The 144,179-nt window shown below is 42.0% G+C and overlaps 2 protein-coding genes across 3 annotated transcripts; both read left to right on the top strand.

The window, feature by feature from the left end:
• The first annotated feature begins 10,436 nt into the window (after positions 1-10,436).
• On the top strand, positions 10,437-47,677 carry SFXN1 (sideroflexin 1). Its single transcript, XM_072146155.1, has 11 exons — positions 10,437-10,595; positions 18,689-18,861; positions 20,978-21,148; positions 23,170-23,268; positions 25,351-25,426; positions 27,869-27,954; positions 29,267-29,394; positions 37,504-37,553; positions 37,646-37,695; positions 38,774-38,821; positions 39,698-47,677. The coding sequence occupies exons 2-11, from the start codon at positions 18,698-18,700 to the stop codon at positions 39,792-39,794; spliced, it is 969 nt and encodes a 322-aa protein (XP_072002256.1). The 5' UTR covers positions 10,437-10,595; positions 18,689-18,697; the 3' UTR covers positions 39,795-47,677.
• Positions 47,678-64,072: 16,395 nt separating this feature from the next.
• Positions 64,073-136,761, top strand: JAKMIP2 (janus kinase and microtubule interacting protein 2). 2 transcript variants are annotated; one of them, XM_072146154.1, is made up of 23 exons: positions 64,074-64,259; positions 105,720-105,769; positions 107,020-107,270; positions 108,287-108,784; positions 111,613-111,822; positions 112,160-112,258; positions 113,999-114,145; positions 114,521-114,661; positions 116,640-116,696; positions 118,337-118,456; positions 118,837-118,965; positions 120,501-120,584; positions 121,668-121,730; positions 122,628-122,726; positions 124,050-124,148; positions 124,272-124,325; positions 124,414-124,479; positions 127,615-127,683; positions 128,083-128,160; positions 130,218-130,421; positions 131,312-131,377; positions 133,771-133,844; positions 136,315-136,451. In XM_072146154.1, the coding sequence occupies exons 3-22, from the start codon at positions 107,142-107,144 to the stop codon at positions 133,819-133,821; spliced, it is 2,463 nt and encodes an 820-aa protein (XP_072002255.1). In that variant the 5' UTR covers positions 64,074-64,259; positions 105,720-105,769; positions 107,020-107,141; the 3' UTR covers positions 133,822-133,844; positions 136,315-136,451. The 2 variants fall into 2 exon arrangements, with proteins under 2 accessions (XP_072002254.1, XP_072002255.1); XM_072146153.1 differs by lacking the exon at positions 133,771-133,844 and having other exon boundaries at positions 64,073-64,259; positions 136,315-136,761.
• Positions 136,762-144,179: the final 7,418 nt, after the last annotated feature.

Here is a 144,179-nt window from a genome sequence, read left to right as displayed (position 1 = left end):
CACTGATTTCTAACATATGTACCTCTTGTAGATTAACTATACCATATCATTCTTCTAAGAGATTCATTTATTACATCCTGTAAAACAACTTTATGTATATACTATTGTATTTGTATACCGCAATACTAATTATGCTCTACTCTCTACATCAGTTACAGATCATGCTTGACAAAGGTCGATTTAGACCGAAACGTTGCTGAAAGGATTTTTTGATCTGTTGTCACTTGACATGATTCTTTATGTTCTTTATGGTGGAGCTGTACATAATATGATAATGAAATAAAAGAATAATTGTGAAAATCAACAAAGGATGAGTGCTACGTTCTCCTCTACTATATATTGGGGCTGAGTATCCGACGCAAGCACCATCCGCATTTTACAGGAGTGCGGTACCCTTGTTTCTTGGATTTTACACTTTTTTACATCACATAAAAAATGGAATAAAAGTGATCAAAATGTCGTACAGACCTCAAAATGGTAGCAATGAAAACGTCGGCTCATTTCGCAAAAACATGACACCTCACACAACTCCGTACCCCAAAGTATGAAAAAGTTATTAGCGTCAGAAGATGGCAAAAATAGTTTTTTCTTTTTTCTACACATTCGTTTAATTTTTGAAAATGTATTAAAACGCAGTAAAACCCTTATAAATTTTGTATCACCGCGATCGTACCGAGCCAAAGAATAAAGCTGAGGTGTTATTTGGAGCGCACAGTCAAAGTCGTAAAATCTGAGGCCATTTTTCCACATTTGGAATTTTTTTCCAGCTTCGCAGTACACGGCATGTTAAAATAAATAACATTATGGGAAAGTAAAATTTGTTATGCACAAAATAAGCCCTCACACAGGACTGTACACGTAAAAATGAAAAAGTCATGGATTTTTGAATATGGAGAGCGAGAAATTAGCGAAAAAACCCTGCATCCCTAAGGGGTTAAGCATAACATGTGCAACATAAAAGTGGATATATATACAGAAGGAATCAACCAGGCTTATGTTTAGGGCCTCCTACCATATTAACCATTCATAAGTGTGATAAACAATTAAGTATATACAAAATATACAAGTGTAAAGAAAAAGGTCATATATAAAGTGCATTTATTAACTGCATCAATAACACTGCGCATTTACTGTAAGCAAAATTCATGCAATCATGTGTGATATAATTACACCTTATAATCAGTGCATCGTATATATGTACAAAAAGAGTAAACATACCCCAATAGATTTCATTAACAGCCCCATTTTTAAAATCTGCCCTGTGTGACTATAAGTGGTTATAAATGGGGGGGGGGGGGGGGGGGCAGCACTTCGTGATCCTACACTACATCACTATCACGGATGCACCCGCGATCCTTATCGTGGATCGCGGGCACACGCATGCCCCACTATGTGCCACGGTCCCTGCTGCACTCCTGCTAGGCCGCGCACTCCCACTGTTAGGGCGCGCCGGCTCTTTAAGACTTAAAGGGCCAGTGTCCTCCTGATTGACTCCTGCTAAACCGGTTCGCCCTTATAATCCGGCACCTCCCTTCACTCCCCGCCGGATCTTCTCTTAGGATCTCCTATAGTTTCCATGCCAGGCTTCCCTAAGCCGTTCCTGTGGAAGAGAAAGCCCATTAGTGTTTCCAGACACTTCCCTGTGTTCCTGTGTGTCTCCAGCGTTCCCATACGCTCCTGGTGTGTCCTGTCTTCCAGTGTTTTCAGGCGCCTCCGTGTCTCCTGTCTCCAGCATGCCCATACGCTCCAGGTGTACCTGTCTCCAGCATTATCAGGGTACCTCCATGTGCTCCTGCCATCCTTTGTCAAGTCTTCACTCTGTCTTGTGCTTCCATGCTTCCTTCTGTGCCCCCCAGGGTTCCAGTCCAGCGGTGTTTCCAGTCCGTGCACGCGTAACCAGTGTTCCTCTATGTTGCTGCTGTCATTTCAGGCTTGGACTGTTTCTTGCATGTCCTGCACCTTGGCTGCCATCGCGGGCCTCATACCATCTCCTGCAGTGGTCCAGAGGGTCCACTGGTCCTCAGACTCCTCCCTCTGGACTCTTCCCATAGAGACTTTTAGTTCTGTCGTCTGTGTGACCTATTACAACCACTACTACAAACTACAGAGAAGATAAGATCTTTATAGCTGGGGACTGTATGTTTTATAGCTCAGATGTAGCAGAGCGGAAGTGTAATTGTGTTTTATTTGCATCTCATGGATCTCATCATCTCATTTCTAAACTGTCTCATTTCTCTTTTTTATGTGTCAGATACTAGTGAATGTTCAGAAGCTAAATAAAAGTGTACTGTACCCTGATCTAGGCGAATTGTCAACACTACAGGGATCATAAAGTGTCTGCTTAGAGAATACCCCCCCCCCCACACACACACACACTCTGGATTCTTACACTGACCATAAGTGAGTTATAGGAGCTAAAAGAGCAGTAAAGCTGAGTAAAATTGTAAAGAAAGGGGGCTAAAAATAATATTTAATGTGTAAACATCACTAGGGGATTACATTTTGAGAACATTCTTTCTTGGGAAAACCCCTTTAAGGAATGCACTAGGCCTGAAGCTGCTCCAAGGTTTCAGCCGTTGTCGCACACCACTTTTCCAGATTTGAGGTTCAGAGACAGAAACTCTTCTTACAGAAAGAAAAATCCATGGATCCAGCTAAAACTGTCTTTATTGGTCATCATGTGGCATCCAAAAACAATATACAGGTCAACGTCGATGGGTTTCTAGCACTGTTATGTGCACTTACTCATGACTGAGGGATGTGGAAGGCTGGTGTCCAGGCTAGGCACTCCCTCCTCCTAACATTCCTCACAGAAACCATAAAATTATAACAATACATATTTTAAAAGAGATTCTCTGTGGGGCAACAAACAATGTCTGCATTCTATCTTACAAATTCTAGTAATACATTCATATGACTGCACTGTATAGTTAATACATGTTATGAAGACTTTGGTGTAGCAGTCAGTGTGGGTCAATATTGAACAGTAATTCTCTAAGTGAAGGTTGAGAAAGTCATATGTGTGGGGATCATGTGCCAGCGCCTAGAGCGGAACTGCGCTGAGAGCAGGAGATAATCTGGGAGCAATACAGTACAGCTAACAAGTACTTACCATTCCTGGGTCCTCTCCTGTGGATGCTCTGCTCTGGGTTCTGACCTTGACACATACAACCAATGTCAGGAGTCAGGTCCCAGGAGCAGTGAGAACTTCTCAGCTACACTCACCACTACCTGGCCTCCTGCACCAATGAACACTTCCATCAGTTATGTTACATCAGTTATGGAAGTGCTCATTGGACTATGACTGCCAGCGGAGTGCAGACTGCAAGTCATGGTTGACTGGTTGCATTTGGCCTGTCAGCGCAGCTGGTTCCCTTTTAGTTGAGATGAATGTTGCTGCCCTTTATGTATATGCACAGAAGTGAAGATGTTTCTTTCAGGGAAGTTTTTTAGCACAGGGATGTATACATGAAGTGCTCACCTTGTTGGGATTTTGAGCAAATGACCCATGTTCTGTCCTCTGCACTTAGGGTGAAAATATGGGTTGGCCTTTGTGTAGACACTAGCATGCAACCTCGTGGCTGCGGGCTGACTGTTGTGCCTTGGCACCCTGGCTGTCTGGGGCTTCCTGACCACCTTTTCCTCTGAACTATCATTGCCTTCGATCCATGTTGGGTCTGGGACCTCATAATCAACCCTGGCATCTGCAACACCCCTGCCGATGCACGGAAGAGGGGTTGTTGCGAATACGTCCCACCTTGTAGCTTGCAGCCTGTGTAGGGTCTGATCAACCCCACAGCAGGTCACTACATAACACAAGGGAACACTGCAGTGGTAGAGTCTGCCTGGTAAGGCAGGAGTTAAGTGTTGAATGTTGAATGTGTGTTATCTGTGTCAACCAATCACAAGTGTTTAGATATTGTATCTGTAAGCTGGGATGCAATTAGAGGAGTAACCACCACCTGACCAGTGGGAGTAATAAAACCCCTGGTCAGGAAAGTTCTAGAGAGCAGAAGAAGACTGGAGTTAATCCAGTCAAGTTTCATTCCAGTCTAGTTAGACAGGACGACAGACCAGAGCAGGAGAGCTCAGCTCCCTGCCTGAGTGGAATGAGTTAGTTAGTGAGAGGAAAGAGGTATCATCCTACCTTCAAGGGTGATATCTGAAGCAACCCAGGACAAGCTGAAGCATCCTACTAGGGCACAGCTACCTCCCAGCCTGCCCTTTGCATCCAGGCTGGTGATCAATCCCTGTGGCTCCCTCCAACTGCATCTCCAGCATTCTACCATTTGTCAAGGCTCGTTGCTACTGTTCTTGCCGGTTCCAATAAAGAACTGTAAGTTATTTTTGTTTAATGTCTGCCTCCGTCTGATCCCCCTTATACTACGGCTGTCACCATCACAGGCACCCTATCCACCACACAGAGACTCATACTCCAGACACCAAAGGGTTGCCCCAGGGAGAAACGCTATAGCAGCCTCTCTCTCATCATTTCTTGCCAACACCACCCTGCTGGAGACCAGCCAGGCTGTAGGACAGCCCTCCAGTTCCCCATACCAAGCACCTTGACAATAGCGTGCCTGGGCCGCAACAGCCAGCCACTCAGGTCCCGGCTGTCTCTAGGCCCCAAGAATAGGCTAGGCCCCGGTGGGGGATGTTGCACATCTTTTACCTCTGAGGTCTCACCACAGCCCTCCATCTCAGTCTGCAGATTACAGAACGGCACAACAGTAGACAGTAGGCATCATAGTCAGAGATGTCTTGTGATGGTCTGCTGGGATTCACTAAGGTCCGTACGCCCGATATACACCAGGTGTCACTGCTGCACCTCACCTGCTACAGCCCTTCCTATTCATCAGTGCACAGACATGTAAACACAGATCCACAGAGATTTTGCAGACAGCACTCAAGTAAGTAGAAGGACTGCTGAATCACTTGATAAACATACAAGGATTATTATTAAGGCTTTAAAGGCACAAGGGCAACTTATGTAAGAATGGCCAACCCCTTTAACGGGTCTGCAACACCCCCCACCGGGGCCTAGCAGCAGCCGGGACCATAATAAGGGAGTGGCTGGCTATTGCGGCCTAGGGCACGCTGTTGTCACGGTGCTTGGTATGGGGGCTGACCAACAGCCTGGCAAGTCTCCAGCATGTGGTGTGTGCAAGAAATATGGAGGGAGAGGCTCATGTATTGGTTTCTTCCTGGGGCAACCCCTGAGGTACCTGTTGGATGAATCCCTGGGTGATGGATGGGGGAGCCCCTGGTGGTAGAAGCCATATCCAGGGATCAGAAAGAGGCAACATTGTGAAAATCAACTTACAGTTCTTTATTGAACAACAGGCAACGGCCAGGAACAGGTAACAGCAGACTCTTTATGCTGGAGTGGGTATGGAGAGTCGGTCCGCAGGAAAGGTGCACGCAGCCTGAGGGCGCGTTCACACGTTGCGTTTTGACCTGCGTTTTCATTGCGTTTGAAATGCATATACAACAGCTGAGGAGGGGTGAGTTGCCTAATTACATCACTGTTAACATTTCCATTTACAAAATGCATCGTAAACGCGATGTTAACGCATGTGTTAAATGTGTTAACACATGCGTTTTGTTAACATTGCGTTTACCAATGTAAACGGTAATGTAATTAGGCAAATCACCTCTCATCAGCTGTTGTATATGCGTTTCACACGCAATGAAAACGCGACCAAAACGCAACGTGTGAACGCTGTTACTTAGAACTTTCTTCTGGTCAGAGTCTGGAAATGGTCTGGATAGAGAAATTTGTGTGTAGTAATAACAGCACCTGCTGCCAACACCTTCTGCTACCACTGCTCCGGAGACCTTCTAGGTCAGAATGATTTGTCTGGGGTAACTATTGGGGATAACTATTGTTATACTTGTCTGCTACGTGGTCTGCATTATAATGGTCTTGCCTGGGTTCTATACTTTTATTCATTTTCTGGTGTGGTGGCTCCACCCTGGACCGGCGGTGGATTAAGACGCCATGGACGCTGGGCTGTATGAATATTATAGCCCCTACAAGTCTGGAAATCACTTCCTACATATGGTGCCAGAATCAAACCAGAATCTTTTTAGTGAGCTGGATCATTAGGCTGCAATTACTAAAAAGATCCGGCTTGTTTGGCTCCTGAACAGAGCCCTATTAAATGTATAAAAGGGGCCTCAGTCCAGCCAGTCACTCCACTTTTACCCTATTTTATTGGGTTGAAGAGGGGCGTGGTGAGCCAGTTATCGGCAGGGTTAAGTGAGCTATTTTCTCACTGCAGGGAGCCGACTCCTGTCCTTCATGTAAAAGTGCCGGCTCTTTGTGCTTTAGTGGACCTTCAAAGGTCCTTAAATTGCTCTTGCATGTGTATTGAGAGCAGGAACAGATGGATGAGGATTTTATGGGTGAAAGTTCTTTTAAGTATAAAATATGGTGGCTGGTTTGGTTGGCCTTGAGCCCCCTAGAGACTTGGGCCCCGGGCTACCTGCCAAAACACCTATAATACACTACTGCCCCTGACACTAGGCAACGTATAGCACTCTGTAGGGCATACTGCTTGATGCTATTATCTTCTGTGTATGCACCATAGGGCACATTTACACTCACCGGCCACTTTATTAGGTACACCTGTCCAACTGCTCGTTAACACTTAATTTCTAATCAACCAATCACATGGCGGCAACTCAGTGCATTTAGGCATGTAGACATGGTCAAGACAATCTCCTGCAGTTCAAACCGAGCATCAGTATGGGGAAGAAAGGTGATTTGAGTGCCTCTGAGGGTGGCATGGTTGTTGGTGCCAGAAGGGCTGGTCTGAGTATTTCAGAAACTGCTGATCTACTGGGATTTTCACGCACAACCATCTCTAGGGTTTACAGAGAATGGTCCGAAAAAGAAAAAACATCCAGTGAGCGGCAGTTCTGTGGGCGGAAATGCCTTGTTGATGCTAGAGGTCAGAGGAGAATGGGCAGACTGGTTCGAGCTGATAGAAAGGCAACAGTGACTCAAATCGCCACCCGTTACAACCAAGGTAGGCAGAAGAGCATCTCTGAACTCACAGTACGTCGAACTTTGAGGCAGATGGGCTACAGCAGCAGAAGACCACACCGGGTGCCACTCCTTTCAGCTAAGAACAGGAAACTGCGGCTACAATTTGCACAAGCTCATCGAAATTAGACAGTAGAAGATTGGAAAAACGTTGCCTGGTCTGATGAGTCTCGATTTCTGCTGCGACATTCGGATGGTAGGGTCAGAATTTGGCGTCAACAACATGAAAGCATGGATCCATCCTGCCTTGTATCAATGGTTCAGGCTGGTGGTGGTGGTGTCATGGTGTGGGGAATATTTTCTTGGCACTCTTTGGGCCCTTGGTACCAATTGAGCATCTTTCAACGCCACAGCCTACCTGAGTATTGTTGCTGACCATGTCCATCCCTTTATGACCACAATGTACCCAACATCTGATGGCTACTTTCAGCAGGATAATGCGCCATGTCATAAAGCTGGAATAATCTCAGACTGGTTTCTTGAACATGACAATGAGTTCTCTGTACTCAAATGGCCTCCACAGTCACCAGATCTCAATCCAATAGAGCAGTGATTTTCAACCTTTTTTGAGCCGCGGCACACTTTTTATACTTAGAAAATCCTGGGGCACACCACCAACCAAAATAGCACAAAATGACACTAAAACAGTCATAAAAGGCCTCCCTTTACTAATAAAAAACCCCTGGCGGCCTCCCTTTACTAATAAAAAGCCCCTGGCGGCCTCCCTTTACTAATAAAAAGCCCCTGGCGGCCTCCCTTTACTAATAAAAAGGCCCTAGCTGCCTCCCTTTACTAATAAAAAGCCCCTAGATGCCTCCCTTTACTAATAAAAAGCCCCTAGATGCCTCCCTTTACTAATAAAAAGGCCCTAGCTGCCTCCCTTTACTAATAAAAAGGCCCTAGCTGCCTCCCTTTACTAATAAAAAGGCCCTAGCTGCCTCCCTTTACTAATAAAAAGGCCCTAGCTGCCTCCCTTTACTAATAAAAAGGCCCTAGCTGCCTCCCTTTACTAATAAAAAGGCCCTAGCTGCCTCCCTTTACTAATAAAAAGCCCCTGGCGGCCTCCCTTTACTAATAAAAAGCCCCTAGATGCCTCCCTTTACTAATAAAAAGGCCCTAGCTTCCTCCCTTTCCTAATAAAAAGCCCCTGGCGGCCTCCCTTTACTAATAAAAAGCCCCTGGCGGCCTCCCTTTACTAATAAAAAGCCCCTAGATGCCTCCCTTTACTAATAAAAAGGCCCTAGCTGCCTCCCTTTACTAATAAAAAGCACCTGGCGGCCTCCCTTTACTAATAAAAAGCCCCTAGATGCCTCCCTTTACTAATAAAAAGGCCCTAGCTGCCTCCCTTTACTAATAAAAAGCCCCTGGCGGCCTCCCTTTACTAATAAAAAGCCCCTGGCGGCCTCCCTTTACTAATAAAAAGCCCCTGGCGGCCTCCCTTTACTAATAAAAAGCCCCTGGCGGCCTCCCTTTACTAATAAAAAGCCCCTAGATGCCTCCCTTTACTAATAAAAAGGCCCTAGCTGCCTCCCTTTACTAATAAAAAGCCCCTGGCTGCCTCCCTTTACTAATAAAAAGCCCCTGGCGGCCTCCCTTTACTAATAAAAAGCCCCTAGATGCCTCCCTTTACTAATAAAAAGGCCCTAGCTGCCTCCCTTTACTAATAAAAAGCCCCTGGCTGCCTCCCTTTACTAATAAAAAGCCCCTGGCGGCCTCCCTTTACTAATAAAAAGCCCCTAGCTGCCTCCCTTTACTAATAAAAAGGCCCTAGCTGCCTCCCTTTACTAATAAAAAGGCCCTAGCTGCCTCCCTTTACTAATAAAAAGCCCCTGGCGGCCTCCCTTTACTAATAAAAAGCCCCTGGCTGCCTCCCTTTACTAATAAAAAGCCCCTGGCGGCCTCCCTTTACTAATAAAAAGCCCCTGGCGGCCTCCCTTTACTAATAAAAAGCCCCTGGCTGCCTCCCTTTACTAATAAAAAGCCCCTAGCTGCCTCCCTTTACTAATAAAAAGCCCCTGGCGGCCTCCCTTTACTAATCAAGAGCCCCTAGCAGCCTCCCTTTACTAATAAAAAGGCCCTAGCGGTCTCCCATTACAAATTAAGAGCCCGTAGCGGCCTCCCTTTACAAATTAAGAGCCCGTAGCGGCCTCCCTTTACTAATTAATAGGCCCTAGAGGCCCCCCTTTACTATTTAAAAGGCCCTAGAGCCCCCCTTTACTAATTAAAAGGCCCTAGAGCCCCCCCTTTACTAATTAAAAGGCCCTAGAGCCCCCCCTTTACTAATTAAAAGGCCCTAGAGCCCCCCTTTACTAATTAAAAGGCCCTAGAGGCCCCCCTTTACTAATTAAAAGGCCCTAGAGGCCCCCCTTTACTAATTAAAAGGCCCTAGAGGCCCCCCTTTACTAATTAAAAGGCCCTAGAGGCCCCTCTTAACAAATAAAAAGCCCCAGCCTACCTTTACTAATAAAAAAAAAAAACCCTAGCTACCTTCCCTATACAAATAATAACCCTATATACTTACCCTTGATGTCTTCTTCCGCGTACCTTCACTCCTAATGGCGATCCGCTCACCTTCTGTAGCTCCTGCACCGCGCGCCTCTGGTCACGTGACTTACGCGACCTGACGTCAGGTCGCGTCAGTCACGTGACATGGGCCGCGCGGTACAGGAGCTACAGAAGACGGGCGGATCGCCGACGCGGGACTTGGAGGTAAGTATGGGGCAGAAATACGGGGGCGCGGCGGCAGCTCGACACCGGGGCAGCCTAGTTCGGGCAACTTTCCCCCGCGGCACACTCAACCTTGTGTCGCGGCACACTAGTGTGCCGCGGCACACAGGTTGAAAATCACTGCAATAGAGCATCTTTGGGATGTGGTGGAACAGGAGATTCGCATCATGGATGTGCAGCCGACAAATCTGCGGCAACTGTGTGATGCCATCATGTCAATATGGACCAAAATCTCTGAGGAATGCTTCCAGCACCTTGTTGAATCTATGCCACGAAGAATTGAGGCAGTTCTGAAGGCAAAAGGGGGTCCAACCCGTTACTAGCATGGTGTACCTAATAAAGTGGCCGGTGAGTGTAGAATTCTATGGGTTGTGGGTGATGTATAGTAATGTGTGCCTGTATATACTGAGCTCTGTATATTCTGATATTCAGTTCGGTTAGAGACCGTACAAAGTCTAAAGAGTCTGTCAGTGTGAGAGGAACCGCACAGATGCGTCACACATTCTAAAACCGCACAGTATGTATGATGTGTACACTGAAGACGCGTTTATAAAGCAACTGAGCCTGCTGAGTTGCGCCTTGTCGACCATAACACAAGCGCAACCGAGCTCTATTATACTCTGTCACATTACCACCACAGCAGAACACTAGAACTGCATAACTGTCTAAAATTGTCCTGAAAGGGTTCCCGTAGCCGGATGACATCACCGCACCATGTGACCAGGAGCTGAGCCACCGCGGCAGAGGGGCTGGCAGTGCTGGGGAGAGAGAAGAGGAGAGCATCTGCTGCAGCAGGACTCATTGCACAACTACTAGCGTGAGTGCATTCATCCCTGTGTCACCATTCATCTCCATTCACCGCAGGCGGCCATTTCTCTCCACAGATTCACTGTATATACAATATATATATATATATATATATATATATATATATATATATATATATATACACACATACACACCCCCTTCTTCTGATGACATGAGAGGTGTAATGTTCTGCAGAACATACAATTTATTATACAAATGACCTCAGGGGGTGGATGCAGCAGCGTCTGTGTATATACAGTAATAGTGTGATGTATATTATATACTGTGCTGTGTATACAGTAATACTGTGCTCTATGTTATATATGCTGTGTTGTGTAATATATGTACTGTGCTGCTCCATTCTAATATAATAATATATCTCCTTCTGCAGTGCAATCTGTATTTCCCTACCTCCCTATGTGACATGTATAGCTCTATAGTGTATTATCTGGAGTATCTATACAGTACAGAATATGTGATCAATGCTGTTCATATACATGACAGGGCAGGCAGAGTCATGTAGGGATCAGTGTACAGGCTTGTGGCAACCTATAATGCAGGTCATAGTGTATATAGTTCAGATGTTATAGTTATGTATCTATAGGGGATGAGATATGAGAAGTGAAAGCTCGGGGCTCACATGGTGTTGCATCATCTCTGCTGAGTTCCTGTCATTGGATCTGTATGCAAGTGGGGGAATCCTTAGACGAGTTTCACACATGAAACTAGCAGTGGATTATACTAACCAGAGATGGTCTTCTATTTCTCCATATCGTTTCTCCCCTCTAAGACGATTTTCATATCTGTATAACAGACTGAGTTTTAATAGTGTTATTTTATCCCACACAGTCAATGTATCATTGGTATAGATCATATATTAGAACCCGTGCTGCAATATTTTATTTTCATATTTTTAAATGTGAACCTTTACTATCCACTTCTGCTAATGCTTAAAAAGTTGCATCATACTAAATCCCCCCACCCCCTGGCCTACATGGCATGCTGATATGTTCTGCTGTACTCGGCATGTCTCTGCTATCCTCAGTACAAAGTCCTGTATCCTATAGATGTATAGTATTAGTGCAGCTTATTCTATAGACACACAGATACATATTTGCCATCATACAGCATAGACTACAAGCTCTAATGATAAAAATGCATCATTTCTATAGCAGCATCATATTCCACTACTTTTTACAGATGATGAGGTTCATATTCCAACAAAATAAGATATTATGGCGCTATAACATTGTCAGATGAAAGAATACTGCTCATAACTAAATCATGAAAATTACAGACAACCCCGGGCGGGTTACATGCAAGATAGGTTTTGCAGGTTTGTTCTTAACTGGAATTTGTATGTCAGTCAGAACTGGTATATTTTATAATTGTGACTTCAGATACAATTTTATTTTTGTAGCAGTGACAATTGGATTTTCAACATTTTGTGCTGCCATGGATCTAAGGCTGCATTCAGACGAACGTGTGCCGCCGTAACATACCGTCTAAGGTTGATAACCCTCGTCCGTCTCCATAGAGAAACATGGCGCACGGCGGCGAATTCCGTGGAAAGAGAGGACATGTCCTTTCTTCTCCCCAGCTACGGTACGGTGCGGCACATGTGCCGCGCCGCACGCCCATTGCCGGCCTATGGGGGACGGATATACAACATATATACGTCCCCCAACGGCTGTGTGAATGCAGCCTAAGAATTATATATAAAATTGCATTCCAGAAACCTTACAGCTGATCATTGCAGCCTGGTAAAGTATCCAGAGAGCTTCACCAGAGGTCACAGTGGGGAGAGATGTACTTCTGTAATTTTGGTGTCCTTAAAGGACATATACCACCAGGATGAAGGATTGTAAACCAAGCACATAGACATACTGATGTTGGCCCCCTCTGGCAGCATCTGCTCTTGTTTTAGCTTCTTATGGCCTGGTTTTTACTAAAATAAAAGGCTATTAAAATTATGCAAGTGAGCCTGAGGGGTTACATAGGTGTTAATAGAGCCAGGAACCTCTCAAGCTTGTATAATTGGCCTCTCAGGCCATTTGCATAATTATGAAAGCCTTTTTATACAAAAAACGAGGGCATAAGAAGCTTAAATAAGAGTGGTTCCTTCCAGAGGGGGCACACACCAGTATGGCAGTGTGCTTGGCTTACAATACTTGATACTGTTGGTAGATGTCCTTTAAGTTGGGGACCGCCTGTACACTCTTTGGCCTCGTGCACATAACTGTACGCGTTTTGTGGTCCCTTTTTGCGGGCGTTTACTGTCCGCAAAAAATGGCTGTGTGTCACCCATAAGCAAAAAAATACAATGGACTTGTACCCATGTGACCTGGTCTCATGAGAAACCCACTGGAAATTTGTGATATGATATTTGTTATTACACATTCCGATTATTGTATGTAGGATATGAAGCATGTGATCTGTTCATTTGTGAAGACTTGCACTTGTCAGCAGAGTGTTGGCTGTGCGGTTCACTGACTAAACAAACCTTTGACCTTACTGTCTCCACAGTACAGTAAAATGTGTAACATATTATCTCTGTCTGTAACACAGCATAGAATAGACTGAACGTCCTTCACTTGTATTGTTTCCTTGATTACTTTCTTGGCAATCAATACAGGATGTTGTTTATTAGATCATAATAATAATGAACTATTTATTGTCTGTCACCTCTTCTAATATGAGCCCCTTGGTAAATATTTGTATTCCCTATGAAATATTAATTCTGCAGCATCTATTAACAATACTGTATGTTGCACAGTTCATCTGTTACTACTCCTAGTAATTTACAGTATATGGCTACATTCACATGAACGTATGGGGGGGTGTATATATATGTCCGATATACGTCCCCCATACATCGCAATGTGCGCACAACGCCCAATGGGAGCACATGTCCGGTACCCCCGGACATGTCCTATCTTTCTCCGGAATAGGGCTCCGTGCTCCATATATTACTATGGAGAGGGGCAGGGTGAGCAGCGCTCACCTCCTCCTCCTCTACCCGCGTGCTGCCGTGTGCCCGCCGTCTGAATGTAGTCTATGTAAGTAAGTGTTTCCAGATGTCTTTACCTGCCCTTATCTCCAGTTCTGTTGCTCACAGAACCACAATGTAATCAGAAAGATGACAATTTTATGTTTTCTAAAATTACCAAAGGCGTGTTTCTAGCTGTAGAACCCAAGATGTGGTCGTCTGAAGTGACAAGCTCCTCCGAGGCTGTCTTCAACTCTTCTCTGCTCAATTGCGTAAAGAGAAGGTTAATTGGTGAGATTTCACATAAAAGACAAAATTCTATAAAGGACTTTTCATAACCTCCTGATGGTGCTGCTAGTTTAGTTGGGCAAAAGCCAGGAACAAGTTCACTTTAAAGGGGTTGGCCACTTTTCAATAAATTTGTTCATTAGACATATCTCTGCATGTACATTTGCTTCCTTTGAAAGCTTCAGATTTTCTGCATATATACATAGTCGTAACTCTCCAGTTACAGCTCCTCCCATTCATCATTGCTTAGACATGTAAACAAGGAATCACAGAGGGTCTGCATATATCACAACAATAAGCAGCAGGACTTCTGAATCACTTGACAAAAATTCAGGGATTATCCCCAAGCCTTGAAGAGTAAGTTATGTTAAAGAGTTAGTGACCCCTTTAGGATTTAATTGCACAAGATGATCTTTAAAAGAAACACTGTAGGTTACAGAGCCTATTACCTGGCCTGAAGAACATGATATTGATATTTTTTACAGTATAAAATGGTGTGTCATTTATTCTATTAAAGGGGTTGTCCAACTATTAGAAGAATTTAGCAGCCAGGCTTTGGAGGGCTTTTTTAAAAAAAAAAGCCTCCTCTGCTGCTCCCATTGTTAGTTTACAGGGGCACAGCAACTTCCGATGGGCTGGCATGCCCACCTGTCCCCTGCCCAGCGCCCGATACAGCGCTGGGAAATATGAACGAATGCAGCCCTGGGAGAAACTGACGGACCACGGGACAGGACACTGGGAGGTTAGTAAAGCGTTATTTTTTTTTTTTAACAAAAAGCCCTCCCCAGCAAGGTTGCTAAAATAGTCAGACAATCCCTTTAAGCTTCATGACACTGCAGATTTTCAAGGTGAATTTAGGGAATCTGTGCCTGTGACTGAGCTGTTTGCTTATCCGCATCCTAAATGTTGCAGTATGACTCATGCGTCCGCCGTCTCTTCACAGCTGCTTATCTGTAGCAGTCACCCTGCTGGCCGGCTCTTCATGCTGATGCTTTATGCAGGTGATATTTCTGTTCTCTAGTTATTACCTATCCGCAATATGTTTATTATGTATTATCTGCTTACTGTACCTTGGGTGAAACATCATATTGAGACAGGTTACTACAAAGTGCAGATGAGCTTGCACTTGGCTCGTTATAAAGCACTGATAACGCTGAAGTCAAAAGCTGTAACAAGGGGATGCTGCAGAGCCTCTTTAGCCAGCTGATCAGATGTGAAATCAATCTCATATTGATAACCTATTCTAAGGATAGGCCAACTAGTGATAAACATTTTGTAAATGTATAGAGCAGATGATGATAAACTTTTGAATTTGCTTTATTAAAAAAATATGTTATCGTTCTTGTCTTTCCTACTTATTTTAAGCAATTTGTGTAAATCAGCTTTTTGTCTGTATACACCACTGACAGCTGAGAAATAAAGAAACCTGATCAATTGTCTAACGACTTAACCTGTACAGATTACAGTAGATTCCCCCAAATTGTCCTCAGATTAGATTCCCTCAAAGATTAATGCTCTCTCTATGGAAATAGTTAATTACTATCCTCCTTATCTGTCTGAAATTTGCAGACCTCAGCAGGTTTTCACTACAGGAGAAAGAGCAGGTACAGAGAAGCTGCTCACTTGATGAAGTATATTTCAAAGATTACACATAAATAATAATAATAATAATAATAATAATTTTTTATTTATATAGCGCACACAGATTACGCAGCGCTGCACAGGCATGTCAAATTGGTCCCTGTCCCCAATGGGGCTCACAATCTAAACAGCCTAACAGTATGTTTTGGAGTGTGGGAGGAAACCGGAGTACCCGGAGGAAACCCACGCAAACACGGAGAGAACATACTGTGATGCAGCTTTGGAAGCCATGCAGCCTGTAATACAAACAGAAGGCTTCACCACTTCTTAATGGCAGCGCTGAGAGAGTTGAGTGGAAGGCTCAAGCAATACTGTATATAAAACATGAATCCCAGACAACCCCTATAAAGAAGCTTTCTGGACATGTCAGACCCCCTTTTATCAATGCCAATTTACCATTTACAGCAGTCGGTGATGGCTACGCAATTGTTGACATACCCTTAGTTCTGTCTTTTTCCCGTTTTCATGACAATGAGAGGTAGACTTTGTGTGCCCACTCCTTTATTTCTACATGCCTGATATAATTTACAGCATTTTAGCACGGTGGAATTACAGGCCAGTGTAATACAATACCATCTCCCAGCCTTCTCCGCTTCTATCTCATTCCAATTGTTCACAGCCGGGATCTCCGCACAGGGAAGGTTCATCTTTGCAGTTGTCTCTGCAATATCCCTACAAAGTGAACAATACAAAATGATGTGAAAGAGAAACCAATTCAGAGAAGATTTTCTATAGCAATGTAGTGTAAAGAGGTAAATGCTGTGTTTTTCGGTGTCCTTGGACTGACCTTGATGAGCCTCTCCTTTATGAGTTCTTGAAGAAAGCTCTGCGTTTCAGTGTCTTTCACCTGACATTACAAGGGCTGTGAAATTGGAGTTGGGGTCTTTTTTTTCTGGGGAGTTGGTATTGATAGCCATGTACTGAATCCATCTCTTTCTTTAAAACAAAATCATGGGTTTTATCACCCTTTCCCCAAGTTCAGCTACAGATGCAGAGGGTGCATGAACTTCTGCAAGCTGTAGGCTAAGTCTTTCTACATTCTACATTCTGCTTTTAGCTGACAGAATGGAGGAGACACATTTCAAATGGCTATATCTCCAGAACCCTGGCACCTAGTAACACAATTCTGGTGTCATATTAAATTGGTGTCAGAATCTCTCCTTTAATATGATATGGAGTGTGTATCACACAGCTTCACTGTAGATATCCACTTTAACAGGAACCTATCACCAGGGACTTGATTTTGACTAAAAACAGGTTGCAGAAGCCCATCACACCTGCAGTGCAAATATGCATTCTGCTTTTTCTAAGCACTTGCATTACAATATAATTGTAATCACCACCTTTGTGATCCTGTACAGCTGTTTCTATATGCCAGGGTTCAGGGGATATAGCAGTTTGAAGATGGTCACTGTCATGACGTTTATAAACGTCTTTTCTGCACGTGGCATTTGCAAATAGGATTTACATAGCCGTATGGCAGTCGTGAAGGGGTTAAGGGGTCTGCATCAGCAACCAGCACCCCAGAAGCAGCAACAACCACAGTACAGGATAAAATACCACCACAGAAATTATACATGCCACAGTACACAATAAATACCAGCCCAGCAACCAAATATTACATTCAGAGCAGAAAATAATAGTGGAGACCACAGAACAGATAATATTAGTACAGCAGATGACATGGGAGGCTTAAAATACTGGAGACCCCCGAAACATAAAACTAACAATACTGGAGACCACAGAGCAGACAAAAAAATAAATAAATCTTCCCCTTTCCGTGTTTTTTCTTTACCTCCCTGTACCACACTGCAGTTTCTTCTCTCCTCCATGTGCTGCTCTGCTCTGTGTCCCACGCGGGTCGTATGCGGCAGCATCAGGATCTGCAGGATAGCTGTGCTGTACAATACAGATGACAAGTACTCAGCACTCCTGGGTGCTCTACTGCAGGAGCTCTGGGTCCTGCCCTTGGCTCATACAACCAGTGTTAGGAATCAGAACACAGAGTGGAGCATCAGGAGGGGACCTGGGAGCAGTGAGAATCTCAGCTGTACTCATCGCTACTTGGCCTCCTGCACCAATAAACACTTCCATCAGTTAGGTAACATCCGTTCTGGAAGTGCTCATTGGACTCTGACTGTCAGCAGGTTGTTGACCCCAACTTATGGCTTGATAGGCTGCATGTGGCCTGTCGGTGCAACTTGTACACCCCTGATCCCCATTTTGGTTGAGATAAATGTTTGCTGCACTCTATGTACATGCTCAGTAGTGAAGCTCCTCTGCTATAGATCACAGGAATAACACCCTGGGAAGGAATTCCCAAATTTATCTCAAACACTGCAAGAGGGACCAGGAAAACAGGACTGTGGAGTTGGAGTTGTGACCATTTTGGTGGAAATGGAGTTGGAGGTTTGGCTTACCAACTCCACAGTCCTGAATAAAATGTTATGTATTATTCATATTCTATGACTCAATATTGTTTAAAGGGTTGGTCTAAAAATCAGTGTCTTAGCCTGGGTTCACATTACATATTAGCTCTACATTGTAAGAATTTGTGACGTACCCTTACAACTGAGGGAAAAGACATATCCCACTGTATACATATACAGTAAGATGCCTCCTCCTGTTTCTTTTCCTCCCATCTGAAAGTGGGAGGAGCAGTGAACATTAGCAGTAGGCAGTGATTGGCCGCTGCTGATGTTAAAGGGTGTTTCCACCAGTACCTTATTGATGTTATATGGACAGTAACATATAAGGGACCTCTGGGGTCCTCCCTGAACCCACGCTCAGAGGAGGCCAGGGAGGGATGCAATCCCATGTATCCGTTTCCCATTGGAGTTACATGTATACATTATACATCTGGTTCTTTCCTACTGTATTTGCTGTGTGTATATAAAAAAGATGTGAATGTAGCCTTAGGTTCTGGTGTCGTTTAGGCACACGAAGGAGTATTTAGTATCAATGGCCCCAAAACATGTCCTATGTGGCCATATATATATATGGTATCTAAGCTAATCACTTTAATATTTTATTAAGGAATTCATAATTTACATGCCACGCCTAAGCGAAGGGTTTTGATCAATGTTGAGGTAATTCCTTCAGCATTATTTGGTCAAAATAGACAGTTTTGATATACAGTAGGAAACATTTTGTCTCACTTTAGTTTTTGTTTTTTTTCCCCACAGTATCAAAAAATGTCAAACGAATTATCCTTAAATATTAACATCAAGGAACCTCGCTGGGACCAGAGCACATTTGTTGGAAGAGCAAAACATTTCTTTACAGTGACCGACCCAAGAAATATTCTTCTGTCAAATGACCAGCTGGAGCATTCAAGGCAGATTATTCATGACTACAGGTATGGAGACAAATGTATAGCACCTCCGCGGGATACACGTACCACTGCGGCATATTGGATGCATAAGAGCTCAGACAAGTTGTGTGGTCTTTCTTCATGTTAGGTCATGTCCTATCTGTTCTACTATCTCTGCGTCTACTGTTGTAGTGCACATAGTAGAATGCATAGTAATATACGATCCCCTTACTATGTACAGCAGTGTGCTGAATAGTGTGTTAGATGCCAGGGCTGTGGAGTCGGAATTCTGACTCTGACTCCTCAATTTTCTCAACTCCGACACCAGCAAAATGGTCACCAACTCTGACTCCACATTCATGTTTTTCAGGTCACTCTAGCAGTGCGTTTTTTCCTTTAGTGGAGGAGTTTCAGTACTGAGCGTATATATGAAGTTCAGCCATATTCATCCCATTTAACCGTTTAAGGACTGCGCATAGTACATATACGTGTTAAAGAGGTTGGAACTATATAGAGAAGGCTCACAGGCTGTTCCCTCTTCACAGGTCAGGTATCCGCAGACACCTGCAGCTAACAAACAAAAAGTCATGGTAACAATAAAAACGTCATCATGTCCCACATGCCGAAGTATAAAAAAGTTGCTAGCGGCAGATTTGTACAAAATGCTTTCATTTTTTTTAATAAAAATCTATTAAAACATAAGAAATCCTATACAAATTTTTGCAATTCTCTGTGATTGTACCAACTAAACATGAGAGGTGTCATTTGGAGTATACAGTGAAAGCCATAAAAACTTTGTAAACAAGAAAATGGCGCAAATGTGTTTTTTCTACAATTTCATCTCATATGAAATATTTTTTCCAGATTCCCCACTAGGAAGGACAATTTGCAGACGGAAAATATAAAAACTATGTTTTTTTTTTAAAGATGGGGAGTGAAAAATGAAAATGCAGAAAACCAAAATGACCTGGTCCTTAAAGGGGTTGTCCCACAAACCAAGCTGTTCGTTGGGGGTCTCATTGATAGACCCCTCGTCGCTCCTGGAGATTAATGGAGCTCACGTAAATGGAGCAGAACGCTGTCATGCGCGGCTGTGACTAGGTGTCCGACTGACGTACCTTGGGACCCCTCGTTCTCGTGATCTGTGGGGTTCTCATCACTGAGACCCCCACCGATCAGCAAGTTAGGCCCTATGCTGTGGATAGTGCCTAACTTGGTTCGTAGGACAACCCCTTTAAGTGGTTGAAAGCCTAGATCAGGCATGTGCTACCCACAGCTAATAGGCCACATGCAGCCTGTTATGTCTCGAGATGTGGTATAACTGATGGAAGCGTTCATTGGCACAAGAGACCGGGTAGTGAGTACAGCTGAGAAGTCCTGACTGTCCCCAGGTCCTCTACAGCTGCTCTACGCTCCGTCTGCAAATCTTGCGCATGTACAAGAATAACATTCCCTGCCCCAGCCGTCTTTCTGGCCTGCGTGAGATTTACAGGGAAAGCCACTGATGTCATTGGCTCTCTAAATGCTCAGGCAGCCTGGGGCGTGAATACTTAACATGACATCATTTGAGTGTTTATAAACTTCGATTTGGCCAAAATGCTTCCATTCAATAAAATAAGATTGATGCAAACCAGGACAGGACATGGAGGTGAGTAATAGTCATCTACCATCAGGTAATCTGATGGTAGATGTCCTTTAGAAAAAAACGTCTGTCCATGAAGCTGTGTTCGGTTAATCTTTCACCAGCTCTAGGTTACAGTGATAACCTTGCTATCAGTGTAAATATAGAAAGAAAACATGTTTGTCACATCTTCATTTGTTTACTTTGTTACCTGGGATGATCACACTGCCAACTACAGGTCACATAAGTATCTTATGAAGAATCTGGAGTAGGTGTGATTTATTGAAAATGGGATTTATTTTTGTGCTTTATCCCTGTGCAAGCACAGTAAAAATATAGTAGATATGGAACCATTTTATAGTATAGATACAAAATACACCATAAATGTATAATATAATCTTGACACAGTCTTCAGTGTCCGAGATATATTCCATGTGGTCACTAGGCAGGTTGTGTTAGGAGCCGTAACACCCAACATATTTCACAGGGGAAAAAATACTAAGAAACATTACAAAAATCCTTCTTTTTTTGTCATTGTAGAAATGGAGTTGTGCAGCCTGGACTTACAGAAGATGAGTTATGGAGAGCTAAGTACGTGTATGACTCTGCCTTTCACCCGGATACTGGTGAAAAGATGATTCTTATTGGAAGGATGTCGGCTCAGGTACCAATGAATATGACTATCACAGGATGCATGATGACATTTTACAGGTAAGGCTGAATAACAAAAATAGACCTTGTGGATTTAGTGTGCTGAAAGTTGGAAAATTGACATCTTTTACTTTACATAAAATATTTTAAGGGAAGCTGTCAGAAGTAATTGACCTAATAAACCACTTTTGTTGTGAAGCATCTAAATATCTTGCAGATCATGTTCCTTTTATGGAGCTGTGTGGTGGCATTATCCAGAAAATTATATAAAGTGAAGGAGGCGGAGTATTAGTACTGAAGTACCCTCTCCCCGCCCTGCATCCAGGAACATTAGTAACCATCACATCAGAGGAGATGTTCTGATGTGAGGAGAGCTTGACTTCAGTGCAGAACTGTCTGCATCCAGGACTTTATGCAACCAATTCACATATCCCTTCAAAGATTATTTTCTGGATGATGCCACATTGAAAAAAACATGATGAAAACATGCCCCTCTGTATTTATCAGGAGGCACTGCTGTATGATAAATCTCCCCCTGTGGTTCCATTTCCACATGGAACACATTCTTGGGATGATTGGACCAAGCAATTGGACCTACCTTGAACAAACATTTTATAATATTTACTGTGGATAGATTTGCAGGACATATTTGCACTGTTGTAAGTGAGTAGTCATTTTAGTGACAAATTGTGCACCCTTGTCTGCTTCCTTCAGTGCAATAGATATTGAGTGGCAGAAGGCATTATCAAACAAATTAAAAATAGTTGGTTCTGAGATCATTAGGGAACAGGATGCCAACCTAAATGTTTCAGGCTGCGTTGTCATCCTACGGATGCTAATACAGTTAGTTAAAAGCTATGGCAGGAGCTTACTAAAGTAAGCAGCTCCTAGTGCAGTGTTTCGGTAACGCTATCTAACACTGTGGTGGGGTACAGTGTAATCATCGGACTGCTTGCAAAACTGTCCAATGTATTTATGAGGGGGCGGTCCGAGGCACTGCCTCTTCCCCGGACCGACCCGCTCGCTCCATAGGCCGGCGGTGACTGCCGCACTTCATGCAGTCACCGTCCCTTACCATGCCACAACCACGCCCCCTCATGAATACATTGGAACGCTTTGCGAGCGGTCCGATGATTACATTGTATCCCAACTCAGTGTTAGATAGTGTTACCGGAGGTTTCCGAAATTTTAGGAGACAGGTCCTCTTTAAACATGTCATGAGTCACATGCCAGTGACATCACTCAAGGGCCTTTGCTAGAGCACTAAGGCATTGCACATGAATCAGGACAGCATTGCCCCTCCCAATAAGCCTCCTCTCGTAGCTAGCCGTTTTGTACGGATTCCTATGGTTACCAGGAAGCCAGATGGAAGGAGGGAGACCTTTGCTTAGCAACTAAACACCTGCAGATAGCTAATTATAGGCAAATTCACACGACCATTGGGGGATGTATATACCACCACCGTATATATGTCCCCCATACGATGGCAATGGGCGCATGGAGCGGTACAGTGCAGCACACCTGCGGCAGCGTACCGTTCCGTACCCGGGAAAGATAGGTGATGTCCTATCTTTCCATGTACTACGGTGCCGTACGGCATATATCTCTATGGAGAGGGGCGGGGGCAAGCAGCGCTCACCCCCTCCTCCTCTACCGCTATGGTGCGGCGGGCACACATCCGTGTGAATTTCGCCCTAAATAAGAGAATTGCTTATTTTTGCTTAGTGCAGAATTACGCTAAAGTTTTTATACTTTACAGTTGTTCTTTGAATTAAAGAGATTTCTCCCCTTTAATCAAAACCATGGTGATCTACTATTTCATATAATTTCTTTGATCTTTGTCTACATAAGCGAAATTGGTCTTGTGATAAAAGGTGAATAACATTATGCCATCTTAGAAGATATCCCTTCATCAGCTGGAGGAGATGAAACAAGCAGGACAGGCGATATGTGTGTGCATCTGTCCGAGAAATGAATGGAAATTTCGTACATGAATGCGTCCAGCTTCCAGATGTTCATGTTTAGCCTTTAGTGCTGCTGCCTTTAAGCCATGTCAAATACTATCCGATTTCTATTTTTAGGACAACGCCAGCCGTGATCTTTTGGCAGTGGATTAACCAGTCTTTTAATGCCATCGTGAACTACACAAATCGGAGTGGAGATGCTCCCATCACTGGAAGGTAGGGGAATGTATAAACCAGGGCTCCGCGCCAACAGCCCCGGAACGCACTGCTTCAATACTATGCCAGGAGAGGTTTGGAGGCCAGCCATGTGCAGGAGTGAAATGAATGACCTTGTGTCAGGAACACACCAGCAGGGAAAGATTATTCTCAAAGTGGGAAATTATAGTATCTGATATGTGTAGCGTTAATGTAGCCTTCATTTTGCCTGTAGTAGGTTATGGATTTTGCATAAACCATAAAGTTCCTAAAAGTGTAGAAGATGTTAATACATCATATAGTTCTGGGCTTCCTTTTAATGAATTAAAAACAATAATTGTCCGGGTAAAAAATGACTACATACACAGCTCTGTACACTGAAAGCTATAAAGTAAAGTGTGTCGGAATATGGAGACTTGAAAAAGATGCAGATGCATAGGAAAAATCATATAGATTTTGGATCTCTATGATTGTTCTGACCCGTACTTCCTCGGTTGAACTTGATGGACTTGTCGTCTTTCAGTCGTACTACGTAACTATGTAAAAGACCCAAAGAATAAAGAGGAGGTGTCATCTGGAGAGAACTATTTAAGCCCTAGATACAAAGCTTGTAAGAAAATGTCTGTCCCACCGTCCTCACATGGCTCTGTAAACAGAAAAAAAACAAAAAACTAATAGGAGTTAAGGCAGCACTTCGTAAGGAATAGGCTAAGCAAGGAAATAATGGGGGTCTCTGTTTACTATGAATGTATACAAAATGCATTTGTTTTCTGCATATATATTCACCTTTGTTTTTAAGGCTTTGTGTTTTTTGTTCACCAGAATTATAGCCTGACACACCATAAGGAATGGAATAACACAGTGTGCTCCTGCCTGCGGAGAGGTGTACAGTCATAGTACTACTAAAACCATTTTCTAACACAGTCATAGATTTTTTAATATACAGTCCCCCCACCATTAATAGCGTGTGGTCAGTAATAAACCCCCAATGTCCATCCTTCTTTCATCACTGCTATAATACAATAACATGGACATTTATATTCATGCATATAAAAATAGTGCAATTTAGCATTGGATTGATAGAAATGGGAATATAATAATAATAATAATAATTCTATATTTATATAGCGCCTACAGATTACACAGCGCTCTACAAAGCATGTCAAATTGCAGAAATGACTACACAATAAAATTTATAGTAAAAAACATATTGAAAAAACGTGAAATGAAAGTTTTGATGTGATTGTAGGAATCTAGTAAATATCTGAACATATAACTTGGTTCCAGCTCCAGGATGTCATACTTTACCCCATGCTGTATGAGCAGGACAAAATTGCATTTTACTCCAGAGAAACTTGTATTTTCCATTTGGAGTTTTCTGGGACTTGTAAGAAAGAGAAATCCATTTATGTTTTTTTTTTTCTACCTTTCCGGAGATGTTTTACAGGTCATCTGGAAAACTCTTTTAAGTTATAGTAAACCTCTGTCCATAACTACATATCACAATCGATTCAGTCACAAGTATATTTCTGCTGACTGCAAATCTGAAAAGTTAGATTGAACAAACAGTTTAAAATGTGTTGATATAGATGTAGGTCCTCAATATCAGACCTAATGTACAGAGCCATATCGGTTGCTGTGATGTGGCCACACAAATTGAGGCTAGATCACGGCCTGCATAGAGGTCTATTACTAATGGTCACAGTCTGGTGAGTACTAAATGTCTCACCACACCATGACGGGCGCATGATGCAGAAGCTTCTCTTCATGCCTGGATTTGCAGCTCAGCGCTCACACACCTTCCCCCTTCTCCATTCAGCAGTGTGCTCTGCCCTGGTGCCCTGTGCGGTTTTACTGATAATTGCCTTTACACATAGAGGCCTTGTAGTTGTGTTTTTAAGTTTTTGCAAGAATGTACACATTTCCAGAAGGTTTTTTGTTTTTTCTCATTTTTACTATATCCATTTACAGAAGGCAAACGCTATATTTAACATAGTGCCTTTACAATCTAAATGTCACCTTCATTGTCATTATGACATTTGTTGACGTGGTTTCATGCTTTGCCCGTTCACATGCCAACACTTTTACCTCTTGTTGTTTTAGCCAACTGGGAACAGCTTATGTTTCTGCCACCACAGGTGCTGTTGCCACAGCTCTAGGACTAAACGCACTAACCAAGGTACTTATGTGTTTTTACTTATATCACCACCACATAGAGCGGCCACCCGGGACTTAGTTTTGGTAAAACCATGTGTCTGGTTTTTACATCATCCTGGCTGCCACTCTATGTGTCATTACTGTCAAATGATTCGACTTACTAATAGTCCATTTCATCACTGCTCACTTCTAATACTTCATGTTCAGCAGGTGATGCTTGATAACTGGAATATATGTAACAGAAACTGTTGAATATTCCATAATTCCTTAATAATTCATAGGAATAATCTGACTGTTAATGCTTCATTCATAACAGTGAAACTAGGATTTGGAGTCTTTACATGTATTAAATTGTGTGGTCAATCTCCCAGTATTTATTAGTGATGCAGTGTGCCATGCATGGAATTACATATCTTTTCTTACAGTGTTTTATTTTTTTTACAAAATGTAAAAAGGAAAAAAATATATCCTATATGGTAATTTCTGTAGTAGAAGGGAGTAAGCTCTATCCTTCCAAAGGGTTTATATTATTTCCACAAATTACTTCATATACAGAGGGTTAAATAAGTATCAAAAACGTCACCAATTTTCTAAGCAAACATATTTCTAAAGTTGCTATTAACATTGAAATCTCACCAGATGTGGATACGAACCCATCCAATCCAAAGTGGCCAGAAAAATCAAAGTTGTCCATAAATTAATTAATGTGTAAGGCTACATTCACACAAATGTATAGGGGACATATATACGCCCCCCTTACACTTCTATGGGATCGGTACAGTGCCGCTCCGTAGCCCGTAGAAAGATAGGACATGTCCTATCTTGATAAGTTATATGGCGCTGTATATTCCTATGGAGAGCGGCAGGATTACGGCGGGCATACATCGTGTGAATGTAGCCTAATAAGGAGAAATGACGAAGGGAAAAAATATTGAACATATAAAGAAATAGATGCAAAAAGCCATGAAAAGTAATGACACCAGCTGAAATTCATCAGTTATTAGAAAGCAATCCTGTCACTTATTGATAAATAATATCAGCTGGTTGAACCGATGAGCTATAAAATAGTGTTTCATGGTCTACAAGTACACTCGCCATGCAAGACTCCATTGCTAAACAAAAAGCATGTTCAAGACAGTTATCAACCTGTAGACAAGTCTGTGAAATACTGGAGGAATAAAGTCTATGTTCATATTGAACTCTTTGGCTGCAGTAATAAACTTCATGTTTGAAGGCCAAAGGGCATTGGTTATGACCCGCAAAACACAATACCATTCTTGAGGTTTGGAGTTGGGAACATCTGATGTGGGGATGCTTGCAGCATATAGCACAGGCACACATTATAGAGATTGAAGAGACATTCTTGATAAAAATTTGCTGCCATTTATTAGGAAGATGAATCGGGGGGGGGGGGGGGTCTCCCCTCTCCTGTCCATAAAGATCAACAGGGAAAGATAGGACATGTCATTTGGACATTTGCACTGTATCGCTTGCGCCTGTACATACGTTTGTGTGCATGCCGCCTAACTGCGTATTTTATCATCACGTTATCACCGCTACGGTGCGGTTTAAGCGCAGTACCACCGCTGCTGGCCGATAGATGTCACTGTTGTTCTGTGAGATGTGATGGGGTTTGTATTTGCAAACACTCATTGATTAATCATAACACATCCATAGGACTTGTATCAGTTTGTATCAACACTTGAAAGGATGCTACTGCCTAGATTGTATAGACTGCCTAGAAATTGGGTCGCACATGTATCTAGTTATTCATATAACTGCTCCGTATATCTCAGGTATAGTTCACACTCCCTCAACACTTGCTCTATAGACTACTACACTATACCACTGGAATTCCTAACAAAAATCTACACAAACAACAGCCCCTAGGGGGGGGGGGGGGGGTTGTAACACTAACTGAGGCATTTTGATATAAAATTGACATTCCTGATCGGTTGAATAATTTTTAGCCCATACAAGGAAACATCAACGCCACACAAGATATAAACAAATAGTTTTAATACAATACTTGGCGACTAATGGGTTTCAGTGAGGTCACAAAAGACCTTTATTGTAAATAAATTTCACAGCAATAGCACCTTAAGAAATATATTAGTGACACGTTTGATACTTATGTAACCTGCCAACTGTGTGCCCAGCACTGCCTAGAACAATGTCCTAGTAAATGGAATGACTTGTTGCAGTAATGACACGTGGTTTTATCATCAATGACCCAGAAGGTGAAGAAGGGGGGGTCGCTTAGAAATTTATCAGTAGATTATATCTTTTTTTTTTTTTAGTTTTACACAGGGTACTTGATGATTAAGTAGAATATTCTTTAGTAAAATATCCAGGTCGTTTATCAACAGAATTACGCAGAAACAGTCTGCGAGATTGGGACAAGCTGTATATGATCTGTATAGAAGACAATAACCTATTAATAATCTCCTCCGTTTTTTCTCAGCATGTTTCGCCACTAATAGGAAGATTTGTTCCTTTTGCTGCTGTTGCTGCTGCTAACTGTATCAACATCCCGTTAATGAGACAACGGTAAGAAATAACGTGTTGTTCAGGAACCTTTCTAAGGTGATACTGTGTTAGCAAGGAGGCACCCCAGAAGGGATTTGTACAATAAAGGAGTTTTCAAGATTAAGGATATCGATGACCTATTCAAGTAGCAGGTCGATTGGCGTCCGAATGTTGGAACGCTCACTCTGCAGTGCCAGATTAACAACAGGGAATGGAACTGATATTATAATTTGGGAGAAGTCATGTTGTGCTGGACTTGCAGCTCTGCGTAGGAAGCTGGAGTGAGCTGATTGGTGGTAGTCCTTAGTGTCTTTGGATAGGTCACCGGTATCCTTTAGATGGAAAACATGCAGTGCTATAGACGGTGTTCAGTAGAATTGTGTGTTGTTAGTAGCAGCAGGACTATATATTCCAGGATTGTAGGTAGACTTGGGGTGTTGGGGGAATCTCCTCACACCGCTATCTACTTTGATCTTGGAATTCAGCTCCCAAGCCATTCCTCTCTGCTGTAATATTTAACCAGAAAACTGCCACTGCTTTTACACAAGAGTGCAACAAATCCAGCTACAATCCTAGAATATAAATGCAGTACTTTAACTACCTATGAAACATACAGGAATGGTCACACAGATCTCCATGACTGCTACCTAACACTGTCTTCAGTTTTGTTTGGACAAACCTGATAAGAAACTCCAACTATTTTATCATATGTAGTACTAATACTAAAGCTGGCCATACACATTTCATCAATGGTATCTGAACCCGTCCTTAGGGTGTCCAAGCTTTCCGCAGAGAAACAGAATGTTGGATTTTGGCATTCCCATTCCTTTTGTAACTCCATGTATAGTTTTACTGAATTTCCCATGTGCATTGATGTCATGGTGTATGGATGTATGAAATGTGGATATTTGTAGTTACATTTTTAAAGTTTGACTGTAATATGCCAAAATGTCACTGTCTGGATCTGTGCAAGTTTTACAATTATAATAAATGATTTTAGCAACTTTTCTCATTGGGGGGGGAATAATGTAAAAATGTTGGTCCCAAAATGCCATTTGATTAGAGTAATGGTTCTTGCTTGCAGCCATTGATGTATTCACTTCTATGGATATGTATGCCTCCGGCAGTCCAATGGAAATGGCCTACTTGCACACCATTATACTTGTGATCATTGGGGATTCTGAGTGATCGGATATTTATCCCCTACCCACTGCATAGTAGATGGAAAATCCCTTTAAAGATGTACAGAGCTGCATGCATTGAAAGATAACAACAATGGCACTCTAAGTGAAATGGTTGTAGCACCTAACATATCTCTGTATTACAATGACAGGGAATTGAAATATGGCATTCCTGTCACAGATGAGAATGGAAACCGGATTGGAGAATCTGCCAACGCTGCTAAACAAGCCATCACTCAGGTGGTCGTCTCTAGGATTCTTATGGCTGCTCCGGGCATGGGTGTGTATCTCATGAACATGCTGCTTATGACTCTACTCTGGTCCAAATGCAGGGAAGTGTAGCAAGAGAGTCTGTATTATGGCAGAATGTATGCAGGAGCTGAGCAGAGTACCAAGAGACTGAGGCCTCATGCACACGAACAGAGACTGTAGCCCGGCCGAGCGTCTTGCCGGATGAAGGAGAGGAGGGGTGAACAGAGCACTTAGAAAGACTAGCGGCTGGCACCATAAAATGAGAAATTATAGGACATGTCTTTTATTTTTCCATGTGCTCACCGCACTGTGGTCAGGTGCCATTAACCGGTTAAGGACTGAGCCCTTTCCTGGTTTTTCATTTCCATTTTTCACTCCCCACCTTCAAAAAATCTATAACTTTTTTTTATTTTTACACGTAAAGAGCTGTGTGACGGCTTGTTTTCTGTGGAACAAATTGCACTTCATAGTGATGGTATTGAATATTCCATGCCATGTACTGGGAAGCAGGAAAAAAAATTCCAAATGCAGTGAAAATGGAGAAAAACGCATATGCGCCGTTTTCTTGTGGGCTTGGATATTACGGCTTTCACTGAGCGTCCCAAATGACAAGTCTACTTTATTCTCTGGGTCGGTACGGTCACGGGGACACCAAATTTGTATAGGTTTTATGTTTTCATACATTTACAAAAATTAAAACCTTCTGTACAAAAAAATTTTTTTTCTTTTGCCATTTTCTGGCGCTAATAACTTTTTTATACTTTGTTGTACGAAGTTGTGGGTGGTGTCATTATTTGCGACATTTGATAATATTTTCAATTACCATATATACTCGAGTATAAGCCTAGTTTTTCAGCACAAAAAAATGTGCTGAAAACCCAAACTTGGCTTATACTCGAGTAAAAATAATATAGGTTTTATGAAGTTTTTGTGGTAAAATTAGGGGCCTCGGCTTATACTTGGGTTGGCTTATACTTTTTATAGATTTTTTTACATTTTTCAAAATGGCAAAAAAGTGCCATTTTCGACTTTGGGTGCTATTTTCCGTTACGGGGTTAAACGCATTGAAAAACCGTTTATATATTTTGATAGATCAGGCATTCTCTGACGCGTCGATACCTGATGTGTTTATGATTTTTACTGTTTATTTATATTTATGTCAGTTCTAGGGAAAGGGGGGTGATTTTTAGGTTTTTTTATTATAATATTTTTTTTTTCAACTTTTTTATCGATCGATCCTACTATATACTGCCATACTACAGGATGGCAGTATATGGGGATTTCCCTCCTCATTCATTACAATGTGCTATCAGCACATTGTAATGAAGGGGTTAAAACGAAATAGCCTGGGGTCTTCGAAAGACCCAAGGCTACCATGGAGACGGATCGCCGCTCCCCCATGACGTCACAGGGAGCGACGATCCTAGGCAAGATGGCAGCGCCCATGCGCCGCCATCTTTTTGAGGCTGCCGGCAGCGATCGCTATGATAAGACCCGCGATCGTTGCTGGCACCGATTGCGGGTGTCAGCCCGTGAGCCCTCTCCATGCAGCAGGACCCGACCGCCGCCGTGAATACACGGTGGGCGGTCGTGAACCAGTTAACATGGGACTGTGATCACTATGCGCAGCAGGATCACAGTACCCATTACGTTCATGTGCTTGACGCCTGAGTCTTAGATTTCTGCCAAGGCCGTTCCAATGGGGTGAATTAATAAAAAGGAGTTGCAATCATGAATACCGTATATACTTGTGTATAAGCCGAAAAATTTGCTGAAAAACCTCACCTTGGCTTATACACGAGTCAATAAAAAAAATAAACTTATATACTCAACCTCCGGTGGCCCCGATGCTCAGCCCGGCTCCCCGATGTCGGCACGGCTTCTCTTCTGTCTTCCCCACGTCTCATCTTCTTTCTTCGGTCTTCTGTAACAGCCTGCATAGACTCGGCCATGTTATCTGCCAGCTGGCACATACTATGAAGTCAACAGCGGCCGCATCGTAGTATGCGCCTGCCGGCAGAGCGCACGTCCACGTCTCTACCAGCTGTTACAGAAGACCGAAGAAAGAAGAGGAGCCACGCTGAGCATCGGGGCTGCCGGAGGGTGAGTATATAAGTTTATTTTTTTAAAGTGCTGGGTGGGCTGGCTGTATACTACAGGGGGCAGGCTGACTGGCTTTATACTACAGGGGGCAGGCTGACTGGCTGTATACTACAGGGGGCAGGCTGACTGGCTTTATACTACAGGGGGCAGGCTGGCTGTATACTACAGGGGGCAGGCTGACTGGCTGTATACTACAGGGGGCAGGCTGGCTGGTTGTATACTACAGGGGGCAGGCTGGCTGGCTGTATACTACAGGGGGCAGGCTGGCTGGCTGTATACTACAGGGGGCAGGCTGGCTGGCTGTATACTACAGGGGGCAGGCTGGCTGGCTGTATACTACAGGGGGCAGGCTGGCTGGCTGTATACTACAGGGGGCAGGCTGGCTGGCTGTATACTACAGGGGGCAGGCTGTCTGGCTGTATACTACAGGGGGCAGGCTGGCTGGCTGTATACTACAGGGGGCAGGCTGGCTGGCTGTATACTACAGGGGGCAGGCTGGCTGGCTGTATACTACAGGGGGCAGGCTGGCTGGCTGTATACTACAGGGGGCAGGCTGGCTGGCTGTATACTACAGGGGGCAGGCTGGCTGGCTGTATACTACAGGGGGCAGGCTGGCTTGCTGGCTGTATACTACAGGGGGCAGGCTGGCTTGCTGGCTGTATACTACAGGGGGCAGGCTGGCTTGCTGGCTGTATACTACAGGGGGCAGGCTGGCTTGCTGGCTGTATACTACAGGGGGCAGGCTGGCTTGCTGGCTGTATACTACAGGGGGCAGGCTGGCTTGCTGGCTGTATACTACAGGGGGCAGGCTGGCTGTATTTTACAGGGGGCAGGCTGGCTGTATTTTACAGGGGGCAGGCTGGCTGTATTTTACAGGGGGCAGGCTGGCTGTATACTACAGGGGACAGGCTGTATATTACAGGGGGCAGGCTGGCTGTATATTACAGGGAGCAGGCTGGCTGTATATTACAGGGGGCAGGCTGGCTATATACTGGGGGGGCTGTGACCAATGCATTTCCCACCCTCGGCTTCTACTAGAGTCAATAGGTTTTTCCCAGTTTTTGGTGGTAAAATTAGGGGCCTCAGCTTATACTCAGGTTGGCTTATACTCGAGTATATACGGTAATAATCCTTATCCATATTATCCTGATATACTACAGGGGACAGGCTGGCTGGCTGTATACTACAGGGGGCAGGCTGGCTGTATAATACAGGGGGCAGACTGGCTTGCTGGCTGTATACTACAGGGGGCAGGCTGACTGGCTGTATACTACAGGGGGCAGGCTGGCTGTATACTACAGGGGGCAGCCTGGCTTGCTGGCTGTATACTACAGGGGGCAGGCTGGCTTGCTGGCTGTATACTACAGGGGGCAGGCTGACTGGCTGTATACTACAGGGGGCAGGCTGTCTGGCTGTATACTACAGGGGGCAGGCTGTCTGGCTGTATACTACAGGGGGCAGGCTGGCTGGCTGTATACTACAGGGGGCAGGCTGGCTGGCTGTATACTACAGGGGGCAGGCTGGCTTGCTGGCTGTATACTACAGGGGGCAGGCTGACTGGCTGTATACTACAGGGGGCAGGCTGGCTGTATACTACAGGGGGCAGGCTGGCTTGCTGGTTGTATACTACAGGGGGCAGGCTGGCTTGCTGGCTGTATACTACAGTGGCAGGCTGTCTGGCTGTATACTACAGGGGGCAGGCTGTCTGGCTGTATACTACAGGGGGCAGGCTGTCTGGCTGTATACTACAGGGGGCAGGCTGTCTGGCTGTATACTACAGGGGGCAGGCTGTCTGGCTGTATACTACAGGGGGCAGGCTGTCTGGCTGTATACTACAGGGGGCAGGCTGACTGGCTGTATACTACAGGGGGCAGGCTGACTGGCTGTATACTACAGGGGGCAGGCTGACTGGCTGTATACTACAGGGGGCAGGCTGACTGGCTGTATACTACAGGGGGCAGGCTGACTGGCTGTATACTACAGGGGGCAGGCTGACTGGCTGTATACTACAGGGGGCAGGCTGACTGGCTGTATACTACAGGGGGCAGGCTGACTGGCTTTATACTACAGGGGGCAGGCTGGCTGGCTGTATACTACAGGGGGCAGGCTGACTGGCTGTATACTACAGGGGGCAGGCTGGCTGGTTGTATACTACAGGGGGCAGGCTGGCTGGCTGTATACTACAGGGGGCAGGCTGGCTGGCTGTATACTACAGGGGGCAGGCTGGCTGGCTGGCTGTATACTACAGGGGGCAGGCTGGCTTGCTGGCTGTATACTACAGGGGGCAGGCTGGCTTGCTGGCTGTATACTACAGGGGGCAGGCTGGCTTGCTGGCTGTATACTACAGGGGGCAGGCTGGCTTGCTGGCTGTATACTACAGGGGGCAGGCTGGCTTGCTGGCTGTATACTACAGGGGGCAGGCTGGCTTGCTGTATACTACAGGGGGCAGGCTGGCTGGCTGTATACTACAGGGGGCAGGCTGGCTGGCTGTATACTACAGGGGGCAGGCTGGCTGGCTGTATACTACAGGGGGCAGGCTGGCTGGCTGTATACTACAGGGGGCAGGCTGACTGGCTGTATACTACAGGGGGCAGGCTGACTGGCTGTATACTACAGGGGGCAGGCTGACTGGCTGTATACTACAGGGGGCAGGCTGACTGGCTGTATACTACAGGGGGCAGGCTGACTGGCTGTATACTACAGGGGGCAGGCTGGCTGGCTGTATACTACAGGGGGCAGGCTGACTGGCTGTATACTACAGGGGGCAGGCTGGCTGGCTGTATACTACAGGGGGCAGGCTGGCTGGTTGTATACTACAGGGGGCAGGCTGGCTGGTTGTATACTACAGGGGGCAGGCTGGCTGGTTGTATACTACAGGGGGCAGGCTGGCTTGCTGGCTGTATACTACAGGGGGCAGGCTGGCTTGCTGGCTGTATACTACAGGGGGCAGGCTGGCTTGCTGGCTGTATACTACAGGGGGCAGGCTGGCTTGCTGGCTGTATACTACAGGGGGCAGGCTGGCTTGCTGGCTGTATACTACAGGGGGCAGGCTGGCTGGCTGTATACTACAGGGGGCAGGCTGGCTGTATACTACAGGGGGCAGGCTGGCTGGCTGTATACTACAGGGGGCAGGCTGGCTGTATACTACAGGGGGCAGGCTGGCTGGCTGTATACTACAGGGGGCTGGCTGGCTGTATACTACAGGGGGCAAGCTGGCTGGCTGGCTGTATACTACAGGGGGAAGGCTGGCTGTATACTACAGGGGGCAGGCAGGCTGGCTGTATACTACAGGGGGCAGGCTGGCTGTATACTACAGGGGGCAGGCTGGCTGTATACTACAGGGGGCAGGCTGGCTGTTTACTACAGGGGGCAGGCTGGCTGTATACTACAGGGGGCAGGCTTGCTGGCTGTATACTACAGGGGGCAGGCTTGCTGGCTGTATACTACAGGGGGCAGGCTTGCTGGCTGTATACTACAGGGGGCAGGCTGGCTGACTGTATACTACAGGGGGCAGGCTGGCTGGCTGTATACTACAGGGGGCAGGCTGGCTGGCTGGCTGTATGCTACAGGGGGCAGGCTGGCTGTATACTACAGGGGGCAGGCTGGCTGGCTGGCTGTATACTACAGGGGGCAGGCTTACTGGCTTTATACTACAGGGGGCAGGCTGGCTGTATACTACAGGGGGCAGGCTGACTGGCTGTATACTACAGGGGGAAGGCTGGCTGGTTGTATACTACAGGGGGCAGGCTGGCTGGTTGTATACTACAGGGGGCAGGCTGGCTGGTTGTATACTACAGGGGGCAGGCTGGCTGGCTGTATACTACAGGGGGCAGGCTTGCTTGCTGGCTGTATACTACAGGGGGCAGGCTGGCTTGCTGGCTGTATACTACAGGGGGCAGGCTGGCTTGCTGGCTGTATACTACAGGGGGCAGGCTGGCTGGCTGTATACTACAGGGGGCAGGCTGGCTGGCTGTATACTACAGGGGGCAGGCTGGCTGGCTGTATACTACAGGGGGCAGGCTGGCTGGCTGTATACTACAGGGGGCAGGCTGGCTGTATACTACAGGGGGCAGGCTGGCTGGCTGGCTGTATACTACAGGGGGCAGGCTGGCTGTATACTACAGGGGGCAGGCAGGCTGGCTGTATACTACAGGGGGCAGGCTGGCTGTATACTACAGGGGGCAGGCTTGCTGGCTGTATACTACAGGGGGCAGGCTTGCTGGCTGTATACTACAGGGGGCAGGCTGGCTGGCTGTATACTACAGGGGGCAGGCTGGCTGGCTGTATACTACAGGGGGCAGGCTGGCTGGCTGGCTGTATGCTACAGGGGGCAGGCTGGCTGTATACTACAGGGGGCAGGCTGGCTGGCTGGCTGTATACTACAGGGGGCAGGCTGGCTGTATACTACAGGGGGCAGGCTGGCTGTATACTACAGGGGGCTGGCTGGCTGTATACTACAGGGGACAGGCTGTATATTACAGGGGGCAGGCTGGCTGGCTGTATATTACAGGGAGCAGGCTGGCTGTATATTACAGGGGGCAGGCTGGCTATATACTGGGGGGGCTGTGACCAATGCATTTCCCACCCTCGGCTTATACTAGAGTCAATAGGTTTTTCCCAGTTTTTGGTGGTAAAATTAGGGGCCTCAGCTTATACTCAGGTTGGCTTATACTCGAGTATATACGGTAATAATCCTTATCCATATTATCCTGATATACTACAGGGGGCAGGCTGGCTGGCTGTATACTACATGGGGCAGGCTGGCTGTATACTACAGGGGGCAGGCTGGCTTGCTGGCTGTATACTACAGGGGGCAGGCTGGCTTGCTGGCTGTATACTACAGGGGGCAGGCTGGCTGGCTGTATACTACAGGGGGCAGGCTGACTGGCTGTATACTACAGGGGGCAGGCTGACTGGCTGTATACTACAGGGGGCAGGCTGACTGGCTGTATACTACAGGGGGCAGGCTGACTGGCTGTATACTACAGGGGGCAGGCTGACTGGCTGTATACTACAGGGGGCAGGCTGACTGGCTGTATACTACAGGGGGCAGGCTGACTAGCTGTATACTACAGGGTGGAGGCTGACTGGCTGTATACTACAGGGGGCAGGCTGACTGGCTGTATACTACAGGGGGCAGGCTGGCTTGCTGGCTGCATACTACAGGGGGCTGGCTGGCTGTATACTACAGGGGGCAGGCTGGCTGGCTGGCTGTATACTACAGGGGGCAGGCTGGCTGGCTGTATACTACAGGGGGCAGGCTGGCTGGCTGGCTGTATACTACAGGGGGCAGGCTGGCTGGCTGTATACTACAGGGGGCAGGCTGGCTGGCTGGCTGTATACTACAGGGGGCAGGCTGGCTGGCTGGCTGTATACTACAGGGGGCAGGCTGGCTGGCTGGCTGTATACTACAGGGGGCAGGCTGGCTGGCTGGCTGGCTGTATACTACAGGGGGCAGGCTGGCTGGCTGTATACTACAGGGGGCAGGCTGGCTGGCTGGCTGTATACTACAGGGGGCAGGCTGGCTGTATACTACAGGGGGCTGGCTGGCTGTATACTACAGGGGACAGGCTGTATATTACAGGGGGCAGGCTGGCTGACTGGCTGTATATTACAGGGGGCAGGCTGGCTATATACTGGGGGGGGGCTGTGACCAATGCATTTCCCACCCTCGGCTTATACTAGAGTCAATAGGTTTTTCCCAGTTTTTGGTGGTAAAATTAGGGGCCTCATCTTATACTCAGGTTGGCTTATACTCGAGTATATACGGTAATAATCCTTATCCATATTATCCTGATAATCTGTGTCAGTGTATGATATAAGTTAATAAATCTTCAAGTTTTGCTGGAGCGATGCAACAACTTTTCATTTATGCAAAATATCTACAACTTTGCTGGCACCCACCATACTTCTGTGTAGTCTGCTGCTTACCATTCCAAACATTTGAGGTGTCTTACTAGAATTAGGAGAGATATACAAATTATCTAATACATCTTATCCTTAAAGTGACCTCAGTTATTCTCTTCATTTCTAGCAATTCCTCCATTTATAATGAACAGTTTGGAGAAGAAAGCATTCCTCAAGGTAATGTTGCCATTTTAATATATGTACATTGGTTGTTTTAAGCTTGGAGATTGTCTTCCCTCACACACGTTTTCACTTATTTTTGTATTTAGCGCTTTCCATGGATGAGTGCCCCCATACAAGTAGGATTAGTGGGATTCTGGTAAGTACATAGGGTGTGATGAAGTTGTTTGTTGTATATGGAGGAATTAATGGGGACTGGATGATAAAGTGATCACATCAACAAAATAATACACAATTCAATGGCTCTTGAGATGTAAAACAACATTGCCTTTTATCTTTGCTATCTTCCTCAGTGTAGTCTGTCCCTGCAGCAGCTGTTCTCCCCTGTTCCCTATCAGTTTTTCCACTCTGCAGAACTTTCTTTTTCTTTCTCTTTCTCTCTGTACCTCGAGCTGTGTCATACACTCCTTTGCAGCACCCCTTCCCCAGCCTCTGCTCCATCTACTATTTTTGAATCTCACATAACTATTTCGCTGCTGGTTTCTACTACTAATTACATGCTGCAATTTCCTCCATGTGAGGGAAGTTGCCATGCTCATCACTGTAAGAATCCTGTATGTACACATTATGCAGTGTTTAGTGGATATCCCTGTAGGAATTTAACTAGATTTGCTTGAGGTACTTTAGTTACTTCATGAGAGAAAATTAAAGGCATTTTCCCAGGGTGGATATGGCCTAACTTGCTCATCGGTGGGGGTCTCAATGATGAGAGTCCCACAGGTCAGGGGGGCCAATGTACCTCTGTCGGACCCCTTGTCGCTACCCGAGATGAGTTAAGCAGAGAGCCGCACATGTCAGTTCTGCTCCATTCATCTCTAGGGAGCTGACAAAGATTGCAGAGTGTGGAAATCTATTTTCGTGATCTCATCACAAATGTTTCCTGGGAAAACCCCTTTAAGCATCATGAAAAGTGAGCGCAGCTTATTGGCTCAGCTTCAGGGAAGATACAACAAGAGGTTAGTGTCTGCCTATTTTTCTGATGCTTTGAAAGATTTTTGAAAAGCAGCCCCAGAAAAGAATAGCATAACTCTGGAAAGAAAGGGCGAGCAGCACATTATGGGCTTGGTTCTGTTTGTTTTTCAATGAGAAATCACATATGATATATGATCTTTTAAATGAATATACAAATGTAGCCTTCTCAGAAATCTGGGCAAGGTGTATACAATAGGTTCTGACTACTGCAGATGTAAGCTTTTGTGTTTTATTTCTATTTTTAGCTTGGTATTTGCGACCCCACTTTGCTGTGCATTATTTCCCCAGAAGAGGTAAGTTATTATAAACACTAACTTAAAGAATTACATTCAATTCTAATGTAAAAGGTGTTAAGGTTTAGTTTACATTGCAATCGGAGCCTCTACCTGCAGGACTGGCAGATTTCACTGCTAGAATAGTGCAGCATCCAACTTGGTCCCCATTTCACCATGGCATAAGCCTGTACAGAGGTTTCCAGTCAAGAGATTTCTAGAATCACAAAACAATGGGGGGGATTTATTGATGCACTTGCGCCACAATTCTGGTGGTTTTGCACCAAAAATTGCTGTCTAAAATAGGAACCAACAGTTGTATACTGCACCAGAATACATCATCACAGATGGCTTCTTATTACAGGCAGTCCCTGCTTCTTTAGGTTTATTCTTAGTTGAATTCGTATGTAAGTTAGAACAGGCACATTTTAGAAGTCTAGCTCAGAAACCTTTTGGTCCAAGTAACAATTGGATTTTCTAACTTTAGGGTTGTCATAAGAACAAGGATTATCAATGTATCTTCATTACAGACACCTTTGATAACTGTTACAGCTGATCATTGTAGCCTGGGGCTAAAGTACAGTAAATTTCCAACATCCAGAGGTCCGTCTGTAACTAGGATTTGGACTGCCTGTATTTCCATCACAAAACAGGAGGCTTAGATGTCATTTTGTAGCCCATGGCTTGTGGTGCTGTGGTTATTAGGACGGGCATGTAATGCAGCAGTCTTAATAAATCACCCCCCACTATGTTTAAACCCTAACCACTTGTTTTTTTTCTTTTACTAGTGAACATTTTGTTAAAGGCTTTTACTGTTGGGCTGACCTTGTTGATAATGTCTATGGTCTCAAAGGTTACACTTTTGTTGTTAATTAATAATTTCTCTCTCTTACCCAGCTCAATGTCTGTGTCCCGGCTGGAGCCTGAACTGCAAGCACAAATTAAAGAGAACAGCCCGGGCCTAGAGAGAGTGTATTTTAATAAAGGATTATAATCCTAGCCGCTCAACAATCCTACAACCCTCAAGACCATGCCTGCTCAGAAAGTAAATGTTGTGGAACTCATAGGTGAAGAAATCAAGTCCCTTTCAAAGAGGAATACAAAGTATTTTTTATAGGTTAAAAAAAAAAGTTTGTTTTTATTTTTAAATAAGTATTATTTGACCGTACAATAGACAACATTTCATTATTTTGTACAGCTTAAGGGGGTTGTAGATTTCAAGCAAACTTAGTATTTATGGAGATGACTATGGGTTATTAGGGAGAGTTAGGACACATACAAATGGAAAGCAGTTAGTACATGATATTTCTTGTATAAGTGGTATATACGGTAAGCTTCATGAAAGCTCTCCTCAATATACATATATATGTTTTTCATCACCACACATGTCCATGAGCTATCTCTGGTTTTGCAGCTCTGCTGTATTCACTTCAAGGCTCCTTGCACACCAACATATGCTCAGCCGGGGCCTTAGCCTGGGCGAGCATAGAGCCGCGCAAAGGAGCAGCCAGCACCGTAGCACGGCAAAATATAGGACATGTCCTGTGTTTTTCTGTGCACGGTCAAGGTGCGGTGAGACAACGTATGCCATAGCCATCAATAGGGACCAATATCCGGCCGCAAACTGCATGAGACCTAAAAAGGTGAAGCTGCATAAGCGGACAGAGCTCATATACATGTTGCCACTTGCCATCCCCTTCCAGGATGAGTTTGCTTTAGTTTAGAATAACAATTACCCATGAATTGTTGCACATATCCATACTTGTTTACATCTGTATAGAACTTTCAGACTGACCTGTCAAGAATACAGCCAACAATCTGTATATTTGCCTTTTCTATATGGTTTATTGCACATGAATCTCTTACTAAATAGCCAATGGGGATCATCATCCTGACTGCCAAAGGTCACTTAGCGGTGACCCAGAAACATAAACCACCAAGTGCACAGGTTGCCAGAGCCTTTAATATAGCACAACGTTCCTATATATTGTTAATATAAGTAATAGTAATAAAAGCACATTGCCTTTTTAAGTGGAGAATACACAGCTTGCCCTTTCTATGCAAATTACCAATATGGTAGCATGCTGGCCGCATCCTAGGACGCACTTCTGTGCTCATATGCACAGCTACAAAAGCCAGCAGCACAAAAATAGAGGAGATCTTATCCAGAGACTTCAGTTCAAAATGGCAAAACTTCAAGAAACGTGGTTTTACAATTTTAGTATTAATGCAATACATGTCTAAGCTGCTGACTAAACTGGGACCAAATATAAAATATGGAAATCCAGTAGAGCAAGAAAAACACTCCTTGATAGTATGGTGACTACATACATTGGTCAAGCTCTGTTGACCCTCCATCTACCCTTTTACCTGAAATGTCCATTCCTGCCTGTTAGAGAATGTTCATTACGTTAAAAAAAAATGTATAAAATCTTTTACATAATATGCATCTTACGTGTGAGGACATTACCCACAATGTACTGTGTGTTTTATTCATCTATATCCTACAACTTGTACTCCACTTATCGCGATCATTGCGTTCTCATCCACCCTGTGTAAATGCTTTCAGAGTAACTAAAGCTTTGAAGCATTGCAGGAATGAATAGAGCAGGTGGTAATAGTAAACTTTGTAATTTACTTTATTAAAGTATAAAGGTAACCTGTCACCACACTAACATCCCCCACAAACAGTACCTCCTTGTGTAATATGTATGTCCCCTAGAGGTCTTTAGCATATGTTTGTGGACTTGGGAGTTTGTGGACTTGGGAGGGTTAGTGAGGTGACTGTGTCCCTTTTTAGCAGTGTATATAAGTCAGCTTTCAGGTACACTGCTCACTGCAGGAGAAAAAGCAGAAAAAGGCACAAATAAGCTATTTAACTTAATGAAGTATATTACAAAGTTTACTATTATCATCTGTGCTATTAATTTATACATTATTTTGTCAAAAGTTTAGTTACGTTTAAAGGGAGCCTGTCACCAGAGACCTCATTTTCACTAAAGGCAGGTTAAAGGAGCCCATTACAGCAGGATTGCTAAGATGTCTTTCTGCATTTTCTGTGCATTTTTATTAGAAATATAACTGTGTGTTTAACTTACCTGGCTTCCTGACACTTACCTGGCTTCCTGACACAATCCTGTGCTGAGTCCTAGGTTTATTTTGGTTTGGATGCATTTAAAAATGTGACTTGTCTGTGCTGCTCACTCATTCCTCAGCTTTCAGTCCCCACATATTTGTGCTCCTGTACAGCTACTCCCTCCCCAACTGATGTCAGCTCACCAGCTGTGAGTTCTGTCTTTGTGTGAGTGAAAGAGCAGGAGGGAGGAGGGATACAGGAGCACAACGGTGGAGGCTGAAAGCTGAGGAGTGAGTGAGCAGCACAGACAAGGCATGTGTTTTGGTTGAAAAAAAAAAACAAACAAACAGACCTAGAACAGGATTCTGTCAGGTCACAAGGTAAGGTATAATACACAATTATATTGTAATGCAAATGCACAGAAAAGGAAGAAATACGTCTTTGCAATCCATCTGTAATGGGTTTTTGCAATCTGTCTTTAGCGAAAATGAGGTCTCTAGGGACAGGTTCCCTTTAAGGTCCATAGCTGCCTGCTGTGCTTTGCTGTCTCTATCAGTCCCTTAGTGAAAGAATAGTCCAGTGCATAACTTGGTGGGTAGGTGACAAATCCATAACAAGTCAAAGCATTGCAGCTCTAGATCCCATCCATGTGTGCTTTCTGCACAATAATGATGAACCTTGACTAGACCGATGAATGTCTAGAAAAAGGATCAGATATCACTGCTGAATGATTATTGCACGTATCTCCGGTGCTAAGATTGAGCCCCTGATGTCGGCCTGCCTGTTCTATTACATATATAAGCTCCATGTTCATAAACAAGTCATGTGTCTGCAGAGGTTAAGTAGAAATTACTTTGGAGAATTATTTTATGGCATTCTAGTTTTTGACGTTATTGTTGTTGTTACAGCTTCAAAGGAGAATTCGGCTACACAAGAACACGAGAATAGTTTTTTAATGTAAAATTACTTCCCAAGAAAATACCCCAATTTTTTTAGAAGTCCCCAGGGTGCTCCCTTGTTGTAAATGAAACAATTCGATATGTAGAATTTTACATAGACTTAGGAGTTTATAATCGTATCGCAATGTAAACAAGGAGATACCAATGTCAACTGTGTCCAAGTATTCTACAGGCTGCAAAGGGGATCGTAAGGCTTAATATGGTCCTTAATTTCTGCTGTGACGTTATTGGGTCCACAAGTCCTCCTGGTGCAGATCCTGAGGCAAAATATATAAATGTAAATATAATAAATGGAACAAGACACCTAGAACACAGGTTATAGTGCTTGTAAAATATAGTATAAATCCCTATGAGCGGCTTTATCCTGATAGGGAGAAGTAAAGCACTGGACATGACATATAGCACACTGCATACCATTCTGCAGAAAACTTTAATTTGATATTAGAGTGTTGAAATGTCAAGTTAAAGTTTGTTCCAGCTGTAAAAATTCATACAGTGACGTTCTACTGTAAACTATTGGGAAATTCTTGTGAGACAGATTGTTTTTGAAATGCTGTAGAAAGTGGGATTAATTATTTAGATAACATTTAGAAAATTTTAATATACTTGTCTTCAATGACTATTAAACTACACAAAGTATAGTAGTGATTGGTGAGTAGCTTCGAACAGAGAAGTGAAACTGCATGGATAGTTATTGAGAGTTATAGTTAAGCTGAATTCACACCAGTCTGATGCTCTGCTTCCATAAAAGTGGTGTGTTAGGCGTGTTATGGGTGCTGCTTGCTAGGTGCATTATTAGTGTCCTTACCCTGTTTCCCCTAAAATAAGACATCCCCCGAAAATAAGGCCTAGTACAATTTTGTTCGACTTAGAAATATAAGGCCTCCCCTGAAAATAAAACCTAGTATATAAGGCCTCCCCTGAAAATAAGACCTAGCGGCAGTCATTGCAGCAGCTCACCCCATGACATATATTAGTATTAGGAAAGCTTTTAGATGCTGCAGAAGGTTGTGACATGGGGAAGAATTCATGGAAGTAAATCACTGGCTGTTACCCTGCATGTGTGATCCCAGCAGCTACCAGGATAAGAAGGGTCATTTATGGAAAGTGCTTTTACCAAACATGAGAGATAGGGGCCAATGATTCTAATAGAAATGGAGTCACAAGACATACAGCATGAAATTCAGAGTTTGGAGAGTCATAAGGAGGTTAGAGAAGTTTATTTTTTGTTTAACAATAAATGTGAATTATTTTTCATGGAAATATAAGACATCCCCTGAAAATAAGATGATTACATTTAAACCAGAACCAGCTAAATATTTCTTGATGCTCAGATTATCAGTAGAAAGTAAAGTTTCTGTAGCTCCTATACCGTAGGTTCTCAAGACTTCGGGGACTATACAGGGTATATATGAAATGCTTAGAATACATATGGATGACAATTTTTTTTTTTTTTTTTTTTTTTGTACGTCGCTTTTACACAGCCTCGCCTTCCTGTGAGTGAGATATTTGGTGTTTTATGGCTTGGGATCTTACTTGATTCAAGTGATGTCATCCAAGATATGTAGATGTCTTGTTTGATTTCCCAGTAACATTTTTGGTGCTTTTTAAGGATGAACAAGACTTTAGGGAATAGGGTTGGGGGTTGGGTAATAGGACTTTAAGGATCTCCTTCATAAGCTAAAGGTTGTGAACTACTGGAATTACCGGGGGATGAAAGCTGACTTAGGGACTTCTACAACCTTGTTTTTGTGATCTTGTATTTTGTGAGTTGTGCTTTAAACAGAATAGATTAACAATTAGATAAAAGTTAGTGAGTTTGGCTGATTGTGACATAATATGAATGAATGTACCGTTCCATGAAGCCTTGTGTGGGGAACGTGTATCCATTTCATGTGCCATTTGTGTATAGAAAACATTGAACGGATCTGAAGCTTTTCTCATCTCTGAGTATGCTTTATGATGCTCACATCCATCTTAATTGTTTACTCGAAAATATTAACTTTTTGTGTATGATAGATGTTACATTTCCAAAGCTTTATCATAAAATCTGTTCTAAAAATTGCAGTTTCAATGGATGACTGTCAATAAATAACATTTCCTCATTGACTTGGGATTCCAATGTCTTTAACTTGTAACTCAGGGTTTGGCAGATAATGCAATAATTATATCCAAGATTACACTTTACACCAGTCCACCAACTACCTGGCCTACCGGAGTATGGAAACCAAACATTTATTGCAATATGTGCTATTTTTCATAGTTTTCACAAAGCTTTATTTTTCTTCTGACACAACTGTGTTGGTATATGTGCATGTCACTGATTGGAGGGCTGTGTGTATGGCCTTAGCATGGGTCCCTGATCTTAGTGAGGTCCACAAGAAACTTGGGGCAAACTTTCTTGTATGTGACCGGCAACCTTTTAGTCCAGTTCTCTGAGCAGAGGACCTTGGGGGAATATTTCATGCACTTACACATAGTGCACCAGTGCAATTCTACTCCAGGTCCTATCTGTGTAGAATTGTGCTTGAATCCAAGTGGCCAAGGACAACTCCATTCACGCTCTCCACTCCCGGTAAGATAGAAATAGTGCAACAGGTACTGTGACTAAGGTTTATGCTACAAATCTACCCACATGTTTTTAACAAGCTCCACATGAAACCAGATGGTAAAAGAAAGGGTTTGAAGATATTCCAGTCCTTTTCTGTCCTAAGGATTTCCAGGTTAAAACACTCTGTTTAGATGTGTAGGTTTTTTTTTTTTTTTAAATCTCTAAGCATAAATTTAAAGGGGTATTCTAGGAACAAACATAATTCATATTCAAATGGGTCTTTAAAATCTAATGTAACCGGTTGTCATTTTGCTCTCCTTAACAGGAAAATGCTGTGATCAACAATTAAAATGTCAAAATGCTATTTTCCCATTAAAGGAAATCAACCACGTACAAAACATTTAAAAAACCTACAATTTCTCACCTCCGCTCCTCTTCATCCCAGCGCTGTCCATCGCTAATCTCGACACTTCGGTAAAAGCTAGAAAACAAACTTATAATAAGTAGCACGAAGCGCAGGGACAAGACGTCCGGCACTCTGGGCTGCTAATTATGCACAAGTGTATGGAAGAAGGTGACGTCAAGCGAGAGGTGTGTATTCATGCCCCTCGCTTGATGTCCCCTCACAGCATGGGAGAGGGAGGTAGTAAGGGTGTACATAATTAGCAGCCTCTCTCCTTGCTGCAAATTATATCTTTCTTTTCTAGGTGATCCCGGTGTGTCAAGGTTAGTGGCAGCGGTATCAAGATGAAGAGGGGCCGGTGTGTGTATTTGTGGGTTTTTTTAAAATGTTTTGTACATGATTGATTTCCTTTAATCAGTCCATTGATTTTGTCCGTGTAGAGGAGACACAGGACAGAAAATGGCTGCTAGTCACATGATCACATGACCTTCCCAGACAGGCGCAGGACATGTGATGTGGACATCACTATATTTGGCTGTAGTCGGTTGCTTGCTGTGCATCCAGTATGGCAGTGTTGAGATTCCTGTCATCTCAGTAGGGCAATGTGCAGTGATGGCAGTTACACACATAATTACTATGGTAACAGAGCAAGACAGACTGTAAGATCATCACTGGGAGCAGAGCATAAGAGGGAGGAGCTGTTAATGAGAACTGAGGGATCATGGGAGTTGTAGCTGGTGGCCATCTTGGAGACAACGTCACCTACTTTAGAAAGCCCATAAAATTTTGTGACTTCCCAGAGCAAACTATTTTCAGTTTTGTTCTATTCATTTATTTATTGCATTATGGGTTTTTGTGTCAGGTATTCCTGGAATAGCTCTTTAAGATTAGAAATTGAAAAGCTTTGCTCTTGTCCTATTCACGTACATTCAAGTTATGGCTTGTATAAAAACACCATTTTTTCAAATCTCTCAGACCCTTTTGAAGACTTTATTTTGGGGGTCTATATTGCTGGTCTATAGATGAGAGTTACAGATGTATACATGAATTCTGCTCATATAGACAGATGCATATGCAAGCAACCAAACCCCACTCCAGCTTCTGTACATGAGCTCTCAGGCTCCTTTATTTTAAGTTTCTTTAGGGTCTTTTTTTTCTACACAGGGAGTCCCCGGGTTACATACAAGATAATAAGATGAATTTGTATGTAAGTCGGAACTGTATATTTTATCATTGTAATCCCGGGCAGAACATTTTTGGTCTCTGTGACAATTGGATTTTAAAAATGTTGGGTTGTCATAAGAATCAGGATTAACACTAAAGCTTCATTACAGACACCAGTGATAACTGTTACAGATGTTTATTGTAGCCTAGGACTAAAGTACAATAAATTACCAATATCCAGCGGTCCGGTTGTAACTAGGGGTCGTATGTAAGTCGAGTGTTCTTAAGTAGGGGACCGCCTGTATATATAAAACCATGAGACTCCCACAAACTCTTGCCATCATCTTTATTGCACGCACAATTTCTTTATTTTCTTTGAACCAAAGAACATAAAAACTTGAGAGCCCAAAGCTTCAGTCTTTTAATGTTTTTATCATTTGTAATCATTTTTGTTGTATGAATAAAAGAACAAACTGGAAACATAATTCATGTAATTGTAAAATATTTAAGAGCGAGAAAACTCCAAGTAATGTGCAATAAGATCTAGAACTGGGAATACGAAAATGTGACTTTGTCTGCCATGTTATCTAAACAATGTTATACAGTGAACAACTGCATTTTATGTTACGTATAGTGGTAAGAAACTGTTAGGAAACTCTTAAATGTTCTGAAATCTCAGTTTAACTAGTTGAAATATAATAAAACCAAGGCTGGACAAATGTGATATTTGTTTGCTTGATTCGTTACTTTAGTACAAAATTCTCGGAATCTGGATCACTACAACATTCACTTCACTTGACTGCTGAGGAAGATCTGGTTTTGAGAATAAGTACCAGGAGTTATGTACATAGAAATCCAGCACTCAATCCAACAATGTGAGTTGTAGATCATCAGGGCAGAATTGGGCACTAGAGAGGGGTTGTCCTCCGGAGAATGTAATGCTTTCATCCTATGCCAAACCACTGCAAGAGACTGACAGTGTGTTACAAACTAAAGGAGAGGGCCATAGAGTCACAGGGAATTTAACATTGGATTGCCACAATTTTTGTCCTGACAGTTTTTGCAACTTTTTGACCCCAAAAAGTTGCAAGGAGTATTTGATGCCAATCAAGCATGAGACCACTGACTCATAAATGTATCATTCTGTTGGCTAGTGTAAGGCCAGATTTATGAATTAAAAAGTTGCAAAGCCACCCCATGACGTATGTGGAAAAAGTCCAGTCACAAAACTTACTTTTGATGGGACATTGACATACAAGTAGTTGCAATGGTGAGGAATGGGTTGCATTCTATATAAGAGAGGGAACACAGTCCTTGGTGGTCTTTCTTTTTGTTTTTTAGTGGTAATTTTTTTTCTTCTTTTATTTTAGTACAAACACATTACAAACATATCTTTTGCAAAATCCAATATATCCAACACAGTTTCAATTACAATAATTAAAATATCAATCACATATCATAACCTTTAATCAATTATTTAATTTTTTCCCATTGTTGCCTACCCCTTTGCCTCGTTCCCTGGTGTATATCAAAAGTTTAAGAATTCTCTCTTAATTTTTGATTCTCACTTTTGGTCGAGTATACAGAGCCTGTACCCATGTAATAAACCCCAGACCAAAGCCAAATTTCTCCCTAACTCCCCATAAGTAGTGACACTCCACTACTGTCCTATCTCATTGACCCCACCCCTGCATACATCTCTGAATATCAAAGGCGATCCCCCTTAAATTCATATATGTTGATTTTTCTGTCATAAAAACCAATTTTACCTACCCCTATAATGGATGTTATTATTCTTTTTAATCTCTGGCATATTGTCAGCCGTTAAAGGGTTAATCCTTAAAAGCCCTGTTTGTGACATTTCTGTGACAGGTACAATGGTCAGACACCCTTTAGTGGTCACAAATGTGCTGATGTCATAATTCCTGCATATGTCATACAGACTTCTTTATTGTAGACTGCATAAAATCTGGCGCTCCGCTGGGTGCAGTACCATATTATGCCAGAGGTTGAGCTTGACTAACTACAAAATACCTACCTTGATGCAATTTGGAGGTTCAAGCAGGGAAGATGAAGGATGACTCTTTGTGAGTCAAGGGTGTGCCTTGGGATTCTGAAGCTGAATATTGCAGCAAACACTCACCATTAACACCAATCTCAGTTAACTGGTAAAAATTTGGCGGTACCCACGTAGTCGCCACCATGTTGACTGATATTGTCGCTCCTAGTGACGTCTTCGGGGAGCGCCAATCTGTCTCCATGACAGCCTCCGGTCCTTTTATGTTTTCTTTCCATTTGTTACAATGTGCCAGAGGCAGTAAAGCCCCTAGTGTGAAAATCTGGAAGTATCTATATCATTGTATGTTTACCATATAGAATTATTGCAAAAGAAATTATAATTTTCAGATTAGTTGACCTTAGTCTGCTATTGGTGTCCCTGCGTTAAAATTGTTTCCTGTGGAAGTAGGAATAAGATGTACTGTATTTATAGGAATGACTGCTACACATGTCATTACTCACTGTCCAAATTGTATGTCAGTATTAGTGTGGATGAAGACTAGAGTACCCAGAAGAAAACCTGCACAAACAATCTCATAACACTGAGCTTTTATAGGATAGGGGAAATTCACATAAACCTTTGTTATCAAATCCTCTGGGATCTTCACACATCAAATTTTGACATTTACCTTCACTATCTACAAGAACCCACAAACTGAATCTTCTGGTGATAGCTGCACATGCAAATCATTGAAATAATATCTACAATAACAATCTCTGAGTTACACATATATCATGCAAAGTGAATTTGTCTTCAACAATTTGCCAGTAACTTGTAATTGAAACCATTCAGTGAAATATCAAATCTGACCATTAGATGTAGATGTATAAACTAAATGTCCCATAAAGTATTCTATAATATCAAATATATCAGTCAGTCACAGGGGTAACTGCAGTGGTAGCAGCCATAGCAGTTGCTATGGGGCCCGTAATGTCAGGGGGCCAATCATCTGACCTGACACTAAAAAGTGAAGGATTTGCACCATTATATACATATTATGCTGCACATTGTACATAACAATAATGTAAATAACATCTACAGTAAAGACCAACAGTTTGGACACACCTCATTCAAGGAGAATTCTGTATTTTCATGACTATAAAAATTGTAGATTCACACTAAAGTCATCAAACTATGAATTAACGCATGTGGAATTATATACTTAACAAAACAGTATGAAACAACTGAAAATATGTCTTATATTCTAGGTTCTTCAAAGTAGCCACCTTTTGCCATGATTACTGCTTTGCACTCTCTTGGCATTCTCTTCATAAGCTTCAAGAGGTAGTCACCTGAAATGGTCTTCCAACAGTCTTAAAGGAGTTCCCATAGATGCTTAGCACTTGTTGACCCTTTTGCCTTCACTCTGCGGTCCAGCTCACCCCATATTTTCTCGATTGGGTTCAGGTCTGGTGACTGTGGAGGCCAGGTCATCTATCGTAGCACTGCATCACTCTCCTTCTTGGTAAAATAGTTATTTTACCTTGAAGGCTGCCCCACACAGTCTCCTCTTACCAGTTGTAGAGATGTGTCTGCTGCTAGATCTGTGTGCGGCAGTGGCTTGGTCTCTAATCTGAGCTGCTTTTAACCAGCGATTTCTGTGACTTGGATGACCTTGTTCTTCCTTTCCTGGGGCGTTCCTCATATGAGTCAGTTTCTTTGTAGCGCTTCATGGTTTTTGCAACTACACTTGCGCATACTTTCAAAGTTTTCCCAATTTTTGGGACTGACTGACCATCATTTCTTAAAGTAATGATGGCCACTTGTTTTTCTTTACTGCTGCTTTTTTTCTAGCCTTAATACAAATTCGAACAGTCTATTCAGCTGTGTACCCACCTGACTTCTGCACAACACAACTTATTGTCCCAACCCCATTTATAAGGCAAGAAATCCCACTTATTAAACCTGACAGGGCACTTGTGATGTGAAGATCATTTCAGGTGACTACCTCATGAAGCTCATCAAGAGAATGCCAAGAGTGTGCAAAGCTGTAATCAAAGCAAAGGGTTGCTACTTTGAAGAACCTAGAATATAAGACATTTTCAGTTGTTTCACACTTTATTTTTGCTAAGTATATAATTCCACATGTGTTAATTCATAGTTTTGATGCTGTTACAGGGGATATTATTCATAACTGGACCCTCTGCTCTATTATTATATATATTACATATAGTGTAAATGGATACAGTATATACTGATAGCAGCCACTGATATTCTGTGGTGAGATGTCAGTGTGTACTGAAGCCATTGGGTCATTAACATATCAAAAGGCTTTGAACAGTAAGAAGCCACCATGAACCAGGTGTGAGATTCCCTACACACACATAGGTGGTGGGAAGGGATTACACACAAGGATATTTAAGCATGGTAAAAACAGAAATCACTCTCTTTTTTGTCTCTTGCTCCTGACCCCCCCCCCGGACGTACAGCACTTAACAAAGGTACAGGTCATATATTGTGTGTGCTTTCTGTGTATGTATATAACTTTATAAGAGTAATTATAACATAGTACTTATTATAATATAGTAGACTTTATACGTGTACCTATAGATATTCCAGGTGTTATGTGTTTTACCATATATATACATAGCTAAGTGTTTACAGTGAGTGTGTATATATTAGTGTAACTACATGTATAACCTATAGCCGTATCCCATTCACACGTGGATCTGTGCCCTGCATGTGTATTGGAGTAGATATATAGATGCTATTGTGCATGAGTCTCTATATGTATATGTACATGTATATGGTCAGGTACTGGATGTAACTCCTGCTTCAGGGTACATCCAGGAGTTTCTGTAGTGTTAACTATATATTGTATATACATACACATTACTGTGTCCGGGAGAGGTCAGGAGAAGAAGGTTTGTCTCTATGTATTTTGTATTGTATTTTATGTAGTTACTTTGTCACATGTGTGTTGTTAGTAAAGTCTTTTTGTATATAAGTATCTGCGAGGGTTGTATGTTATTCCTGTGATATATGAAGGACTGGAGTAGGTGCTTATGGTAAATAGCACAGACTAAGGGGCTGGACAGAACCACTGGAGCCTAGAGGAACTGAATAGAAACCCAATTTCCAACCCCCCCTTTATCAATGGCGAGCCAGGCCCAAATGTCATGATCCATCTATATTAGGATATAGTGGTGAAATTGTTGTTATACTGTGGACTTAGGTTATTAGACTGGGTAGGTTCGGACAGGTAGCACAGTTTCATCTGAGGCCTAGTATGAGTGTGATTATTGGCAGAGAATCTATATGAGTTCAGTTCTTAGGATTCTGGTTGTTTTCTGTTATCAGACCCTTGTGAGGTGACCCTGGTGTGAGGGTCTTTGCTGTGTATAGTCCTTAGTACAGGAGTAACACAGATCGCAGGGATACAATGACTGGCAAAGTGGAACATGTGACTTTTGAAAAGTTGAGTAAATGTAGTTCGTTTAACCCAGTGTTATCTAAGAAAGAGGAATCTATTGATCTGCTATGGGAATCCCTGTTAGAGCAGGCGAATTCCTATGATAAGTTGCATATTGCTAAGCGCAGTGTACTGAACCAGACATCTAAGAGGCTCCATATGATGGCCAAGCTTGTGTGTGTATTTGAAGAGGCCATTAGTAAGATGGAGAAGATAGATGGAGACAAAGGATCAAAGGTTCCTGAAGATTTGCATTGCAATTGTTGTAAGGAAGGGGTTAAACGGCTGAACAGCTTAGAGACACAATTGGAACAGCAAATTGATGCTATAAAAGATAGGGATAGCTGGATACACAGGCTGCAGTCTCAGGTAGCTGAGAAGGAGAAGTATTATGCAGATGTGGATAAGGTGTTTATACAGTTATACATGGAAATAACCGAATATAAGCAAAAAGCAGCAAACACTGAGGTGATTATTGAGAACTTGAAATGTGAAATAGCAAAAAGGGATGAGATCATCTGTAGCAGGCAGACGTCCATCAAAGAGTCTTTGCCCACGAAACAAGTTTGTGTTTCGAGTGCAAACAGGGGGAGAGATGAGACTGAACCTGCGGCTGCTACAGATCACTCTACACCCCTGCTTGTTACTAGGCCTGGACTAGTGGGCAGAGGAGTAGATGGAGGGACAAGCATTGCTGGTGGGATAGATAGAGGATTAGGATGCGACTCTGAGACGTCAGTGATCAGACATAACCTGCATGTGTGTGACAGTAATGTACAGGAAGCACAATCTTCCCATAAAATGGAGAGGATGCAATATCTGTTGAATATATGTAAATATATCCCAAGCTATGATGAAAATTTAGATCCGTTCACTTCCTGTGACACGTTTGAAGGTTATTGTAAGAAATTTTCTGTTCCAATGGAACATCGCATGGAGCTGTTCAAGCTATGGCTACCAGCACATCTTTACCAAAGATATGAGTCCATAGGGAAAGCAGCCCCCAGTAACGGCCAATTTCATGATGAGGGAGACAGACTTTCCATCCTCATGAAATTGGTAACAGGGCATTTGGATGTCACCCCAGACATACTGGTTAATTTCAGACCAACCATCTATGATGAGCCCTTGTCTCTGTGTGGGAGGTTTGAAGTTATATATAGAAAGGTGACTAAGAATCATAGTCCAGGAACCCCACAAGGCATGATCCGCATGTTTGTGGAGAAGTTTCCATATCTTGACACCACAATTAGATTGAATGCAGCTAAAGAAGCTTCACTCATGGAGGCTGCCCTGGTGATAGAACAGGTCAGACAGGATCTACTCAAAGATAGAAGGTCTATAAAGATCAGGAAACAGATAGCAATTCACCCCAGACTGCAAGGAACCCATGTACAAAAGAAAGCATCTCCCAGCCAAATACCGAGGAAGTGGGGGAGTGTTAGGTGTTTTCACTGTTTACAGTATGGACATATAAAGAGGTTCTGTCCACAAAGGGTTAACCTGTATGAACGGGGGATGGTCTCACAAAATGAGGGGCACAAATGTGTGGCTTCACATGGAGCAGGAGCACACAACTGTACAACAGACAGCCCTACTGGGAATCTGCTGCAATAGGCTTAAAGTTGGGGATCCATAATACACTTGGCCAAAATTAGTAAAATCTTGGATTCCCCATATAATGGCCAGGATGTGTATTGTAAACCTAATTAGCTCTCATTGCTTGGTGATGAGATTCTATCACCTAGAGGGGGAGGGAGGAGGTTTACTGTCCCTGAACCTGTGTAAATAGTCTGTTTGTAACAAGTGTTAATGAGGTCCAGTCCTTTTGTTTTCAACAGCTCAGAGGAGCAGAAGTACAAGGGAAGTGTATTGTTCAGTCATTTATGGCTCAATCCTGGAGTCAGGCCTCTGCCTGTAAAGACAAAGGTGTTAATCGTAAATAACAAATTTGGTCTTTTCTTTATGTTTGCATATTTGTTTTGGCAATATGATGGTTCTTAAGCTAATGTTGTACACAGAACTCTCTGCTCTCAGTGATTGGATATTCACCTGGTAACATGTTGGACAATTACAAAATAATATCCACTAAGATTGGTTGTATATTCTCTCTAATTTCTGGCACCTCAGTAATTAAAATTCGGGTAAAGGGGTGATTACCTGCCCCTGTCTAAGTGCAATAGGTCTCAGGAAAGAAAGTGGTCAACTATCTCTAGGACCTATGGAGCGTACAGTGTAATTCGCCAGCAAAGTCCGCGGCGCAGCCAATAGTCCGTGGGGCATAGCTCTCGCTATTGGGGATTCTGCAGGGAGTGGGTAAAACCACGGTGAACTGCAGAGGCGCATTATGGTACAATGACTGTTCAGTCGGACGCGGGTCTTTTAAGCTGCCGGTCAAAGGGGAAGCACCATAGGAGTGACAATCCCAGCCTTGGTTTATACCGTGTGATCTGAAGGTGCCAGGTATACAGTATATAAAGCTTGCTTTTTGCTAACCAATGTCTTAGTGGTATATCTGAGGTAAAGGCTCTGTCCACAGGGGGAGAACATCATGTCTCCTGATTGATGAGGTGAGAATAAACCATGGTGGATGTACATAGAATAAATGTATTGCAGGTTGCGTTCTGTATCATGCGGCAGTCACTGAGGATTCCTCCTCTATGCAGTGTCCTCTTCCATTGATCATTCCAGGTGGGAACACACAGAGAAGCAGCGAGTGTCTGTCTGCTGAAGGAAGAGCAACTAGCCAATCCCTCTTCTACAAAGATGGTGTGAAAGCTGGAACCATCCATCCAAAGAGCGGGCCAAAGATGCAAATGAACTTGTGATGTGCACTCAAGACCATATGGACTGTGACCTCTAGATGAAATATAATCTTAATGTCTTTCTGTTTTTATTTTACACCCATACATGAAAGGGTGATTTTTGGTTGTATTTGTCTTTATTTTGTACTTAGTTTGTTTTATTTTATGTCAAACATCATCACATAGAAGAGCAGACTCCAGCATAGTGTGTCAGGCGTCTGACATCAGGGGGAGATGTTACAGGGGATATTATTCATAACTGGACCCTCTGCTCTATTATTATATATATTACATATAGTGTAAATGGATACAGTATATACTGATAGCAGCCACTGATATTCTGTGGTGAGATGTCAGTGTGTACTGAAGCCATTGGGTCATTAACATATCAAAAGGCTTTGAACAGTAAGAAGCCACCATGAACCAGGTGTGAGATTCCCTACACACACATAGGTGGTGGGAAGGGATTACACACAAGGATATTTAAGCATGGTAAAAACAGAAATCACTCTCTTTTTTGTCTCTTGCTCCTGACCCCCCCCCCGGACGTACAGCACTTAACAAAGGTACAGGTCATATATTGTGTGTGCTTTCTGTGTATGTATATAACTTTATAAGAGTAATTATAACATAGTACTTATTATAATATAGTAGACTTTATACGTGTACCTATAGATATTCCAGGTGTTATGTGTTTTACCATATATATACATAGCTAAGTGTTTACAGTGAGTGTGTATATATTAGTGTAACTACATGTATAACCTATAGCCGTATCCCATTCACACGTGGATCTGTGCCCTGCATGTGTATTGGAGTAGATATATAGATGCTATTGTGCATGAGTCTCTATATGTATATGTACATGTATATGGTCAGGTACTGGATGTAACTCCTGCTTCAGGGTACATCCAGGAGTTTCTGTAGTGTTAACTATATATTGTATATACATACACATTACTGTGTCCGGGAGAGGTCAGGAGAAGAAGGTTTGTCTCTATGTATTTTGTATTGTATTTTATGTAGTTACTTTGTCACATGTGTGTTGTTAGTAAAGTCTTTTTGTATATAAGTATCTGCGAGGGTTGTATGTTATTCCTGTGATATATGAAGGACTGGAGTAGGTGCTTATGGTAAATAGCACAGACTAAGGGGCTGGACAGAACCACTGGAGCCTAGAGGAACTGAATAGAAACCCAATTTCCAACCCCCCCTTTATCAGATGCCTTCAGTGTGAATCTACAATTTTTATAGTCATGCAAATACAGAAAACTCTTTGAGTTAGAAGTTGTGTCCAAACTTGGTTGGGTATGTATATGTTGGGTGTATATACCATAAGTGTGTATATATGCTGTAGATTTGAATGGGGCACTGTACACTCACCGGCCACTTTATTAGGTACACCATGCTAGTAACGGGTTGGACCCCCTTTTGCCTTCAGTACTGCCTCAATTCTTCGTGGCATAGATTCAACAAGGTGCTGGAAGTATTCCTCAGAGATTTTGGTCCATATTGACATGATGGCATCACACAGTTGCCGCAGATTTGTCGGCTGCACATCCATGATGCGAATCTCCCGTTCCACCACATCCCAAAGATGCTCTATTGGATTGAGATCTGGTGACTGTGGAGGCCATTTGAGTACAGTGACCTCATTGTCATGTTCAAGAAACCAGTCTGAGATGATTCCAGCTTTATGACATGGCGCATTATCCTGCTGAAAGTAGCCATCAGATGTTGGGTACATTGTGGTCATAAAGGGATGGACATGATCAGCAACAATACTCAGGTAAGCTGTGGCGTTGCAACGATGCTCAATTGGTACCACGGGGCCCAAAGAGTGCCAAGAAAATATTCCCCACACCATGATACCACCACCACCAGCCTGAACCGTTGATACAAGGCAGGATGGATCCATGCTTTCATGTTGTTGATGCCAAATTCTGACCCTACCATCCGAATGTCGCAGCAGAAATCGAGACTCATCAGACCAGGCAACGTTTTTCCAATCTTCTACTGTCCACTTTCGATGCAAATTGTAGCCTCGGTTTCCTGTTCCTAGCTGAAAGGGGTGGCACCAGGTGTGGTCTTCGGCTGCTGTAGCCCATCTGCCTTAAAGTTCGACATACTGTGCGTTCAGAGATGCTCTTCTGCCTACCTTGGTTGTAACGGGTGGCGATTTGAGTCACTGTTGCCTTTCTATCAGCTCGAACCAGTCTGCCCATTCTCCTCTGACCTCTGGCATCAACAAGGCATTTCCGCCCACAGAACTGCCGCTCACTGGATGTTTTTTCTTTTTCGGACCATTCTCTGTAAACCCTAGAGATGGTTGTGCGTGAAAATCCCAGTAGATCAGCAGTTTCTCTATACTCAGACCAGCCCTTCTGGCACCAACAACCATGCCACGTTCAAAGGCACTCAAATCACCTTTCTTCCTCATACTGATGCTCGGTTTGAACTGCAGGAGATTGTCTTGACCATGTCTACATGCCTAAATGCACTGAGTTGCCATGTGATTGGCTGATTAGAAATTAAGTGTTAACGAGCAGTTAGACAGGTGTACCTAATAAAGTGGCCGGTGAGGTTATGCGTGTGTATATGTTTGATATGTGTGCACATGAGTGTATAAATGTGTGATTATAACTTTCATATGTTAGTATATAAATAATTATATTTATTGGAAAGGGGGTCCCCATTCAGAAGCCTGCTGTGGGGCCCTACCTCTTCTAGTTACGCCCCCAGTCAGTCAGTAATGTTAATATTACTGAATGGTAAAGGGTATTAAAGATCTTGAAAGCAACTTTTTAGCTGACTGCTAAGTATTTCTCTATGACATAAGACATCACTGTAATGGAGAAGCAGAATAGTTGTTTTCACAAACTACTCAGCATCTAGACTGTCATGATCTAGCTGTTAGGGAAATTGGTAGCTATAGTGCTATAGTCATGGGAGGGCCTTCATACAAGGTGAACTCACCGCATATACTGTACATGTCCCAGACAGACCACCAGTAAAAATGGTCATTTGATCTTCTGAGAAGCACAAAGAGTTCCCCCAGTTTCATTGTCCATTATCCTGACACAGGTAGCACTCTCATTACACACCCCAGTCCCATGTGGCAGATTAAGACCACCAAGTGCCATGGGCATTATAGAGATTGCAGGCCCTCTGCACAAGGAAACCTGTCTTCAAGTTTCCACCATTAAACATTATGACAAGTTCCCACAAAAGTCTTCTCACAGTTTACCATTCAGTTTTTATTATAAAAATCCATTACTTATATCTTTTTTTAAATCAATTATAAATTATTAAAAAAAAGGATCTGTTACCTTACCAGCAGACTCACCGAGTCACGAGATGTATGTTTTCTCTTCAGCTTATTGACTCGGCCAAAGTCTCACTCTGCTCCATCATTCATAAGAAGAGAAAACATGCATCTTGTAACTCAGCCAATGTCTCCCTCATTCCCCCCTTCCCCTTGCTTTCTCTTGGACAACACCTCCCTCAGCTCCCTCCTTGTGCTTTCTCATGACGTGCCACTTATATCTCGTCCAACGTCTCCACAGCCCCACTCCTCGGTGAATCTGGTGGCAAAGAAACCCTAAAAAGGACCCACACCCTAACCAAAAAATACTGACAACAAACAACAGCGCCAACTGGTTATATTTGGACTGACACTAAACAGGGTTGTCTCATATATCAGAAGGTTATTGAGTGACTTCAGTACAGATCAGAAACATGGAGAACTCTGAGGTGATGATCTGCTCCAAGGGGGACAAACTTGGTGACTTCGTGTGGCTTGCAAAATTTCCTCCACATGTCTTCACTGTTTGGTATCTTTACAGTACAACTAAAAATACCACACTTACCTAGAATATATTGTCAGCGGGAGAACAATACCACTAAATACATAATACATACTCCTGACTCCACAACTGACCACACTGTGACCCTTTAAAACATTAAAAAATGTACTATACTGAAATTTTAATATCAATAGCAATCTATTACATCATATCCCATGAATAATTTTACAAACTAAATACTATATACAGTGTGCTCTGAAATATATTTATTTCCATTAATAATAAATACAGCACTCTCAAGTTATTGTATAATATATAAATCCTAACTAAGGCTACATTCACACACATGTATGGGGGACGTATATACAGCCAACGTATATACAGCTCACTCTACCGTACGGGAGCGGTACGGTGCAGCACAAGAGTGGCGCCATACCATATGTTCCTATGGAGAGGGGCATGGGGTGAGCAGCGCTCACCTCCTCCTCCTCTCCCTGTGCGCTGCCGTGTGCCCCCCGTGTTATGGTAAGGCGGGCAACGGCAGTGTGCATGTAGCCTTATATAGAGCAACTAACTAGTAATGTCATTGAAACTATGACCAGGGTCCTTAAATACCTTTGCGGCATTGAGCACCAAGGATTTCGTGGTTGGGAAGCCAATGAAACAGATATAAGCCAATTGGCTAAATACTGCATAATGGTGTTTGGTATCATTGGATTTGTTAATTCATGCTGGGAAATGTGTTGGGCATATCCTCTCTTTAGGAGACCCCTGGAAGGAGAGATGACATAACTAGAAAATATAATCCGAACATCCCACCTTGATCGAAGTGTAGCCACGCCCCTTTCACATGAAAAAGGGGACAGATTAGGTGGTTATTCAAAAAGAGAATGCCAGCATCCAATCATTGTCAGTTTTCAAGGAGATGCAAAAAGTGACTCTGTGCAGAAGCATTCTATAGGCACATACGGCGCTTTGAGAAATTATTAGGCCCCATTTTTTTTGCCACATTTCAGTCTTTAAACATAAAGATATAAAATTGTTTGGTGAAGAACCAACAACAAGTGGGACACAATTGTGAAGTGGAACAAAATTTATTGGATATTTTAAAATTTTGTAAAAAAAAAAAAAAAAATAAACTGAAAAGTGCGGCTTGCTATATTATTCAGCCCCCTTAAGTTAATACTTTGTACCACCACCTTTTGCTGAGGTTGAATGGAGAGCATTTGTGAACAGCAGCTTTCAGCTCTTTTTTGCAGACTCCAACAGGTTTTCTTCCAGAATGGTCCTGTATTTGGCTCCATCCATCTTCCCATCCATTTTAGCCATCTTCCCTGTCCCTGCTGAAGAAAAAAAGGACCAAACCATGATGCCGCCGCCGCCACCACCATGTGTGACATTGAGGATGGTGTGTTCAGGGTGATGAGCTGTGTTGCTTTTACGCTAAACATATTGTTGGCATCGCGGCCAAAAAGTTGGATTTTGGTTTAATCTGACCAGAGAACCTTCTTCCACATGTTTGGAACGTCTTCCTTAAACAACACTTTATCAATTAATAAATAATAAATAGTATACCAAACCTCTAATTAAAATATTCAGCACTTATGACTATTTCTAGCATTCCATAAGTAACATATCCAGCACCCACTAATTAATATAGCCAGCACTCCTAATTCATGTACCATCCCCAGTGATTATTATATCTATACAATTATAATTAATTTACCCAGTACCCTCCAATATAACCAGAACCCTCTAATTTATTTAGCATCCCCTGTCCAAATTAGTTTGTCCTTAGGGAATAAAACTTTGTTTACCATCCCCCACCCGCGATGTACAGCACAGCCTCCTCATCTTCCTCCAATTAAACCACTGGCACAGGAAACATTGAATTGTGCCGACTGGCACCAGTATGCTGACGTCCTATGTGGCCCCCTATGTAATGGCAGTGCAGGTAATATATGACTCCTTTGCTTTGCCATAGATACCAATATGGTGTGTAAAGTGCAACCCCAGCACAACTCCTTACTTGAAATATTTCTAGTGGGCAATTAGGAAACACATGGCACCTATCGGCCTCAGCTGGTTGCCCGAATTACCCACATTCTAATCCTCCATTGATTGTCTCGACGTGGTTCATTTATGGGAACTTAGCAGAAGGAATTATAGTGTGGAAAACACAAGCCAATGTTGCTTTTGTGGGTAGTGAGGTCCTGACTTTAAAAACCCTGGCTACCATGGACTGAAGCTCCATCATCTTTAGCGACTAATCCAGTTTCTCTTGAGATCCAATGGCAGTTGGGATAGAATATGGAGGCAGCAGTGCCTTGGTCCTGTAAGGAGAGCAGGACTACGGAAAGGGAGGTATAAGGTGGGGGGTACAGAAAGGTAGGCATAGGGTGAGTAGGGCTACAGAACAGAAGGTTTAAGGTGGGGGCTACAGAAAGTGAGTCATGGGGTGAGTGGGGTACAGAGAGGAATGCATAAGGTGAGCTGAGCCACAGAAAGGAAGGAATAAGATGTGGGGCTACTGAAAGAAAGAAATAAGGTGAGCAGGACTACATTATGGAAGGAATTAGGAGGGGGCTCCTGAAAAGAAGAAATGGCTTGAGTGATGCTACAGAAAGGGATACATAATGTGAGTGGGGATACAGAAAGGGAGGCATAAGCCGGAAGGGCTACAGAAAAAGGCATAAAGTGGGGGATACTTAAAGGAAGACATAAGCTGGGGAGCTATAGACAGAGAAGCATAAGGTGGGCAGGGCTATTAAAAGGGAGGCATAAGGTGGGGGACAACAGAAAGGGAGACATAGGGTGAGTAGGGCTACAGAAAGGAAGGTATAAGTTGTGGGGTTACAGAAAGGGAGTCATAGGGTGAGCTGGGCTACGGAAAATGAAGGCATTAGGTGGGAAGGCTACAGAAAAGAGGCATAAGGCCAGTGGGGCTGCAGAAAGAGAGGCATAAGGTGATGGGACTACAGAAAGGGGGACATAAAGTATGGGATGCATGCGGTAGGGAGCTACAGATGGAGAGGCATAAGTTGAGCAGGCTGCAGTAAGGTGGGCATAAGGTTAGGGGCTACAGAAGGGGAGGCATATGGGGAGTTGGGTGGCAGAAAGGGAGGCATAAAGTGGGGCTATAAGAAGGAAGGCATTAGGTGAGTGGTGGCTTGTGGCAAACTTTAAACAAGACTTTATTAATGAATATATAGTATTCAAAACCTCTAATCAAAATATTCAGCACTCTTGTCAATTTCTAGCACCCCATAATTGTGGGTCTACTGAAAGAGAAGTGCCAAAGATTTCTTACCCATCCATGGCATCCCTCTATCTAGTCAATGATGATCTGGCCATTTCATGTTCTCAGACATTTTTCTGGATATATTTTATTTTCACATTTTTTTCCCCTGAAAATAAGACCTAGTGCAATTTTTTCAAGCCTAGAAATATAAGACCACCTGAAAATAAGACCTAGGGGGACATTAATCATAGTGGGTCTCAGGTTTGCCTATTTTTGCGCCTGATTTGTTCTCCTTTTTGGCTTGTGATCTATGATGGATCTAGCTTTGCCTTAGTTAATGCATTTTGGAATTGTCGAATGTCCGATTCATTTGCGCCTAAATTTGCGCCAAATTTGTCTCAAATTATTAGATCTCATTTGTGACCAATAATGAAAGGAGAATGAGAAAAGGTGACAGGACGTTCAGGGCTTCATTTTTGCACAAAAAAACTATCATTGTGATGCAAATGCAGGGACTAAAAGTTACAGAGATGTCGGGAAAAAAATTCTTGCTCAAACGAGTCTTTGCCTCTTTTATTGTAATGTACAGGAAATGGAGTCTGATAATATTTTCAGATCTGTACAATAAGACAATAGTCACTCACAGAAATGATCCTATAGAAAATGATGAAGTCGTTACTTGATAAATTTTACATTTTAAAACTGCGCTGAAGTATTTTTTATATTGCATAGAGGTAATTTTTCATTTGGGAAGCAAAAAACTATGTTTTTGAAATGAAAAGTGAAGTTTTTTTTAAGTGCACCTGCTCAGAGTAGGCGCAATTTTGTGATAGATACCGTACAAACATCTATATAACAGCCACTCACCATGTCAGATAAGGCGCAGGGACTTAAAACTACTAAGTGGCAGACTTAGCCGTACGCCAGAAAATGTTGCAAAAAAGCACCAAATTAGCGAACTGTGTCAGATTATTGCGCACAAAAAATGTTAGAAACAGTGTAAAAACCTATGATCCATGTCCCCCCTATTGCCTCTTTAGGAGGAAAAATTAATATAAGACACTGACCTAAATTTATCAAAACTTGTGTAGACTGGACTATGAGCAGTTTGCCCGTGGAGTGTGCAGAGTGCGCCAGATTCATTAAAACTGGTGCACTGTCTTCATGAATCAGGGGCCCCCTGCACTGCACGGGAAGTGTGCACCATTTTTTTTTGGTGCACTCTGTTCATGCTGCAGAATTGTGTCACAGACGGAATTTTGGCGCAAGTCAGAAATTAATGTAGCGCAAACTCCGACTAAGCACTAATACATCCTTTTAGGTGCACATTTTTCTGTCTTGTCGGACAAAAACTGGTGCAAACACTTTATAAATACATGCACAAGCAGTTTGCACATTCTTTTCAGTGCAAAGTCGGATAGAAAACTGGCGCAGACACTTTAATAAATGTGGGCTGTTATCTTGCTGTATATTCGTGAAAACACGATATGTGTCGCTATTCACAGAGCCGTCACCGATTACTTGTCACCGGCTTGTTCTGTAGCCGCAGTCACCTGAAGGTCACTGACATTTTTTTAATTTTGCAGATTCATTAATTTTTTTACTCATCAAAAAACAATTTGTGACCAATGACAATTGTGCAGGGATATGACTTGTGCAGTTATTGGAGAGTGCGGAGCCACGAGCACAACGTGCAGCTAGAGCTGTGAATGAGACTGGCAGCACCTACACAGCAGCCATCTCCCATTGTAACAGCAGCCTAGTTTCCATAGGAACTGAGGGAGGGAGATTGCAGTTCCAGGCTCCATGAGCTCATTCTCCGTCGGCCTCCCTAGAAGAAGGAGGGAGGGGCGGCTGCCTACCCATCCAGCCATCCTCAGCATCATCACAGCTGCTGATGTGTGGCTTATACAGTCAGCTGCAGGAGCAAAATGGATTCAGGATTGAGACAGCTCAGCTTTCCTCTCTGTCAGACCTCAACATGGTGAGTCCCGACATATCATCATTGCATGTCTTCTTCTTCTGGGTATAAGGCTGCTTGTGGTCGTCATCATAGGGACAGTGCACTGACAGCTTGCTGACAAGAATGAGCCCTGCAGCCATGTATTATTTACTATCTATAGTCATTTGAAGGGTAATGATGGCAGCGCTGGTAGTAATCGGGCTGGGCCTCACCTTCATTTTCATCTGCAAGACACAGCGTTCCCCGGAGACCTGAAACGAATCTATAATTCCGTCATATGCAACAATTTATATCTAGATTCTATTATATTTTGCTATATCATAGGCCCTTAGTATAAATCTAAATTTGAATCTTCTGTCTAAATAGCTATATAAATGATATAAAATCACAATGTTTTATGAGTACGTTTTTAAAAGCCTGAACAAGAAATATTTTAGGTTATGGTGAGGCATCTCGTGCTACAATGTCAGCCATTTATTGTGACAGACAAGAACACAGTGGGCCACGGCCATAGAGGTATTTCTGTAGGCAGTAGATGCCATCAATGTATATTTGCAATGTGGTATTTCGGTAGAATAAATGAAGTTATACTGCACTGGTAAAAATATTCTGTGTACTGCATGGTTTGTGGTTGTAGGTTTATAGATCACGTGCTCGTCTCTTACTGTAGCCTATTGATTCCCACTGATAATATTGGCTTGGCACGGTGCAGTGAATCTCGAGGAGTGCACACAAAGCCTCTACACCATCAGAATATGCTGTTATATGCTGAGTAGAGTTTTCCAGGCCTTAGATCTTGACCTACTGCGTCACGGCTAACGTCATTTGTTGTCTGTAATGATATATATCATTGCCCTGATGTCTGTTTTATTTTATCATATTGAGTTTGAATTCATTCCTGCAAAAAGAAATACAACTTTTCTGCATGTCCATTTATTGTAGGCCTATATACAATGTGTGTTTTGTTCACAAGCTTGTTACTGTAAGGGTATTTCCCCATGCTTTTTCATTGCGCACAGTTTGGAACCATCTATTCACATTGTGTATTGTGATTGGCATAGATAGAAGTCACCTTAGATGAAGTAAAGTGCAGATATTTAACGTTTATGGCCTTGGTTGGCCAATTGTATGACAAATCTCCACTCTTTAGGGAAGATTGTTAATAGATGGATGAGGATAAAATATAAAGTGGCCATAAACATTAAAACCAGTTAAGCTGTTTTCTCTGATACCAATCACGCAATAACATTCATATGTACAGTATATCTGATGGATCTCCCTTTTTATCTTAGTCCAATCATTTCCTATGTGATTATTATCTGTAAAATGCATTGGGAGATTCTACCTGCACCAGTAGGGATTGTTACCCAGATCTACTAATGTTCCCATGTATTTCTATGCGCAAATACACATGGCAGTGGTTTCCACGACCTGTGTATGAGCCGTAAAACTCAGATCCGGTCCTATTACTGCTGTTCTCTACTGTCATTGGCCCTTGAGCTGCTTCACACCAATAATGCCTCATAATGCACAGTTTTGTAGCCGCTCTGTGCACAGCATGAACCAGAAGACGTTCAATATAGGGAAAATAATGGCCCACATTTACTAAGGCCCATGCGGCCTTTTCTATCAGACTTTACACATTCTTTTCAAACTGCTGGCAAACTGCTTGCACATGTATTTAAGATGTGCCTGCGCCACATATGTGTGTCGCACACTACCGTTTTGTGGCACAACTGGTCCAACGGGAGTGTTAAAAAAAAAGTGGTGCACTCTGTCAGAGCAGTGCATGGGGGCACCAGATTCATGAAGAACGGGCGCCAGAAATCCTAAATCTGGCGCACCCTGCACACTACACAGACACATAGGGCTTATTTATCATAGCCCCGCCACCGTATGTTCGCAGCCTCTTGATGTATCGGGGCAGCTGGCTGCGCAGCGTTTATCCCACGGGCTTAAAAGTTGCCGGCGGCAGATTTTCTCTCCTTTTTTTTTTTTAAAGGGTGCCAATGTAGGCTTCCAGGAATGTACAAATGTTCTATGGTCTGCCACCATGTCCTCATATGGCAGTATATCTTCTTGTGCATAAACTATGCTGGGCACAATTAGGGAATCGTGGCTGAATTTCAAGTCCCAGACCTTGGGAAGTTCTTGGATTTATAGTCATATCTATTGGCAACCTATCAAGACAAAAGACTGTCACCAAAAAGATGTTAACAGAAAGTCCTTAAAAATATTTAACAAATTGTAAATATGAGTAGATATGTGTGGGAATTTCGCCTTCATTTTTTTCTGATGGGGAAAAAGAGGCAGGAACATGGAAAATTTGATGTTGTATTTTAACAGTGTCTGGAACTTTAGGCACATATCTAATATCTACTGTATCCAGTTACATTTAGTAATCTAAATGTATCTATTACAATGGATTAATAAGAGACATATACAGACTAAACTAGTAAACTAGTGATTGTGCCTCCAATATAAGGATATTTGGAGGGTATTGGTGCAGTGATGGGTGACCTTTGAGGGTCTGTGATTGGGATGGAAGACTCTGTAACTGGTTATGTAGGCATAGGTAGCACTCAACTCCTTGAATGGAAGTTCATCGCTGATACGACTCAGGTGTCCCCATAGTTTTACTTGTTTGTAAAGTCATGAAAGTAAAGAACTTGGAAGATGATTGGAAGATAATCCAATGAGTACTATAAGTCAGAGAAGAGGAGTATAATAAGTTATAGCAGAAGGTTATCATAGACCAGAGCAGCAGGAAGCTACAAAGAGCAATATTTTCCAAGAAATTGATAGAAGATCCAAGGCTTTCCAGAGCCATGACACTGTACCTGCCAAAAATGTGTTGCCTGAAGTGGAAAACGTGGAAATCTGTTTGGAAGTTATAGATAATTGTTGCTTTCCTTTGCCAAGTTTTTGCAGGAAAGGCCTGTTATACAGGCTTAGATATAAGGAGGTGTGAATGGCTGCTGTGATCTAAACCTGAAGTTCTGGTCTGCTTCAAATAATATATAGAGTTAACAGTTATGTCATAATCTGTCCCATCCTTTGTGAATTTTCAGCAGTGAAATGTAATCAACTCAAGCAGTTCGGAAAAGACAATTCTGGAGACAGCAGTCATAAATATGATCAATAAAAATAATTGTTTAGGAGTATCCTCAGCACCTGAAAATTCTTGCAAGAGTGTTGAATCCTGAAGATGATTCTCAGCCTAATCTATCTGTAGTTTAAAGGGGTATTCCCAGAATATGAACATCTGATACAAAAACCCATAAAGCTATAAATGAATAAAAATAACAAAACTCTATGTCATTAGTCACAAAATGGAACTTAAATAGTTTGATTTTATGATTCACAAAATGTTATGGCCTGTCTAAAGTATCACCAAGATGGCTGCCACTAGAAAGTCCCATGATCCTTTAGTTCTCAGTAACTCCTACTCCCTGTTATACTCTGCACCCAGTGATGATATAACAGACTGTCCTGCTCTGTTACCAAAGTAATGATGTGCAACATCCCCCACCGGGGCCTAGCCTTTTCTTGTGGGGCCTGGATGGGGCCCAGAATACCGGAGTGGCTGGCTAGTGCGGCCTTGGGCTCGCCATGGTCATGGCCCATGGTATGAGGACCGGAGGGCTGTCCCACAGCCTGGCAGGTCTCCAGCAGGTGGTGTGTGCAAGAACTATGGAGGGAAAGGCTGATGCAATGGGTGTCTCCCTGAGGCAACCCCTGAGGTGTCTGTAGGATGAATGGCTGGGTGATGGATGGGGGAGCCCCTGGTGGTAAGCAGCCTTATCCACGGATCCAGGGAGGGAGGCAACGTTGAGCAAATCAACTTACAGTTCTTTACTGAACAACAGGCAACGGCCAGAATGAAGAACAGCAGATTCTTAATTCAAAATATATAAACATAAAAATCACCTCTTTACAGCGCTATCTGTTGCCCACTCTAATGATGAAGCCAGCCTAGCCTCTGTTATATACGCACTGGTTAATCAGACCCTTTTCGTGCCAGCCCTCACCTAAGAAGTAAACCTCCTACTTTTGTGCCCTTTTGACTATTTCCTTATCTGTTATCACTACTAATAAAACAGCTTGTATCTGATGCAGGGTTTTGAAAGATAATATGGCATGTCATACATTTATAGCAATGTGAACTGGCATGGAACCCTTATGACAGGCCTGCCATGCATGTGCTCTCTTTCTTGGCAGATGTAATTGGCATAATTTAGTAATAAATATTTAGTAGAATTGAGACTGCCTGTAATAGACAGAAGATAACCGATTCAGATGATGGACGACTTGGCAAAAAAATTTGTTAATAACTAAACTGCATTGATGAAATCTCACATTGATTCCCCCATAGACGTCTATGGCACCCAGTCATGGTGTGCTGAGCACATGCTGTCCCACCGCATTTTTTACCTCCATTTTTAGGGCATAGTCTCTTGGTTTTTTGATGTTCACTTAGCTTGCATGTTCGCCAGGGCAGCATACATTTGTGTGCACGGGGCCTTATAAAGTATTTGCTCTTCTATTGGGCATGTAAAGCCTCTCCAAAACCTACTAAGTGACACAAATTCAGCAGCCAATACAGAGAGAATGCACTAGTAACCAGACAGCGCTAGTCTTTCTGTTATGGTTGAACTGAGTCATTGCTGCTCAGCTCCCTTTCATGTGACTGGTGGCTGATCTGCAGTAACCTGGTCTGACCGCTACAGAAAGGATCTGATTGCTTTCCATTTGTATGTTCTCTATCAGCTGCTGAGAACAGGTGATCTGTGGGAGTCTGATATTGAGGACACATTCTATGGATATGGTAACAATATTTTTAGAACAGTCAGGAATTTCTACTGAAATAATCTCCATGATGTGATGACACTGAGAAATTAAAATATGGACTAACCACAAATGGCAAATGTAAGGTCAAACTTAGTCCAATGGGAGACAAATAGCAGAATATAGTCTTCTGGCAGACAGAAGATCTAGGCCACCAGGCTATTCTCCTGCTGATAAACAGTCTTTCCATAGGTTTGTAGTTCAGTGATGGTGTCAAAGGTGTTGTCGTATAATAAAACAGGGACACTTACTTCCAAAATCAGCTGTTAATATTATACTAATCCTGAAGGGTTCCTGGTGGTGTTTTCAGAGCCCTTCGGTGCAGCAGCTTCAAAAGGCCGTGTAACTGTGCAGGAGCACTTCCCCTCTTCCCCTTTGTGCTGAAACTTCCTCTGCGGCAATCAGATTACATCAGGCAGAGGGAGGGGGAAGTGCTGAACAATAAGAGGGGGATGGGAGACCATGTAACAGACATTGAAGCTGTAGCATGGAGGGACTCTTGTAACACCCTCAGGAGCCGTTACAGGTTCATTAGTATAATTTCAAAAGTTAGTTTAAGAAGAAAGGAGGCCATGGATAACAAATATAAGAAGATAACAGTCACAGTGCCTGGATCTATGAGTAAGGGTTCCTGGTTTATCATTATGGATTTTGATGGAAGAGACTCCCAAAGTTGACAGTCCTGGTTTGATGTTTCTCATCTCATCAGTAGAGTGTAGGGAGCAGGATTGGCTAGGTGAAAGGCTGTAGATGTAAGTCATGGAAGAAACTAAACTCTTTACAGAGACTTAGCCTTTGCAGTCCACCTTTAGAGACCTGTCATCAGAAATTGACCCAATAAACCACCACCGGTATGTTGTCAAGCAGTTGAACAGCTTCTAGATGTTTCTTTCATGGCCCAACTTGGTGGCATCACCCAGAAAATCAACTTTGAAGTGAGATGTAAGTTAGATGTTTACAATCAGGGAGGCGGAGAGTTAAACACTGAAATCAAGCTGCCTTTTTTTGAGGATGCCACCATACTGGGCCATGAAAGAAACATCATCTATAAGCTGCTCAGCTGCTTGGCTGGTAGTTGTTTAATAGGCCAATTTATGATGACAGGTTCCCTTTAAAGGCCCTTCATGCTCTACTGGGTATTCTGGGATACTATTTTCTAGGATGGGATAAGAAAAACTAATCCAATGTGCTAGCTTGACCCCACAGAGGACTGCTTTCACACCACTTCTATAGTGCACTAAATACATCATAGACCCATAGATGTCCATGGATGGGCAACACAATATTCCAAAAAGTGTCCTAATTGCATACAACTTGCCAGAGTTATTACAGTACACAGTACCCCAGTTTTAGCTTTATTTTTGTAAACTACGGCTCAAACTGCTCATATCCACAGAGAAATCCACCAAAATGTATGGCACACACTAAAAGGGTGTGTATAGACTGGTAGACTATTCTGGTTTATATCTCCATGGTAAACAGAGCCTAAGGACTTATTCAGATGACATTTTTGACATCAGTATGCTATCCTTCTTTTTAGGGTAGCATACTTACCATTGACATGTATCTGTCTGTTCACATGTTCGGTTTTGTTCACAGATGTGGAGACTGTCAGAAAAAAATTGCAGCTTGCACTAAATTTGTTTAGCATGTAGACCATGGATCTCCATAGATAGTCAATGGATTCACAAAAAATGTGGATGGCACACAGGTGACATCAGTATGAGATTTTTCTCAGATGTTTTAGGCAACCAACTGGCCAGGGCAAAAAGTACATCAGAAACCCATCCGCTAAATATACTGATGACATACAGATGTAAAAGAATTGCATGCATATGCAATACAGACTGCATGCCGATATCACACACATATCTTTGTGAACTTGCAATGGACTCGCTCATCTGAATGAGCCCTAAGTATGATCTACTTTGTGAATGTACAATACACAGGCAACAATACAGTACTGGCGGTCCCCTACTTAAGAACACCTAACTTACAGACGACCCCTGGTTACAAACGGACCTCTAGATATTGTTAAATTACTGTACTTTATCCTTACGCTACAATAAACAGCTGTAACAGTTATCAAAGGTGTCTGCAATGAAGCTTTATCCTGGTTCTTTTGACAAATCACAGAGACCGAAAAAATTCTGTCTGGGGTTGCAATTATAAAATATACAGTTCCGACTTACATACAAATTCAACTTAAAGGACATCTAGCACAAGGATGAAGGATTGTAAACCAAGCACACTGACATACTGGTGTGTGCCCCCTCTGGCAGGATCTGCTCTTCTTGTAGCTTTGTATGGCTTTGTTTTTAAGAAAAAGAGGTTTTAAAAATTATGCAGATGAGCCTTCGAGGCTCCATGCTCCATTGGCATCTATAGAGTCTGGAGCCCCTGAGGCTCATTTGCATAATTTGTGAAACCTTTTTATTGTACAAACAAGGTCCTAAGAAGCTAAAAGAAAAGCAGAACTTGTCAGAGGGGGCACACACCAATATGTCAGTGTGCTTGGTTTACAATTCTTTATCTTGGTGGTAGATTTCCTTTAAGAACAAACCTACAGAACCTATCTTGTATGTAACCCGGGGACTGCCTGTACACAGACAACACATACATTCACCTGCCACTTTATTAGGTACACCTGTCCAACTGCTCGTTAACACTTAATTTCTAATCAGCCAATCACATGGCGGCAACTTAGGCATTTAGGCATGTAGACATGGTCAAGACAATCTCCTGCAGTTCAAACTGGACATCAGTATGGGGAAGAAAGGTGATTTGAGTGCCTTTGAACGTGGCATGGTTGTTGGTGCCAGAAGGGCTGGTCTGAATATTTCAGAAACTGCTGATCTACTGGGATGCCAGAGGTCAGAGGAGAATGGGCAGACTGGTTTGAGCTGATAGAAAGGCAACAGTGACTCAAATCGCCACCTGTTACAACCAAGTTAGGCAGAAGAGCATCTCTGAACGCACAGTACGTCGAACTTTGAGGCAGATGGGCTACAGCAGCAGAAGACCACACCGGGTGCCACTCCTTTCAGCTGAGAACAGGAAACTGAGGCTACAATTTGCACAAGCTCATCGAAATTGGACAGTAGAAGATTGGAAAAAAGTTGCCCGGTCTGATGAGTCTCGATTTCTGCTGCAACATTCGGATGGTAGGGTCAGAATTTGGCATCAACAACGTGAAAGCATGGATCCATCCTGCCTTGTATCAACGGTTCAGGCTGGTGGTGGTGGTGTCATGGTGTGGGGAATATTTTCTTGGCACTCTTTGGGCCCCTTGGTACCAATTGAGCATTGTTGCAATGCCACAGCCTACCTGAGTATTGTTGCTGACCATGTCCATCCCTTTATGACCACAATGTACCCAACATCTGATGGCTACTTTCAGCAGGATAATGCGCCATGTCATAAAGCTGGAATCATCTCAGACTGGTTTCTTGAACATGACAATGAGTTCACTGTACTCAAATGGCCTCCACAGTCACCAGATCTCAATCCAATAGAGCATCTTTGGGATGTGGTGGAACGGGAGATTCGCATCATGGATGTGCAGCCGACAAATCTGCGGCAACTGTGTGATGCCATCATGTCAATATGGACCAAAATCTCTGAGGAGCTTCCAGCACCTTGTTGAAACTATGCCACGAAGAATTGAGGCAGTTCTGAAGGCAAAAGGGGGTCCAACCCGTTACTAGCTTGGTGTACCTAATAAAGTGGCCGGTGAGTGTATAACATGTACAAAGCATACCCCTTGTGAGCCATTGGAATTAATGTCTTATTATTTGTTGACTTTAATAAAATTGTATTTTCTGCTTAACACTGCACACAACACAAATAATCTGCAAGCTTCTTATGAGTTTTCCTAGATGAATACTTATTAAATGATTATGACCTTCATGGTGCATTGATCTCTCGCCAAGGTCCTGCTTTACAGACAAAACTTAACCGTCTTAATAGTTCTAAGATGTAAAATAAATTCCCCCACTTCTCCTGGAAAGCAATAAAGCGGATATGCCTTTCATCTATTCCATATATCTCTTCTTACTGATAAGCCTAGACACCCCGCAGATACCCTAAGCTCTTTTCATTGTCTAGCCGGAGCTAATAAACCATTACATGATAAATGCTGCTGTTTCGCAGCCTGTGGTATACGTAGCCCCTGGCTGGTAGAAGACTACTCAAGCCTTAAACCAAGTCTTAAACCAAGTCAACTGTATAATGAGAAATGATAAAAAGCTAAAACTGTTCCCATCAAATTACACAGATTTCTCAACTATTGCCAATATGATTGAATACTCAGCACCTCCAACCACCACCTTTTACAATGTAAAATACTTTTGATGTTGACTTCTACTTATGGATAGGTTTGCAGCTTTAACCAGGTGGGTTTTTTGGATAGTGTTTGACAGTTTGGAAGGTGGAGGGAAGTCGTACCTGTTTGGGTAGATGTTTCCAGAGTATGGTGGATGAATGGGAGAAGTCCTGGGGATGGTTTTCAGAATATGACATAACAGGAAAGTAAATAAGAAGGTCTTGTAAGTATCAGAGATTACATTTAGGATTATTATGTCAGAGATGTATAGATGGGACACAATGTAAACAGCTTTGTAAGTCATAGTTAGTATTTTGAATTGAATTTGTTGTCCCCAGAGCATCCAGTGCAGGGACTGGCCCGAGAGCATAAGTAGGTAGAAAAACAAGGAAAGAGGTAGATTAAGGTGGTTAGTCACTTTACCTTATGTTTTTTGTAATGTGTGGGGAAGGATATTAGGTAATTTACCAATATATGAAGCCTCTTGTTTTTTACCTCATCAGTCAGACATTCCCATCCATAAAATGGCTCCAGATGGAGGGTTATGTTATTCTAACTGTCCATGAACAATCGCCCTGCCAGGGCCTTGATCTTATACTTATGGTATAAGGTCCTGGCGGGGCGAGTACTCATGGACACATAAGACCAGAGACCCTCCATCTGCAGCCATTTAATGGACAGGAGTGTCTGGCTGATGAGGTAAAAGGCAGAAGGCTTCACTTTACATATCAAGAAAGTGGAGCAGAACTTTTAATTGATCTATATAGGTAAATTACATAATGTCCTTACACAAATTGCAAAAACATAATATAAAATGGCTAAATCCTTTAAGGTTGGATTGTAGGGGCATTAGAGAGTAAACTGGTGGACTACACAGAGGAATGTTGCAGAAAATGATGAGAACTCAACTTTGGGTTGAAGAAGGAGCAGATAAGATGGATATTTTTGAGGTAGAGGTGGCAGATTGTAGTATGGGCCTGGATGTGGGGCTTAAAGAAAAAGACTTTTTCAAAAGTTACTCAAAGTCAGAGGAAAATTAATGTTTTACACAGCTGTACAAAATGAGGTAGGCCGTAAAGCATCTGAATAGGTTCAAGGTCATGTAAGATCCAATATCCCTCCATTGTTGGTGAAGTGTGCAGATCTCCTACTCTCTCCAATCACTGCAATATGAGCACTCTCACTGTCCTCACTGTTACAAGAAAGGAGCTGCTTATCTCTGTAAGCCATATTTCCCAAAATCTAATTTAAAAAGATGGACATGGCAGTAAAAACCGTAAAACTAAATTGTACCAGTTTCAAAAGTCATAAGGCAGTTTCAAAGATGCAGATGCATAGATATATGAAAACATAAGATAAGAAGAGCAGAAATCCATCTGCCACATCAGCAATATTATTAGCTGTAGCTACAGTAAAATAAATATGGAGACCTTTCGGACAATTCACATCATGCATTATTGTAGGGTACTGTACTGATATGCAGTTCTGGATAGACACGTCCAGATATGTGTGTCATCAGATGACCCACTTTTAAAAACAATGTTGCTTTGTCTGGTCTAGCAGCAAAATGGGTAGTTTTATTTGCAGAACCTTCAATCTGCAAAAAAATTAAGTATGACACAACTATTTTTCTGTCTTTGGACATTCACAGGTAGTAGCTGAGAGGTGAAACCCTGTTTATTGTGGAGCAGTTTAACACCTTACAGATCATGTTTCTTTCATGGCCCAGCATGGTGGAATCATCTAGAAATCTATTTTGAAGTTAGATGAAAAGTGATTGTAGAAAGTCACGGAGGCCGAAAGGACTTGTCACGGGTGCTCCTGTGACCCATGTGTCCTGAGAAAAAGCTTTGTTCCATATGCCCTGTGCTGTTATTGTGATTTCCCGTTGTGACCCCAGTTCCATTCCTGACTACGCTCTTCTGCTTCCTGCCTTGACCTATTGCTACGCCACAGACTCTGATCCCCTGCTGCCCATCCTGACCTCCTGCCTGTCCCCAACTACGATTCTGCTCAACGTCTTTGTACCTTGCCTTGGCTGCCACCATAGACAAAGTCGCACCTGTGGAATGACCTGGTGGTAAAACGCCGCAGCAAGTCTAACCCACTTTGTGGCGAGCTCTGGTGAAAACTTGGTACCACTTAGATTACGGTTCCAGGTATGGGCTTATGTCATTGGCCATGGTGGTCCAGTGGGTCCACTAGCCCTGAATCCTGTGTTGCAGTAAAGCTCTCTCTGCCTCAGAATGTCCCCTTAATGATATCAGTTACCACATAAGAGACATTCTGAGGAGGGAAGAACTTGACTTCAGTGCTAAACTCTCTGCCTTTGTGCTTTTTTACAACCAATTCACATCTTACTTCAAAGTAGATCTTCTGGATGATGTCAAAACACCAGGCCATTATAGAAACATAAACTTGAAAGTGAAAATATGCTTGACAACATGCTGGTAGGTCAATTTCTATTGACAATTTCCCTGTCATCAGAAATTGGCCTAATAAACCACTAGAAGTATGTTGTGGAGCAGCTGTGCAGCTTCCAGATGATTCTTCTTTCATGGCCTGGTGTGGTGGCTTAATCCAGAAAATCAACTTTGAAGTGAGACATTGGTTTTATTAAATCAAGGAGGCGGAGAGTTTAAAACTGAAGTCAAACATCCCCTGCCTTAAAACGCTCCCTTCACTATAATTGATGGTCCTGCGTCCAGTCTTAAACTCTCCACCTCCCTGACTTTATACATCTAACTTACATCTCACTTCAAAGTTGAATTTTGTGGATGATGTCATCAGGCATGAGAGAAACATGATCCAGAAACTGTTCAACTGCATGACAGAATTATTATGTCTGATGGTAGATTCCTCCTTCCCCCCCTCTACCCTAATCTGTAATTTAATAATCCTGGAACCTAATCTAACTAACTAAAAAACTTTATAATAAGTAATATGTAAATGAACTATTGCATCATAAAGTGATATGCTATATGGTGAAGATGTATCATACGCTGGCACTACTTGCAGCGGCGTATTCTGAAGCCCTGCCCGCTGCCATGGGGCAGGGCCGATTCTAGCATATTTGCTGCCTGAGGCGAAAACTAAAATGCTGCCCCCCCCCCTTCAGTAGCCACTCCCATTCCATTATCCACACCAGTTTCAGTAAATACTGAAAACTTTACTAACAATTAACATCCCCACAGGCAGGATCACAGTCATGCGTTGCAGTTAAAACTGCATTGCAATCAGCTTTGAGGTGGTTTTAGGTGCAGTTTTGTTCCCATATAGTACCCCTAGTTTAATTAATATGCCGCCCCCCATATTTTGATCCCCCCTCAGTTTTACTATATACAGCCTGCTATATAGCCCCCCTAGATTAATTAACTTGCCCCATATATAAATTCCCCCACCCCAGTTTTATTATATTCAGAACCCCCCTCACAGTATATACACATATAGCCTAAAATACAGCCACCTGCCAGTTTATTTATATTATTTAGAACCATATAGAAATCCCCCATCTAGTCTAAATCCCAGTTTAAGGTGTATATGAATATATATATGAAATAATAAAACTTATACTTACATGCAGTCCATTTGCTCCCACGCTGTCTTCTCCCAGCTCCCGTCTTTTCCCAGCAATCACAGCTAACATCTTCTCTTGGCACACCTGGATACCATCTTCTCCCGACACTCCCGTCTACGATCTTCTCCGGCTACCGCCTTCATGAAGGCACTCCCGGCTCCAGTCTTCTCCCGCTCCCGTCTTTTCCCGGCCCCGCGCAGAGGCACAGGCGGCGTGATGTCATCACCCGCCGCCTGTGTCACTGCATTGTACGGAGCAACGCAGACAGCTAGAAAGGCGCTGCGTCGCTGGGCATATCTATCGCACCTGTCTTAAAGAGACAGGTGCGATGGATTTACTTGGTGGGCGATTAGGGCGCAAAAGGGCACCCAAATCGCCCACCATATGGTTGGAAATAATGCCGCTTGCCAAAGGGCTCTGCATTCTGCCGCCTGAGGCGAGATTTTCATCTCGCCTCATGGCAGATGCGGCCCTGCCATGGGGGATATATCAGGAGGCTTAATCCTGGCATAGTTTTGTGTATAAATCAGCAAACATTCAGGTCTGAAGAGGCTATGTGTAGTGCACAGGAGTGGGGTAGGATTCCCACACACCAGCTCAATCTGTTTGCAGTCTGCACAAAATTTTGAATATTTCAGCTCTTCTATGGCAGAAAACTGGCATTGAAGTATTGATAAATCTCCCTCTATGTATCAATACGTGTCCATCCAGTGCTTGTGTGGTAAGATCTGGCTTTTCAAGAGTTCTGTAGGTAATTATATTGTGATCCTGTAATAATACTTCTTTTAGAGAAACTAAAGTCCTTCATTTGCTTCAGGCCAAATTAAGGATAGACCAGGACCGCATCTGCCATGAGATGGGCGGCGGATGTCCAAGCCCTGAGTGAGGCTGCGAAATTTTGGGCCATAATGTGGGCGATTCGGATGGCATTTTAATTTTCGCCTCAGGCAGCAAAAACCCTAGAATCGGCCCAGGGATAGACACATCTGTATAACTGTATATAGAACAAGAACCACTACTCACTGTATTAGAAATAATGACCTGAATGGATTCTTATACAGTTTATACCATATTCCCTACCACCTGCTGGCTTTGTTAAATCATGTTAGTAGAATAAGGTCAGTGTTATGTGATCTTCAGGAACCTCTAGGCACGACTTATGTTAAAAGCTGAATACAAGCATGCTGCTTCAGGAAGGTTTCTAATTGTTGCTTTGGTAACTGAAGCTGTAAAGTGGAAAGCCGATATCTCCAGAGAGTTTCCAGAGCAGGATATAGTTATGTGTTTTTGTACAACTGTAACACATCTTCCATGCAATAGGAGACTGCATTGTCATGGTATTTCCCCATCTTATTTGCTGACAGTAAAATATTTTACTGTACATATATGACTGTAATATATGGGATAGGATATATCTACGTAGGCAATGACATATTCCTAGTCCTAACAACTTGTTCATAGACATTTGTTTTATTTTCCAATCTTCTCATTTTCACAGTTATCTCCTAAAAGGTTAACTCAGTATTATCACCCCATCTACTACCGCACTTGACCAATAACATGTTTGTGCTGATTTATTTATTCGCTACCAAATCTGGCATTTTGACTTAATGTGCAAAGTGTATGAACTGTGTCTTGAGATGTTGCTACACAATATTACTCGATTAAGGATATTTTTTGTGACTTTTTGAGGTTGGGTTCACATTTCATTTTTGCCATACATTGTAAGGACACACCAGACAGTATATGACAATGGGTATGCTTAGTGCAGTGGTGGCAAACCTATGGCACGGGTGCCAGAGGTGGCACACAAAACCCTCTCTATGGGCACTCGCGCCATCAACCCTGCACAGTTCGCCAGACAGGACTCAAGGCCTCTTGAAGTCCCAGGTAGCCCAGGCCCCAAAAGGTAGCTACAATGATAATCCAAACTTCTTCTCCTTCTTTCTACTGTATTGGTATCCTCAGGTGCTTATACAATTTAAACCTGTGACAAAGCAGGGAGTAATAAGTTACTGCTAAAATTGTTGTGTTGGCACTTTGAAAAAAATATGTGGGTTTTTGTTGTAGTTTGGGCACTCTGTGTCTAAAAGATTTGCCATCACTGGCTTAATGTATACCTTGAGAGCTTTCCCGATGTATATGCTGAGCGTGTACCAAAAATAAAATGTGAACCCAGCCTTATCAAGACAACTATGCCCACATTCCAACTCAGAATGCCCTACTTTGTGACCTTTATATGCAAAATTATGCATCAGCGCAGGCAAGATGAACCCCGATTGTGGGGCTTTTGTGGCTTGTTCATATACATGTTTGAAAACTGAAGCCATGCTGCCATGTTCTTTTCAGAAAGAAGAGGTCTTCTTTCAGCAACCCTTCCAAACAAAGTCAGGTTTTCTGAAGTTTATCTGGGCATTGAGTTGTTTGACCTTGGCTTAATTTGGTAGGATGTCCCATCAACTGTCTTAAATGTTTTCCACAAAAAAAAATCTTTCTCACTGTACAATAATGGACTTCAAATAGTTTGGAAATATAGTTATAATGCTTCCCTGATTGATGGAAAGCAGCTATTAAGATTATTGCTGATGTCCTCCCAATAAAGTATTATGAAAACACACATCAAAATGCTTTAAAACAGCAAACTGTAACAACTTCTCCTTTTATAGAAGTTGTCACACCTACTGATGATCAATTATTTGGTTCAGGGGCAAAATAATTCACGCCTTCAGGAAAAGATACCATTTTCTGTTTATTGCACATGTTCTTCTAACGGCTCTAACTTTTTCATTATTTAGCTTAAAAGCAGATATAATTGATATAAATATGTTTTTTACATTTTAGAAATTTTTTCAGAATCTAACCAAGTGTTACCCTAAAACAGCCATTTAATGCTATTTAGTACTTTATGTTCCAAATTTTGATATTACTTTTGTCTGTTTTAGGGTAATTGATTGTCATACATTACATTAGTTACTGGAGGGTTAAACCCTTTGGGGTTTATTTTATATTTTTAAAAATTTTAAATTTTTTACTTATTCACTGCAATTTTTCATTTTGTGTTTTCTGAGCAGATAGGGGCCAATAGGATGCCAGTGTATGTCTATGGACACATTTAGCATGTATGCAGGGAGTATTCATGGTGCTTACCTTTCCTTTACTTGCTCAACGTGTACAAAAAACATGACGTGAACACAACCTAAGATAGGCCATCACTGTTTTAATCTTTGAATACCCCTAAGGTAAAAAAAAAATATTGTAATATTGTATGTAATTAGAAATAATGTGGATTCTATTAGTGGCCAAAATAAATAAATATGGTTCATATAAGGAAACAAGAGATATGTAACTGTGTATTAGAGGAATTTGGAATATTAGCATTTTGTTGTGTGCATTATATTGTATAATAAGTAGCCTTTTACAGAATTGATTCTTGAAAACCATTATTTTCACTCATAAAGCTCATTTTCATTAAAATTCATTACACAAGGCAGCCTATGTAATAGCATTGCTGAAAATTAATTATTGGGAATGGGATGCGTCCTGTATTCCAGTGCATGCTCCCAGGCATATTCTCTGGATTTATCTGTCTGCTGTTGTAATTAATGCTAATAAGAATTTTCAGGTCAGCGATATGGCAATGCACTGAAGAGGCGATTTCATTGCTTCTTGGTTATTTTACTACCAGGACTAAAGTTAAGTAGTTTTTTTACTGTATGAGCAATAATGGAAGGGACTTTATAACCTTTACAAACTATATGAATGAGCTTTATGTAAATTGTATGTTGTATTTTTACTCTCTAGGAAGGTGGTACTTACTTATAGTACATTGCAAGTCTTTGTCAAAACTTGGGGTAAAAGGGAGTCCTTCATATTCTACCGAGCAGGGAGGTAGGAGAATGAGAGCTGGAGTATGTTTTATGGAAGAGTGGATGCACTCTGTATATCAGTATAGTACAATATATAGTGAGTCAAACATATCACAGGACTATATATATATATATATATATATATATATATATATATATATATAGATAGATATATATATAAATGTGGTGACTCCATACATGCATCTCCCCTCTAAATATTACCATATTGTTCACCAGATAACATCGGTAATTCTTTATAATACTATAATAATGGATAGAGTATCTAATATATGAGTATTGGGTCTGCAACAGTTTTGGGTATAAAACTGAGTATCTACAGTCCTATCTCATGACCATAAAGTAGAGCTCACCATCATAAAAGGAAACCAGTACTATAAACGATATCTTACAATTAGGGTCCTGATATATCTATACAGTGCAAGTAGGCTTAAGGTACACTCTTCACATTTAACTTTAGTGGTTTCATATTAAGGAGTAGTTTCAATATATTCTGCAGTACTATGTGGAATTTTAGTCCACCACTATGGCTAGGATGTCATTTGAAGTTATTTTTTCCAGATCTATTTGATGTTCCCAATCTGCCTCTGTTATGCATGGAGATTGATATTAGTGTCTTATAAAAACTTGCATACATGTGCCAGAAGGTAAGAATAACTGGCCCAGTGTATATACATTGTATCTAGCGTTAATAGGAATATGAGCCTGTGGCATCTGACGAAACTCTTTTTGCTTTCCCTTCTTAGGTTGCTAGAAAGTGCAACAATAAATTCAGTGTATCAATTCCTAACAATAGCGTAGCAGGAGCCGCACACTACTAGCCCTATATCCCTAGGCAGTGAAATGCAGATTGTTCTATTAAATTCCATCTGAGTTTAATGAATCTAGGCACATTCTGAACCTATCGCATCTTCTCAGGACTTCCCTAGTGGAGTCTAAGCTTTGGAAATCCTCAGTCATTTGACAATCAGTTGGATGAAGCAGATTTGATTACCGGTAAGTATTGTACAATAAAGAAAGCCATGGGAATTACATATTATAAACTTCTGTGAAAATTTTGTACATTTGTTTTCGTGATATTGTAAAAGTGGTTTGACAAAAAGCAGCAATGTTGCTGTTCTGCTACATTGCTGTTCTTTGTCCTTGTGGAGAATAGCTACATTGTTATTGAGGGCAATGTCAGTGTAAGTAATAGTAAAATAAGGAATAGTATAACTTGGTTTCTTCTTGCTATGGCTCAACCCAGGATGGAATTGTCTTAGCAGCAGGTCATTTGGTGGACCCCATTTATTATACAGTTACAGGAACCATCCAAAACAAAGAGAAAAGATGACTGGTTTATTAGGTTTATCAATTTATTCCACAAACATGTCTTATGGAACATTTTTAGTTCACTAGATTATGGTAACCAATACAATATATTATCTGGTATCCCAAAACTCAATGTGCCCTTAGTTGTTGTTGATGTATGTTTCCATACATCTGCAATGTGTTCTTCACACATATACTGTATATTGTTCTTCACATGCTATTTTGTTCGCACCGTTCCGCGCGTATCTCCCAACAAGTAAGCAGATGTGCCGAACATCTGTAATCTATTCTTCACTGTGTTTTTCACTTAAATGATCCTGTGTTCACTGTTTTTATTCTATTCTTCACTGTTCTTCACTGTGTTTTTTTAATTAAATGCTCGATCTCGAGCAGGGGAATTACTCTTATTCATGTCACCTAGCAACCCATCTGTTTAAAACGCATTTCACTCGCATTGCACTTGCAATGATTGCGAGTGCAATGCGTTTTTGATGCGTCTCCTGAGACTTTAATGGGGCGGGAAAAACGTGCGTGAAACGCAAAAGTATAGCATGCTGCGATTTTGACGCGCGTTAAAAGAAAAGCAAATGAGGAGAGGCCCATTGGAAACAATGGGACAGAGTGCAATGCAAGTTCTGCGCGTCAAAAGCACGTGCAGAACTCATGCATGAAAAACACTAGTGTGGAAGGGGCCTTAGGGTTAATTATCCTTACAATGTAAAGTATCTCATTTGCCAGTGGGACCTATGTCTTCCTCGGATGTCTGCACATCCCTTCACTGATATGCAAGTGAATATAAGGGAGGAGGCATGCAGACAGTAATAAATTCAAACCAACAGAGTCCTGCTAGCCGGGGGAAGATGTGACTCTGGGCTCCACTCAGCAAACCAGAAACTAATACAGGTTAAGTATAATATGTATGACACATTTAGGGTCTTATACTTACCCAGTTAAAGTTTTGTATAAGTGGCCATCCCCTTTAAATGGGGCTGTGGTGTATTATTTTGTTTTTCTTTTTAAATTTGGAGTTTCAATTTAGTTTTACTTGTAAGCAAATTCTCATATACCAAATGTCTTTGTTTTTTGCCCTCCTTTAAATAGAACCTGTCATAAACATTTAGGCCAACAAACTTCTACGAGGACTGTCATGAGCAGAAAAAGAACTTTAAAACACAGATCCACAAATTTTTTAAGCCCCTGAACTAGTTTTCTGTCAGACTTTGCATGTTCTTTTTTTAGTGAAAACTGCATTTGCACATGGATTTATAAAGTATCCGTACTATTCCCAACGCAACATAAAATTCTGCACTGAAAGGGACATTCCAGTGCACAAAGGGATTGTGTGCCAAATGTATCATGCGTTGTCCATCAGAAGTGTGTTGCACGTTCTATGTTAAAGGTGCACCAAAAAAGTTGGTGCACTCTGTCAGAGCAGGGTGCTTCAGATACATGAAGAACGTGCCACGCAATACTTGAATCTGGCGCACCATGCAGAATACACAAGCAAACTGCACATAGTGATTTACAACAAGTCAAGCCGCATAGAAGAGTCAGGCTGAGATGTTACCGTCTGGCTCGATGGGTGTCCGTCAGGCCACCAGCTGCTCGGGGTAGCTTATAACGCTTATAACAACATGACCTATTAGACATTATTAAAGCCAGAAGGGTCAGGCCAGCATGACTATTCTCCTCCCACATGACTCCTACAATATAGAAGAACATCATTGTAATCCGGTCACTGTCCAGCATAAAATATTGTTCAGTGCTTTTAGGTCTGAGCGTGCGTTTACACGTGGCAATAACGGGTGTGTTTTCAAACGCATCACAACAGCTGAGAAGAGATTTGCCTGATAACATTGCTGTCAACATTGTGTTTACAAAATGCATGCATTTACACAACGCATGTGTTAACACCGCATGCCTAAGTAAACATTGACAGCAAAGTTGACAGCAATGCAATAAGGCAAATCCCCTCTTCTCTGCTGGTGTGATGCATTTGAAAACATATGTGTTAACACCACATGTAAACGCACCCTTGATCACAATGCTTGCACAATTACCACTAGGTATGTGATCAGGTGAAGTGATTTCTGCATGTTGTTCTGCTGATGTATGATTGCTGGGATCATTTCTTTTGGCTTTCCTGGATGTCAATAATGTCAATGATTTCCGATGTTCAATCATGTAATTGTTCTGTCATCATCTTTGAGTCCTGCACTAAATAATGTTTACTGATTTTTGCCAAGAGGGTTCGGTCCAGAAATTTCCAAGTAGAACAGTCTTATGTTTCTATCAATATAGGCTTCCACTACCACGATTCTTTGCCTTTTACATAGAGAATCACTAGACTGGCAGGGAACACTATGATGGGAATTATTCATTTCCAGGTAAAAAGACAGCTGAGATCTGACTGGTTGTTATAGCCAAGAATAATTTCATTTATTGTAAGACAGTTGTGATAAATGAGACCTGTTAAGGATTGTCCTGTACAATGTGTTCCAACCAATGAAACACATATTTTTTTGTATGATATTACACTATATTCCATAGATTATGAATTTAGTCTTACAGATTTTTATTAATTGTGATGCAGACCTCTCCACCTTTAAGTGCACTGTTTGTCTACCATACAGCTAATGTGAATATCCATTAGAAGCTTATGTCAGCAGTTATAGCTCGGATGAAAGTGGTGTAATTCCCAGCATTCCTGCCCTGACTCTTCTGGGATGCCATCTAAATGATCACTTGTCATATGTGGCTTTTATTTGTAGAATCACTTATCCGTCCTGACTCTACTGCTTTACACTTGCAGTGGTGCCACTTTTATTCACTTAATATTGACGAGGGGTCTGTGTCCTTTCATAATCCTGCTGATTTATGGCCTTCCTATTTCTGAAATGTGTAATGAAATCCGGCTTCTATGTTACTCGTTCTACTATATTTTGGGTTTCTGTAAATTTTTGTAATACAGGGAAAATATCTGAGACAACTTTTGGTATGAGGAAAATATAGTAGATTCATGAAATGTTGATGTAAATTTGTTGAGAGATTGGTGCTCCTGGGTATGGATATCCCTCTTTCTGTGTACTAATTAACCACAGCACTTACATTATTTAGCTGCTCCAAAAACAACCCAAAAAATATTATTATTTGAGCGCACAATTGGGAAGTAAAACCTTGTCCTCCATGTGATTAATATGGTCGGTAATAGTCCTGATTCATGTGTCTAGTAGTGTCTCCTAGTGTCAAATACAACAAGTTTGACAAAAAACTAAAAGTTAGAAAATTAGAAACCCGTGAATTTAAATATGCAACATGGTTCATTTCTGCTGCGGCCATAATGTATTTTTCCTTACTAAAATTCTACAAATGTAATAAATATACAAAACTTACAGCTTGTTTTTCACAGAATAGACACTTTTTCAGAAGGGTGGGATTTCTACCCGATGCCATTCTGTCTAAATGGCACTGAGGTCAAGGTCAATAGAGTATTCATTGTACTCCACTGATATCAGAAAACAATTATGATGAATTATAGTGACCAGTCTAAGCTGTCTGCAACTCAAAAAATTTCATGTGGTGTACCCCTGCAGAGGAGGGAGCAAATGCTACACCTTCAGGACGAATTTACTATTATCTATGCTTATTAATTCTTGCCTTCTATATGATAATGTCATCACATCGTCGTGGACATTCCAGAGTAGTGATACAGAAAATTGAATATTATCAACTGGGGAAAAAGGGTCTTATTTCTTTTTATTATGAGTACCAATGATGCTTGGCAACAACCATTGGTACCAAAAACATAGCCAACCTGTAAGAAGTGTGAAGCATGATCTTCCTATAACCTCCGCCAGATGTGCACAAGCTGAAAGTGACAACTAGGCGGCGATCTCTAACCTAGATAAGTGGACAGCACAAATAAGACAAACAAACACAAGGCAGACAATAAGGTAAAAGTCTAGTAAAAAAGGTCGAAATAAAGATAGTTTAAAATCGTGAAAATCACCCTGAGCCAGTATAGATAATAACAGCCTCCAGCAGAGCATAGCCCAAAGATACTGAAGAAAGAATCAATTCATCGAGTTCTGACACAACCCTGAGCAGTTATGTTTTGGGGCATCAAAAAACGTGGACGTGGTGTTTCTGATCATTCAAGACTACCCTCACCTCCAGCACCACATAAAAAAGTATTAAATATATTGACAACAGTGCTATTAAACATAATGGGGGAGATTTATCATAGGCCTCTTAGAGCAGAACTGTTCTAGTTGCCCATGGCAACCAATCAGAGCTCAGCTTTCACTTTCCCACAGATGTTTATAAAAGTAAAGCTGAACTCTGATTACCTCAGAAACTTGATTAAAAATGTCACTGGTGCTCCTCTCCCCCCTGCTTCTTACCGCTCCCAGCTTCGTCTCCTTCCCCCCTCGGGCCGTGCATCGGCTTCAGATGATTTAAAGGGCAGCGTTCCGTTCATTGGACCTGGCAATTTCCTGGAAAACTATTTAAGTCTGCCTCTTCCTGCAAGCCCTGCCGGATCTTCGTGCCGCATGCCTTAGAGAAAGCTGTGTTTGATGCCTTGCGCTATTTCTGTGATTTCCCGTTGTGAACCGGTTCCGTTTCTGACTTCGCTCCTTTGCCGCCTGCCCTGAGCTGTTGCTATGTCTCTGACTTTGATCCTGTGCTGCCCGTCCTGACCTCCTGCCTGTCCCCGACTACAAGATTGCCTGCCATTTCTGTACCTCGACCTTGGCTGCTGCCGAGGACAAGTCACGCCTGTGGAACGACCTGGTGGTATCACGCCGCAGCAAGTCCAAACCTCTTTGCATCGGGCTCTGGTGAAAACTGGGTACCACTTAGACGCCGGTCCCAGGTAGTGGCTTGCGTCCTCGTCCGCAGTGGTTCAGAGGATCCACTACCTCTGAGCCTGACAATAAAACAAGCACTAATTAATCAATTTTAAAAAAAAAAACACTTCTTCTGGTCATGGAAGATATTACACCAACATCTCCAGCTTTCGTGTAGTGTATGTCCTACAAAGGTTAGGTTACCCTTCTCCACAGACACTGCAATGTTAGCAAAGATTAGCAAAGACACTCTTCATAAAACCCTGCAATACTGCTAGGGATGGACAGTCTTGGGTTGATCTCTGCTCTGCTACGGGGTCCATTGTTCTCTCTGTTATTCCTCAGTCAAATAGCTTATTTTATTGGGTAATATGTAACAATAACCTAAAGCTATATAAGTACTATATAGAAGCCTCAGATAACAATCGGCTAAACACGGTCTAACTCATATAAAACAAGCTGAGGAGAATGAAACCTTGTAAAGCGCCAAGCCTTATAAAGGAGTAGAACAATACCCTTCACATGAAAGCTTTCATTTGTAGATGAACCCTAGAGAGCCAGGCAGCATTATCTGCTCATTCGCTCTCACATTCAGCCTCATGTCTAGCAAAGCATGCATTATACAGCCTGCGGCAATGATAAAAATAAACCTGTCCTGGGTCATTATGCTCCATTGTATAGATTAATCCAGAGAACTTGCTTCCATTATCATCAGGACACAATAATCATCTTACATGAGAATGTCTCCAACTAAGCTTATCTGTGCCGGAAAGCAAATCTCCACCTCTTATCATCATTACATTTTTAGGTCCAAAATTCTGTGGTGATTAATATCAAATTCATATTTTGATACAAAGCTACAAACTCCTTTAACAGACATTGGTTGGATTTTATTCGGCAATGCACTTTAAAGTTCTGGAATCTAAAAGTCACAAAATAGTTTCCCTTGCCTTTTTTGGCATAATTATGTAAAACAAATTTGCATATTTCAACTGTTCACTTCACTTCTGAAATGTTGGTGGAAATATGGATGTTAATAATAAATAATAATAATTCTTTATTTATATAGCGCACACAGATTACGCAGCGCTGCACAAGCATGTCAAATTGGTCCCTGTCCCTATGGGGCTCACCATCTAAACAACCTACCAGTATGTTTTTGGAGTGTAGGGGGAAACCGGAGTACCCAGAGGAAACCCATGCAAACACGGAGAGAACATACAAACTCTTTGCAGATGTTGACCTGGGTGGGAATTAAACCCAGGACCCCAGCGCTGCAAGGCAGAAGCGCTACTCATTCAGCCACCGTGCAGCCCTATTATCCAAACACAGACATACACTGGATCATATAATGTTATTAAAGGAAATCTACCACCAAGATGAAAGGTTGTTCACCAAGCACACTTACATGCTGGTGTGTGCCCCCTATGCCAGGATCTGCTCTTATTTATGATTCCTATGCCCTTTTACAAAAAATGGCTTTAAATATTATGCAAATTATCCTGAGGGGCTCTGGGCTTAATAAACAGCTATGGATCCCGGAGGCCATCAGACTTCTTTGCATGGGATTTTTTAAAGTTTTTTTTGTAAAAAATAATAAGGGCATAAGAAGCTAAAAGAAGAGCAGATGCTGCCAGAGGGGACGCACCAGTATGTCAGTGTGCTTCGTTTACAATCCTGATGGTAGATTTCCTTTTTTTTAATCACTGTTTATTTATTGAAAAATTTGTACATTTTTTAACATAAAGCGCGAGTCTGTGTTATCTTTATATAGATAGAAAAGAGGCCAACTAGCAGCAGATGACATTGCGTTATTTTTTGGTTACATATTACAGTAATATACATTACAACTATAAATCAGAGGACAGCATGTGGCTTCATATTTACTCATAGTAATAATAGTAATAATGCATACCTGAAGCCAAAAAGCTACTTATCCAAACAAAAACAAACATTGACACACAGGACAATCACACAGGGAAGAAACAAAATGACTGTTCCCTATAGCAGGGGGTTCTTCTTGGGGAACCTAATCATCCATCTGGAGTAATGTTGGATCCCTATATGCATCCCATGGAGCCCAAACCTTACTGAAGAGGTCTACTTGGTTAATTTTGTAATTTTGCTCATACTTATGGAGCCTAAGTGACAATAAATAAATGTATCGATAGATGAATTAGCAAATAATTTGGGACCTGTTTACAGTATATTATATTTATATAAAAAGCAAATTAAAAGATAAAAACAAAATAATTGCCCTAATATTTCCTTTACATGTATCAGGCAAAAACTGTGCAGTGTTCAAGTAGAAAAATCTAGATGGGTGTAGAATCTAGAACTTCTCCTGTGTTGCATTTTACTGCACTGGCATACATAGAGGTATATACACTCACCAGCCACTTTATTAGGTACACCATGCTAGTAACGGGTTGGACCCCCTTTTGCCTTTAGAACTGCCTCAATTCTTTGTGACATAGATTCAACAAGGTGCTGGAAGATTTTGGTCCATATTGACATGATGGCATCACACAGTTGCCGCAGATTTGTCAGCTGCACATCCATGATGCGAATCTCCCGTTCCACCACATCCCAAAGATGCTCTATTGGATTGAGATTGGATTTCTATCAGCTCGAACCAGTCTGCCCATTCTCCTCTGACCTCTGGCATCAACAAGGCATTTCCGCCCACAGAACTGCCGCTCACTGGATGTTTTTTCTTTTTTGGACCATTCTCTGTAAACCCTAGAGATGGTTGTACATGAAAATCCCAGTAGATCAGCAGTTTCTGAAATACTCAGACCAGCCCTTCTGGCACCAACAATCATGCCACAAGGCACTCAAATCACCTTTCTTCCCCATACTGATGCTCGGTTTGAACTGCAGGAGATTGTCTTGACCATGTCTACATGCCTAAATGCACTGAGTTGCCGCCATGTGATTGGCTGATTAGAAATTAAGTGTTAACAGGCAGTTGGACAGGTGTACCTAATAAAGTGGCCGGTGATTGTATATTATACACACATCCAGAATATACAACACATGGGCACAGCATGCACACACACAACCAGAATATACAACATACACACAAATATATACACAGATATACACGCATATATACATACACAGCATATATACACATATATAAGCAGATATATACAGCATATATACACACAGATATACATTATATATATACACAGATATACAGCACATATACACAGCACATATATAAACAGATATATACAGCATATATACATACACAGCATATATACACATATATAAAGATATATACAGCATATATACACATCACATATACACAGCACATATATAAACATAAATATACAGCATATATACATAGATAGACAGCATATATACACACAGATAAACACCATACATACACAGCAGATATACACAGCAGATACACAGCACATATACATGAATTTACATAAGTAGTGATAATACTTACCCACGTTCAGCTGGATGTTACCTCGGTCGCGGAAGCGGTGAGGAGGTCAGCACGGAGGCAGTGTAGGAGAGGACGGACAGGCCTGTGAGGAGCGTGGTCCGGGGCGGAAGTGAGGAGCGCACCCGTGAGTGAGGCGCCAGGGCCGGATGACTAACGCGCGGGCCGTGAGCTGAGGTGGGCGGGACGGCCATGCTCATTTAGCAGCAGTCAGTAGACTCTGCTACTGAGTAGAGGGACGGGATGGGAGTGGATGGACAGCAGAATTATACTTTGTTAATGATGTGCCACACGGGCCCGCCCCACTACCTCCCCGCCCTACTCATATGTGGCCTGCAGTCAGGGGAGGTAGTTGGATGGCCCCGGGGACGACACATTATTAAAGTATAATTGGTCTGTCCAGCCCACTGAGTCAGTGTAACTTAATGTCGGTACTCGGGGCCCACCGGAGGTTTCTTTGGTACTCCGGTGGGCCAGTCCGACACTGTATATATATATATCTACAATGTTTCCCCAAAAATAACACAGTGGGGCACATTTATCACAGTTATTCGTCTGCCACTTTGTCAAGTTTCCTGAAATTGGCCTACTTAATCATTGTAATGTATATTACGTTTTTTCTCTTGATACATGTGATGAGGTGCCTGTTTAGTTTCACTTTTCCAACTTTTTGTGGTGTGTGACTTTTTAGTCCCAAATAGTAATTGCGAGGTAAGTCTGGTTCTAGCATGCTCTGTTTTATGACTTATTAGGCGCAAGAATAGGACAAACTGCGATTAGTCGCACAAAAAAAGAATGCAATAAATGTCCCCGAGTGTCTTTTATTAATTTTTGCTCCTAAAGAGGCCCAAGGTCTTATTTTCAGCGGATGTTTCGTGAGGGGGGAGCTGCTGCAATGACTGCTTCTAGGTCCTATTTTCAGGGGAGGCCTTATATTTCTAAGCTAGAAAAAAATTGTACTAGGTCTTATTTTTGTGGAAACGGGAAAAAATGGTATATAATTTGTCATACAAAAGAACAGAAAATTCTTCACTTGATTGATTTTTCATTTTGTTTAAATAAATGAATGAATTAATAATGACGCCGTAGAATCTGCTGTGTTTTATGTATCTGAGGTTCATGTAATACAAATTTAAGGCCTGTTTCTTTTAGGCCATATTTTAGTTTATGCAACTCTTACTTTATTTATAGACCACACCATTGTATATGGATCTCATTCTGTTTGGGAGGAAGAAAAATTATAGTTTTTTTTTTTTTTGGCTTTGGTTACCCTTATAGCTGACTATTCAGAACTAAACTATGGGCCTGTAATAACTTACATAAAGATAAACATACCACAAAGCATGACTCCCTGAATACCAGTATTGGCATCCCCACTATTCCAGCCACAGTTCAATAATCTTTGAAGGGTCTTTGGATTCCCTTCCTGGGATGGTTGCCCCAGAAATGCTACATCTGCCTTACAGCCCTTAAGGAGATTCTTACATATATGAATGCACGTGTGTGTTTAAATGTAACTTTTTGTAAATTGTTTGTTATATTACTATTTATGGAATGATACATATATTTATCTTTTTAGCATCAATAACCTGTTCACACTTCCTTTATCTAAAATATGTTGTAAGGTTTCTAATTATTGTGAACATTGTACTACAGGTTTCCACATCATATTCAACCATCCAGGGAATGGTTAAGACATTAAGCTACTGTTACAAAATATTTTTTTTAATAGTTTGACATTGACTCCCTGCATATGGTATCACAGTGAAGTTTCTTGTGAAAGGAGGAAGGGGTGGGGTGTCCGTTCTGTCCATTTGCAGTATAAGGACCTTGGAAAGAGCTTTATAGGTCCTGGAAGTAAACCTGTGTACACAGCACACATGTATAAGGATTTTGAGGGCTGAAGAGCCCTCTCTTCTCTTCTCTTTTTCGGGTTATATCAAATTATTGGGTTGTTTGGATGCCCATTATAAACATTGGACCACCAACATTATTTTCCTCTACTGCATCCATTCCCTAAGCCACCAGATTCTAATATCTAATTCTTGATAGTGTTCTGTTTCACTGCTGTTATCCATGTCCTCCTATAACCCACCATCCTTATTGACAATGACAGATTCCTATAAAAACAGCTTTCCGAATTGTGTCGTCTACATTTGTGCGTGGTATTATCTTCAGACATTTCTCACATGCTTTTTTGACATCCTCAACAAGGATGAGTAATTCTTGGAAGCAGTAATAATCCCACTTGAGATTTTTCTCTTGAAGTTGACCAGCCATTCTTAAGTACCTACTTTCCTTTCATTGAATAGTTATTTTAAAAATTTATCTAATGCACTGGGTGTTTTGTGGCTTATTGGGGCAGGCGAGGGGAAAATACAGGAATTTTTCCTGGAGCCGTCTATCTCAATGTTTCCAAGCCAAGAACTCTTATGAATAACATCCATGTTTAAGATGTTCTTTATACATTTTTGTCATAATTCTTGTAATTTTTGATGGCGCCATCAACGCTAAAAGAAATTCTGAATATTACAGTGTTAAGTAAGCCTTATAATAACTTTTCAACATTCATCTCTTTATTACTACCAGCAAAACTATACAATAAACACTCTCTATATCAAGATAACACAGCATCATACATTGACAATAGGGGAAGCTCATGGATCATCTCCTCTTCTTCCATTTTAGTGATTGATGAATGCCAGAAATACTCTCCAAGAGAAGTCAATGTTTCAATTTCTTATGGTCCATATGGTAGCTGTAAAGCATATGTCTGAAGTAATAGCAACTTAAACACCTAAAATCATAAAATAAAAATATATTGGGGTAAAATAAAATATATACTTGTGTATAAGCCAACCCGAATATAAGCTGAGGCCCCTAATTTTACCCCAAAAATTTGGAAAAACCTATTGACTCAGGTAAAAGCCTAGGGTTGGAAATGCATTGGTCATGGCCTCAACCCCATATATAGACAGCCAGCCTATGCCCCCTAGTATATAGCCATCCCATGCCTTCTAGTATATAGCTAGCCAGCCCATATCCCCAGTATATAGACAGTCAGCCCTTGCCTCCTAGTATATAGCCAGCCAGCAAATACCCTCCTGTATATAGTCAGCCAGCCAGTGCCCCAGTATATAGCCTGCCAGACAATGCCCCTTAGTATATAGCCTGCCAGCCCATATCCCTAGTTTATAGCCAGCCCCCTGCCCCCCTTATATAGCCTGCCATTATTCCCTAGTATGTAGCCAGCAGCCCCTGTCCCCAATATATAGCCTGCCATCTCATGTCTCCACTATATAGCCAGCAGCCCATGCACCCAGAATATAGCTAGCCAGCCCTTGCTCCCAGTATATAGCCTGCCAGCCCCTGCCCCGGTATATGGCTAGCAGCCCCTGCCACAATTATGCCAAGCCTATAAAAAAATGAACCTTGTAGTCACTTCTCCAATGCCGATCACAGCTCCTCTTCTTTCTTTTGGTGCTAAGGCTCGGTCTTCTGCTCCCTGCATGCTGCCGGAGCACACATTGCCTTTTGTATTTGTGGTCCATGTGCTATATGTGGCTAGATAGATTATGAAGCTGCTCTTAAAAACCTGTTCTAGAACCCCTAAGTAGGGCCGTATTTATTGTTTATGCTGCCCTAGGCACTCTCATTGCTTTTGACCCCTTTTGAAGTCGTCAAGCTAACACCTCAGCCCATCACCCCCAGCATGTTACTAGAAAAGATCAGCACACGACCCAGGAGGAGTCTTTCCAATGATCCACTGTAAGTATTAGATTCAAAAACTGCTTCAGGCTGTGTTCACATGATGCCCTTGCATTGTGTTTTGAAATGCATTGGGCAGAATACTTCGTCACATGCAAATACATTGGGGTACAGTATTCTGATGGACTTCTTTTCAATAAGTGCATGCGCCACAATTGTGTCGCACGCGACTGTTTTATGGCACGGCTGCTAAAGGGGTGTCGGTGCTCAGTCACACCGTGCGCCACATTTATCATGCAAAGGCCCACAGAAGTGTTGTTGCACGCTCTATTTTAAAGGTGCTGCAAAAAAAAGTTGGTGCACTCTGTCAGGCCAGTGCAGGGGGCGCCAGATTCATAAAGAATGTGTGCCAGAAATCCTGAATTTGATGCCCTCTGCACATTACACAGGCAAACTGCAAATATTGACCCATTTTCTTAGTAGTAGCATGTATGTGACATTGTTAGTCATCACTATTAAAGGGGTTTTGCCATCTAGCAAGTATGGCGCTCGGCTATCTCCGTCAGCTCCATAGAGATGACATGTCTTATCTTTTCCTCGCGTACGGAGTGGTACGGCACCGAATTGCTCTGTGCAGCCATTGTTAGTTTTTGGGGGATGTATGTACGGCCAAAAGCTTAGGGTCTGAATGTGGCCTAACACTTACACAGGCTGCAGGCAGAGGCTGCAAAGGGGGCGCTGTGGTGGTGACACACCCCATATACATCCATGGACCCCACATTACATCCATGTCATGCTGCACTTCACATTACAACCATGTTACACTGCACCCCAACATTACTTCCATGTCACACTGCACCCCACATTACAGCCATGTCATACTACATCCCATATCCCCCCCTGCACCCCACAACCCCTCGTCCCTTGCGTCGGCTGCCTCTGCATCACTTCCCATACCTTGCCCCAGCAGTACATCAGACTGTACCCGGGGTCTTACTGCCCCATTCATTTCAATGGGCCATATGGCCATATGGCAGCATACCGTTAGCAAGACGGTAAATATAGAGCATGTCCTATTTTCTCATGTATTTCTGTTCCGTATTCCCCATAGAAGTCAATGGGAACATATAAATTACGGGTTGCATACGTACTGTATATGGTTGTGCACCGTATGCTGCCGTATATATATGCAGTATCCAGGGAGACCAGAACCAGTGGGAGGTGCATTCTGTCAGATGCCATTGTTTGCCAGCCCGCTGTATTTTTACGGATACGGTATGGATACAGTGCCATACGTGCACATATGGATAAAATTCATCATGTATTTACGGATTCATAAAGCACGGAAATACAGGATGGAGAAATCACACATTCGTATGAATGCAGCCTTATGGCTGAAAAAATCGAATTGTGGCAAAGCATATTTGTACTGACCCATTTAACAGGAATATCATGGTCAGAAATCAGTATTATTTTATGCAGAGATTCCCTTGCATTGCCAAATTTGTACAATTATCTTCGAAGGATGTATTTATCACCTACATATATAGGTATAACTTATCGTATGTGTCTTCAATGTCATGGCATGAAAACCCAATTGACAGACAATCTGCAATGTGATATGTGGCAGTCTGGTATTGATTGAGGACAGTAGATGTTTGTAAATGGCGCATTACTGAAGAAATCTATTATGATGGGGCTCGTCAATCCTCATTTCCTTGGTACCTCGGATGATAGCTGTGTTAGTCTTGCGCCCAGCTATGACTACCTCATTGAAATTCTGCACTGCAGTTGTGCGAAGAAGAAGCCACACAAAGGAGAGCTGGCAAGATGCTGCAGTGTGAGCAGCCTGGACCCGCTCTCATTAAACATAGACTTTCCCCATCACCTGATCCATCCATTCATTCTTATTTTTTCATTCTGCTGGAAGGTTTCCATTTAATGTCTATGCCAAGTACTAATGCCTGGGGAGGCTCGAATACCTGGATACTGACTGCAAAGAGCAAGTAGTCCTGATATTACGGGAATTGGTAATAGGAATCAATAGGAATATTTATTCAACATGTAATAATGTTTCTACTCTATACACGTCACTTTGTGACATCAGGACCTGACCATTATGTATGACTGACAGCATACGCTGTAGGTGCTGCAATTCCTGCACGAGCGGTCAGTCGAGAATAACTCATGTGGAAAGAACCTTCTCCTGGACATGACATTAATTATATTTATTCTATGCATATATACATTGGAAATGTATGTACTGTAACCCATACAGCTTAATTAACATGTAGATATTTCAGCAAATAAAGTATGTTCTGTTACTGTGTTCCAGTGTATGTAGAACATTACATCTTCTGCAGATATTGGTCTGTGATAGCTTTTCTAGTGTATTAAATGTTAACAAGGCCGTTGGCCATGATTGATGTCCCACTTGGGGAGCACGGCCAGCCAACCGGAGGGCGCAGACGGCCGGGAGCGGGCCGGCTGGGGCATTACATGCCTGCACACTCTCTGCAGCCAGCCAATTTTCAGATGTGCAAAATAACTGCTGTGCAGAACCCCTTCGGATGCATCAAGAGGCCGGGGCCTCTTGATGTATCGGGCTGCAAATGAGCAGCGGCAGGTCTATCGTGGGGCACGAGCGCCGGCGTATAATAAATATCCCCCCATGACTAGTCTCTACAGCATCATGGGGAACGGATCACTGATCTAGAGTAGACAAGAGTGGGCAGGTTACTTCTACATTGACAAGAGATCTAGATTGACAAAGCAGCATGCCTATGTTCCTTTTTGAAGCACGTGTTATCAGCATGTAACGTCCGCTCACGCACCAATGAATGAAGAAACCAGGGCCTGCACTCCAAATTCTAGCAGGGATGGGGTCTGCTACAAAATTTGCGGTTTGGGCAGTCAGCTCTTCTCTCACAATTGCTTAGTTTGGACTGGATGGCCAGGTCGAGGTTGTTGTCCCAAACTTCTCTCAGGTCTTTTGACCGGACCTGTGCCTTGCCACAATTCTGTCCCTGAGTTCCACAAGTGATTCTCATGTGCTCACTTGCACCGTGAGCTGTGAGGTGTTTAATAGACAGGGCCTTTCCTAATCAAGTCCAATAAATTTCATTAAACACCAAAGGAGCAGAAGCATCTCAAGGAGAATTAGAAGGAAATGTACAGATGTGAGTTAAATATGAGTGTCACAGAAAATGGTCTGAATACTTACAGTATGACCATGTGATATTTAAGTTTTTTTTGTTTAATAAATTAGCAAAAATTTCTACATTTCTTTTTTTTACGTTTTTTTTCTGTCAAGATGGGGCGCAGAGTCTACATTACTAAGCAAAAAATTAAAAAACTTTTTTGATCTTACCAATTGGCTGTAATGAAACAAAGAGTGAAAAATGTAAAGGGGTTTGAATACTTTCTATAACCACTGTACATTGTACTGTACTTCAGTGGTAGTCCAAATGTTGGAGTTCCAGTGATCCCTAGAACAGTGTTCCATTGAACCACCAGTAGCATTGGTCCCATTGCTTTGCTGCTGGTATCTTTTAATATCTTTATGGGATTTTAGAGAGTTGATCAGACAAGGTTCAAATGTGTTCAAGGTTCAAAACCCACATTTTCACATGTACATCTAGTGGCAGGTTTACATAGAGCACTATTAACTAACTGACACCCTTCTTTTAGCTAAAAAATGTTCCCTTACATCCTCATTTATCGATTTTATATTATATTACCTGGCATCAGAGGGGATGTGTTCTTCTTGACCAGGCCCTCCCATCTACTCATCCCCATGCCTTATGTTTCCTTGTTATTCACCAGTTCATGTCATGGGACCAGAGTGGTGTCATTTTAGGTCATATACTCTTTAAATTTGCAAAATGTACCCTATGTATGTATCTGATCACATAAAAATAACAGCATTCTCCATGCATTTCTAGCTCTCCCCATGCCTCCATTGAGGAATGCTGTGATTTCATGTGATCAGATTAGAGAAGAACGAGCACTAAAATGCTCGGGTGCTCGTTATTCGAGACAAACTTTTCAAGGGGACCAAGGGTCTGCACAGGGAAGCTTGCCAAACACCTGGAAACCTCAGAAAATGATGTAAACACCACAGAAATGGACAGGAAACAGCAGGGGCAGCATGCATGGATGCCTCTGAGGCTGCGTAATCGCACCATTATGCCAAAATTATGGGCAACAGCATGGCCATGACAGAGTGACCGAATGAGGCTAGATAGCATCTAAAACATCCAATAATTGACCCTGACACTATAGGGAACGGCATGCCGAGGCAGCGGCAGGCTAGACAGCGTCATGGCGACATAACCTAAATGGACTCAGGCTTCAAACCAATGGGTGGCAGAGAGGAACCAAAGGAGGTGAGCAAGAAGCACTGAAATGATTTCCCATGTCAACAAAAGGTTGACGGTATATTTAGTTGATAACACAACATGGTGGCGACATAGTGACCAAGTTCCATAACGTATCTGGTGAAACATCCGAAAAATGATCCTGACACAGCTCGTTTGATAAGGGGACGACATGTGGAGGCAGCCATGGAGACGACTTCCATGATTAAGAGTGACAGTATGGGGCATCCATATTGCTTCTATGATTGAAACTTCAGGTCTCCAGCATGGCGGCGACAGATGGGCCGAGTTCCATTATGTATCTGGTGAAACACCTGAAAATTCTGCCTGACACAGCTCGTTTGATAAGGGGATGATGTGCTGTATATCCTCTCGTGTTCCAGCGTCTGGGGTATAGAGAGGTGAAAGTTGCACATGGAGACATTGGTGGAAGCTGTGGAGGATCGTGGAGGCAAAATGAACAGGAAACAGCAGGGGCAGTATGCATGGATGCCCTGAGGTTGCCTAATCTTGGGATGGAGCTGGCGGTCCGCTGCCAGGCGAGCTTTCGCCTGTCCAAGCCCTTGTCTCTCGGCTCCTCCCCACCCAAAATGGGCCTGGGGCCAGAAGCGTTTACTTTGAAAAAATAATAATTTTCAAAGCAGACGGGGTCGTTTGAATATTTCACCTAGGAATAATGGAATAGCATAGATGTTCCATTTTTAATAGTTTTTTTGTAAATGGTTCCATGATTAAGAGCGCCAGTATGGGGCATCCATATTGCACTGCTATGATTGCAACTTCAGGTCTCCAGCATGGCGGCGACAGATGGGCCGAGTTCCATTATGTATCTGGTGAAACACCCGAAAATTCTGCCTGACACAGCTCGTTTGATAAGGGGACGATGTATGGAGGCAGTAAAGTAGTAGTAGATTAAAGGTGCTGCAGTTAAAACTATGTTAGTTGGATCTTGGGATTGAGCTGGCGGTCCGCTGCCAGGCGAGCTATCGCCTGTCCAAGCCCCTGTATCTCGGCTCCTCCCCAAACAGCACTTCTAAGAACCTTTTGCATAAGATCAAGTGTAGTAGTGTTCTTATAAGTTTGGGTTATGGCGGGTGAGGGGAATGTAAACAGATGCGCAAGAAGCGCTGAAATAATATCGGTAAATGATAAAAGTTTGCCAGTATATTTTGTGGATAACACAGCAGGGTGGCGACAAAGTTAACAAGTTTGATGTGGAAGCCATGAAAACAACCCAAATTTCTGCCTGACCCAGCTCGTTTGCTAAGGGGACGATGTATGGAGGCAGCTAAAAAGACGACGTGTGGAGGCTGCTATGGAGACAATTTAATTTGGATAGTGCCTGTATGTGGCAGTCCAAAAAAGTTTTCAAACCAGAGGAGCAGGTAGGTGGTCCTCCAGAAAAATTAAATAGATTGAGTGCCTGTATGTGGCAGTCCAAAAAAGTTTTCAAACCAGAGGAGCAGGTAGGTGGCCCTCCAGAAAAATTAAATAGATTGAGTGCCTGTATGTGGCACTCCCAAAAATTGTTTAAAACAGAGGACCGGGTAGGTGGCCCTCCAGAAAAATTAAATACATAGAGTACTATAGCTAGAGCCAGATGGCCCTGGCAAAAAATAGCCAGTTTCCTATGCTTTAGTGTACAAAGAGGAGGAGAAGGAGGAAAATGAGGAGGAGGAGTACATAAATAATTCAGGTTGAGCTTCCTTCACCTGGTGGAGAATGGAAATCCTGAGAAATTCAGGCTTTATTCATCTTGATAAGCGTCAGCCTGTCAGCGCTGTCAGTCGACAGGCGTGTACGCTTATCGGTGATGATGCCACCAGCTGCACTGAAAACCCTCACCAAGGCTTCCAAGGCGTACAGCGCCAGCTCGTGCTACATGTCCAGCTTTGAAAACCAGTAGTTGTAGGGAGCTGTGTGATCTTTTAGGACGATGGTATGGTCAGCTACGTACTCCCTCACCATCTTTCTGTAAAGATCAGCCCTACTCTGCCGAGACTGGGGACAGGTGACAATGTCTTGCTGGGGTGACATAAAACTGGCAAAGGCCTTGTAAAGCGTACCCCTGCCAGTGCTGGACAAGCTGCCTGCTCGCCTACTCACCCTCGCTACTTCTCCCGCAGAAGTACGCCCTCTGCCGCTAGCGTTGTCAGAAGGGAAATACTGTTTCAGCTTGTGCACCAGGGCCTGCTGGTATTCATGCATTCTCTCACTCCTTTCCTCTCCAGGGATGAGAGTGGAAAGATTTTGCTTGTACCTTGGGTCCAGGAGAGTGAATACCCAGTAATCGGTGCTGGAATAAATTATTTGAACGCGAGGGTCACGGGATAGGCAGCCTAGCATGAAATCTGCCATATGCGCCAGAGTACCAACGCGCAAGAATTCACTCCCCTCACTGGCCTGACTCTCCATTTCCTCCTCCTCCAACTCCTCCAACTCCTTTTCTTCTGCCCATACAAGCTGAACAGTGAAGGACTGAACAATGCTCCCCTCTTCTGTCTCGCCAACATTCTCCTCCTCTTCCTCCTCATCCTCCTCCACCTCCTCCGATATGCGCTGAGAAACAGACCTCAGGGTGCTTTGGCTATCAACAAGGGAATCTTCTTCCCCCGTCTCTTGTGACGAGCGCAAAGCTTCCGACTTCATGCTGACCAGAGGGTTTTTCAACAGGCCAAGCAGCGGGATGGTGAGGCTGATGATGGCGGCATCGCCACTGACCATCTGTGTTGACTCCTCAAAGTTACTCAGCACCTGACAGATATCAGACATCCACGTCCACTCCTCATTGTAGACTTGAGGAAGCTGACTGACCTGACTACCAGTTCTGGTGAAAGTTGACATCACGTCTACAATCGCTCTGCGCTGCTGGTAAACTCTGGATAACATGGTTAATGTTGAATTCCACCTCGTGGGCACGTCGCACAACAGTCGGTGAGCGTGCAGTTGGAGGCGGCGCTGCGCTGCCCTGAGAGTGGCAGCATCTGTGCTGGACTTCCTGAAATGTGCACAGATGCGGCGCACCTTCGTGAGCAAATCAGACAGATTGGGGTTTGTCTTGAGGAAATGCTAAACGATGAGATTTAACACATGGGCCAAGCATGGCACATGTGTCAGTCTGCCGAGTTGCAGAGCCGCCACCAGGTTATGGCCGTTGTCACACACAACCATGCCTGGCTTCAGGTTCAGCGGTGCCAGCCACAGATCAGTCTGCGCCGTGATGCCCTGTAATAGCTCTTGGGCGGTGTGCCTTTTATCGCCTAGGCTCAGCAGTTTGAGCACCGCCTGCTGTCGCTTAGCGATGGCACTGCTGCTGTGCCTAGAGCTACCGACTGATGGCGCCATGCCCACGGATGGTAATTCGGAGGAGGAGGTATAGTAGGCCTGAGAGACCTGGACCGAGGTAGGCCCCGCAATCCTCGGCGTCGGCAGTATATGACCAGCCCCGGGGTCAGACTCGGTCCCAGCCTCCACCAAGTTAACCCAATGTGCCGTCAGCGATATAAAGTGGCCCTGCCCGGCAGCACTCGTCCACGTGTCCGTGGTCAGGTGGACCTTGTCAGAAACGGCGTTGGTCAGGGCACGGATGATGTTGTCTGACACATGCTGGTGCAGGGCTGGGACGGCACATCGGGAAAAGTAGTGGCGGCTGGGGACTGAATACCGAGGGGTGGCCGCCGCCATGAGGTTGCGAAAGGCCTCAGTCTCTACCAGCCTATAGGGCAGCATCTCCAGGCTAAGTAATCTGGAGATGTGGACATTGAGGGCTTGGGCGTGTGCGTGGGTTGCACTATACTTCCTTTTGCGCTCCTGCGTCTGGGGTATGGAGAGCTGAAGCTGCGCATGGAGACATTGGTGGATGCTGTGGAGGATCGTGGAGGCGAAGATGTGGTTTTTGCACGGGAGGTGTTTGGGCCGGGGTCCTGGGCAGGGGGCTGACTAGCAGAGGCAGCAGATGACACAGGGGAAGGAGCAGTGGTGTGCCCGGCCGGGGGTGAACGGGCTTGGTGCCATTGAGTGGGGTGTTTAGCATTCATATGCCTGCGCATACTGGTGGTAATTAAGCTAGTAGTGGTGGAACCCCTGCTGATCTTGGTGTGGCACAGGTTGCACACCACAGTCCGTCGGTCATCCGGTGTTTCTTTAAAGAACCTCCAGACTTCTGAAAATCTAGCCCTCGCCACGGGAGCTTGACTACGTGAAACATTTGGCGCTGATGCACCAGCTCTCGCCCTGCCTCTCCGTCTGGGCCCACCACTGCCTCTTCCAACCTCTTCTTATCGAGGACTCGCCTCCGTCTCAGAAGGACTGTGTTCACCCGGCCTATCAAGCCAGCTTGGGTCTGTTACCTCATCATCCTCGGATCCCTCAGTCTGCTCCCCCCTCGGACTTCCTGCCCTGACAACTTCACCACTGTCTGACAACCGTGTCTCCTCATCGTCCGACACCTCTTTACACACTTCTTTCACTACGTCAACAATGTCATCATCACCCACAGACTCCGACCGGTGGAAAACCTGGGCATCGGGAAAGAGCTCAGCAACAACCGGACAAGTGGTTTGTGACTCTAGGAAGGGTCCAGAAAACAGTTCCTCAGAGTACACCGGTTAAAATTAAATTTTCCTGGGAGGGGGCAGACTGGGGGGAAGGAGGCTGAGGTGGAGGAGCTGGAGGAGTGCTGATTTCGGTGACATGGGTGGACTGCGTGGAAGACTGACTGGTGGACAAATGACTAGAAGCATTTTCCGCAATCCACGACATCACCTGTTCGCATTGTTCTGGCCTCAACAGTGCTCTACCACGAGTCCCAGTAACTTGAGACATGAACCTATGGAGTGTAGCTCTGCGGCGTTCCCCTGCTCCCTCATCAGGACCACGGCCTCTGACCCCTGCAGTAGTTGGACGCCCACGTCCACGCCCTCGTCCTCTACCCCTAGCCCTCGGGTTCAACATTTTTTTGGATTTTTTTTGGTTTTATTTGTGTTTTTTGTGTTTTTTTTTTTTATACAAAACTATGCTATCCTATTGCTATGGTTAGTTTCTAACCTACACTGACAGCACACAACTGGATTTTGTGCTGTGCCTGATGACTTTGAGTTATAAAAAAATAAAAGTAAAAAAAGACTGTGCCCAATTCAATCAAACCCCTAATAAATTGTCCCACTTAGGTGTTTGAGATGTGTGTGTCACTAAGAGCTAAATATAACGTTCCCAAGTCTCTCTGCAAATTCCTCACAATATGGTACTAGCTGCACTACTAGTGCCAGCAAGCCCAGCCACAAGCAAACAAAAAAAAATATATATATAACGCTATTCTAGCCCTAACAAGGGCTGTTGGGTTCTTGTAGACTCACTCCTGCCTAACAGTAAGCTAATATAACACCCTAACGCTATCCCTGCAGCAGCAGCAGCTCTCTCCCTAACGGCATCCAAACAAGAATGATGCGAGCAGCGCGGGCAGGGGCTAGTCTATTCCAGGGTCACCTGATCAGGCCAGCCAACCACTGCTATCAACGTGTAAGGGTACCACGTCATGCTGGGTGGAGTGCAGAGTCTCCTGGCTTGTGATTGGCTCTGTTTCTGGCCGCCAAAAATCAAAACGGCAGGAGATGCCATTTTCTCGAGCTGGCGAAGTATTCGTCCGAGTTACGAGTACGCTAATGCTCGAACGTGCATCAAGCGACGAGTGTGTTCGCTCATCTCTAGATCAGATAGATATATGGTAAACATTTTGCAAATCTAAAGGGTATAGGACCTTAGATGACATCACCCTGGTCACATGATGTGAATGTAACTCAGGGCGCTGTGTAAAAAATTTACACAATATTTCCTTTAAGTAAATAGAGCTTTATATGTCTGTAGTTAAAAGGTATCTAAGGTATCTAAATAAAATGATTTGTTTGGTGATTGCTTCATATTTGAATCCATCTATGTAAGAAGCAATTTATAGCCTTACGGTATCTCCAAACCAAGGGATTGTGTCAAAGGAGTGTGAGCAGTGTCTAAGAATATGACATATCATAGATTTCTGCCATTTCATTTACTAGTCTTGATAACACAGATGCTCCCGTTCCTTTAGCATGCCATAGTGCTGTGTCAGCATCTGCTCCTCCCTCCCTTTCTTGTCGTCTGCTTCTGGCCATATGCAGCTCCTTTTTGGCAAGGGTCTAGGCTTTTTCTTTTGGCCTGCATTGCTAAACGCATATATCAGCCATGTTTCTTATAACAGACAGTAATATATGCAGCTAAATAATCACCCTGCTCCGTTATCAGTGACAAGCTGTGTTCTGTATTTCCTTCCTACATGTGTTTATCCCCTTCACAAACCTACTGTATCTAATGAAACTGAAACAGAGGTCCTTCACTTCCACCTTCCATAATGGCAGCCATTATCAACCATTGATTTCTGTGATTTGTGAACTTTCTGAGAAACAACAGTTCTTTATTTAAAGGAAAACTACCATGAGGAAATGAGAAGTAGATGTGTTGGTAGATTCCTCTTTCCTAAACCTAATTTGTGTGATAGAATGTACATAGTGTCCTATCTGCAAGAAGCATGTTATAGAGCAGGAGGAGTGGGATAGAATGTACATAGTGTCCTATCTGCAGGAAGCATGTTATAGGGAAGGAGGCGCTAAGCAGGTACATAGTATCTGCAGGTATTAGGAGGAGCTTAGCAGATTGCTAAATACCGTAATTTGGAAGGATTACATTTAGTATAACTTCACTATAAACTTCATCAGGTGATGTTAGTACACTGCACGGTCTTACACAATCATTGACAGTATTATATATATTAGTTTACATAGTTATTAGTCACTGATAGAGACTGATTACTTGACTCCTAAGTGTAGAAAGAGAAGTGTATACAAATCTATTAAATTAAATGGGGTTTTCCAAATATTTTACCATAAAAGAATTTATTGAAATGTTTGCCAATGGCATTCATCCATGTAATTGTCAACCTATAAAATTGCATGTTATACCTACCTTTCTTATATACTCTCACACTGTAGTAGTAAGTAGATATTCTGTTTTCATGCGTCTTAGTAGTAGTTCCCTAGCACGGTTAGGCTAGGTCTCTTGTAATGGTGACTTTTGTCATCTCATATCTCATTTACTATACATTTTTTATTTCAGATATGGACCGGAGAGCTGAAAACAATGGATGTAGATGGTTGAAGTCAAAGGTGAGATTTTATTATTATTACATTTATATCCATGTAAAACTGATTTGTAGTCTATAAATCTGTCATAATGGTAAGGCATACCTAATCTTTGAACAAGCATGTATAAATCAACAGTGGAGTGTGTGTCCTGGGAGGGTGGGGTAACAATTTACACTTGTTTTAGGGTTTGTAGGTGGAGACTAGTTGATATGACGTCTCCTATAAACAGCACAGGTATGGCAGAATCTGCTTTATATCTTCCTCTTTCCCACCAAGGGTGCAGGCACATGTGGCATTTGCATTGTGTTTTCAAATGCAATGCAAATGTATGGGGGCGGGGCTTGGCTCTGTCGCATATTCATTTTCATGGAAACACATGCTACTGGTAACACGCATCCGATGTCTTACATTTAAACAATGCAATACACCAGGTGCTTATGCATTTCCATGGAAGCACATATGCGATCTGTCCGAGCCCCACCCCAGAGTGTTTGCACTTTGTAAATGCAATACAAACGCCATGGGTGGCCGCACCCTTAAAGGTATCAGCAAGATCATTATAGATGTGCACTAGCTTATACTGATGTGAATAAAGCACATGCGGTGAGATAGAAACTTCCTATTTTGCTGTAGCACAATCTGTTTGTGTTATCTTTAACTCAGTTCCTGATCATTCATCCTCTTTACACAGGACTGTAGTATGTCTCATCTTGATCTGAGAGCTGCAGTCAGTTTTGGGGAATTGGAAAGAAAAGCCAAATAAGTGGATAAAAAAATGATAAATATCGTGTTTATTTTACTCAACTAATTTATGGGAATTTTTTTACAATATTATTCGCCGCTTAAATATTTACTGTGATGTGTTACTTCTCTATTTTAATTTATAAAGAAACTTCTCTCTTTATCTTTTTAAAATGTGACAGCACTCTAAAATGACTTTGCTTCCTACTCATTTCCGAAGTGACACGCTCATGACAACCAATCTGTTTCAGTTTTCTGTGAATGATGGGTTGCTCTGGAGTACGGCACCTGTTTTCTATGTTGCTTTATAGACCTGCTGTATGAATAATAGCTCTTTAGAAATAAATTACTCATGAGGCGATAAGACCCTACAGAGATAACTTCATATCTCCTTATCAATGGACAGTAGGTGTCATAGGCTTTGTGTTCCATTTGGAGTGCACTTAAGACCTCAATAGTTGAACAAAGTGTTATCATATAAAGCATTATCTATTTTCTATGAATATCTATGATACCTTTTCTTTCCAAAGGGCTTCCAAAAGAGAAGAATTTTTTTCTTCCTAAAATCCTAACAAACCAGGAGCTCCAGCATTCACTGGGGATGGCTTACTGAGAGAAGTGACATCAAAGACACTTATAGCAAGTCACAACCATGTCGAAAAAGGGGCGTAACAAGGGCGAAAAGCCTGAAGCCCTTATACTTGCGCTACAAGCTGCAAATGAAGACCTCAGGACTAAATTGACAGATATTCAAATTGAACTTCATCAGGAAAAGTCAAAGGTAAGACAGTGAAGAAGCATCCGGAATCAGAAATGAGACTCGGTTTTACAGAATTGTATGTAATTTGGTTATTATTATAATGTATCAGACTCAATCTAATATCAATTCGGTGGGTAGAGCAACATGCAGTCCTCTAGTGTTATATAGTAATTGAATGTGAATTAATCTAACTTTATTAGACCCCTGAAAATACAACGGAAACAAGTAGGGTCAGCTTCAAAGAGACTCGGGAGACTCGGGAGTATCTAGGTAGCCAGTTTGGCTTCTTAGACTAGATGTAGTCTGGAAGCAATATAGCCATGTTTAAAGGGAATCAACCCAAAAAACCCATCTAAGGATACTTACCTCCTCTCCTCTTCATCTTGATCCTGGCGCTGTCCTTCGCTAAGCTTGACAAGCCGAGATGACCTAGAAAAGAAAGTTATATTGAGCAGCACAGAGCGACGTGTAATCATTGTGGAAGTGGGAGGTGTGGACCGTGTCAAGATTAGCAAAGGGCAGAGCCGGGATTTAGGTAAGGAGGAAAAAGGTGTGAGTATCCTTAGATGGTTTCTTGTTTTTTTAAGTGGTTGATCTCTTTTAAGTGCTGCTAAGTAAGCAAACTACTCATTAGCAAAAATTGTTGATATATATCTAGTGAAATCAAAGAGCAGGGTGGTTCTTTCACCAACATTTTGGGGAAACTTGACACAGCCCTGAATGCTCTATATGTTGAAAGACTAGAACCATAACAAGCCCCTAGTCTTGAGAAGAATCGTATTGTGACTTATAGCTGAAATAAGTCACCAGTCGTGAATTATTTTATCAGGAAATAATAAAAGTTGTATTTGTAAAGTTAGATAATTTTAAAGTTGAATTTTCTGGGTTGTTTTATGTAAATTTGATGGAATTACTGAAACTTGTGTCTTAGGAATGATCCTGGGTTAAGAAATAAAGGAAACAGAGAGGAGAATATTTTGGGAGCCATTTCCCCCATAGTCTAAAACTATTTTGTTCTTATTGTCTATATTGTTCAGGTGACAAGACTTGAACGGGAGAAGAACCAAGAAAGCAAAAGGATAAAGGAGCAAGAGCAGCACAGACACACGGCGACTGTTTCAGAGCTTAAGGCCAAGCTGCACGAGGACAAGATGAAGGAGCTACAAGCAGTAAGGGAGAACCTGATCAAACAACACGAGCAGGAGATGTCTCGGATGGTTAAACTAAAAGAGGCAGAAATCTTGCGACTTAAATCTGCTGTGAATGCCCTTCGAGATGGCAGCAGTGACAAAGTTAGGACAGCTCTGACCACAGAGGCCCGAGAGGAGGCCAGGAAAGTGTTTGACTCTGAGCGCCTTAAGCTCTTACAGGAGATCACAGAACTGAAGTCTGCTAAGAAACAGGTGGATGAGGCCCTCAACAATATGATACACGCTGACAAAATCAAAGCTGGGGATCTGAGGAGTGAGCACCAATCCCACCAGGAGGCTATTACAAAAATTAAATGGGAAAGTGAAAGGGACATCCGTAGACTGGTAAGAAACAATGCAACAATAACAGGCGACAAGTCTGATTTATGTTCCAAAATGTTAAAAATCTAAAAATCTACAAAGTGAAAAGCAATTGTGCCACTTCTTAACCTTAAATCGTAAAACATTCCAAACAATTGTTTACTTTAGACTTTTACGAAACAAACTATACAAGTAGTTGGTAGTCAGGGAGCACTTATATATGGTGTTTTTCCCTTTAAAAGTCTTACATTGTATTTAAGCTGAGTGCTGATGTTAGAACAGCACAATTAATGGAACCATTGATCTACTACTTTAGTGAAAAGACTGAACAATAGCATCTTACAGATCTGGGTTCTAATTTGATTTCCTGATTTTGAATTAAATATATTCCCATTATTTGGAACCACAATTTGGGTTGGACCCAAACTGGATGTTGTCAACCAGAGTGGGTTCATCAGACCTATGTACATTGATTATTTATGGTAATTATGCGTACACATTGATCTCTATTCTTTCCATAATTATTTAATGTATAGATCGTACATACTCAAACAATGAGATTCTAATTGAAATTATACAGCATTGCCCATTTGATAAAAAAAACATGCATAAACTATGCTAGCACTGCTTTTGTTCTGGATTATGTATACTAAAATTGTGCTAATAAAGACTTTGTCCAGTCCCACAGAGAACAATACCTTTTGCATGCGGAAAAAAATGCAGTGGAAACTGATTTCATGTTAATTTTTGTTGCTAAGGTTAGGCTTGCTTTTGGTTAAGCAAAATATCACTTTAAATGGGTTGTCCTGTTTCGTCAAATAAACATTATTGTTTGTGTGTTGAAAAGTTGTACAATTTTCCAATATACTTTCTGCATAAATTCCTTACATTTTCATAGATCTCTGCTTCTAGAAAGCTTCTATGTTTAGTTTCAAAAGATAGAAATCTGTGATGTGACATCATGAGATGCCACACCAATGCACAACTTGTTAGTATCACACAGGGCTGGCTCCAGGTTTTAGTGGGCCCCTGGGGCCCCCCGCCCCCTGTATACACTTTGCCCCCCAGTAAGTAATGCGCCCACACAGCCCCCCAGTAAGTAATGTCCTCACACAGCCCCCAGTAAGTAATATCCCCCACACAGCCCCCCAGTAAGTAATGTGCCACGCAGCCCCACCAGTAAGTAATGTGCCCACACAGCCACCCAGTAAATAATGTGCCCACACAGCCACCCACTAAGTAATGTGCCCACACAGTCCCACCAGTAAGTAATGTGCACACACAGCCCCCCCCCAGTAAGTAATGTGCCCACACAGCCCCACCAGTAAGTAATGTGCACACACAGCCCCCCAGTAAGTAATGTGCCCAAACAGCCTCACCAGTAAGTAATGTGCCCACACAGCCCCACCAGTAAGTAATGTGCCCACACAGCCCCATCAGTAAGTAATGTACCCACACAGCCCCACCAGTAAGTAATGTGCCCACACAGCCCCCCCGTAAGTAATGTGCCTCACACAGCCCCCAGTAAGTAATGTGCCTCACACAGCCCTCCAGTAAGTAATTTCCTCCACACAGCCCCCTCAGTAAGTAATTTCCTCCACACAGCCTCCTCAGTAAGTAATGTGCCCCACACAGCCCCCAGTAAGTAATGTGCCCACACAGCCCCCCAGTAAGTAATTTCCTCCACACTGCCCCCCAGTAAGTAATGTGCCTCATACAGCCCCCCCAGTAAGTAATTTCCTCCACTCAGCCCCCAGTAAGTAATTTCCTCCACACAGCCCCCCTGTAAGTAATTTCCTCCACACAGTTCCTCCCCGTGTTCTCTCCCTTCCCTGGCCCCTGTCATGTCTCCCCCCTCACCTCACAGATGCAGGTCTGTGTGTTCATTGCTTTCCCCGGCAGGTCATGTGACCATGACATCATCAAAGGTCCTTCAGCCTCCGATGCTGCAGCTCCTGCTTGGGAAACCAGTGAGTGCAAATTTTCTCATCACAATCTGTGTCCTGAGGACACAGATCATAATAAGAGAGGGAAGGAATCTCCTGGGCAGCGGGGCAGATGTCCTGGGAGATGCCCCTGGCGACACTGGTACAATTGATCCGCGGGCCCAAGTGGGCCCCTCCAGTACTTGCCCGGGTTAGCTGGGTGCAGGCCCCGGGCCTGGTATCACAGAAAGTAATCAGAGCCGTGTGTTATATAATGAGCCGTCCACCTGTGTGTCCTTCACATGACCATGGACAGATTTCTGTGCACTGGAAGAAAACATAGAAGCTTTCTACAGTAGAGATCTAGAAAACTGGGAGAAATAAATACAGAAATAATATGGGAAAATTCTATAATTTTTTGGGAACACCGCTGAAAGGCTACCTACATGCGAATGTGCCATGTAAACCTCCAATACAGACCAGTGCTTAGAGGATTAAGCCCAGGGCCGGCCCCAACACCAGGCATACCCGGGCAGAGCGTGGGTGGATCTCCCCCTCAAGCCCCATCCTGGCAGCAACTGGTGAGGGGGGCTGTATATAATAGAACCATGATGTGGTTGTATATAATTAAACTATGAAGAGGCTGTGATAGGCCATGATAGGACTGTTTGGTAATGATAAACCTGGGAATATTTTAGTTAGTTTCTGAATTTTTAATGCTGCCAAATGAGATCACTGTAAAGGGGCCCACTGAAGCTCTGTTGCCCAAGGGCCTATTGAAACTTGGAGCCGGCCCTAGTTATACCAATACAAGGCTGTATATATATACGTTGTCAGTCTAACCAGAAGTGCTGCTATTATTATAATAGCACAACGTTTATATAATATGGAACTCACATAAATAATTTCCTTTTTATTATTTTTCAGATGGATGAAATTAAAGCAAAGGACAGGATCATATTTTCCCTGGAAAAAGAATTAGAGACACAAACAAGTTCTCTCCAGAAACTCCAGTTGCAGAAAGAAGCTTTGGATGAGCAACTATTTCTGGTGAAAGAAGCGGAATGTAACATAGGAAGTCCTAAGCGTGAAATCCCAGGAAGAGCAGGAGATGGATCCGAGCACTGTGGAAGTCCGGTGAGATGGATGACTACATCTTTTATGGGTTAATGATTGTATTAAATTCACGTATCAGAGATTAAGATTTGCTCTTCTGTATTTAAATTAAAGTATAATGCAAAACCATTACAGTTTTCAAAATTTTAAACATTTATTTTACTAAAAATAATATTATTTTATCAAAAACATTTTCATTATCTGACATTAGCACAGAACAGAACAGTACAGTCCACCATCCTGCTATAATGTTTAGATGATTGTATATTCTGTCTTTTCAATTATGTATTAGTTCTCTGTAAGTTCTATGACACTGTAGAAGGTCCAATACTTCTATAATGAAATGCTCTGTTTGTAGGACCTGCGACGGAATCAGAAAAGAATGGCAGAGTTGAATGCTACAATCCGTAAACTGGAGGACAGAAATACATTGCTTGTGGATGAGAGAAATGAACTGGTAAAGTATCCTCTTGTTAGGGTATTATCACTGGTGAATGACATGTTGTGCGTGGAGAGGCGCCCCCAATCTTGCCAACACACCTGAGGCTCTTGGTTTCGGGTCAAGTTATTTCTCTGTAAATATAATGAAAGAGCATTGCTCTTAGTAGTAGTAGTACAGCTACTATGGCTCTTTATCCTATTCTCCCTAAACTGACAGATTGAAAAATTAGAAAAAAAGTTCTTTTCATAGAAGGGGTACTTTGTTGTTGACCACATTATCGTCAGAAAAACTGATCAAGTTTGACACCAGTCAACTCTGTAGAATCAATATTTCAACAGCATACATGTAATGGCAGGACACAAACAAGGACAGTGAGCCCTGACACTAAGCCCCCAAATCTGTCCCTTCCTACTTATTGGGTCCCCCCTAAACGGAGGCCAAAAACTGTGCAAAGTTCCCTACCTGGGTAAGGTGTGAAAACCTAACAATACAGACAAACAAACACAATAAGGCAAGGTATACAATCCAGGTCTTCAACAGCAAGGAATAGCAATAACCGAATCACAATCCAAATAGAATAGTCAAGACACAGGCAAGAGATCAGAAACTAGAGAATACAAGAAGAGCTAGTGGACACAGCAAGATAGCAGTTTGACCAGCAAGGATTCAAAGCTTAACTGGATACTTATAGGGAAACTAGGCCCTGCCACAGGTGGAAGGAGCAAGAAAAAAATACAGGTCCACTGTGTTAACAGAGTGAGGGGTGTTGCAGACACCAGGTCAGACAGCCACTAAAACCTAGTTAAGACTGAAGGATGATGAAAACTCAGTGTCTCCTTATCCCACCAGCACTGATAGAGGAGACAGCAGGCGCAGAAGTGACAATACACTGATTTTTCTTACAAGACATAGTGAGGGTGAAAATAAATCTACCAGTATGAATAAGTCCAAATAGACTGAAAATACTCACCTACACTCCTCTTCATGTTGATCCCGGGTGAGGTCTTCGGTAAGCTCGACACGCCAGGATCAACTAAAGAAGAAATTTATTAATAGCTGCACAGATGGGGAGTACGAGATCTCCGGCGCTCCAGAATACTAATTATGAGTCATGCAAGAGTCACGCCTCCTGCATGCTAGATACCTTCCACTCGCATGTTGGAGAAGGAGGTGACATCACGCACATAGCTTGCATGATTAGAAGCCTTAGTGCCAGACATCTTGTCCCTGCACTCTGGGCTGCTAATTATAATTTATTGGTGATTTCATCACGTTGTGATGGATATACTAAGAGGCTCCTGAACCCAGGTTCTGCTTCAGAATTGCGCTATAGATTTGCACTATAACCTATTTCAGGAAATGGATCAGGCTATGGCTAATGTACCCATGCAGTACCCATCCCTCCCCGCACCCCTTCCCCACCCACTCGGCATAAAGGGAGGGAGTTGTACAAGCCTTACATAGTCCCCCCAATCTGTCTATTTGTCACTTGGCCTGCTGTTTGGCCCGATGTTGTTAAAGATAAAAAGTAAATAGGTCTATTCAAACAGATAATCCCTAAGATAGGTGATCTAAGAAAAAGAACAGGAATACTCCTTTAAAGACCCCTACTGTGGGTCTGCTGTAGGAACCACTTATTTGTCAAGTATTCTTGTTATAAGGTAGTTGTGTTTTTAATGTGTTTTTTAATGTGGCAAGGTCACAATGGACACAATGCAATATGACACTAGAATAATTAAAAGGCTTTGTTTTCAGCTACGGAGAGTCCGAGAAGCAGAAAAACAATGCAAACCTCTTCTGGAAAAGAATAAGTGCCTCACTAAAAGAAATGATGAATTAATGCAGTCCTTACAACGCATGGAAGAGAAGCTGAAAACCCTTTCTAAGGAGAATGCAGAAATGGTATGTATCACATACAGGGGTGGATTAAGACTGCCATAGGATCTGGGCTGTATAAATATTATAGCCCCTACAATTCTGGAATCACTTCCTACATATGGTACTAGAAGCAAGCTTCTTGTGGTATGGAGAATGTGTCCCGTTTGCCTGCTACAGGTGGGGACCTTTAAAGGACCTTGAAAGGGTCTTTTGAGTATAAAATCTGGTGGGTGGTTTGGGTGGCCATGGGCCCTCTAGAAGTCTTGGGCCCCAGGCTAATGTCCAAAACACCTATACTACAATCTACTTCTGATCATATAAAGGTATCAAACAGCTAGACCATGGTCACAGAAGATGATCCGACTGTTCAATCTGCTTTTCTCTTTCTTTTATTTTTAGAAAGAGAAGATCGTATCTCACCCACCGCTGAAAAAGTTGAAGTCCCTAAATGATCTTGATCAAGCAGGGGAGGAGCAAGAGATTGAATTCCTGAAGTTACAAGTGGTAGAACAACAGAACATCATTGATGATTTAACAAGGGTAAGTATAGATAGACAATTACACACAGATATTTATCTCCCCTTTGGTTATGTAATGCCAGGGGTGTAACTTGAGGGGGTGCAGAGGGTGTCACTTTCCCAAGTGAGAAGACTAGTACTATGAACTATAGATTACAATCGGGGACCTGGCACAAACTGCGCTGGTGCCCATCAGCTTCAAGTTATATAGTGCCACCATATTCTAAGGCAAGCTCTGTCCATTCTAAGGCCAACTATCTAATATGTGACACCAGAAAGAAAACCTACTAGAGACCTATCTAATAATGTAGATCTGATGTTAGGTTGCTGCCATCATCCTTTTCCACATGCTATCCCTGTCTAATCCAATACTTTTAGTATATGAAGAGAAAAAAACGTATCTTTTACATGCATAAATAATAATGCAGAGCGCACACGCATTGCAGAGCTCCCTTCGACTTTGAAGCCAGAGCTACTGCGCATGCACAGAACTCTGTCTTGGGTCGAGATGGTGGAGGTGAGCAAAGGAGCGTGGGTAGGTGGCATCGGCTGAGGCTACTCGGGCATGGAAGTAAAGATACGTTTTTCTCTGCTTATACTAAAGGCAGCCAGGGATAAGGAAGATAGAAGCAACATACCATACCATCATCTTATTAGGTGGATCTCTGATGGTAGGTTTCCTTTAAATATATCATTGGCAGCCAATAAAATGTTTATATGTTATTTTTTGTAAGTTGGAGAATATTTTTGTTAATTGTGACAAATACACACAGATATATTAGTCAAGAGTGGACACATAAGTGAGTGACTTCTGATATTGATATTGTTTCTGTAATGAAAAGTTAGACAATTTATCCAATACACTTTCTGTATCAATTCCTCACTGTTTTCTAGAACTCTGCTTGCTGTCATTCAGAAGGAATCTTAATTGTTTACTTCTAGTGGATAGAAATCTGTCCATGGTCATGTGATGTCAGACGGGTGCACCAGCCGTTACATCACACAGCTCTGAGTACTCTCTTCACCTGTGTGATACCACATGATGATGGACACATTTCTGTCCATTGGAAATAAGCATAGAAGCTTTCTATAGAAGCAAAGCAAGCAGAGTTCTAGAAAACCTTGAATAATTGCTACAGAAATTATGTAGGAGAAATTATATAACTTTTCATTACACAAACAATATAATTTATTAGCTAAACCTGGACAACCCTTTTAACCTCATAAAAGCCCCAAACCTCCTTTACTTTTAGTTTGGACCATATAGTATGGGCTGTATAGTCCTTAGTTATTGTTGAAATAGCCGTAATCTGTATGAAAGCAAAGGTGTCTCTTTCAGTGTCAAGTAGTACATAGAATATAAATAAAAAAGATAAGATTGCGCTTCCATAGTGTAGGAGATCAGTCAAATGTAGTAAACAAGCCCGCAGGTCTCCCAAATCCCAAAGGGTGGGAGGTTAGCTTAGCATAAGAGGGTAAGCCTGTGGTCAGAGTGGCGGTACACAGCCTAGTTCCTGGAAGTCAGAGTCCAATGTAAGGTCATGGATGAAGAAAAAAATTAGGACTCATGGACACCACATCAGAAGCCAGAAGAAAGTAGGATTTGGAAGTAATGATAACCTGCCGCATAGCCCCACTGCACCTCTGACACAGCCAAATTAATTTAAAAGGCTAAGACCTCTTTATGTATGTGCTTCGAGCGACTGCACCCCTTCACAATGACAGGTTTGCTAGTCCACTCCATCTCTGGCTGATGCTCCTTTCACACCCCACCATGCCCCCTGGCGTGTAGCTGGTGATACGCTAACATTTGCGCTTTTTAAGGGCTTCTACGACAGTTTACTGGTACTTTTTCTCAGCTTCTCTAAGAAAGTAGTAGAAGAAACCAGACATAAATCCCCCCACATTCGAATATAACATGATTGAGAATATGGGAAGATTGAGCTATGGTTTTTTCCTTAGTTTCACCAGATATGTAATTCTAAAAACTGTTTTTCCAGGATAGAGAAAAACTTATTAGACGGAAAAAACATAAAAGAAGTTCTAAACCTATAAAGGTAAGCACAGTGACAATCCCTACTGAAATATGTAAGAGATTTTAATGAGCATAAGGCCTCATGCACACAACTGTATGGTCTTTGCTGTTCTGTATATATGGCTGTATTGTGGCCATAAATACAGGGCGCCTTGCAACCGTATGGTAACGTATCTGTATAAAATTCAGTGGTCTGGCAAACGATGGCTGGCTGACTATTGGCTGGCTGACAGAATGCACCTCCTACTGGTTCTGGATACTGCACGTATATATGGCAGCATAAGGTGCACAGCCATATGCAGCACATTTTTAGCCCATTGACTTCTATGGACATGCTCCATATTTTTGTAAGTCCCGCTCACAGTACGGTACGGTATGGTGGGCAATATGGCCATGTACATGGATGGCTGTATGGCCCACTGGAAAGCATGGGGCCATATGCCGGACGTATATACGGCCATTTTAATACGTTCTCTACATGTTTGTGTGCATAGAGCCTAACTACCAGGGTCATCTGGTGTGCAATTTGGAAAAAGTACACATTATGCACTCAAAAAGAAATTGTATTCACCGGATTTTCCATGTAACGGCTTTTCCCCACCAGGAGAGCCCCTGTAAGGTATAGAGCAAAACTATATTTCTATGTTACGCATTTTGGTTCTCTGGTCATAGCAAGTTAGGCCCTATCCTGTTGATAGGACTTAATTGGCTTATTAGTGGGGGGTCTCAATGAACCCTTCATTAGAACGAGGCTCCATTGTAATCCTGTTCCACCCAAAAATATTGGAGCAGTTAATCATGCATGCGCTGGCTGCTCTGTTTATCTCAATGGCGGATATAGCTGAGCATAGCACTTGTCTCATCACCAATCAGCAATTTAGGACCTAACCTGCTATTATCCGAGGACCCCTTTAAGGCCTCCTGCAGTTTCTTCTATGACAGCTACTGACCACCATGTTTGTTTGACCACTTGTCTGTGTAAGGATTATTCACCTGAATAAAAAGCAGTAGCACTCGGTTGTAATCCAGAGAATCAAGTGTTCTCTTTATTCATCAGAAATACATGCAATGTTTCAATGCTCGGTCTTTGTCATATGCTTGACAGAGACTGAGGGTCAAAATGTTGTATGTATTTCTGATTAATAAAGAGAACACTTGATTCACTGGATTAGGAATGGATAAAGACTGCCCATGGGCCTTGGGCTGTATGACTATTATAGCCCCTTCCTATATATGGTACTAGAATCAAGCTTTTTGGGGAATGTCCCTTCTGCCTGTTTTAAATTTGCAGTTTCAGGGCCTTTGTATGACCTTGTGTACATGTGTAGTGGAGCAGGAACAGATGTACAAGGATTTCATGAATGAAAGTCCTTCTGTGTATAAAACTTGGTGGGTGGTTTGGGTGGCCCTGGCCCCTTAAAAGGCTTGTCCCCCAGGCTACTGCCACTTATATTATAATTCACTACTACACTGGATTATAATGGAGTCCTCCTGCTTTTACCTCAATTGTATCTTCCTGGACCCATGTAACTGGGATCTTTCTGCTGCGGGTGCCCACCACAATGTAAGCAAATTTGGATGCAGTCTCAAACTTAGTTTCTCTGTGTAAGCAATATTACTTTTCCAGCCATAAGCTGGTTATTTTTTCCATACTTTTTACAGAGACACTTGGTAGACACTGTATTTGGATATGATGATGACTCCATGGACTCTGAAACATCATCAGTAGCTTCCTATCGAACAGACCGGACGCCTGCCACACCGGATGATGATTTAGATGAAGTAAGTGTTATTACTCAGTAATAAAGATAATTTTCTTATTTAAGGGTTTACATTTAAATGCTATCTTTGCATTGCCCCCAACATACTATGACCATAACTATGATTCTGATATTGCTTTGCGACCCATAAGCTTTCACTTATGACCATTTTGATATTCAGAGTAGTTCTTGTGTTGTTGTTCATTTTTGAAACATATTGAAAGTAACATTCAGATGCTGCAACTACGTACATGTAATAGCAAATGCATAGATTTACAAAGAATATTTATCATGTATTGTGTTAATTGCACTGCATATTAATTCAAATTCAGAGGTTTTCCCACAAGACAAGATTTATATGAAGGAATATAACTAAAATGAGTAAATCGTGTCCCTTCATAGAGTTTGGCCGCTGAGGAATCTGAGCTAAGGTTTCGCCAGTTGACAAAGGAGTACCAAGCACTGCAAAGGGCCTACGCTCTGCTTCAGGAACACACAGGGAGTATAATAGATGCAGAGAAAGAGGCAAAGGTAAGCTGGCACGGGGTATGATTTCCATTAAACACTTAGTTATTATAGTTATATGTAAATATAGCTAAAAAGTTGTACCAAGTTATTTAACTATACCCTATCCTTAGGATCCTATCCTTAGGATAGGGCATAGAAATCTAAAAGGTGGGGTTCCATTTGTTGGGACTCCCACCGATCTTATGAATGAGACTTCTTTTACTCACTAATGCCAAAAAACTTGTAAAGACTTTACTCCTAACTACACTCTATTCACATTAACTGTACTCTAACGACGGATACCAACCCTTTCCTGATTGTCCCATTGTGGTTTCCATCCTCCAAATCTGTGTAGGCTGCCAGAAGAGGTACTGGAGAGTAAGTGCTGGACACAATGGCCCACATTGATCAAACTGGCTGCGCCAGTTGTCAGCTTCATTTTGCGCAGAGATTGATGTGCAAACTGGTTGCATATGTATTTATGAAGCGTTTGCGCATTTGTGTCGTGACTGCATCGTGTCCGCAACAACACAAATATGTGCTCCTAAAGGAACGTTCCAATGTGGAATTCTTCCAACCACCACATTTATGTCAGAAGTCCCAACATAATTGTGGGGCACACCTGTTAAACTGAGTGCACCAAAAATAACTAGTGAACTTAGTTTAAGCATTATCGGCATGTGCAGGGTTTGTAAGATTACTGAATATCGCTCACCAGTCTTTAATAATTGTTTATCCATAATGCATCATGTAGAACCATTCTTTTCTCTTACTCTAACAATATAATGAAATATATTAACATATATTCTAATAGACAGCAGTAAGTTGCTTAAAGGGGTTTTCCAGGAATCCCTGAAAATCTCCTGCAAGGCAGGGCAGCTACTGTTGACCAGGCAGGACAACCCAGGGACAGAGGACAGATGGAGTGCCCTTTTTTGGTTACACCAACCCCCAGAGGGGGAAAATTGTCATCCTTTACCCATTGTGCCCCCATTGCTGTTCTGAACCTCTGAAAATGGTGGAGAGTTTTTGCAAAGCTAGCAAGTGAAATGTTACTATTCTTTGCAGTCAAGGCAATAGTCTGCTTGTTTGACATTGTGAAACTATAAATATCATTGAGATGTTACTTGTTGTTGGTATATCTGACATTCCTTGTGAGCTGTTCACAAGAAGTAATGTTTAATATAAATATTTTTTTCTGCCGCCCCTAGAGGGAGCTGAATGCATACCGTTTTATTATTTAGATCAAAGGAACACTATAATGTAACTGAGCTCCCATAGTGGTGCCTGTAGCAAACAGAATTGTATCATGTTACTGTAATATACTTGATCATAATTATATTTTAAATAATTAATGATGGTCTAATTAGTTTGATATACTTTCAACTACACTTTAAGTTCATCTGCATTTTTCACACACAATTATTTGTCTGTATAACTAGTCTAGAATTTAACTTTTACATACAGTTTTTGGTTATTTTGCTGCACATTTTCCATGTGCTTTAATGATGCAGCAGAAACAAGACATGAAATGACACTATGTTGATAACATTTTGCAGATTCAGGAACAGATGCAAACAGAAGCCCTTCGCTATAAAGCCAAAATCGAAGATCTTGAGAAGGAACTGGCTGAAAAGGGACAGGTAACATTTGCTCAGCAATTTTCCCCGCTCTCTAAGCAAATTCTAAAAATAAGCATGAAAGTGTACGTTGTCTTTTAACAGACTCTTCAGGAATCAGTAGTCAAGTGTGTGCATGGATATTTTTGGATATTATGGGACTTGTATTCTGCATTTTCTAACAGCTGTGGGTTGCATACCTAGCTGCTGTGACTGCTTACCCTCCCCCATATGTAGAGTTTCTATTTATTCTGACATCTCAGGAAGCGTCTGTCCCTCTTGCTAGCAGCTGAGAGTTCAGAGGGAAACACAGATTTGTAAGGAAGGGGGGAGGGGGGAGAAAAAAGCCTTTTTCTCTAATAAGATATAATACAGACAGTCCCCTACTTTAGAACACGCGACTTACAGACGACCCCTATTTACAAATGGACCTCTGGATGTTGGTAATTTAATGTACTTTAGCCTTAGGCTACAATAAACAGCTGTAACAGTTATCAAGTAATTAAACTTTATTATTAATCCTGGTCCTTATGACAACCCAACATTTTTAAAATCCAATTGTCACAGAGACCAAAAGAAATTTGGCTGGAATTACTATTGTAAAATATACAGTTCCGACTTACATACAATTTCAACTTAAGAACAAACCCACAGAACCGATCTTGTATGTAACCTGGGGACTGCCTGTACAAAATGTATTGAAAAAGATTAAGACCATGCACCAATCTTAATAATCCCTGCAGAAGCATGTGGAAGATTTATTAAAAGGTTCCGACCTCGTAGTAATTCTGGCACAGCAGATTTCAGCAATACCCTGAGCCAGTACTTTGTTGTAGGCTGTATCAAATTTGGCTGGCCAGTGGGTTCTTGCCCCAGCCTGCACTGTGCTTCACCTCCACCAGGCCCACTTTTCAAAAAAGTGGGGTAGGGGGTAGAAAATTAAATAAAAATGTGCAATTTGATGGCCAGTGTAGAAAACTGGTGTACAAGACAGATACATGCCCCTTAACCCCCACAGTGTCCTCTTGTAATAATTAATTATGCAAAGTTTGTTAACAAGTTAGTGACAATATGAATATAAAACAAATTACTTTTTGTTATTTATAGGATTCCCACTGGGTGGATGAAAAGCAACGTTTTATAAAGAGAAACCAGGAATTAATAGAAAAGGTATAGTATATATCTGCTTGGAATAGCCTGTTAGGTTATGTCTATATACTCGTACTTCTGTGTAGAAAATATCAAACCTAATGTCCATTTTGAGAGGTAAAAATCATCAAAGAAGAAAAAAACAAAACAAAATAAAAAAGAAATTGTGAAATTGCAAAAATCAGCCTAGAAAAATAATTTAAAAATAAAAGTATGCTGCATATTGAGCTTTTACTGTTGATGTCTGACCGCAAATATTTTTAAAAAAAATTGATGAATGTTAGGATATTGCATCTTTATATGTGTATTGCTGACCTCTGTGGTTCTTCTAAGACTTCCGCGAACCGCATTTTCGTTGGGTTTCCCGTCAATTTCCGCTTTGCGCCAAATTGCCCTGGGATTTTGGTGCACACAATCGGATTTTGGTGCATCAGCAATGGCTTGCACGCAACAGAAATCAGAAGGTGGGCCGTCGGACAACCCGACGGATTCAGACAACGAGCGGGATGTACATTTAGAATTGTGACGCAAGACATACACTCACATGCACCAGGAAGAAGAAGGTGAAGTCCGGCGGACTTCGGCGCGGAAGCGACAGATGCAGGAAATTGGACGACCGACCTCGACCATTGCAGCAGACCCGAATCCTCGTCGGACAACACACCGCGGGATCGCAACAGGACCGGGTAAGTAAATCTGCCCCAATGTGTCCAGTAGTAGAGACGAAAAGCTGCATCTAGGACCCTAATTGTTGATTGTTGGCCTGCACAATAGTAGGAATGACTTTGTTCCTTGAATAAAAGAGGAACTTAGCAATGAGACTGAGCTACGAAGTGTGACCACCATCACTACTCACATTTGGAGGAATCAGACATATCCTGATTTCAGCTTCTCTTTTTTGATAATGAACATTTTTAGATTGATAAATTGGAATCAGAGAATAATCGCCTGCAACAAGAGCTGCAGGATGCTAGAGACCAGAATGAATTGTTGGAGTTCCGCAATCTGGAGTTAGAAGTAAGTCTCATTCCCTAATTACTAATATTCTTACATTTTGTGGCATTAAACATTATAAAGGATACAAGCAGTAATTATTATTTATCGTATCATGTACTAATCATGTCACTGGTTAGCAAATACAAGAATGTATAGTTAAATAGCTTTACAAACTGCATTTACTAAAATAACAAAAAATGCCTGGAAAGTGGTAGAGTCTTGGTGGAATTTCTCCATCCCACCACCAATGCCATTTCCTGAAAGTGTTTGTTGACTTAGATGTATAAATTGTGTCACAGCATCAGCATTATATTGAAAAAAGTGAGTCAACTTGTCTATCATTCTAACTGCCTGATTCCAGGAGTCGACATACGTATAACCACTCTGGTGTCATCAATAAATCTCTGCCTGCTTACTGGGTCCACCCTAACACTGGCCAGTAACTACATCAAAGTGAGGATATGAAATAAGATTTACAAATAAATAACATTAAAGCAAGGTCAGAGGTCCGGGTCACAATGGAGATAGCAAATATGGTACAAAGGGATAAGACTTGTAAGACAAGATCGGAAAAACAGGAATATGGAAGCACAGAAAGAGAAGCACGATTTAGAGATAGCCAGGAAATATGACCAGCAATGGACTAGCTGTGAGTAGAGATGAATGGACCCAAGAAGGTGTCTTCTTGGCCAATCACAGCCATGGCTAGTTAGCCGTTAATCCAGCAGTATGACCCAAATCCTGAACCCAAACTAAAAGTTGGGTCACACTCATAGATATACATATATATATTTATATAGCCAGAGAGCCTCAGTCCCAGATGACTAGTGTCCATCATAGTAAGTGAACTATTGCTGGACCAGAGCAGAGCTGCTGAAGAACTGGGTGTGATGCAATTAGACTCAAACACAGCCAGCGACATAAAGCACAGTTCACACTAGGAATATCAAGAAAAAACAAAAAGATAAAATCAACACATCCTAAGCCAAATTCTGTGGACAGAGGAAGACACTGGCACAGTTGTTACATGTCTCAAGGTTAGAGGGGTTGCCCACTTATTCCAAACTTTAACAGGGTCACCCTGTTAGAGTACGGTATCAGTGCTCAAGTCTGTCATTACTTCCTGGCTCATGAAAGGGGTGCCAGAGTAATGATACCCCTCTATGCTCTGCATATGCCCTAATAGGGCAACAGTTGGGGTTGCCTTCATGTGATAAACCCTATAATGGAGTACAGGAGGTATATAGATACGGCATAAAGAGATACATTAAGGAATAAAACCTACATAATACAGAACAATAATGAAAGCTGTTTATGTGCCTTGATGACGGATTTATTTTACAGGAAAGAGAACGAAGGTCGCCTCCATTCAATTTACAGATTCATCCATTTTCTGACGGAGTCAGTGCCCTACAGATTTACTGCATGAAGGAAGGTGTCAAGGTATTGAACTAGATGTATATTTAGTATACATTTCTCATTTATTACAAAATGTATGGAAGGCCAAAAAGGTCAAAAGATTTACCTTGGAAAACGCTTTTTCTTACATTATCCCTTATTTTTAAGGATGTTAACATCCCAGATCTAATCAAACAGCTGGATATTCTTGGAGACAATGGGGTAGGTAGCATATTAGGTATCCATAGTGGATGCTGGGAGAGACTAAACAATATTGCACAATAAAACCTATATTTCTCTTCCATGTCAGAATCTAAGGAATGAGGAACAAGTCGCCATAATCCAGGCGAGCACTGTGCTGTCATTGGCTGAGAAGGTAATGTTAAAATATTCATCACTTCTGTTTATCAGTTACATTGTCTTAGTGAGCGCTCATGTATAATGTACAAGTGCCTATGGGTCTTCAGATTATACTATATACAGCATGGATGATATTTCATGTCTGACAGGATAAAATGTTAAGGGCCTCCAGGAAACATATCTGGTCAATGAAACCATTGATTAGTGAGTAGAATAACAACCCAGAGAATTGTATAGACATTTACCTTGAAGGCCGGTAATTCATAACCTGAATCAGGGGCGTTGCTAGGGTCATAAAAGATCCGGGGCACGGGCACATGTACCAAATACTAAGTAGCCACCGAACCCCAATATATATCCCATACACATGTCCTCGTGCAAAAAACTATTTATATGCAGCTACAGAAAATACAAGAAACCTGGACCCTGGATCAGGTGCAGATTTGCGACTAAAAAGTCGCAAAAATAAGCAAAAATAGTTATACATAAGTGAAAAGTCGCACAGAACATCTGGAAAATAAAGATGCATAAGCCACACTGCACAAGGTGCAGACTAAGGTGTACTTGAAAAACGACAGGTGGCCATGTGCCCCCTAGAAGGTGGCTTACACCAAAATTGTATTATAATCTAATACTGGTATACAGTAGTTGCAAACACAAATGAAACATCTCCTGATGATAGAAATTGACCTCATAAAAATTGCAGTTTTGCATTTTCTTTTTCTACATTTCCTCCTGCATGATAAGCAGTTCACTAAGAGCAAAATCAGGAGAGACTCCAATGACAGGAGAGACTCTACATTTCATAGTAGTTTGCTACTGATGAGCTCTTTCAGATGGAAGTCTGCCCCCCTCTGGTCTACTAGTGTAATGCTTACAAGATATCCATTTATAATGTATACCTTTATCATGTATCCAACTTAATAACGTTACTGGACGGTTTGAGGATGTTTACTTTACAGATCATAAGCTTTATGGCAGGGGTTCCCAAAGTTTTTACATAGGGGGCCGTTCACGGTCCCTCTCAGAGTGTTGGGGGGCCGGACTAAAGTTTAAAAATAAATAGCGGTACATGTAACCGCATCCGTATTACACTGGGCCCACCCTCAATTAATTATTTAATATATTGCAACCCCATTTTATATAATGGCCCAATTAAATGATTAATTGGGTCAATGAATTATTAAATATACTAGGACCCCTCTCCATTAATTATTGAATAAGCTGCCATCCCCCCATTAATTACTAGACTGCCCCTCATAATTAATTATTTCCTATGCCCCCCTATCCTAAATTATTTCCTATGCTGCCCCTAAACCATTAATTATTTCCTATGCTGCTTCTCCACTATTAAATATTTCATATGCCGCCCCTCATAATTAATTATTTCCTATGCTGCCCCTCCACTATTAATTATTTAATATGCTTCCCCTCATAATTAGTTATTTCCTATGTTACCCCTCCACCATTAATTATTTCATATGCTGCCCCTCCACCATTATTTCCTATGCTGCCCCCCACCTTTAATTATTTCATGTGCTGCCCCTCATAATTAATTATTTCCTATTCTGCACCTCTGAATTAATTATGTCCTATGCTGCCCTCTACCATTAATTATTTTTTATGCTTTACCCCACCATTAATTATTTTCTATGCTGCCCCCATAATTATTTCATATATTAGGACCCCCGGCCGCCACAATCTTTTTACTGCTGTTTTTTTTTTTTTTTAATTCCTGAACTCACCTCTGGCAGTGGCTTCTGCATCTTCTTTCTTCTGGCTGCTGCTGGACAGGAAGGGGTGCACGGCCACGTGATGACGTCATCACGTGGCCGATCATCCAGGTTCAAAGAGCGATGTGTGATCATTAAAAATGACCCTCTGATGCAGGACTAGCAACCAAGTTCCAGGATACCTGCCCCCCCCCCCCATACCCAAGAAAAGAAGAATATCTTGCATACAGCATATCAGTAAAACTATGATTTATTTAAGATTAGAATAGTGTTATAATATTGGCATAGATACACTGGCTCAGTTCTGTATATGGGGATTGGCAAGCTCTGTGTAGCGCTGCGTAATCAGTGGGTGCTATTTAAATAAAGAATTATTATTATTATAGTACATACATTTATAAAGATGGCTGACTATAACAACTACTATGTTACACATCTCTATAACAATCTATATACAGTATATATCAGCTGAGTAGCACTTGCTCGCTGGTTGGCATTGTTGCTTGGCAGTCCTTGGGTCCAGGGTTTGAATGCAACAAGGGGCAACATCAGTTTTATTGTGTGTGAGTTTCCGCTGGATAGACTGGAGTAAATTTATCAAAAGTGTCTCAAAGTAAGCCAGTTTAGAGTTAGACAGAGAGAGTGTTATACTATGGCAGACTTACCAAAGTGTTTAATACAGAATATTAAATCTGGTATGGGCTTAAAGCTTCATGAACATAACTGCTAGCTGCGCAAACTGCAGCTAGCCCATGGTCCCATATGGCACGTTCATACACCAATAACATGACTGCACCACAAATTTTAGAGCAGGAATTATTTGGCCACTCTCTTTCAACATTAACAACACGAAAAATAAACTCCACAAACTCCGGATACGATCAGGACTTTACCCAAACATCAATCTTCTTAAGAAGGTTAATTTATTTGACAAAGCAACAGGAATTTCTTCAGCTGGCTAACATGGTACAGAACTTTTTTTCTCTCTCAACTGACATGTCGCTCACCCTGCCCATGTTAGATGGGCCGAACACAATAGTACATGGCCCATTGGTTGCGGCCTGCATACACGTGATTGTGCATGAGGCCTAAGACTGTCTAGTTGTACTTCGCAGCTCCTATTAATTGGTGAATACAAATCTCCCAGATATTATTATGGTCATAGAAATAGAAATAACACCATGCACCAATCCACACTGTAGCTCTAAAGTGTACTGGTAAAAAATGTATTTATTACTTATTAAATGTATAACAAGGATGCTGTACAAACGTGTCTGTACAAATTACAACACAACAAAATCCTGTCATAAACTAATTGATAATCTGCCCCACTGGCTTCCATCTACACTACATACTGATCTTTAAAGGGATGAATTGATTTGATGTTAAATGATAAATTAGCTTTTGTGTCTTTATAGTGGATACAACAGATTGAAGGTGCTGAAGCCGCACTTCATCGGAAGATGATGGAGTTAGAGAGTGACATGGTGAGTACTTCATAGATGAATGAGGTTTATATGGTTATATTATTGCTATTGCCAATACTTACTTAGTCTATGTGATACCTACATTTTTACCTAAATAACTAATAGTAGAAAGAATGAAAAAAGAGATTATAAAAGTGAAAGAAAATTATATTAGTAAAGGAGATTTAAAAAAAAACATTAAGGGTTGTGAAATGCACAAGCTAGATATTTGCCTTGGACCAGGGCATCAAATGAAAAAAATATCAATATTTTCACCATTGGCTTTTGTGCATTCTGTATCAACTTTTGAATACATCAACATTCTTAATGGAAAAATGTTGGTAATATATTTGCATCATACATAGAGTATCAACTGTTTATGGACTGAGCATTATGTTTTACAATATTTAATACCCTCAGGAGCAGTTCTGTAAACTGAAGGGGTATTTGGAAGAAGAACTGGACTACAGGAAGCAAGCATTGGACCAAGCATATGTGGTTTGTATTTTGTAACCAACATATGGTGTAGTATACAACCCCACTCATCGCTGCTAAGGGCAGATGCACACGACAGTGAAAATCAGTTGTGTGGTGTTAGTTTTTTTAAGGTACTTCACATGGCTGCACCAAATGGATCAGTGCCCACTAGCGTTATTTTCAATAGACCATGCAACCGATTTGGTCCTGGTCAAAACTGTTTTTCACGGAGCCCACACAGACAATAGTTTATGAGAATACGTGAAAAACCAATGCCGGACTGATGCAAATCAGCCATGAAGAAAAGATGTTGATGTCTGTTTTTCATGGCCGTTTTTTGAAAACGATCGTCTTTTCAAGGTCGCCTTACTCTTTCCAATAGTCAGATATTCTAGAGAGGATTAAAGGACATGACTAGAAGTGCCTCACAATGTAAAAAAAATATGGTACGGTAATTTTACTTTCAGGTTTGTTCAGACCAGCACTGTGGCGTCTTCACAGTTTACAATGCACAGTGCTATGCATATTTTTGTGGTTGTGTCTGGTGTTGCATCAGCCCCATTCACTTGAGTGGGAATGTGCTGCACAATGGCCATGTGGTGAATGAACTTGAAATACCTGGCCTATAACATGGAAGTCCACTTACTGAGCCCCACAGATGCTGCAAACAGCTGATGGAGTTAATGGGGCAGATGCCAGACCCAGACCTAGCACCCCACCTTAAAGGGAATCTTCCATGTGGAATCAACTTTCTGAAGTAGTTCCTGTGGTAGATTCCTTCACTTCCCCATCCCATCATCATATATTTTATTTATGGGCTTCATACAAGGAGAAGACAAAAACTGTTTGAGGATGGTTCAGTGAGGTGGAATCTACCACGGGAACTAATTTAGAAAGTAAATTCCTGACCGTGGATTTCCTTTGAGGACAGATAATCAGTAAATAAATCTTGAAATCACCCATTAATCGTTAAGGTATATTTTAATTATACTGTATAAATACATACATACATACATACAGTATAGAAGTTACTTTTTTTGGTTGTCCATAGAAACAGATATAATGTCAACTCCAATTTGCTGTCAGTCACGTGACTTAATATGTTGTCACTGTAACTTCATGCAAACTCCCACAAGCAACCCTAGTGACCATAAATACAGATTCTGAAATTGAGAAATAATTGAGTAAATAGATAAAAATAAAGAAAAAATAAACTAAAAGTTGATGCAAGAAATACAGTACCATTACAAGGTCACTCTATATCCGTGATGGTGAAATACAACCAAAAACGAACTTATTTATTGCAAAGTGCTAAGGAGTTGTGCTAAGTGCGATTGTCATCCTCTATCTAAAGAATTCCGGATAACAATCTGATCGGTGGGGGTCCAACTCCCATTCAGTATCTCTGAGATAGCAGAGCACTGTCCTTGGCAATTTCTGTTGCTCCCATAGTATTGGATGGAGCGGTAAAATAGATACTTGACCTACTGCTCAATAAATTAGTTTGAATGGAACCCTAACCCTGGATAAGGCATACCTATCAAGTACTACAAATCCTTTATTTGCCAACTCAGTGCTTCTTACTCTAACACAGTTTTAACCGTATTTGCATCCTGAGGACAACAATACAGTTGAGAGAAGGAGGGGAAATCTGGATTAACTTTGTAGCTTCTCTACAGGGTACCCTGAACAGGAAGAATCACAGGGTCCAGGGCAGGAAGCCAATGATAATCTCACCCTGTTCACACCTTCTCAATCTTCCTGCAGTCCCAGGTAGCCCAGGACGAGTAATTTTAAAATGGAGAAACCCATGTCATGGGCTACATGGGAGAGCATGAGGAGGCATTAATACATGTCTGTGCTGGGATGACAATGTGCATGCACATAGAGAGGGCTGTGTCGCCTTTGGGAGATATATAATAGGTTTGTCAGCATTGCTGTATATTATGCAGCCTTTTTACAACTACATTTATCACTGCCCTCTAGTGGCAATGTAGTGTATGAAATGGACTACAGTGTAATAGTGAAATAATAGAGATTCTCGTCTTCTCTTTTCTGATAAACCACTGACTGAACAGCGAATCCAAGAATTAGAGGCCACTCTGTACAACGCACTGCAGCAAGATTCAGTCATTAAATTTGGAGAGTTACTCAATGACAAGCAACAAGATGAACTCAGAATGGCTGTGGAAAAGCTCAGGCGACAAATGTTACGGAAAAGTAGGGAATTCGATTGTCAGATCCTACAGGAGAGAATGGAGCTTCTCCAACAAGCTCATCAGGTGAGTAAAGAAAGGGAAAATTCCACCCAATTATCTATCAAGTGCTTATAGATATTCTGTATACATGTCATGAATACTGTTTAGTAGAACACCCCTTTGAGAAAAGACTGAAGCATCTTTTTATGTTTTATCCTTTGCCACAAAATATCCACATATTATTCCTGCCTTGGGGTTCTCTTTATGTATATACATTACAACATTTTTCAAAATACTGATTCTTGTAAAAAAACAATTACATATATAACAAGAATTGAAAAAAATTATAATGCCCAGGTCAAGGTACTATAAGTTCTACCTATAATTATCAAAGTAAGCTTTACTTGGGTAAGCTTTGTTACCGAAAGGGTTATTCACACAAACACATGATTCTTAAAGGGGTTTTCCCACAAAGGACAGTTAGGCACAAACCAAGCAAAGGAAGTATCTATTTTGTAGATGTTTGACAGATTTACATACAGAAAGTCTACACATGCTACATGATTCAAGCCTAAAAGGTGCAGGGAATTTTATTATTTCCAAAAAATAATTAAAAAAATATATTAACATATGGTCAGAGGTTGCGCCTATTTCCCCTTTTAAGCCTCCTCCATGTCAAATGGGTTAGAGGGATGTGAAGTGCGCGCACCCGCACCCCTCTACACAGTCTATGGCACATTTCTACACCAGGTCAGACCTCGGTGTCAGGAGCTTCCTGATAGATCCATCTGGTGCCGTGGGATTGGGGCACTATCATATGCTGGTGCACTTACTGCCATCATAGTATAAATGTACCCCATTGTATATATATCATCATCATTTTGGTCCATCCAAAAACCAGAATGTGTATTTGAGGTCAAGACTTATATACCATTTATAGCTTCACTGAATTGCAACTTTCTCTTTGTTTTCAGAGGATACGTGACCTGGAGACTAAAACAGATATTCAGAAGAGACAGATTAAAGACTTAGAGGAAAAGGTTGGTTGTAAATGTTAATATCTTTAGCCGTAAAAAATGATTTTTGGTTATGACTTGTGCTTATGGGTAAAGAGCATATGGGGTCATTGCCCTAAACATTTAGTATACAATAATCCTGAGTAGGACCTATGACCAACCAACATAGCATGATTGTTTAAAGGGGTTGTCCGAGTTTTGATAAAAAAATATATGTGGCCGGGAGCGGGCTGACTAAAATAATAAAGCTGTACTTACCTCCCGGTGCCCTCCCGTATCCAGCGCTGCTGTCGCTCCGGTCCGGGGGCCATGTAAACAAACATGGCTGCCGGAGCAGCACTGCATTCAGCTTCCGGCTGGACACGACAACCTTCCGGCCCCCATACACAATGCTGTGTATAGGGACAAATAGGCGTACCCGGCCACGGCCGGCCGGAAGCTGAATGCAGCGCTGCTCCGGCGGCCATGTTTGTTTACATGGCGCCCGGACCGGAGCGACAGCAGCGCTGGATACCAGAGGGCACCGGGAGGTAAGTACAGCTTTATTATTTTAGTCAGCCCGCTCCCGGCCACATATATATATTTTTTTAAAAACTCGGACAACCCCTTTAAAGCTCTGTGGATTAACTCTGGGAAGAGACCTGGTAACAAATATTGTTATTGGAAACACTGTGCATTTCAGTTCAATAGGAAAACGGTGAGCCCCTTAGTAGTCTATGATCTTCCAGGGTGAGAGGTGATTTTTGTAGTCACCATTTTTGCCAGCTATGAGGACCCTAAAAGCATGGCCATTTTCAGTCTCAGGATTTCCAAACATGGGGGCACATTTACTTACCCTTCCGAGTCGCGATCCCCGATCCGGACTGTCTGACGAGATCGTGCACCCGATATCCTGCAAGTGTCGCTCCCCACTCAGGTTCGCCGGAGTTTGCCATCTTCCTCCCAGTGTATGTAAGTGCTTGTCTTGTGACACAATTTAATAGTTAAATCCCATGCTTGGGCCTAATCAAGTCCGAATCGATCGTCCGAGGACCTGCCCCAGTGCCAAAATCCAATCACGTGCGACACAAACCCCTTTTAAATGTGCCGCGAATCGGAAATCGATGGAATACCGGATGAAAGTGTGGTCCGCGGACCCTTAGTAAATGAGCCCCATGGTGTTTGAAAATGGGTTTCCAGAGCCAGACAACCTCTTTAATCATTGCCAAATTAATTCTGCAGGTATATTTCTATGATACATATTAGATACTTTTCCAGGCAGCAAATTGAATCTAAATGTTTGATTTCAAAATGGCAGCTGTCATTTATTTCAGAGCTTAAGTAGGGGAGATGGGTAGGGTGAAATAAAAAAAACTTAAAAAAAAGTATCCCCAAAAATTACAAAACTAAATCAAAATCTGTGTTTAAGAGGACTAGGGGGGTTATATACAAATTTCCAGGACAACTTTAGTTCAAACTATTTCACATTGGATCCACATTGAACCTTGTGAAAAAAATTTCAAAGCTTGAAAGATCGAGTCATCTCTAGCCATTATGAGCATTTTTGCAAGAGATTTGTCTTTATTTTTGACGCAACGATTTGCATTTTGTCTCTGACCATAGGTAGCTCAATGCAGAAACCGAGAAGTCACCAGAGGGAGTAGCATAGGAGCAGTTTTTCTTGTTTAATAAATTATCTACATTTTTAAAAATATCTACATTTCTGTTTTTTCTGTCAAAATGCCGTTCAAAGTGTACATTACTGAGCAAAAAAAAAGAACTTTTTTGATCTTACTAATTGGCTGCAATGAAACAAAGAGTGCAAATTTTAAAGAGGTCTGAATACTTTCCACACCCACTGTATGTGTAATGATACTACAACCAGTGTAACCCTTATTGCTATAGAAGATCATAAGAACTCTGTCCAGTTGTCTAAGAAGTATCTGGTTGGGTGTACAGTATGCGTCCACAATATTGGCACCAACTTTTGTATTCTGATTTGTTTGTATGTTAAAGGGAATCGGTCACATTAAACAAGCAGTCTGATTTATATGTAGCAAAGTGCTGGAGTAGTTGAGCAGAATATTTTATAGTATAAAATTCCGTATACTTTTCCATTTCCATATGTGCACTTTCTGGGTTTCATTGTCCAGTGGGTGGTTCTAATTCTCTGTATTAATATGCATACAGATATAGCTGTCAATCACTGAGTAGGTCTCCTAACTGGATAACTAAGCCTAAAAACTACACATTATATGGACAAACCATAGACTGTAATTATCTGCTCAGTTCAATGCTCATTGTGTCTTGTCCACATGACAATAGGAACTAGGAACTTCAAATAATCGGTGCCAATACATTTATATACTAAAATTACCCTTATTTTGATGTCACATTTTTACCATTTTGCTAAAAACTTGCCCTTTTTTCTTCTGCAGTTCCTTTTTCTATTCTTGTTCTTTTCTCTCGCCTTCATTCTTTGGCCTTGATATTAATGTTACCTCTTGATCAGGTAAGAGCTATTCTTTGTCTTTCCTAACCTTCACTCACTACATTAACTGCTAACAACGAAATGAACCAATATAAAACGCTATTAAAGACTGGTGGTCTCCATTTTGCCATGTATTGTCACTTCAGTATTCCTAAATCCTGTGTGTCCCAAGCTGTTGGTAGGTGGTTACCATATCAATGTTCTTTTTTAACTTTCAGTTTAGCTTAACTCTCACTTTCCTACTGGAACATTGCTCTTATGACCGTCAAAAGATGGTAGATTTTATGGTTGCTTTGGTAGTCAAGCTACAGTATACATAACAGACTACTGGATATGGTATAGGTCTCCAGGATTTCTAGAAGAGCAAGAAATCTCCTTGATGCTGAACATACTCTCTTATCCTTGTCCCTGCACTCCTCTTCTCTCCTAGACCTTTGATAACTCTAACAGTTGGTCTGGGACTAAAGTACGGTAAATTGCTACTGTCCACAGAGCTCCACCAGTAGTCACAGAGGGCAGAAAGGTCCATTTGTAACTTGGAGTCATCTATACGTCAAGTGTTATTTGTCTAGGTAGTCTTGTCAGAGGGTCAGTGATAGATAAGTTGTATATTAAAATTTTGGTTTGCAATAAGTGTTATATAGGGTTGGGGTAAGATGGGCAGGCTAAGAGGCTCTGTTAATGTGGACATCCAGTTTTAAATGCTCCATCAAGAATTGGACTCATGTCCAGTCTCAAGAGTGAGACATTTTACAGAAATGTCATAAAAGACTACTGGTTTTACAATATTGATGATGTAAAAGAGCAACTCACCATTGTTTAACGTGATTTAACCTGTGATGGATAAAGATGCTTTATAAAGTGCTGTAAAAACCCCTAAGATGTCCCTTATCATTAAATGTTTTTTAAGGACCTGAATTATTGTTACTCAATCACTTTTAGAATTGATTGAATTTGTTCATATGGTTTGATAACAAGGCATTCACCATTGAGGACTTTTTTACATAAAATAGTCTGGGAAAGATGTCATGTTATGTCTCAAAAGCTTATCAAGTGCCATATATAGCGCTCTTTTTACTTGTAGAAAAATAGGAAGACTTCTTATAACACAAACCCGATTACTTATCATTTACTTTTTATGTTATTTATCCATATTCAATTTGTTTCAGTTAGAAATTTCCAGTTAATTGGTTCCAAGAATAAAGCTTCATTTTCAAAGATTGCAAGACTGCAGTTTTCTACCATAATCAATAACTTACTACATCTGTTTTATACTTTTCTCTGTCTGTTCTTTTACCATTACACTACTTTGTAGCCAAAAGCAGGAGGACCTAAATCTCCGTCACTATCTATTGAAAGGGATTGTCTAGTTTAAATAAATATTTTTTGTATAATAAAGAGCTATACAACTTTCCAATTTAATTTCTGTATAGTTGTCTCTAGTTTTCTAGATCTCTGCTTGCTGTCCAGCTATAGAAATCTTCTTTGTTTACTTCCAGTGGAGAGAAATCTTTCCATGGTCATGTGACGTCACGCAGGTGCGTGAGCCGTTGTATCACACAGCTCTGATTACTCTCTGTGATATAACGAGCTGTGCACCTGTATGATATCACATGACTAGGGGGCAACTTTTATAACAAAAAGTATATTGGAAAATTGTATAACTTTTCAGTATACAAACATTTATTTTATAAAAGTGGATTTTTATGTCATTTAGGTCTCATGCACACAAACGTGTGGGGGCCCATCTATGACATCTATGGCACCCGATCACAGTGCGGTGAGCACATGCTGTTCCCCGAACCGTGACTGACTTTCAATGGAGAGGGGAGGGGTGAGAAGCGCTATGGCACCCGATCACAGTGCGGTGAGCACATGCTGTTCCCCGAACCGTGACCGACTTTCTATGGAGAGGGGAGGGGTGAGAAGCGCTATGGCACCCGATCACAGTGCGGTGAGCACATGCTGTTCCCCAAACCGTGACCGACTGTCTATGGAGAGGGGAGGGGTGAGAAGCGCTCACCCTTCCAAGCACAGGTTTGTGTGCATGAGGCCTATATATGAAGTAAATTAGTTCTTTTTTTTTTTTTACTGTTGTCACTATTTATAAAGACAATTTTATTACTAGATGTCTTACTGTAGAAATATGTTTTCTGTTTGGGTTCCCTGTTATATCGCTTGACTGTCTATCTGGATCTGATTGCTTCCTGGTCCATCCAGCAAATGCTTTCTATAGAAGACTCACATTGAGGGTAATAGTAACGTAGAGGGAAACTGATTTCTAGTAATACCAAACACTGTACAATTTGGATATCCAGAGCGTGGGCCAAGAGATGTCAAGTTGGACGTGAACCAAGTTAATAATTCTGTAGAAATGCTCAAGTCACAACAATGGCTGCACTATTATATATTTAACATTGCATCACACACTGCCATTAAACTCCATATTATATCATATAATAATGTATCTCCATCTCTACCTTGGTTTCAGAGTTCTAGGAAATATGGACGAGCCTTTTCAAAAAGATCAATGCTTCCATATTTGCAGAGAGGAGAACGTTGTTTTCACCGGTTCAGCACTGAGAGACACAAGGCCTTGGAAATCAAAGCCATTGCTCCTTACCTTCTAAGTTCTGTTGCGGTGTGACCGGTCTGAAGTCACAGTATACATGCTGCACTCAGTGGAAATGTAAGCGCTTATTCTAAAAGAGAACATATGCCTTGAAGAGGAACAACAAGTCAATAGAAGAATGCGTCTTGGGCATAGAACCAAAGCTAATGAGAAACAATCTACTCCCTGCTGTGCAGGGGAACACTATTACTGTACCACCATATATCTAATGAGAGAATTAGGAAAAATTACGCTGCAAATTTACAAAGCTGGAGACGTAACCCCTTCCCACCCAGGTTATTTACAATAAAAGATTCATTGAATACAGTCTGGTTTACTTAATACAGGGATGCTATTCGTCTCAACTCAGGAATAGTGACAAGTAAAATATACCTGTAGTACAGAGGAAGAATGGAAGGATTTATCGCTGAAAACTTGCTGGACAACTATTTGTATTCCAGCTTGTGATGCATAATGAAATAAAGGCGTGTACCTATCAGCACTGTATGGCAATCTATGTTAGGTTGTATTTCAAGAGGTTTTTTTTAATGTACTTTTGATTATAACACATTTCCCATAAATTAATAGAACAGACAACGATAATAAATGTCAATGTATACTTTACTAAAGAGAAATAGTTCTTACTCCCAATATTAGACTGTCGACTGGCTCTAGCTTGTCTCCATAGGGGAGGAAACTCTACTTGGAGATCAGATTACTGAAGTCTATGGAGAGGGGAGAAGGAGAATCAAAAAGTAAGCAAAGGATAACTCTTGTAACTTTTCTGTCTCACCACACTGCTTAATACTGCTTTATTATGTCCTCCATGCTGCTTCTGAGCGTTTGCCCATGGGAGATATGATAGCAGGATTTTCTTTTCTCTGTTTGAATGGAAGACATCATAGCATCTTATCTCCTGCTCTCTTCTCCCCCTCCCTTCTCCATTGACTTTATTGAGCAGTATTTTTAAACTGATCTGAATAAAGCTAAAAGCTGTATCCACTATCATAAGTATAAAAGAGGCATTTAGACATATTACAAAAGTTTTCATCTCACACTATTGATGCAAAGTTTTTTTTATAGTTAGACACAGTGATATAACTAAGAAAACTGTATACAAATGGTAATGACCTTTAACAACTATGCATCTGTAATGATACAACCATATTATCATACAGTAGATACTGTAACAGTACGATAGAGATCGATGTGTACATACTGCCTTATGGTACCTAACATGACATATGTAAAGCTTGTCATGAACATTAGTGAACTTTGACTACTACATTGTTGATGTAATATGTAGGGGGACAACTGTCCCCTAACATCTGCTATAAGGGGAGATAATTGGGCATGTTGGGTGTGTACATTCTCTATGCTTTATTCCCCAAGAGACAAGTAGCACCAGACTTTCAGGCAGTCGCTTACCAACTTTTCCTTTAGGCAGTACACATGCATGCTTGGCTGATCTTAGCATGCATGTTTATATGGTAATGAAAGGATACAGCTGTGAGCTACTTCATCTAGCAGCAAGTTAAAGTATATGGCCAGCTTCAGTTTCAAATGTGCAGTGCCTTATGCCTAAAATCTCAGAGCCTACTGTATACTTCATATACTGTGCTGGAGACACATAATGTATACCATGAAAGAATACTAAGTTCTGATAGCAGGAGAGGCTATTGTGGGGAGCCTGTTCCTTTTGCTTTAGGAAGAGGCATTGTACATACTCTGTTTTAAAAGCAAAAGCTTCTTAAGTATAGCAATACATGTTCTTAATTGTAAATAGCCTTTCATTAAAACTTGGACTATTCCTAGAGTTAGCATACTAACTGTACATAGAAAAATCCTGAAATAATTACTATGCTTTGAGAAATACCATTACCTGAACAAGTGACTGCTAAATATTTTACACTTTCTAAATAATATAATGTAGGAAAACTCAGACACAAACACTAGTGTACAATCCAGGATATATCTGGTGGGAACATCGCTGACAATGACTATTCAGGGTAGAAAAACCTTGGATCCAATTTTTTATATTTTTTAAAATATAAAGTATACAGTAAACTACCATTTTATCAATAACAACATAAAAAAACTAAATCTATCAGAAAAGAAGAAGGCCAGAAATCTCAGCCAGCCCAGTATTAGGGATGACAATCCCAAAAGACTGATACTGTTAATGCTTTGTGCAATACCAGATCACCTAGAAAGATTCTCATGTCTAGAACATTGTGTCCTCCATTTTGAGAAACAACACTGTAAAACAGAACTGTTGAAGTTTGCGGAAGACTGTTTCATTGTTGTACCAGCTGTACATAAAGCATTCATGCACTTGTTTTGGTTGCACTCGTGCCTCTTCCAATGAAGGTGAGGTCCACCTAAGATTCAAGGAGAAGCGAGCATGCCGGTGTACTCACAGAGGAAGGGGTCTAGAAGAAAAAGCATGAAGTGTAGAATGCCAACGAATAGTACCTGGACCAGTGTCCGGATTACAAGCTTGTGAAATGATTTGCTAGGGGAAAACTTCATTGAAAAGGGACATTATATTTGTAAAGCACTGATATTTCAGTTGTGGGACATTAACTAATCCTTCATAATCACTGGGTTTTCTAATGTCATCCACAGAAGCCATCTGTCAATGTTCACACAACTGGTACCACACTGTCTATACTGCCATAGAGGTCATTTGTACTTGTGAAAAAAGAGAATGTACAGAATTCTATATGTGGTGTATATAGTAGGATACGTTTGTGTAGCCTATACAAGTGTACTCCCTGTTATTAAGGAGATGACTGAAATGGTTTATCCTGCATATTAAACTGTACAGTTTTGTTTTATACCATACAACTCGCACACTATTTGTATACTTTGGCTTTCTATTCTTTACATGTTGGTCTGTCCACTAAAAAATTGAATCAGAGGTTTTATGTTACCTGTATTGCACCTAATGTATTGGGAGAAATGACCCAAGATGGGCGCCATTATTTTGTCAAGGGTTTGGTATAGCCGGGCGCATCAATTGCTCAGGCTGCTGAGGCTAGCATCCACCATGAATAGCTGTACTGAAGAATTATTTATACAATGTATTGCCTGGGTATTTGGTTACTCTAAATATTGGACATTTTTGGTTGTCATATGTTGTTTGTCTATTTGTAGTACTTGCACACGGTATCTTAATTTATCAAACAGATAGCCTGGGAAAGGCTTAATGTTATGTCAGCCCTACAGTCAACCATACTATGCATTCTTACCACTGATCTATGGTCAGTTTCTACAATGTTGAATGATTCTTAGAATGTCTAATCCCAGCGGCATCTCTTGGATGGATGAACATTATCAGATTGGTTATGGTCCAACACCTGGCACCCCCAATGAAGCTGCGCTTGTTAAGGAGTAAATAGATCGTAGCACTGAATGGTACGGATTCTTTAAATGGGAGGCCACGCAATATTTCTTTTAAGAGTTTGTTTAGAAGCATAAATTCTCACATTGCAGATATGTAAGAATCCCCACATGATAGCATACGATGGAAAGAATCTGTGAGAAAACATAGACAAGCAAGGGTACAGTTTGAAACCATTAAGTCTATGTGACATGTATTATGTATCTGTATCAAACAGATCCATATCAGTGGGGGATCAACAACTAGCAATCAGCTAGTATGGCTTCCAGAAGTGCCCAGAGGCAGAATAAGGCAGGGGTATACAATGTATGATGGCGGTGACACACTATTGTAGCTCAACTCCCATTCACTTGAATGGCAGCTGAGCAGTACCCCCTTTCTAGTGCTGTCCTTTGTCCTCACCCCACAGCAGTGGCCACTGAGTTGTAGGGTCCGTGGGTGTCGAACCACCACTGATCTGATAATATTGACCTAAGGATAGGTCAGCAATATTGTGTCTTGAACTCCCCATTTAGCTGAATCTTGAGTCACAAAAATATTCAAGCAATAATTTTAGAGCATAAGTTTCTAAACAATTACACCCCTTGTAAAATCTAAAAAGGAAGGTAAGCCTATTGGAAACTATCACCAGTTTCACCAGTGATGTGTGTCTGGAGTTTGGACAATAAATGTGAAAATCACAGATTCATTTAGCTATTCAATCATTTTGACTGTTGGTTATCAGTAAGGGTTCGACTTCTGGAACCACCACGGACCAGCTGAATGAAGGAAATATGGGGCTCCAGAGTTTAGCAGGCAGAGCTGAGGACTGTAAATATGTGCCTGGTATTTTAGGTCAAGGCATACATGAGACTGAACTGCTTTTGGAATAGAAATACTGGTTTGGCGTATGCCTGCCTTACAAAGTATCTAAGGGGCAATGTTTTTATTATCTCATCCTGGAAAATGGAAGGAAGATCAAGTCCAATTCTACAGCGTTCATACAGAGAAAAGTGAAAATTTCCTCATCCTTGCTCACAGTATGACTAGACTACAGCTAAAAGACAAAACAACACTGTAGTTTTATCACACAATACCACAAATGGGACAAGTCTTTAGGAGATTGTGCAATTGGCATGCTGACTGCAGTGATGTTCACTAGAGCTGCATTCAATGAAATGAATGTTCATTTTTCTACCATAAAACGTCTTCAAAGGCCTTTCAGAGAATTTGGCAATATATCCAACGACAGATCACTTACCAGTCCAGGACCTTGGCATCCAGCATCTTCACCTCCAACCTGGTCAGTTGCGGCAACAACAGGTTTGCATAACCATTTTGGTTCTTTTCTATTGACAACAAAAACGTAGCAGTTGCCTATAGCAACCTTATTCCATCAATAGGTTATATAATGCTAGCAGAGAACAGGGCTGGGTCAACAAGTATAGAAGGAAAGCCTAGGATACCAACACTTCACTTATGACCGGTTTCATTTTATTAAATTCTTCCAACCGGTTGAAGCTTCTATAAGTACATGAGTGATGAAGGCACTGAAAGTACTGGCGGTCCCCGGGTTGCATACAAGATAGGGTCTGTAGGTTTGTTCTTAAGTTGAATTTGTATGTAAGTCGGAACTGTATATTTTATCATTGTAATCCCAGACAGAACATTTTTGGTCTCTGTGACAATTTGATTTTAAAAATGTTGGGTTGTCATAAGAATCAATATTAACAATAAAGCTTCATTACAGACACCTGTGATAACTGTTACAGCTGTTTATTGTAGCCTGGGGCTAAAGTACAATAAATGACCAATATCCAGAGGTCCGTTTGTAACTAGGGGTCGTATGTAAGTCGAGTATTCTTAAGTAGGGGACCGCCTGTACTGGAGAGTAAGCAAGGTTTGAGAAGCTAGTGATGTGCAACTATCTGGGATTGTTAAACCATTTTTACACCAACTGCAATTTGCCAGCAAAATCTAGGCGTGGAGGACGCCCTAATATATTTGCTGCAGAGTGTATGCTACTTTGGATGCCACAAAGAATGATGCACCATGATTTCAGCAGTGCCATCGTTCCAGCACTGATGAATGAGACATGGATTCCTTATGTACAGCCTTATGTGGGCATGCCCCCATCAGCCTTGGGCCTCAGCACTTGCCCAGGTATGCCTAGTGCTGGCTCAGTTTGTTATTCATGGCCTCCTTCCTTCTAAAAGTGCGTGAACATAACCACCGGAAGCCTAAATGTGCCAAGTAACCCTAAGCTAACTAAACCTAGTCTAACTAACCCTAAACTACTGACTCATATATATATATAATATATACAGAGCACTAACTTAAGTAAATGGGTTGTCCGACCTGGGGGTGTGGGGGTGTCAAAACAAGAAAGTAGTTGTACTTAATCCCCTTTGATGCTACGGTCCAGCGATGTTCCCCCGGTCTATGTGTATACAAACTCGCAGCAGTGACCAGGTCCTGGTTGTGGTCCGTGTAACAGCTCTGTATACATAAAGAGACATAAGTGGGGGCAAATATATAAAGAGGGGGTAAGTACAACCGCTTATTTACAGCCTCCCCACTCCACTGGTAAAAAAAATATACAAGCCTAGAAAATTTCTTTATTCGCATGTCATGTATGCATTTATACTATATATATATATACATATATATATATATATATATATATAAACACACATGTATAAGTATATGAAAACAGAACCAAAACCAAGCTCACTGTGTATTGAGTGCCGATTTGTGAGCTATTGGGGCACATTTACTAAGGGTCCGCGGACCGCATTTCCGCCAGGTTTCCCGACTATTTCTGATTTGCCGCCACATTTAACAGGGATTTTTGGCGCACACAATCGGATTTTGACGCAATTGGGTCGAACTACCGGACGAATTCGGACTAAGCGCGGGATTTAAAATTCAAATTGTGCTGCAAGACATGCACTCACATACACCGGGAAGAAGATGGTGAACTCCGGCGGCCCTCAGCGTGGAAGTGACACATGCAGGATATCGGTCGCACAATCTTGGTGAAACGCGCCGGACTTCATCCTCGTCAGAGAACGTGAAGTCTTTGATCAGAGGATTTTTCTTTTGTCTATCTCAGGGGTATACAACCCCGTAGAGTGATTCTTTGTGAGGAGGATGGGGGGCAAACCTGGGGTGGGAATCTTTGGGAGGACGGAGGACTAGACCCAGTGGACTTGCTTTATGAGACCTGGGGGAGTTTTCTGTGTAAAAAGGGGGTAGCAGACATGGAGAGGGGCTTCTTGAGTGAGGAGAGAGACAGGACCTGGGGGGTGGCTGTCTATGGAGGGGGAAGAGCAGTATTATAGTAGTTATATTCTTGTACACAGGAGTAGTATTAAATAAGTTATATTCTTGTACATAGGGGGCAGTATTATAGCAGTTATATTCTTGTACATAGGGGGCAGTATTATAGTAGTTATATTCTTGTACATAGGGGGCAGTATTATAGTAGTTATATTCTTGTACATAGGGGGCAGTATTAAAGTAGTTATATTCCTGTACATAGGAGGCAGTATTATAGTAGTTATATTCTTGTACATAGGGGACAGTATTATAGTAGTTATATTCTTGTACATAGGGGACAGTATTATAGTAGTTATATTCTTGCACATAGGGGGCAATTTTTATTAGTAGAAACATACAAAATACATGGTACATTCCAATCAGAATTTAACAGAAATCATACATTGAAATTAATAAATAAATGTATAATAAGTAACTTAAATGTCCATCATTGGTTAAAGGTAAAAGGATTAAACATAATTACATGATCCATTAGTCCAAACATATATTCCTCCATAACTTCCTATTTCCATCTCTTTTTCCTATCTCTATGTATCTGATCCATCTGAGCTCAGACATTATAAGTGTGACTGCGGTCATGTGATGGAAGGTCTCGCTGTGGATGGAGACTCGGGTCCTGTTATGCCAGTGATAATACTTTATGGTGGTGATAATGAGGTACATGGTCTCCCTGTTGATGCCATCTACATGTGATGTTACCCCATAGATGATATCTGGGTATCTGAGAGACAGTAGACGTGGTATTTTCAGCCTGCGGGAAACCTCCTGCCATATCCGCCTCCCTCCCTGGCACTCGGTGGTAAAGTGCTCCATGGTCTCCTCCTGCTGACATCCTAGGGGGCACAAACGGTCAGAGACGCTCAGGAATTTTAAATTGCCCCTAACAAAGAGCCTCCCATGCAAAGACAACCAGGCGATGTCAAATAACTTTGCAGGAAGCCTAGGACTATTCAGAAATTTCAGACTCTCCTGCAGGGCGGTCGTCGTGCAGTCCCTCAGAGCTGGCTGTACTGTATAG

Source organism: Engystomops pustulosus, chromosome 4 (genome assembly GCF_040894005.1).
Source record: "Engystomops pustulosus chromosome 4, aEngPut4.maternal, whole genome shotgun sequence".
NCBI lineage: Eukaryota > Metazoa > Chordata > Amphibia > Anura > Leptodactylidae > Engystomops > Engystomops pustulosus.
This window is presented reverse-complemented; position numbering and strand designations above follow the sequence as displayed.

What these genes read in the sequence shown, in the direction of transcription:
- SFXN1 (XM_072146155.1), top strand. Translation starts at nt 18,698, where the DNA reads ATGTCAAACGAATTATCCTTAAATATTAACATCAAGGAACCTCGCTGG. An exon ending in TGCATGATGACATTTTACAG is followed by an intron (nt 21,149 to 23,169) that starts GTAAGGCTGAAT and finishes TTCTATTTTTAG; the next exon opens with GACAACGCCAGCCGTGATCT. An exon ending in AGAAGAAAGCATTCCTCAAG is followed by an intron (nt 37,554 to 37,645) that starts GTAATGTTGCCA and finishes TTTTGTATTTAG; the next exon opens with CGCTTTCCATGGATGAGTGC.
- JAKMIP2 (XM_072146153.1), top strand. Translation starts at nt 107,142, where the DNA reads ATGTCGAAAAAGGGGCGTAACAAGGGCGAAAAGCCTGAAGCCCTTATA. An exon ending in ATGCAGAGAAAGAGGCAAAG is followed by an intron (nt 118,966 to 120,500) that starts GTAAGCTGGCAC and finishes AACATTTTGCAG; the next exon opens with ATTCAGGAACAGATGCAAAC. An exon ending in ACCAGGAATTAATAGAAAAG is followed by an intron (nt 121,731 to 122,627) that starts GTATAGTATATA and finishes GAACATTTTTAG; the next exon opens with ATTGATAAATTGGAATCAGA.